This window comes from Phyllobates terribilis, unplaced genomic scaffold (assembly GCF_046119375.1).
Source record: "Phyllobates terribilis strain yellow unplaced genomic scaffold, ASM4611937v1 Scaffold_3__8_contigs__length_932513732, whole genome shotgun sequence".
NCBI lineage: Eukaryota > Metazoa > Chordata > Amphibia > Anura > Dendrobatidae > Phyllobates > Phyllobates terribilis.
In genome coordinates, this window is record NW_027362763.1 from 177,597,396 (window position 1) to 177,741,574 (window position 144,179).

Sequence of the window (144,179 nt, forward strand, 5' to 3'; positions counted from 1 at the left end):
GACAGAAGGTAAGTATACATTTATTTTTTATTTTATTCTTGTTCTACAGCTTTTTTAATGGTACCTGGGTGTGGATGAGACTCTCCTCTCCTCCAAACCCTGGTACCATCCGCACATTAGAACGCGCCAATTACGCAAGTACAGATGCAGTCTTGCGGAATTGGCGCGTTCAAATGCAAGTCAATGGTGGCAAAAACGCAGCATTTACGCAAAATTAATTGACATGCTGCGGATTTTTGAGCGCGTTTACGCTGCGGAAAAATCCGCATCATGGGCACAGCACATGCGGATTTCAATTGGGGAACATTGCTGCCCTTCTACCATGCGTTTTTAATGCGTTTCCGCGGCGTTTACGCAACTGCAAAAACGCCGCGGAAACGCATTAAAAACGCATCGTGTGAACTCAGCCTTGGCCTCCTCAGACTCCCTAGGAAAACTTCCCTTTCTAACCAAATGGGAAACAGATCTAGGCAGGCCTTTCTCCTCATCTGAAACGAAAAGAATATTACTTGCCCTGAAATTGGTATCCAGATGCATTAGATTACAAGAGAATGGTTACAAAGTTCTTACCAGATGGCATATAACCCCCGCAAAACTGCACAAAGTCAATGAGGAACTCAGCCCTAACTGCTGGAGTTGCTATACAGTAGAGGGCTCACTGATGTACATGTGGTGGAACTGACAAAAAATCAAGCCCTTTTGGGCAGAAATTATCCACATAGTAAACAAGATTCTTCGACTACAACTGCCTGCTTCCTCAGAAATCTGTCTACTACATTTGTTCCCAAAGATTTTCCCAAAAAAAACAAATCCTCTTGAGACAACTTCTGGCCTCCGCGAGAGTCATTATACCGTCTATGTGGAAATCAGACGTTGCTCTAACTATATTACACTGGAAAGCAAAAGTGGAACAGGTATATAGACTGGAGGAGCTGGCAAGTTGGAAACTGAAAAATCATAAGCAATTTGTAGAAATCTGACTTCCTTGGCTCAACAGCTTCTCTAGAATATAAAGTATAAAAATAAAAATTTTGATTTCTCGGACTAAGTATCTTCCTTCACCTTTCCCTACCCCCTCCCTGGTTCTTCCCCTCTTCTCCTTACCTCATATTCATAATCTTCTCCCCTATTACTTGAATCTCTTTTCAGGATCATTTTCTCTCATAAGATAGCTCATAACAGTTTGATAGTATATTATTATTTATACAGATCAACGATATTTTAGCTTCTATGATTACTGAACATATTACCATTGCATAATAATTTCAGACTTTGCTGTGATCTCAAAATGAAAACTGGTTGTATTGCTGAAAATGATTTCTATTGATTTTCTGCTCCCTTTCCCCCCTTTCCCTTTTCTGTATTGTTATCTTTCCATATAAAACTTTCAATAAAAAGATGCTTAAAAAAAAAGGAAGAGCCAACTATTTATAGAAACAATTCTTCCCGCACTTTTTATTTAAACCAATGAAATCACACATAAAAGAATCGCTAAAAAACTGTCTCAAACTGGAACAACCTGCTCATGCTATACACACCTGACTGAAATTAACTCTTTATACCACAGATAACAGAAAGAACCATTACGAATAATAAAATAAAAACTGAAGGGTTCGTATCACTGAGACCCACATTTTAATTCTTATGGGAGGGTCTTCTGTCATGTTGACACAAAACCCACTTTAACTAATAAATAATTAATAAATAATAATAATATACCAGAGCACACAGAAGATTGGATTAAAAAATTGGCCCTGAAGCTTTATTAAGAGTTACATAAAGATTTTAATAAATCAGGGCTGGGCGATTTTCCACACGCCAAATCTCAACGAGATGTGGCCCCCCCAAAAACCACACAGCCAAGTCTCAATCATTGTCTGGAAATCCAAATTAACCTCTTTGCGACCTCGTCAGTAATAGTACATAGCTGCGCCCTGGGACTTATGGACCAGCTACGTACTATTATGCACGCTGCGATCGCGCCCGCATACAAGCGGTGTGGAGCGATCGCCGCCGGGTGTCAACTGTTGACACCCGGTGCTATGTGCCGGGAGCGGTCCCGCACCGCTCCCGGCACATTAACCCCCAAATGCTGTGATCGAAGCAAGTGAGGAGGTAAGCCCCAATACTTACCTCCTCTCCCGCATCCAGCGATGTCTGCGGCGGCTCCCAGATGACGTTGACGCGCCCCCTGGTAGCCGGGCCGGTCCTTTTTGGGGTAGTTATGGTGGCAGTGACCCGGTCCGTGGCCCAGGGCGGTCAAATAAAGCAAAGACAATTGGGGAATAAAGTGTTTGGGGATAAACTTTGTGACGCCACCCATGGTATGCGGCTATATGTGGCCGCCGCTGCTTTTCAGATCCACTGGGGCTGTTGGTGACGCAGCAAAGATGGTTCAGCTCTCCACAGGCAGAGCTAGGTCTCAGGGCAGTGTATAGTGCTTGATGAGGTAGATGTTGTTGGTGTAGAGCAAGGCAGGTGGCGCAGCAATTAAGCCAAGGACACAGTGGGGTGCAGTCTTCAAGTACTTAATCACAGTTATCAAGATGCTCCAGGTTACAACCGCTGAATTATAACCGCCCACGTCATCCTGTGTCCTCCGGGGAAGTGATCCAGCCAACTCTTAGATAACTAAGGTGCACTTGAACGGGACCCCTTCCTTGTGTACCTTTCCAGGTCGTCTCTCTCTGCATTGGCTCTCTCTCTCTCTCCTGCCCTGCGCCTCACACACAGTGTTCCGAGCCAGTGGCCGCGGTCCTTGTCGGGCGCCGTCCGGTCTGTCCCCTATGTCCTATATGACCACTTTTTCAGTGATTGTGTGTGGATTTTGGCACATGAAGATACCGGTTTGCTAGCTGAGCCTTGAAGTACTCCACTAGTCTGGGGCCGGTCCCCTACTGCGGCCTTGATCCCTCCACGATCAGCGTGAACTCAGGCGCACAGGTGGCATCCCGCACTCACCGTGCCCCTAGGATCCCTTCTATCTCTGGAGCCTTTCCCACTGCTCCAGTGTTCTCTCCTCACTCTCCTCCTGGGCCCCTTTTACTGGGCCCCTTACTCCTCCATGGTCCTCCCTTCCTCTCCTTTCAGGACCAGACTGAACTCCTGCTCCAAGGACTGGAAGCAGGAAAGGACCCTTCTAGATGTTTCTCCCCTTCCTTTTATACTCTTCATTCAGTGCTCCCCTAAACTACTTCCTCCACCCACCTCCTCTACTTAGTTCCACCTTCCTGACAGGGACCAGGCCTGTGCTCTCCCTTAGGAGCTATCTGGACCTTCCCTTATGAAGTGGTGTAGTGTTGGATGTGAGTGGTTGGGTCCCGGGTAGTGCTCCCTCTTTACTCTGGCTGAGATGCAGTACCTCTGTGGCAACTGGACCCACAAGGGCGCCACATTGTCATGATGACCCGATGTCGTCATGACAATATCCGGTCACCAGGAGGCATGAAGTTACTTTGGCCATGTGCAGTGCATGACCAAAGTAACGTCTCCCTGTGTGCAGCGCTGACAGACTGCATGGCTTAGGGAGCTGCTGCTCTCTATGCTATACAGCCGATCAGGCTGCAAAAAGTGAAAGTCCAATAGTGGGACAATGTGTAAAAGTAAAAAAAAAATAAAAATTTAAAAATATAAAAAAAAATGAAAAAAACAATTCCCAAAAAATAAACATATATTGTACCCATAATATTTATTTATTATGAAAAAAAAAATAAACCTATAAAAGTACACATATTTGGTATCCCGTATCTGGAACGACCTGACCTATAAGACTGTCTCACTAGTTAACCCCTTTAGTGAACACAGTAAAAAAAATAAATAAAAAACGAAGCAAAAAACAATCCTTTATCATCACACCAACAAACAAAAAATGGAATAACACGCAATCAAAAATACGAATGTAAATAAAAATGGCACAGCTGAAAACATCATCTTGTCCCACAAAAAACACGCTGCCATACAGCTCCATCATCTGAAAAAAAAAAAGTTATAGCTCTCAGAATAAAGCGATACAAAAAAATATTTTTTCTAGAAAATAGTTTTTATTGTGTAAAAGCGCCAAAAGATAAGATATAAGTGTGGTACCGCTGTAAACGTACTGACCCGAAGAATAAAGCTGCCTTATCAATTTTTCCACACGCGGAACGGCATAAAATAAACCCCAAAAAACAATTCCGGAATTGCTGGTTTTTGGTTATTCTGCCTCCCAAAAATCGGAATAGAAAGCGATCAAAAAATAGGGCTAGATTTGGGCTAGGGCTAGGCTTGGGGTTGTATTAGAGTTGGGATTTTTTCAAAAGTAGAGAAAAAAAAAATGATGACGATACAGCTACCATTGTTGAGCACAAGTGCTCGCTACTTGAGTTTGCATCGGGTGCTTGGGTACGCAATGAGTATCACGGGTGTTCGAGTGACATGCTCAAGTCTCTGCCCCATATGGTTTGTGGCCAAAAAAAACGCTGCTGGGATCGCCTGCCATGCACGAGCGATCCCCGCATATTTTTTTGGGGTGTTTAACAACCGTGAAACAGGCGGGGCGGAACTCAAATACGTCACTCGAGCACGCGCGATACATGGTGACAACTTATTCAATATGATGACCTAATGTTATCAAATTCTGTCGTACCTCTGGGTTCAAAATGTTCACTATACCCCTTGATAAAATCCTTGAGGGGTCTAGTTTCCAAAATGGAGTCAATTGTGGTGGGTTTCCACTATTTAGGCACATCAGGGGCTCCCGAAATGCGACATGGCGTCCACTCTTGATTCCTGCCAACTTTGCGTTCAAAAAGTCACACAGTGCTCCTTCTCTTCTGAACCCTGACGTGCGCTCAAACAGTGTATTTTCCCCACATATGGGGTATAAGAATACTCAGGAGAAATTGCACAACAGTTTTTAGGTTCCATTTTCTCCTCTTACCCTTGTGAAAATAAAAAATTTGGGGCTAAAAGATAATTTTTGTGGAAAAAGTTTGATTTTTTTTATTTTCAAGGCTTCATGTTATAAACTTATGTGAAGCACCTGAGGTTAAGGGTGCTCACCACACATCTAGATAAGTTCTCTGAAGGGTCTAGTTTCCAAAATGGTGTCACTTGTGGGAAGTTTCCACTGTTTAGGCACATCAGGTGCTCTCCAAACGCAACATGGCATCCGCTAATTATTCAAGCAAATTTTACATTCAAAAAGTCAAATGGCGCTCCTTTCCACCCAAAACAGTGTTTTTTCCCCACATATGGGGTATCTGCGTACTCGGGGGAAATTGCACAACAATTTTTTCCTGTTACCCCTGCAAAAATAATAAAAATTGGGGTCTAAAGTAACATTTTTGTGAAAAAAGTTAAATGTTCATTTTTTTCTTCCCCATTCCAAAAATTTCTCTGAAGCACCTGAAGGGTAAATAAACTTCTTGAATGTGGTCTTGAGCACCTTGTTGAGGGGTGCAGTTTTTAGAATGGTGTCACTTTTGGGTATTTTCTATCATAAAGGCCCCTAAAAGTCACTTCAAATGTGATGTGGTCCCTAAAAAAATGGTTTTGTAACTTTTGTTTGGTCAACTTTTAACCCTTATAGCTCCCTAATAAAAAAAAAAATTGGTTCCAAAATTGTGCTGATGTAAGGTAGACATGTGGAAAATGTTATTTATTAACTATTTTATGTCACATATCTCTCTGATTTAAGGGCATAAAAATTCAAATTTTGAAAATTCCAAAAAATTTTCGCCAAATTTCCGATTTTTTCACAAATAAAGTATTATCGAACAAATTTTACCACTAACATGAAGTACAATATTTCCCGAAAAAAACAGTCTCAGAATCAGCGGGATCCGTTGAAGCGTTCCAGAGGTATTACCTCATAAAGTGACAGTGGTCAAAATTGTAAAAATTGGTCTGATCATTAATGTGCAAACCACCCTCGGGGGTAAAGGGGTTAAAGATATCCAAACCCATGTCCAATAAGTGGACAAAATCCCTTCTGTATAGTCCTGGTGTAAAACTCTCTAAATCATTGTGTCTATAAGAAAAAACATCCAACAAATACATGAACTTTTCCATTGCTTTAATGATCCTCTTCCGTATTTTTTCCATGAACGATAATCTCCTTTCTGATCAAAGCAACCTGGGTACAATTTCGGAGAAGATGAAATAAGTAGAAGAGAATTGACATTTTAAGGCTGGCAAATCCTTTTTCATTGCTGCAATAAGGTCCAATGTGCCACTTTACTTAGATCATTACCTCCTAAATGAATAATTACCAAATCCGGTTTAGGTCATATAATAGCCAATTTACCCATTTCATCAAGAAGGTTAGACCATTTCATACCCAGTAAGCTGTGCCACCAAACCTGCACAACGGCTGGATCAAATGATATATTTTCAGCATAATTCCTTACTGAAGCCCTCCTCTCTGACCAATGTATGAAAGAGTGACCCAAGATCCATACCATCAAAGGACCTGCAATATGAATTAAAAATTTTAAGCAAACATAAAATCAGGTCTTTTACACAGCTTGAAACATCTCGAGTCCCATCTACCGATTCTCATTATCTGTCTGTCACGTAAGCCAATACGTGCTACTTCAGTAGAAGCCTCGATTCTAAGAGGGTGGAAGGATATTTTCAAATGAGTTTTACCCAGTTTTATCAAGCATTTTTTCCAAATAAAACCAAATTGATATTTACTAGTTGGCAAGCCAATTTGGTGCACAAAAAGAGGGCCTGTACTACTAAGCCTGACCTGCAACCATAATCTTACATTTTCAACAGGACAAATGAATGAACCCGGAATTGCACTGAGTCTGGTTGTATAACCCCTACCCAATTGATCAGTTTTTGAATTTCTTATAAATCTGAAAATATGGGAACTATGCCATTCAATATCAGAAAGCCTCAAACCAGAAAGCTTTGTCTTACTGAATGACATCAGCTCACACACTCTTAGAGTTGCAAAAAAGACTAAAACCAACGAGGCTCTAAAAAGTAATGTTTCGTATTTGCATATTTCAGATAACGAAAGCCATAACTCCTGTAATAAATCAATCGAGATAGGGTGTCTATCATCAATTTTGAATGAGCAGCGTCTATAAACTTTTAGCAACTGTTTTATTGGAAACAGGCTAAACTATGGATTTTGACCAGACAATTTTAAAAAGAAGGATATACCAGCCAGTACTTTTAATACTTTCAATGTCAATTAAAGTTTGAGAAAAAGGCAATGCGGACGCTATGTTGGTTTTTGTAAAATCAAAGTATTTCTTAAAAAAAATTAACCCATTTCCACCATGCAGCTGAATAATCAGCCCATGTTCTATTAGCAATGGACTTCTCGATATAATAAGGAACTAATCCCAGATAATGTCCCATAGATTAATTATTCCTTTCTATCCGCGTCCGGACCTAATTGATGAAAAACCGACAACTGATGGTGAGAAAGGGTAGATGCAATCATATTAAATTTGCTCTTACCTATTTTTGCTTTCAACCAAATATTTTGATTAAGGCAAACTAAAACCAAATGACGTAAAAGTTTGGATGCCCAACTATTCTTTGATGATAAAGGTATTAGTTGCCAAAACTAAACCCTGGTTTTCTGATAAAATAAGAATTATTTTATTAACTAGACTTGAACCCCATATGATGATAACTACCAAAATGGCGAATAACTCTAGTACCATAGAATTACGAGTTACTTTTTCTCTAACCCAAGAAATAGGCCATTGTTCTGCTGACCAACTACCTTTGTAATAAACTCCAAAACCCATATTAGACTGAACACTTAAAACTAAAGACAAAGCATCTGAAAGAGAAAACTTCTCCTGCCAACATGGCCGACCATTACACTTAATCAAAAATTCTAACCATGCACTTATGTCTTCTTTTACCTCTTTGCTAAGACGTATATGTGACTTAGGGCTCATTCCCATATGTGTGAAAACAGCGTTCTGTTTTCTGGACCAGTGTCATGCGATTTTTTTAAATGGAATATCCGTATGTCATGCGTATGCAATCCGTATGCGATGCGTTTTTCTCAGGAGTACAAAATACACAATTAACCTTGATTTGTAGGGAATTGAAGTGTGCAATCCCTATATAAACCCCTTTAGCAACATGTGTGATGCTGAGCACATTCATATATTATTCAGGATTGCATTGAAATTTTTTTCAAAAGGAAGTATGGCTGCTAGGAATCTCAGTTTGAATCCTACCGAGGAGCTCCTCTTTAACTGGGTGTTATCCTGAGAGTATGGGGTTGGATATTCACCTTTTGCTGCTCCGAGTAGGCGGTAAAGATTTTGGGTGCATCTACTCCTCACCCAGCGTCTTGTAAGAGGCCATTCTTCCAGGCTGTATGGACATCTACGAAGCCATCCTGACAAATTTATGTCCAGCCATAACATTCCAAACATCACGTTTTCGCCCATTCATTTCAGTGGAAGAACGGCTTCTGGTTACATTGAGGTAATTTTAAAATCATAATTTCACATATTTGAAACATATGTAAATGTGTAAACCTCTATGACCTGTAAATTCCTGCCAACACTACATGTATAATGTTTGCAATTACTTTAAATCAATATAAGTACCCTTATTTATATACTTAAATTTCATTTTTGGTTTCTTGCCACGGGAGAGTCCTATGCTGCCCTCCATTTGGAATTTCTCCTTGGATGTACTACCATCTCGAATATAGTCAAGCACACCTGTGCACAAATCTGGGAGCGACTGAAGGAGAAAGTTATGCCGGAGTCAACCCCTGAACACTGGGAACGCATTGCAAATGGGATGTACCAGACATGTAATTTCCCAAATTGTCTGGGTGCTTTAGATGGAAAGCACATCCGTGTCAAGAAGCCACCGAACTCAGGGTCCCAATACTACAATAAGCATTTTTTTTTTCTGAAATTCTGTTGGCGTTAATTGACAGCAACTACAATTTTATATTTGTAGATGGGCCTATGGAAGAACTAGAGATTCTATAATCTTCAGTTCTTCCTTAATGGGTTGGCGGCTTCGGGACAATCAAATGGGTGTGTCACCCCGACAGAATCTTCCGGCTTCAGCTGCTCAGCCCATTCCTTTTGTGATAGTGGCTGATGAGGCATTTCAACTGAACAGATATGTCATGAGGCCTTATCCTTGACATAGTCTTGACCGACTATGGTACTGGAGGGTATCGCTTAGTGCCCTCCAGTTAAGTGAGCAAAATGTTAATCATGTCATTAAGGCCTGTGTAATTCTACATAATTTTACCTATATCCAGGATTCGCCTGTGTCAGTGGATGCTGAGAGAGTATTGCCTAACAATCCTGGTCAAGTTGCACAGGCTTTGCCCAGACGCAGGGATCTTTCAGGCCTCAGAGTCCGTGAACTTCTTGCGGATTATTTTTTGATGCCTGAGGAATCCATACCCTGGCAAGAAAATGTTGGCCTATGTTGTATTTTGTCATATTTGTATTATGAAGAAGTTAATTATCTTACTATTTTTATTTTAAATAAATAAAAAAAAAACATGGAGACAGGATGCGTTTTCAAAATAAACTCTTATTTTTCAGATACAAACAAACCTTACTTTTTTTTTTTCAACAAATAAAGGAAATGCAGCCTTGATTTTTGTATAACTAAGATCTAGCCAACGTTGGTAATGTTTCTGACAAAATACCAATACTAATCATTACAAATCCAAGAAAGATTGATGGGATGTGGATGGTGAAGAGAGATTGGATACATTTTCTGGAACTGTGCTTTGGCCTGCATCTCTGGTTGCTACGGGGTTGTGCTGGGTTGTTATTGGTTGGTGGTGATAGGGGACATATTCTTGCGGACCATGATAATACCAACCAGGTACCTGTGGCTGTTGGTGGTATGATGTTTGAGTGTGGTGCCCAATATGGGAGGTTTGCTGGGGTGGTCCATGATGACAGCCATCACTCTGGAAACCTACATTTGTTTGGCTATAATGTGGCCCATAGTGGGATTGTTGCCCATAATGAGTATGTGAAGTTGCATATGGTGGCTGAGAACATGTATGGGGGTGAGTTGTAAGCCCCAAAGAAAGGAGGCCCTGTGGATGGTGGGTGGGCTATGGTGGCATGCTGGTGGCCGTATGTACCTTTCACACTTGGATGATGTGGCGCAGTAGAAGATGTCTGAGCTGACTCAGGAGGTGGCAGATTTGAGGGAGGTACTTGCGTCTGTCTACCTGCAGCCACATGAGCAGACCCAGAACTGGAGGCCTGCTGGCGCAGAGACTGCTGTTGGTCGTGTCTCTCAATGTCAGCAAAAAGCTGTCTTGGATTATTTGGTGGGATGGCGGCATGGATGACGTGAAGGAGGGAGATTTTGGTGTCAAGGCATAATTCTGTTGGAACTTGGCGAAGATGTTGGGCCAAACTTCGACAAAAGTTCGGGCCGCTCCTGTACTAACACCTACAGTATCTCTAAATTAATTACTCAAGACATGGCAACTTTACCAAAAGAAACCACTCTGTGGAGGTGTGACACAAGCAGTGATTGCTGACAGGTGCTTTATGGGAGTCTGGCCTGAGCTCGCCGTGATGCCCGATGTTAGTCTATGGGAGACCCGAGCATTTTTGCGGCGGCACCCCCGGCAGTCTGTAGAAAGCCTAAAAAGTACCCAAAACGATAGTGACAGTTCTCAAATGACATGGGGACAGCATGGGGATCACCCCAGGAAGCTTTTCTGACCCCCAGGTCACTGCTGTCAACAACGTGGTCAGAGGTATTAAGCCGCTTTTACAGGCTCATAATAAAACGTTCAAAAACGAAAGTGAAACTTTTTTCCTGTGAAATATGTTAAGGAATTTCTTTTCCAGGGTAAAGACTTGTGTAACAAGGTAAAATAAATAACCAAAAACAAAAATACTCCTCCATACCTTGGGCTATGTTCACAAGTAGCATTTTTTATGCGTTTTTGCACTTTTGTATTGCTTTCAACTGTGACAAATGCATTTACCGGGAAATGTCATTTTAACATTTTACAACCTTATCTGGCCATGTGCTGTGTGACACATGCATACAGTACTGAAAAGACATGGAGACAGCATGGGGAAGACCCCTGGAAGCATCTCTGACTCCCAGGTCACTGCCTAAAAGTGTGCCCATCAGAAGTGATCCTTGCCACATCAGAAGATGCAGACTTGCAACTATCCCCGTGCAAGTCCTTGTCCCAGGGCAGTGTTCAATTGTACCTCCCCCATTCCTTGCAATGCAAGCGCAAATATGCAGCCAACCACCCACCCACCCCCAGGCTGCAATACCATACTGCTAGCTTGCACTTGAAATGGGGCCTTTTAGTTTTGAGGAGGCCGAAGCTGGCCACTACTTCATGGCTGCTTCGGCAGCAAGGTATCCATACTCAGTCCCCAGCCGCCCAGCGGCCGGGTGTCCACGCTCGGTCCCCAGCCACCAGGGGGTGGCCGGGTGTCAACACTCGGTCCCCAGCCGCCCCGATTTCTCCGTGGAACATCCTCACAGACTTTTCTTAGCCCCACCTACTTTAGGGCAGCATTGGATGAGCCCACCAGAGAACCAGACTCCTCCGTTGGGCCCTGGCTTCTCCATCAGGGGAGTTGAGAGTGCCAAGGTGAGGAGCATGATGATGATGATAGAAGATAGCATCTGCTTTGCTTTGTTGGAATGCAAGCATAAGTGTGCAACCTGCCACCCACCCACCCCCAGGCTCCAATACCATACTGCTAGCTTGCTTGCACTTGAAATTGAGCCTTTTAGGCATGTGGAGGCAGACACCGACCACCATGTAATGGCTGCGTCGGCGGCCCTTTTATCCATACTCAGTCCACAGCCGCCCGGCGGCCTGGTGTCCACGCTCGGTCCCCAGCCGCCAGGGGGCGGCCGGGTGTCCACACTCGGTCCCCAGCACCCCAGCGGCCATGTGTCCACACACGGTCCCCAGCCGCATGGGGGCGGTCGGGTGTCCATAAACGGTCCCCAGCCACCCCGATTTATCCGCGGAACATCCCCGCAGACTTTTCTTAGCCCGGCCTACTTTAGGGCAGCATTGGACGAGCCCACCAGAGAACCAGACTCATCCGGTGGTCCCTGGCTTCTCCATCAGGGGAGTTGAGAGTGCCAAGGTGAGGAGCATGATGAGGATGATAGAAGTTAGCATCTGCTTTGTTTTCAAGGAATGCAAGCACATGTATGTAGTAGTGGCTAGGCCTGAGGTGGTCAGCGTTTTGGCGCATATCCTACCTCCTCCGAGGATTGCTGGATGTTTTTCTGCTACTATCCAAGTTCTATGACTCCTGTTAAAACAAAGCTTCAGGTGATAAATCATGGATGAGGTAGTGGCAAAAGAGAAAGAGCAGGAGGAACAGGGACCATTCACATCAATATCAGGCCAGTCAACCACATATGTCTTGTAGGATATGTTTCTGTAACAAAAGGAGCGGTTAGGCAACACAGTTATAGGGCATACAGTGAGTGCAATGCCTACCAAAAATTTTGAGGCAATCCAATGCCCCTTGGAAATGACATGGAGGTCAGAGGGCCTTAACTAAACCTTTTTTTCCATTTATAGCAACTGGGTCTCCTGTGCACTGTTGGCCTAAGCAGTGAATGGAAGGCTTTCCAAAAATTATGAGGAACTGCAATGCCCCTTGAAACAGACGTGGATTACAGCGTACTAAAAACCTTCTACCCATTATTGGGGAGTGTGTCTCCCTTAGTTTTCGCCTTTGCATTGAAAAGCAAAAGCTGACTAAAATTAGGAGGAAATGCAATGCCTGTTGGAAGAGTCGTGGAGATTAGAGGTAAGATAATTAAAAACAACATTTCAATGTCCCTTGGAAGAGCTGTGGAGTTCAGAGTGGCTTAAGAAGACGCTTTTAATGCCGCTTTGAAGAGACGTGGAGGTCACAGTAGCTTAACAAGACGGTTTTAATGCCCTTTGGAAGAGCTGTGGAGTTCAGAGTGGTTTAACAAGATGGTGTCAATGCCCCGTGGAAGAGACGTGGAGGTCACGGTAGCTTAACAAGACGGTTTTAATGCCCCTTGGTAGAGTGATGGAGGTCGCAGTGGAATAAAAAGACAATATCAATGCCCCTTGTAAGAGACGTGGAGGTCACAGTAGCTTAACAAGACGGTTTTAATGCCCCTTGGAAGAGTGGTGGAGGTCGCAGTGGAATAAAAAGACAATATCAATGCCCCGTGGAAGAGACATGGAGGTCACAGTAGCTTAACAAGACAGTTTTAATGCCCCTTGGAAGAGCTGTGGAGTTCAGAGTGGTTTAACAAGACGGTTTTAATGCCCCTTGGAAGAGACGTGGAGGTCACAGTAGCTTAACGTGCCGGTTTTAATGATCCTTACAAGAGCCATACAGTACAGCATCTTAAAAACATTATTCCCATTATTGGGGAATGTGTCTCCCATAGTATTTGCTTATGTCTTCCAAGCAAAAGCTTCCAAAAATTAGGACGGAACAACTTGCAATGCCCCTTACAAGAGCCATGCAGTACAGCATATTACAAACATTAGTCCCATTATTGGGGAGTGGGTCTCCCATAGTATTTGCTTATGCCTTATAAGCAAAAGGTTCCAAAAATTAGGACGGAGCAACTTGCAATGCCCCTTACAAGAGCCATGCAGTACAGCATATTACAAACATTAGTCCCATTATTGGGGAGTGGGTCTCCCATAGTATTTGCTTATGCCTTCCAAGCAAAAGCTTTCAAAAATTAGGACGGAGCAACTTGCAATGCCCCTTACAAGAGCCATGCAGTACAGCATATTACAAACATAAGTCCCATTATTGGGGAGTGGTTCTCCCATAGTATTTGCTTATGCCTTCCAAGCAAAAGCTTCCAAAAATTATGAGGAAATGCAATGCCCGTTCGAAGAGTCGTGGAGATCCCAGTAGATTAACAAGACGCTTTTAATGCCCCTCAGAAGAGCTGTGGAGGTTAGAGTGGTATAACAAGACGCTTTTAATGCCCCTCAGAAGAGACGTGGAGGTCAGAGTGGTATAACAAGACGGTTTTAATGCCCCTTACAAGAGACGTGGAGGTCAGAGTGGTATAACAAGACACTTTTAATGCCCCTCAGAAGAGATGTGGAGGTCAGAGTGGTATAACAAGACGCTTTTAATGTCCCTCAGAAGAGACGTGGAGGTCACAGTAGCTTAACAAGAAGGTTTTAATGCCCCTTGGAAGAGATGTGGAGTTCAGAGTGGTTTAACAAGACGCTTTTAATGCCCCTTGGAAGAGACGTGGAGGTCAAAGTAGCTTAACAAGATGGTTTTAATGCCCCTTACAAGAGCCATACAGAACAGCATCTTAAAAACATTATTCCCATTATTGGGGAGTTGGTCTCCCATAGTATTTGCTTATGCCTTCCAAGCAAAAGCTTCCAAAAATTAGGACGGAGCAACTTGCAATGCCCCTTACAAGAGCCATGCAGTACAGCATATTACAAACATTAGTCCCATTATTGGGGAGTGGGTCTCCCATAGTATTTGCTTATGCCTTCCAAGCAAAAGCTTCCAAAAATTCGGACGGAACAACTTGCAACGCCTCTTACAAGAGCCATGCAGTACAGCATATTACAAACATTAGTCCCATTATTGGGGAGTGGGTCTCCCATAGTATTAGCTTATGCCTTCCAAGCAAAAGCTTCCAAAAATTAGAACGGAGAAACTTGCATTGCCCCTTACAAGAGCCATGCAGTACAGCATATTACAAACATTAGTCCCATTATTGGGGAGTGGGTCTCCCATAGTATTTGCTTATGCCTTCCAAGCAAAAGCTTCCAAAAATTCGGACGGAACAACTTGCAACGCCTCTTACAAGAGCCATGCAGTACAGCATATTACAAACATTAGTCCCATTAATGGGGAGTGGGTCTCCCATAGTATTAGCTTATGCCTTCCAAGCAAAAGCTTCCAAAAATTAGGACGGAGCAACTTGCAATGCCCCTTACAAGAGCCATGCAGTACAGCATATTACAAACATAAGTCCCATTATTGGGGAGTGGGTCTCCCATATTATTTGCTTATGCCTTCCAAGCAAAAGCTTCCAAAAATTAGGACGGAGCAACTTGCAATGCCTCTTACAAGAGCCATGCAGTACAGCATATTACAAACATTAGTCCCATTATTGGGGTGTGGGTCTCCCATAGTATTTGCTTATGCCTTCCAAGCAAAAGCTTCCAAAAATTAGGACAGAGCAACTTGCAATGCCTCTTACAAGAGCCATGCAGTACAGCATATTACAAACATTAGTCCCATTATTGGGGAGTGGGTCTCCCATAGTATTTGCTTATGCCTTCCAAGCAAAAGTTTCCAAAAATTAGGACGGAGCAACTTGCAATGCCCCTAACAAGAGCCATGCAGTACAGCATATTACAAACATAAGTCCCATTATTGGGGAGTGGGTCTCCCATAGTATTTGCTTATGCCTTCCAAGCAAAAGCTTCCAAAAATTAGGACGGAGCAACTTGCAATGCCCCTAACAAGAGCCATGCAGTACAGCATGTTACAAACATAAGTTCCATTATTGGGGAGTAGGTCTCCCATAGTATTTGCTTATGCTTTCCAAGCAAAAGCTTCCAAAAATTAGGACGGAGCAACTTGCAATGCCCCTTACAAGAGCCATGCAGTACAGCATATTACAAGCATAAGTCCCATTATTGGGAAGTGGGTCTCCCTTAGTATTTGCTTATGCCTTCCAAGCAAAAGCTTTCAAAAATTATGAGGAAATGCAATGCCGTTCGAAGAGTCGTGAAGGTCCGAGTAGCTTAACAAATGCTTTTAATGCCCCTCAGAACAGATATGGAGGTCAGAGTGGTATAACAAGATGCTTTTAATGCCCCTCAGAAGAGACGTGGAGGTCAGAGTGGTATAAAAAGATGCTTTTAATGCCACTCAGAAGAGACGTGGAGGTCAGAGTGGTATAACAAGACGCTTTTAATGCCCCTCAGAGGAGACGTGGAGATCAGAGTGGTTTAACAAGACGGTTTTAATGCCCCTTACAAGAGACATGGACGTCAGAGTGGTATAACAAGACGCTTTTAATGCCCCTCAGAAGAGACGTTGAGGTCAGAGTGATATAACAAGATGCTTTTAATGCCCCTCAGAAGAGACGTGGAGGTCATAGTGGTTTAACAAGACGTTTTAATGCCCCTCAGAAGAGATGTGGAGGTCAGAGTGGTATAAAAAAACGCTTTTAATGCCCCTCAGAAGAGACGTGGAGGTCAGAGTGGTATAACAAGACGGTTTTAATGCCTCTTACAAGAGACGTGGAGGTCAGAGTGGTATAACAAGACGCTTTTAATGCCCCTTGGAAGAGACGTGGAGGTCAGAGTGGTATAACAAGACGCTTTTAATGCCCCTCAGAAAAGATGTGGAGGTCAGAGTGGTATAACAAGATGCTTTTAATGCCCCTTGGAAAAGACGTGGAGGTCAGAGTGGTATAACAAGACGCTTTTAATGCCTCTTACAAGAGACGTGGAGGTGAGAGTGGTATAACAAGACGCTTTTAATGCCCCTCAGAAGAGACGTGGAGGTCAGAGTGGTATAAGAAGACGGTTTTAATGCCCCTTACAAGAGACATGGACGTCAGAGTGGTATGACAAGACGCTTTTAATGCCCCTCAGAAGAGACGTGGAGGTCAGAGTGGTATAACAAGATGCTTTTAATGCCCCTCAGAAGAGACGTGGAGGTCAGAGTGGTATAAAAAGACGCTTTTAATGCCCCTCAGAAGAGACGTGGAGGCCAGAGTGGTATAACAAACGTTTTTAATGGCCCTCAGAAGAGACATGGAGGTCAGAGTGGTATAACAAGACGGTTTTAATGCCCCTTACAAGAGACATGGACGTCAGAGTGGTATAACAAGACACTTTTAATGCCCCTCAGAAGAGACGTGGAGGTCAGAGTGGTATAACAAGACGCTTTTAATGCCCCTTAGAAGAGACGTGGAGGTCAGAGTGGTATAACAAGACTTTTTAATGCCCCTCAGAAGAGATGTGGAGGTCAGAGTGGTATAACATGACGCTTTTAATGCCCTTCAGAAGAGACGTGGAGGTCAGAGTGGTATAACAAGACAGTTTTAATGCCTCTTACAAGAGACGTGGAGGTCAGAGTGGTATAACAAGACGCTTTTAATGCCCCTTACAAGAGACGTGGAGGTCAGAGAGGTATAACAAGACGCTTTTAATGCCCCTCAGAAGAGATGTGGAGGTCAGAGTGGTATAACAAGATGCTTTTAATGCCCCTTGGAAGAGACGTGGAGGTCAGAGTGGTATAGCAAGACACTTTTAATGCCTCTTACAAGAGACGTGGAGGTCAGAGAGGTATAACAAGACGCTTTTAATGCCCCTCAGAAGAGACGTGGAGTTCAGAGTGGTATAACAAGACGGTTTTAATGCCCAATCCAGCCCTTGTTCATTTTGATAAGCGTCAGCTTGTCAGCATTGTCAGTTGACAGGCGAGTGCGCTTATCAGTTATAATTCCCCAAGCGGCACTAAAAACACGCTCCGATAACACGATAGCCAAGCTTGGATACCCAATAATTTAAAGGCACAGAGGAATCACGGAGGACGCTGGTACGGTCGGCAAGGTACTCCCTCACCATCTTTTGAAATTTTCCACTCCTTGTGACAGTACCCCACGCCTCAGGGTCTGCCCGAAGGGAGGGTCTGAGAAAACTGTCCGAGAACGTTGACAGTGTTCCCCTGCCTCTGCTGGATTGGAGTTGCGTCTCTCTCGCATGTATGCCTTGGTTTGGCATCGAACTGTGACCTCTGCCGCTAGCGTGTTCAGATGGGAATTTTTTTAACACTTCAGCAGCAAGGGCCTTCTGGTACTGTCCCATTTTTGTAGACCTCTCCACCTCAGGAATAAGAGAGTGACAGTTCTCCTTGTAGCGGGGGTCTATAAGTGTCACCAACCAGTAATGACTGTCACCCAACATTTTGACAATGCGAGGGTCACGGTTAAGGCAGAGTAACATAAAGTCAGCCATGCGTGCCAGACAGGAAACGGGCAAGATTTCGTTGTCCTCACCAAGATTATGACTGACCATGCTCTCCTCCTCCTCCTCCTCCTGCTCCCTGTCCTCAGGCCACCCACGCTGAACCGACGGTATGACAGTTGTACAGGTACTACCGTCTACAGCGCATGATACCAGCTCCTGTTCTTCCTCCTCCTCCTCCTCCTCTCCCTCAATGTCCCCCAATGCACGTTGGGATGAGATGAGGCTGGGCTGTGTGTAATCGCCCGCTACGGGTTCTTGATCCATCTCATCATACTCTGGCTGCAATGCCTCCTCTTTAATTCTCTGCAGAGAGCGTTGCAAAAGACAGACAAGTGGGATGCTGACACTAATGATGGCATCATCGCCACTCACCATCTTGGTGGCCTCCTCAAAGTTTGTCTGGATGGTACATATGTCAAACATCCAGGTCCACTCCTGAGGTCTTATGTGTGGAGTCTGACCTGATGGCCTTGTTGCAGCTGGTAAATCCTTAGCAACATGTGGAGGGTAGAGTTCCAATGTGTGGGGACATCACACACCAGTCGGTGTGCCGGAAGCTGCAAACTCTGCTGCAACACAGCAAGGGCGGCGGAAGCTGTAGCAGACTTGCAAAAATGAGCTGACAGGCGCCGTACTTTCACGAGCAGATCTGGCAACTCGGGGTACGATTTAAGAAACCGCTGAACCACGAGATTAAGCACATGAGCCAGGCATGGTACGTGTGTGATCTCGCCTCGCCTCAGAGCCGCCACCAGGTTACGGCCATTGTCACACACGACCATGCCTGGATGTAGGTTCGGCGGTCTCAGCCACAGATCTGCCTGCTCTTTCACAGCTGTCCACAACTCACAAGCAGTGTGAGGTTTATCACCTAAACTTATGAGTTTCAGCACAGCCTGTTGCCGCTTGGCGGAGGCAGTACTGCAGTGCTTCCAGCTTGTAACTGATGTGGTGAACATGAGGAGGAGGAGGAGGATGATGCGCAGGAGCTGTACACTTGGGGGCAACTCTGACTGACATAGGGCCCACAATCCCGACTGGGTCCCGGCTTCCACTTTGTTTACCCATTGTGCCGTCAGGGAGATGTACCGTCCCTGGCCACAAGCACTTGTCCACGTGTCCATTGTCAGGTGGACTCTCCCAGGAACTGCGTTGTTGAGGGCACGGCAGATGTTTTGGGACACGTGCTTGTGTAGTGCGGGGATGGCACACCGGGTAAAATAGTGTCGGCTGGGGACTGAGTACCGAGGGACGGCCACCGCCATAAGGTTGCGGAAGGATTCCGTCTCCACCAGCCTAAAAGGCAGTATTTCTAATGCAAGCAGTGCGAATTTAGGACTGTGGCCTGTGGGGCTGCGAATTTCCGCTTTCGTTCAAAGGTCTGGGATATGGACAATTGAACGCTGCGGTGGGACGTGGACGTGGACGTTGATGCTGTTTCTTGAGAAACTGCCATAACAAGTGAAGATTGAGAGGAGGGGGCATCTTTACATGCAGTATGGACAGGGGATTGCCTTGCACACACAACAGGGGGTTCTATTGCACGCACAACAGCGGAAGAAGCAGTTGTGACACCCAATGACACAGGTCGTAGACCCTGGGGTTCGCCCCACAAAGTCGGGTGATTTGCTGCCATGTGCCTGATCATGCTGGTGGTGGTCAGGCTGGTAGTTTTGTCACCCCTGCTGATGCTGGCATGGCAGGTGGTACAAATGGCCTTTTTGGGGTTATCAGCAGAGTCTTTAAAAAAATTCCAGACTCTGGAAGACCTACCGCTTGTACTGGCAACGTCCCTCGTGTTGGTGTTACGGGGAACGGTTGCCCGCCTTCTGTCTGCGGCCACCACACTGCTTCTTCCTGCCTGTTGGGGTACTCTGCCTCCCTCCCCCTGTGTGCTGCTGGCCTCACTCTGCATGTCCTCCTGCCACGTTGGGTCAGTTACTAGATCATCCACCACCTCCTCCTCTTCCACTTGCGCACCACGATGCTCCTCCTCACTTCCTGGCAATTGTATCTCGTCATCGTCCACCTCTTGTGACAAATTGCCAGCGTCGACTTCCTGTGGCCGAAGCTGTTCAAATATTTGGGCATCGCTACATGGGATCTCCTCTTCCACCACTTCAAGCAGAGCAGGCGAGGGGCACAAATATGGAAATGGACCAGTGAACAGCGCTTCAGAGTGTCCAAGTGTGGGATCAGTTGCTGTCTGACGACACTTGGCATGGTGGGAGGAAGGAGCATCAGGGTGAGGAGGAGTATGCGTTCGAGACTCACGGCTACTAAGAGTTGACCGTGTGGAAGACAGACTGGAGGTGGTGGTGCCCAGGTAACTGGAAGTATTATCTGCTATCCAATTAATAACCTATTAACACTGATCAGTTCGCAATACTGGTGTTGTTCTGTGCTTCCCTAGTAATTCGGTCAAGATGTGGGAGCGAGAAGATGTGGCTGTTGGTTGTGGCACATTTTCACCTTGGCCACGGCCCTGTCCTCTGCACGCACCATCACCAGAACGTCCACTTCCACATCCCTTGCCACGCGCCTTGCCCATTGTAAAGGAAGTACAATAGCTTACACTCGCACTATCAATGGAAAAAGGGTAATAAAAAGTAGATTAGAACCGTGGAAGAGGAAAACCACAATTCTCTTTCTCTGGCCTACACCCGACTCTTTTAATCAATCAGAACAATCAGGGAGAAACTATTAATGTTTTTCTTTACGGAAAAAATACCAAAACCTGAATAACAGAGATTTTTTACCGTGGAATGGCAAAACCACAGTTATTGTTTACTTTGGTATACCATAAAATTTTAAATGTATACAGTACAGACCAAAAGTTTGGACACACCATCTCATTTAAAGATTTTTCTGTATTTTCATAACTATGAAAATTGTACATTCACACTGAAGGCATCAAAACTATGAATTAACACATGTGGAATTATATACTTAACAAAAAAGTGTGAAACAACTGAAAATATGTCTTATATTCTAGGTTCTTCAAAGTAGCCACCTTTTGCTTTGATGACTGCTTTGCACACTCTTGGCATTCTCTTGATGAGCTTCAAGAGGTAGTCACTGGAAATGGTCTTCCAACAATCTTGAAGGAGTTCTCAGAGATGCTTAGCACTTGTTGGCCCTTTTGCCTTCACTCTGCGGTCCAGCTCCCCCCAAACCATCTCGATTGGGTTCAGGTCTGGTGACTGTGGAGGCCAGGTCATCTGGCGTAGCACCCCATCACTCCCCTTCTTGGTCAAATAGCCCTTACACAGCCTGGAGGTGTGTTTGGGGTCATTGTCCTATTGAAAAATAAATGATGGTCCAACTAAACGCAAACCAGATGGAATAGCATGCCGCTGCAAGATGCTGTGGTAGTCATGCTGGTTCAGTATGCCTTCAATTTTGAATAAATCCCCAACAGTTTCACCAGCAAAGCACCCCCACACCATCACACCTCCTCATCCATGCTTCACGGAGCGACGTTCACCTTTTCTGCGTCGCACAAAGACACGGTGGTTGGAAATAAAGATCTCAAATTAGGACTCATCAGACCAAAGCACAGATTTCCACTGGTCTAATATCCATTCCTTGTGTTCTTTAGCCCAAACAAGTCTCTTCTGCTTGTTCCCTGTCCTTAGCAGTGGTTTCCTAGCAGCTATTTTACCATGAAGGCCTGCTGCACAAAGTCTCATCTTAACAGTTGTTGTAGAGATGTGTCTGCTGCTAGAACTCTGTGTGGCATTGACCTGGTCTCTAATCTGAGCTGCTGTTAACCTGCGATTTCTGAGGCTGGTGACTCGGATAAACTTATCCTCAGAAGCAGAGGTGACTCTTGGTCTTCCTTTCCTGGGGCGGTCCTCATGTGAGCCAGTTTCTTTGTAGCACTTGATGGTTTTTGCAACTGTACTTGGGGACACTTTCAAAGTTTTCCCAATTTTTCGGACTGACTGACCTTCATTTCTTAAATTAATGATGGCCACTCGTATTTCTTTACTTAGCTGCTTTTTTCTTGCCATAATACAAATTCGAATAGTCTATTCAGTAGGACTATCAGCCGTGTATCCACCTGACTTCAGCACAACACAATTGATGGTCCCAACCCCATTTATAGGGCAAGAAATCCCGCTTATTAAACCTGACAGGGCACACCTGTGAAGTGAAAACCATTTCCGGTGACTACCTCTTCAAGCTCATCAAGAGAATGCCAAGAGTGTGCAAAGCAGTCATCAAAGCAAAAGGTGGCTACTTTGAAGAACCTAGAATATAAGACATATTTTCAGTTGTTTCACACTTTTTTGTTAAGTATATAATTCCACATGTGTTAATTCATATTTTGATGCCTTCAGTGTAAATGTACAATTTTCAAAGTCATGAAAATACAGAAAAATCTTTAAATGAGAAGGTGTATCCAAACTTTTGGTCTATACTGTATATTTGTGGCTGAACAGTGAGCGACACAGTCAAACTGGTTTTTTTTAGATACAAAAGGCCCAAAACTGGATACTACAGAGATTTGACCCGTGGAACTGCAAAACTACACTGGGATTTGTCGGGCCTATACCCGACTATTTTCAACAGATATATTTTTGTGTCACAACAGTCAGGAGACACTACTGTTTTTTTTAAGGCAAAAAATGTGAAAAACGGGATAATAGAGATTTTTTTACTGTGGATCAGCAAAACCACAGTTTTAATTTACTGGTGTATACCAGACTTTTTTAAAAATATAGATTTGCGGCTGAACAGTGAGCGACACACTCAAGCTGCTTTTTTTTAGATACCAAAGGCCCAAAACTGGATACTACAGAGATTTGACCCGTGGAACTGCAAAACCACACTGGGATTTGTGGGGCCTACAACAGACTATTTTCAACAGATATATTTTTGTGTCTGAACAGTCAGGAGAAACTACTGTTTTTTTTTAAGGCAAAAAATGCGAAAAACAGGATAATAGAGATTTTTTACCGTGGAACAGCAAAACCACAGTTTTAATTTACTGGTGTATACCAGACTTTTTTAAAAATATAGATTTGCGGCTGAACAGTGAGCGACACACTCAAGCTGCTTTTTTTTAGATACCAAAGGCCCAAAACTGGATACTACAGAGATTTGACCCGTGGAACTGCAAAACCACACTGGGATTTGTGGGGCCTACAACAGACTATTTTCAACAGATATATTTTTGTGTCTGAACAGTCAGGAGAAACTACTGTTTTTTTTTAAGGCAAAAAATGCGAAAAACAGGATAATAGAGATTTTTTACCGTGGAACAGCAAAACCACAGTTTTAATTTACTGGTGTATACCAGACTTTTTTAAAAATATAGATTTGCGGCTGAACAGTGAGCGACACACTCAAACTGTTTTTTTTTAGATACAAAAGGCCCAAAACTGGATACTACAGAGATTTGACCTGTGGAACTGCAAAACCACACTGGGATTTGTCGGGCCTACAACAGACTATTTTCAACAGATATATTTTTGTGTCACAACAGTCAGGAGACACTACTGTTTTTTTTAAGGCAAAAAATGCGAAAAACAGGATAATAGAGATTTTTTACTGTGGAACAGCAAAACCACAGTTTTAATTTACTGGTGTATACCAGACTTTTTTAAAAATATAGATTTGCGGCTGAACAGTGAGCGACACACTCAAACTGCTTTTTTTTAGATACCAAAGGCCCAAAACTGGATACTACAGAGATTTGACCCGTGGAACTGCAAAACCACACTGGGATTTGTCGGGCCTACAACAGACTATTTTCAACAGATATATTTTTGTGTCTGAACAGTCAGGAGAAACTACTGCTTTTTTTTAAGGCAAAAAGTGCGAAAAACAGGATAATAGAGATTTTTTACCATGGAACAGAAAAACCACAGTTTTAATTTACTGGTGTATACCAGACTTTTTTAAAAATATAGATTTGCGGCTGAACAGTGACACACTCAAACTGTTTCTTTTTAGATACAAAAGGCCCAAAACTGGATACTACAGAGATTTGACCTGTGGAACTGAAAAAACACACTTCTGTTTCTGTGGCCTATATCAGACTCTTTTTACCAGATATATTTGTGTCTGAAAAATCAGAGACACACTTTTTTTGGGGGGGGCGACACCAATAGGTTAATAAGACAGGTATTTGTACAGTGTGAAGGAGGTAAAAAAAAAGAGGATTTAGATGAAAAAAAAGGATTTTTACTGGCCCCCGAGACCTGGAGCTAAGTCCAGCAATTTAAGAAACAGGAGCACACAGGTCTGTAATGCAGCATTTGCTGGTATAACCACTGCGTCTCCTATACAGACTGCCTGCCTGATATCTGGGATGGATATTAGTCCTGAGAAGGACTGTTTGGCAGCCTTTACAGACCCTACACTAACTATTTTGCAGGATAAATCTCTCTCTAGCTCAGCAGCGCTGTCCCTACACTGTCTAATCCAGAGCGACTGTGTCCAACATGGCGGCGCCCGGTTTTAAATACTCGAGGTGACGCTGTGCGGCCAGCCAATTACTGTAATGCCCACAAACTACATGGCTGCAGCATTACAGTGACTGGCTGGCAATCCCTGTTGTTCATTGGCTCTGTAAAGAGCGCCAAACATGCAGGGCGGAGACCCAAGTTCCCGCCCGAGTAACCCAAAAATGCACGGTGCTCGCCGAACATCCCGAGTAGCGTGATGCTCGGGCGAGTACCGAGCAGTGTCGAGCATGCTCGCTCAACACTATTGGTGATATCAACTTCCTGTTTGTGGCACATTAGTATATGGGAGGGGGAAAAATGTTTCCAGATGGGTAGTGACCATAGTGGCCATTTTGAAGTCGGCCATTTTGGATACAACTTTACTTTTTTCAATGGGAAGAGGGTCATGTGACACATCAAACTTATTGAGAATTTCATAAGAAAAAACAATGGTGTGCTTGGTTTTAACGTAACTTTATTCTTTCATGAGTTTTTTTACAAGTTTATGACCATTTTTAAAATGTGTTCAAAGTGCTGCCCATTATGTTGGATTGTCAATGCAACCCTCTTCTCCCACTCTTGACACATTGATAGCAACACCGCAAAAGAAATGCTAGCACAGGCTTCCAGTATCCGTTGTTTCAGATGCTTCACATCTTGTATCTTCACAGCATAGACAATTGCCTTCAGATGACCCCAAAGATAAAAGTCTAAGGGAGTCAGATCAGGAGACCTTGGTGGCCATTCAACTGGCCCACGACGACCAATCCACTTTCCAGGAAACTGTTCATGTAGGAATGCTCGGACCTGACACCCATAATGTGGTGGTGCAACATCTTGTTGGAAAAACTCAGGGAACGCGCCATCTTCAGTGCATAAAGAAGGCAACACATCATCATGTAGCAATTTCAGATATCCAGTGGCATTGAGGTTTCCATTGATGAAGAATGGCCCCACTATCTTTATACCCCATATACCACACCATACCATCAAGATACGAGATGTGCAGCATCTGAAACAATGAATACTGGAAGCCTGTGCTATCATTTCTTCTGCGGTGTTGCTATCAGTGTGTCAAGGGTGGGAGAAGAGGGTTGAATTGACAATCCAACATAATGGGCAGCACTTTGAACACATTTTTTAAGTGGTCATAAACTTGTAAATAACTTATGAAAGAATAAAGCTATGTTAAAACCAAGCACACCATTGTTTTTCTTATGAAATTCTCAATAAGTTTGATGTGTCACATGACCCTCTTCCCATTGAAAAAAATAAAGTTGTATCCAAAATGGCCGACTTCAAAATGGCCACCATGGTCACCACCCATCTGGAAAAGTTGTCCCCCTCCCATATACTAATGTTCCACAAACAGGAAGTTGATATCACCAACCATTCCCATTTAATTTAGGTGTATCCATATAAATGGCCCACCCTGTATATTCCTAGGCAGATCATGACATGGGAGCACGCCGGGCCACTTGTAAAAATCTCGTGTAGTGTACAGCAGAGGGCAGAGGCCATAGGGGAAGGTGTTGAAGCCCTGCTGAGCCGAGGCAGATGCAGAATACCATGAATTATATTATTCTGCATATAACCAGCCATTTCAATCTCTACCAAATAAAGATGTAGGTTATTTATCCAATGAGTTACAAGAGAAGAATGTGAAGAGATACTTATCGGTCAACTGATACAGGAAGAAGCATGTACAGCTAGGAGAGGTAGGTATGGGTGCAGTCACAGTGAGAAGTCCTCATGTAGCAGATCACTTATCAGAGATTAGTAAATGAGGAAGAACAACAGTATACTGGGAGGAGGGAGGTCTAAGAGCACATTGCTTGCTGATATCTGTCATATACTGGCTATTAAAGGTCAGAGCCCTGGAAGCTGTGACAGGTAAAGCATGTTGGATTTTTTTACCTTTCTTTTAACATTACCTTTCAGCTGATTTATAACCCATGTCTAATCTGTGCTTTTAGCAGATAGAAATATAGAATTTGCAGTATTTACTGTATGCAACTAAGGACTATTGACATCACGGACATTTATGGCTAAGCATGTGCAGCTACGCACATAACTCCCATAGGTATAAATGGAAGGAGTCACATTTATGCTGCCACAACTCCATTAATGCTCTACTTAGATGACCAGTACCCACTGTACCAACAAGGACATGCGTTTCTATATTCCACATGTTGGAACTACATACCAGTGGCTATGTCATAAATGTCTGTGATGTGAATATTCCTTTAAGGAGCCAGAAATATTGAACCTTAAAGAGTTTCTCACTTTTAGAAAAGTAGACTCCAAATGATTCTAGTAATGTACAACAAAGAAGCAAGAGATTTTCCAGCTCCAAAGTATGGTTCCCCATTGATTTCTATAGGGTTCAGGTTCAGGTTCGAGTACAGTTCTAGTACCTGAAGTCAATTGTGGACTAAAGTTCAATCAAACCCAATGAGCCCGATCTTCCACTGGTCCGCTCAGCCCTAGCTATCACACAACTCTCTACTAATCTATATGAAGTATTGAGAGTAGCAATAAAAATTAACTTTACTAAAAAGAGCAACCATGCTCATGTAAACAATCATGCCATATAAGAGTAAAAATACCACAGCAAAGTTAAAAAGTGCCCATAACAAAAACAGTGCTGTAAAAAAAAACGGAAGGATCTCACCCATAACCTTGGTAATCATTGTAGCTCAAAGAGGAAGGCGCTGGAGGAAGGTGAATCAAAAGGTAAACTTAATATCTAATATCCCCTGTAATGCCCCAAGTAAAGACTCCGAAACCAAGTGTGGACCTAATGTATATGTCCCCAATAGTCCCTACGCATTTCAGCTTTAGTGCCAAAGCCTCATCAGGGGAACTGAAGTACTGGGGGGGTGGGTTTGCAAAAAGAAAAAATTTGCCCAGCACTCTTTGCTGCACTGTCTAAGCATCAGTCAGCGGCAGGGTTGCCAAGCATCCAGAAATTCCAAGACAGTCCGCACTTTTTTGTCCTGTCCGTAAAAAATAAATTTAAGGCGTCCGTAAATTTTTTAAGCTGAACAAACTTATAAAGATTATTTTGACTGTAATTATCATTTTACAAGTCACAGCTAATGTAGCTGATGTCTTCATATCAGAATTATAAGTGATCGCTGTCTCCAGTCCATAATTATAACAATTTATTATGGTTTTCCAATGTTTCCGTAAAAAATATTGACTGTGATTTTTTGAAAAGCTGTCCAGAAAAAGGGGTTGACAACCCTGGTTAGTGGGATAATGTCTTGTCATGTTGCTGTCTGGGTTTCCCTATAAAACCTGCAGCTGTTAAATGTTGCAAGTCATTATACCTTGTACAGTGGTGGTCAGTAGCTGGGACATCAGAATCATTTTCCATCTCCAGAGTTACTAGGCAAGTCTCTCCCTCCTGTAAAGTGTAAGCTATTATAGCAAGTGGAGTCCTCTCTCTCTACTGTAGAGTGTAAGCTCTTATTGCCAGCGGGGTCCTCTCTCTCTCTCCTGTAGAGTGTAAGCTCTTATGGTCAGTGGGCTCCTCTCTCTCCTGTAGAGTGTAAGCTCTTATGATCAGCGGAGTCCTCTCTCTCCTGTAGAGTGTAAGCTCTTATGATCAGCGGAGTCCTCTCTCTCCTGTAGAGTGTAAGCTCTTATGATCAGCGGAGTCCTCTCTCTCCTGTAGAGTGTAAGCTCTTATGATCAGCAGAGTCCTCTCTCTCCTGTAGAGTGTAAGCTCTTATGATCAGCAGGGTCCTCTCTCTCCTATAGAGTGTAAGCTCTTATGGTCAGTGGGCTCCTTTCTCTCCTGTAGAGTGTAAGCTCTTATGATCAGCAGGGTCCTCTCTCTCCTGTAGAGTGTAAGCTCTTATGGTCAGTGGGCTCCTTTCTCTCCTGTAGAGTGTAAGCTCTTATGATCAGTGGGCTCCTCTCTCTCCTGTAGAGTGTAAGCTCTTATGATCAGCAGGGTCCTCTCTCTCCTGTAGAGTGTAAGCTCTTATGATCAGCAGGGTCCTCTCTCTCCTGTAGAGTGTAAGCTCTTATGATCAGCGGAGTCCTCTCTCTGTCTCTCTCCTCTCCCCCACATGTATTTTCTGAGAAATCAGCTAGGTTTCACTCTTCTTAAAGTGGAAAACCCTTTTAACTGTTTAATGACCAGGGAATTTGTGCTGTTTTTTCCTCACACTTCTGCCAAGAGCCATAATTTTTAATATTTCTGTCGACATAGACATATAAGAACTTGCTTTTTGTGAGATAAGTTGTTGATTTGAATGAGACTATGCTTTTTACCATACAATGTATTGAAAAACAGAAGAATATTTCCAAGTGTGACTAAAAAGGTGAAAAAAAAAAATACAATTCTGGCATTGTTTTTTGAGTTTAGTTTTTACGGCATTCATTATGATAATGATCTGGAACATGTTTTTCAGTGTGATTATTGCGATAGCAAAGAAATCTACGCGCATTAACTTTTTAAAGAGGTGGTCCACTACATTGTATAACGCCCCCATTGATATACATGTTTTAACTATGTATTTTTGTAAATACCTTCTTCTGCCATATGTGCCTGTGAGCTGCACTATCGCTGCTCGCTCAGTCCGCATCACATGACCCCCGGCTGCAGCCGCTGCTGACATCCGCTGATGTCTTGTCAACTTCCGGATTTGCTGGATTCCCCCAGGTGTGACCCAGATGCACGGATCCCCCTTGACTGATTGGCGTTTCATCGCATGTCTCAGCCCAGTATCCAGCGCTCACTTTCCCTCTCTCCTCTGCTTTCATTGGCTGCAAGTTCACGCTTTGACATTGCGTATTTTTGCTGCATCAAAAAATGCAGCGGCTTACAGTTCCAGCAAAGTGGACGGGAATTCTAGGTATTACCTGCCCACTGTGCTTTTATTTTACTCATGGTAAACTGACCTGCGGTGCGTGTTTCAAATCCACAGGGTGTCAATTTCTCTTGCGGGTACACTGAGTTTTCTGTGAGGATTTTCCTTATGGATGCAGAAAATCCACAAAAACTCACATGCATTTCTAGTGCGTTTCTGCAGCGGAAATGTATCAAAAATGCATATAAATCGCACATATGTATATCAATAAAATTGTCAAATTCAAATACTAGGAAGTATCAAAAAAAGCAATTTAAAGCATGACATACCAAAAAGAGACAAAAATTGCAGCTTTTAAAACACGATCAAAATATATGCCACAAAAACGCAAAGAAAGCAATGCAACTAACCTATTTTGAATAATAGGTGCAGAAATTCCACACAGTCAAAAACTCCCCAAATGCTCATCTTGGGAACGTAGTCTTAGGGACTTGTACTATATACTGCAGTACAACAGTATTGCAGTATATAGGGGAAATCATAGTCTCTTATTGAGCTTAGCCTTTAAGTCAGCCTTTAGCATTGCTAATTTTGAGAATTTGCATGTTATTGATTACATTTTATAAATATTCTGGGAGTGCAAAAATTATTGCAGTTCTGTACTTTTGGGGGTTGCTTTTTTTACTTTCATTTTTCCATGTTATTTAAACTATAAATTACATATTATATTATGTCTATGGGTAATGAGGGGCGAACCCGTGACTGTTCGGGTTTGGCTAATTGAGCCGATCGACAAACAGTTTTTTAAAAGTTCGGGTACCAGAACAGTACCCGAACCCGAACACGGACCCCATTCATTTGAATGGGAGAGCCAAATATCCCTGTGTGATCCTTGCGCAGGAAACACAGGTTCTGATCAGCAGTAAAAGTATTACCACTGTCAGAGCGCTGTGGCATCATGCTGACAGGTGCTTAGCTGGCACCTCCTGTCATAGGAAACTGAGAGCGCAGGCACCGCTGAATGGGAGCAGTAGTCTCCCATCCGCCGGCGCCTGTGCTCTGCTGAAAGTAAAAAAAAAAAAGTTACAATTAATAAAGAAATATTAAAATAAAAATAAAACAAATTATACTCACCAACACCTTGTCCTCGATGTTCGTTGCCCCTGCAAAAAAGAAAAAAATGAAAAAAACACCATATACTCACCTTACACCTAATCCCCAAAGCCCATGATCACTTGTAATAAAAGTAAAATAATAAATCAACCTCATCCTTACCTTTCCAACACAGTACAAATTACTAGGGTCCCACGAAGATCCTATGAACAGAGCGGGCACATTGTAAAATGTGACCGCTCTGTTCAGCAGCCCGCAATACACAGACACTCAGTGTATTGCCGGCAAATGAGGTCAGCGCATGCGCAGTGAGTATTTTCCCACGCTTGACAATGAGTTAAATGAGTATATGGTATTTTTTTTTTTTGCAGGGGACAATGTGTAGGTGAGTATAATGTGTATTTTTATTTTAAGATTTTTTTATTAATTTTAACATTTTTTTTTGACATTTGGCAGAGCACAGGCACCGGTGGATGGGAGACTACTGCTCCCATCCAGTGGTGCCTGCGCTCACTGTTTCCTATCACAGCAGGCACCGGCTGATGGTGGTAGTAGTACCATCAGCCAGCGCCTATGACCCATGGTAAGCTTTTTACAGCTGGTCACTGCCACAGCGCTCTGAACGCAGTAATGCAATTACCGCCGATCAGAGCCTGTTTCTATTGCGCTGTCACGCAAGCCCGAACAGTAACACGAACTTCTTGAGGAAGTCCGTGTTCGGGGTCCATGTCCGAACAGTAGGTGTTCGGTATGGACGTCGAACTTTACTGTTCGGGTTCACCCATCACTATCTACCGGCCATTAGAATTAAAACTACATTTAATTGACATAGTTTTTTTCTCTATTTTATTACTTTTGCAAAATAAAAACACTTCTTAAAAAATCATTTGTTTGCTTTACTATATTCTTAAAGCCATAACTTTTTCTAAGCTGTGCATGGGCTTGCTTTTTTGCAACACGAGTTGGCTCTTTTATCTATATCATTTTGGTGTACATGTGATTTTTTTTTATTCTATTCTTTGCAAGATGGAAACAAAAGAAAACAGCAATTCGTTTTTTTATTTTTAGAAAAAGCCGGTACCCCCGACGAAAACCGCGTCAGGGACGATCTGTCCTGTGTATACCTGTTACAGCACATTTAGGCTCTCTCAGCTCTGTCCTAATGTGCCGTTCGTGTCCCCATCATACCTACTGACATGAACGGCCGATTGCCGTAATGTCTCCTCGGAGCCCGTCTGTCTCCAGTCATAAAGACCGCGTGTATAACACCTGCACGCAATCTGTTTGTGAGATCGCATTGCTCCCTGTACGGTGCATTGTTGCGGACGGGTATCCCATTCATTCATCCGACCGCAGGGTGCCACACATTGCTCCAGGTGCGATCTCTATCAGCAGAGTGTCAGCTACTCATTATAATACTGACACCATCTACAGTAACACTATGGGCAGAGATTTCTGTCCTGGTAAGACAGATATATGTGACCGTACAAATGTAAGCCGAGTATCGAGGGGGTTCGCAAGATACGACGAAGTCACAGACAAGGAAGACGACCCAGACAGTTTATCCCCAGAAAATAAGTTTTTACTGAATCAAGAGGGAGCTATATTAAACTACACCCACAACGTATACAAATCCAAACACTCAACCTAGAGTTGAGACTATTATGCTGTACGGCAGGGCAGCCGACGATATGTACTGCAGAATATAAAAGCTATTAATACTCGAACCAGGTACAATTTCAGTGAATACGAGGCCTGGGCTGCCCGCAGTGCAACACAGCAGTTTACAATCTTATAACTTCTAAATATCCCGGTTTCCCAAACGCTTAGTGTGCACATTTACGTTTTAACAGCAGCTGCTCCAACAGGACTTTGGATCAGGGACTTTTATGATAGCAATGTTCATAGGTGCCTTTCACCAATTTCCATTATTTTCCATTGAAAAACAAACTTAGTAGAGAGTAGTAAGGAAACAGTGGTCACATGACGCCATGGCAGCCTATACATATCATACATTAGCATATATAAATGGATGAGCTGATATCTGCAGGAAACAAGGTTTATATTCATGTGAACACTGGTATCTATACTTTGTACCACTTTGGTGGGTCAGCTTATATCTCCATCCCTGAAGCGCTGGACTGCTGTCCCACCATCCTACACAAATACAGGGGTGATTTTTACCAGAAGAGTGTCAATTCCTTATTATAAAACTGACATAAATAATATTGACCCTATGGGCTAACAGATGTTGTATAGCAATCCACAGGGGATTTTGACCTGTATAAAATAATTGTAGCTGGTGCTGTTATTACACCCCGTTCCCCCGTGGTGTTGGTGTACATCCCAGCTCCAACTCCTACTTAATCTTTAGGATAGGTATAATTTGAGATTGCCAGTTCGGATACATTACCCAATCATTTAATTGTAGGGACACTGGTTGTGGAACCACACAATTTTAGTGCTGTCCAGTATACTCCAGGATTTACAAGATCACAGCTATTCAATTTAATACTAGCAGTGACCCTACAGACATCCCCACAGGATGTATGGTCCAATCTATATTTTATAGAGATTTTTTATAATCAATAAAAGTAAATTTTTATTCACATTCCTTTTTTTCCCCTTTTTCCCCTTCCTTTTCTATTGACTATTTAACTGGTGGTGTCCACCTTTGTGAATATTGTCCTGGTTATCTGACTTTATTTCTTTTGCAAAATAAAAACACTTCTTAAAAAATCATTTGTTTGCTTTACTATGTTCTTAAAGCCATTTCTTTTTCTAAGCTGTGCGTGGGCTTGGTATTTTGCAACACAAGTTGGCTTTTTTATCTATATCATTTTGGTGTACATATGATTTTTTTTTATTCTATTCTTTGTGAGATGGAAACAAAAGAAAACAGCAATTTGTTTTTTTCTTTTTTTTTCTTTGTACAGTTTAGAATTTGAGGTATTGTAAATGTGGTGATATGAATTGTGTCCCTTTATTACCTTTTAATATGGTAAAACGATTTATAAAAGGAAAATTGATTTTATTATTAAATTATATATTTTTTAAACATTTTTAACATTTCTATTTTTATGTTTCTATATTCTGATATCCATATTCATAGTGATGAGCGAGCACTAAAATGCTCGGGTACTCATTTTTCAAGTCGAGCAAATTGGAATGCTCGAGTGCTCGGACCGAGTAACGAGCCCAATGTAAGTCTATGGGAAACGCGAACATTTTTCCGGCGGTTCCTCCCGGCGGTCTGCAGAGAACCTAAAAGTTGGCCAAATCTATGGGCAACAGTGCTCAAATTACATGGGATCAGCATGTGGAAGACCCCTGAAAGCATTTCTGATGCCCAGGTCACTGCTGTCCACAACGTTGTCAGAGGTATTAGGCCACTTTTACGGACTCACATCCTTTCCAGGGTAATGACTTGTATATAAGGCAAAACAAATAAAAAAATGCTCCTCCACACCTTGGGCTATGTTCACATGTAGCGTTTTTGACAGAAGAGGTCGGAGGGCCTCCTGCAAAAAATGCTCCCATTATTAGGAAGTTGGTCTTCCATACTGTTTGCCTATGCAATGAAGAAATGGCTGCCAAAAATTTGGAGGAACTCCAATGTCCCTTGCAAGAGACGTAGATATGTTGATATGATCCATGACGCGCCCAGGGGGATACGGGGGTTACTCGGTACTCAGGCCTTGACCTTCTGTGGGATGTCACAGCAGTTGGCTCCCAGGCCCGTCCTCTGGGATGGGGTCGCTCTTTAAAAGGGGTTTTTGTTAACAGTTTGTCTCATGACGCCACCTGTGGTTCCCGGTAATGAGTACCGGCGCTGCTAAAGACCTCCGAGGTGATGGGATGGCAGCTGGGATGTTTCTGCTCCCCACAGGTGGAGCGGGCCCCCAGGCAGTGTCGATGTTGTAGGTGGAATGCTGGGCATTGTAGTGCAGGACTGATGATGGCGCAGCAGCAATAATGGACAGAGACAGTGGAGTGCAGTCATCCGAGTTTACTCACAGTTCTTTTTTTAGGTTCCTCGGGTACACTGTCCAGGTGTCAGACTCCCACGTCGCACTGCGTTTGCCAGGCAGGGGTTCAGCAGTCCCCCAGGCCATTCAAGGGTACTTGGCGGGACCCCCTTTCTTTATGTTCCTTTCCTCAGCCGATTTCCCGCACTGGGTCTTCTCCCTCCTGCCCTGCGCCTAGCAAACTAAGTCCCAAGATGGTGTCCTCGGATCCTTCAGGGCAACCTAGAGTTCCCTGGTCCTAAATGGCTACCTTTCTTGGCCACTTGGATGCGAGTGTGACGACTGCACCATAAAGGTCAGAAGTCTCCAGTTTTCTAGTCGAGACCTGAAGTAACACAACTAGTCCAGGGACCGGTTCCCTTCTTGCGGCTTGATCCCTCTGACTCTTGACAGATTCGGGCGTACGGGTGCCGTCCTGCACTCACAGTACCCCCTGGGATCCCTTCAGTTACTGGAGCCTTTCTCCTCTGCTCCCCTCCTGGGCCTCTCTCACTAGGCCTCACTGATGGAGCAGAGCTCCTGATGAGACTTTGCTCCCCTCCTCTCCTCTTTCTGCACTTGCTTACCGAACTGCATAACTAACTAAGATGGCTTCCCTTTTTATGCACCTGCTATTCATGTGCTCCCCTGTTCTACGTCCTCCACCCACACCCACTACTGGTTCCCCCTCACTCTGGTTCCCCCCACTCCAGCCAGGGACAGGGCTCAGCAGAACACAGTGCATCTTGTCCTTCCAGCCAGCCTGGAGTAGTGTAGTGTTGAATGCGGGTGTTGGAGTCCCGGGCAGTACCCTTTCCTTACCTGAGAGTGAGGCACCACTAGATGTAGTACCTCTATTGCGACTGAACCCTCAGGGGCGCCACATACATATGGTGGTGATATTTTGGTGGAGGGTGAGGATGCGGAGAAGGAGGACAAGAGCAAATAGACAAAATCAGGAAGCGTATACCCATGTCTGGGAGTGAAGACAGGTGCATGGGAATAGAGTAAGACTTCCTAAAAAAAAGACACTGTATTTAAGTTTATGTTACGCTGCTATCATTCGATGGTGTTGAGAAGTCTGGCCCAGTCCAGCCCTTGTTAATTTTTATAAGAGTCAGTCTGTCAGCATTTTCCGTTGACAGGCGGATGCACCTATCGGTTATATTTGTGTCTCTCTCTCCTGTACTCCTTGGTTGTTCAACAAACTGTGACCTCTGCCACGAGCGTTTTCAGATGGGAATTTTTTTACTAATTCCGGAAGGAATGATTCCTTCTCGTACTGCACCATTTTATTAGGCCTGTCCTGTGCAGGAATAAGAGACAGAAAGTTCTCCTTGTAGCATGGGTCTAGAAGTGTCACCAACCAATAATGAATGTCACCCAAAATTTGGGCAATGCGAGGATCACGGGAAAGGCAGCGTAACATAAACTCAGCCATGTGTGCCAGACTGCAAAGAGGCAAGACTTTTGTGTCCTCACCAAGAGGACAACTGACCATGCTCTTCTCCGCATCCTCCTCCTCTTCCTCCTCCTCCCTGTCCTCAGGCCATTCACGCTGAACAGATGGTATGACAATTGTGCAGGTAGTACCGTCTATAGTTAAGGAAACTAGCTCCTGTTCTTCCTCCTTTTCCTCATTGTCACCCAATTGGGATGAGATGAGGCTGGGCTGTGTGTAATCAACCTATATGGTTCCCTGCTCCATCTCATCGTGCTCCGCCTGCAATGCATCCTCTTTGATTGTGAGCAGAGAGCGTTTCAGAAGACAGAGAAGCAGGATGGTGACGCTAATTATGGTGTCATCACCGCTCACCATCTTGGTGGAGTCCTCAAAGTTATGGAGGATGGTACAGATGTCTGACATCCATGTCCACTCCTGAGGTCTTATGTGAGGAGTCTGACCTGAATACCGACGGCCGTGTTGATGCTGGTAGTCAAAAACTGCCCTCTTCTGCTCAAAAATCCTTCCCAACATCTGCAATGTAGAGTTCCAACGCGTGGGGACATCCCAGATCAGTCGATGAGCTGGAAGCTGCAAACGATGCTGAGGCACGGCAAGGGCGGCGGAAGCTGTAGCTAACTTTCTAAAATGGGCACACAGGCGGCGTACTTTGACAAGGAGATCCGACAGATCCCGGTAGGTTTTGAGAAACCGCTGAACCACGAGGTTAAGCACATGGGCCAGGCATGGTACATGTGTGAGCTGAGCCGCCACCTGGTTCTGGCCATTGTCACACACGACCATGCCTGACTGTAGGTTAAGCGGTGTCAGCCACAGATCTGCCTGCTGTGTTAGAGCTTTCCACAACTCCTCAGCGTTGTGCGGCTTTTCACCTAAGCATATTAGCTTCAGCACAGCCTGTTGCCGCTTGGCCGAGGGAGTGCTTTCAGCTTGTGACTGATGTGGTCATTTCAGAGATGGAGGCTGAAGAGGAGGAGGAGCAGGAGGTGCCGGAGCTGTAGAATGTGGGGCAACCCTGATTGACCCATGGGCCGCAATCCTTAGTGTTGGGTGGACGTGTTCAGTTGCAAGGTCCGACTGGCTCCCTGTTTCCACTATATTAACTCAGTGTACCGTCAGTGAGATGTACCGTCCCTGCCCACAAGCACTTGTCCATGTGTCCGTGGTTAGGTGGACTTTCCCAGTCACTGCATTGTTGAAGGCACGTCTAATGTGGGACACGTGCTCTTGTAATGCAGGGATGACACACAAGGAGAAATAGTGGCGGCTGGGGAACGAGTACCAAGGGACGGCTGCCGCCATCAGGCTGCAGAAAGCTTCCATCTCCACGAGCTTAAAGGCAACATTTTGAGCGCAAGCATTCGTAAAATGTGTGAATTTAGTAGTGTGGCCTGCGGGGCGTTGGCTCCGTATTTGCGCTTGCATTTCAAGGACTGGGTAGCGACAACTGAACGCTGCGCTGGGACAAGGACATGGACGTGCTTGCTGATGGTGCTAGTTGAGAGTGTGCAATGACAGGTGCAGGTCGGGAGGCCTCTTGGCATGCGCCATGGACAGGAGATTGGCGTGCACACACAACAGCGGTGCAAGCAGTGGTGTCACCCGCAGACACTGTTGCTGGACGCTGGGGTTCGGCCAACTTTGTCGGGTGCTTTGTTGCCTTGTGCCTGATCATGCTGGTGGTGGTCAGGCTGCTAGTTTTGCTACCCCTGCTGATGCTGCTATGGGAGGTGGTGCAAATGGCTTTTTTGATGTTATCTGCAGAGTCTTTAAAAAATAACCAGACTCGGGAAGACCTAACAGTGTACTGGCAACGTCCGTCGTGTTGTCATTATGAGGAATGGTTTCCAGCCTTGTGTCTACGGCCACCACGCTGGTTCTTCCTGCCGGTTGTGATGCTACGCCTACCTCCCCCTGTGTGCTGCTGGCCTCGCCCCCTGGGCTGTGGGGTACTGGGTAGCCGGGACGGTCGATGCTGGGGGATGTCACAGTGGCAGTGACCCGGTCCCTGACCCAGAGCAGTCAATTAAAGGGGAAAAAGTAAAAGGGGAATAAAGTTTTTATAGCGATAATGTTCATGATGCCACCTGTGGTATTCGGCTATTTGGAGCCGCCGCTGCGGTGCAGATCCTCTGGAGCTGATGGTGACACAGCAGAGTTGGTTCAGCTCTCCACAGGCTGAGCTTATCTCCAGGAAAGGAAATAGTGATGTTATGAGGTAGACGTTGCTGGTGCTGTGTAGTCCAGGGCTGGTGATGGTGCAGCAATAATTCTAGGACACAGTGGAGTGCAGTCTTCAAGGTTTTACTCACAGTTATCACGCTGCTCCTGCTCCTCCTCCTTATGTCCACCCACGTTGTCCTGCGTTCACCAAGGAAGGGGTTCAGCAATCTCTCAGGTATCACAGGAGTACTTAAACGGGACCCCGTTCTGTGTTCCTTCCTCAGTTGTCATCCTGTGCTGGCTCTCACTCTCCTGCCTTGCGCCTCACAATCAGTGTCCCAAGCCAGTAGCCTTGGATCTTGTCGGGTGACGTGCAGTCCCCTGGAATCTATGCAGCCACCTTTTCAGCGATGTAATTGTGGTAGTGGGCAGCTGCACCTTGAAAGTACAGTAGCCTCCGGTCGTCTAGCTGAGCCTGGTTGTTCTCCACTAGTTTAGGGGCCGGTCCCCTCTGCAGCCTGATCCGTCCACGTCCATGTAGATTCGGGCGCACGGGTGGCTTCCTGCACTCCCCGTGCCCCTGGGATCCCCTCTGTCTCTGGAGCCTTCCCTCTGCTCCCGTCCTCTCTCACTCTCTCTCCTGGGCCTCTCAGACTAGGCCCGACTCCTTTCTCCACTCCTCCTGAGCAGAGCTCCTTCTGAGCTCCTGCTCCAGCTCTCTCTCCTCTGACTGAACTCCTTCTAGATCATTCCCTTCCCTCTTGTACTCTTCCTGACGGTGCTCCCCTGAACTTCTTCCTCCACCCACACCCACTACATGGGTACCCCTCTCTTGGTCCGCCCCCTTTCAACAAGGGACAGGGCTCAGCATTGTACACATGCATCTTGCCCCGCTTGCTGGTCTGGAATGGTGTAGTGTTGGATGCAGGTGGGTGGGTCCCGGGCAGTATTCCCTCCTTACCTGAGAGAGGGATACCACACCTCTGGGTGAGATGCAGTATCTCTGTGGCGACTGAACCTGCAGGGGTGCCACACATGTCCCCCTGCCAGGTTGGGTCAGTTACTATATCATCAACCACCCTGTCATCCACTTTCGCACCCTGGTCCTCCTTCTGACTTTTTGGCAATTGTGTCTCATCATCATCATCATCCATCTCTTGCGACAGTAATTGCACTTTCCCTCCGTAGTCTTCATGTGACCGTGGCTGCTCCAATATTTGGGCATCGCTACACGCGTTCTCCTCTTGACTCGCTTGAAGCTGGCCGGGCGAGAGGCTCAAATCTACAAATGGAAAAGTGAACAGCTCTTCTGAGTGTCCAAGTGTGGGATCAGTTGTCTCCGGGCACTCGGCATGGGGGGAGGAAGGAGGATCAGGGTGAGAAATATGCGTCCAGACTCACGGCTACTGAGACTTGACAGTGTGGAGGACAGGGTGGTGGTGGTGGTGGCTAAGTGACTGAAAGCATTATATGCTATCCAACCAATAAACTTTTCACACTGCTCTGTGTTCAATACTGGTGTTCTGCGGTCCCCTATTAATTGGGACAGGAAGGTCGAGCGACAAGATGTGGGTGTTTGTTGTGGCACAATTTCAGCTTGCCCATGGCCACGTCCTCGGCCTCTGAATGCACCATCACGTCCACTTCCCCGTCCCTTGCCATGCACCTTGCCCATTTTTAATGGAGGACAATATTTTCCACATTCACGAGAAATGGCTGATTTTGGAACGCAGTTATACATGGTACGTCTGACAGAGAACCACAATTTTAAATAGCATGCCTGTAATTTGCTAATACTATCCTTCACAGACACCTAGTGTGAATATCTTGACCGACATAGTGCAACGGAATGAAAATGGAAGAAATGTCTGTTTTTTGAACAGTCTTATAGGTGATATGTCTGACAGAGGACAACAGTTTTAAATAGTAGACCTGTAATTTACTAATATTATTCTACACAGAGACCTAGTATAAATAACTTTACCGGCACACTGCAACGGAATGAAAATGGAAGAAATGTCTGTTTTTTGAACAGTCTTATAGGTGATATGTCTGACAGAGAACCACGGTTTTAAATAGTAAGCCTGTAATTTACTAATATTATTCCACACAGAGACCTAGTGTTAATAGCTTGACCGACACACTGCAACAGAATGGAAAAGGATGTCAATATTTTCCACGTTCAGTTCAAATTTCAGGATTTTTATCGCTGAAATATGGAACAGATCTGGCTGTATTCTGCAGTGAGAACAAGCAAATGGAGCAGAAAAATGATGTACTCTGGATCGCTTTTTAAGCAAATAACCAGGATTAAGATAAAAAAAAATTTGCTTTTCAATGTCTAGAAATATCTGTAATTATTACAGCAGCAGACAGGACGTTCAATGGACCCTCTTGTGCTGTATCATGCACTGCAGTCTGCCTGCCTGTCTAACTCCTGTTATCACCACTGTATATATGCCGCTGGATTAGTCCTCAGAAGGACTGTTAGTTCAGATGGATATTATAGATATATGTTGTGGAATACCTATCCTTACTATAAACAATAAAATCTCTCCCTGATGCAGCAGCAGCACCTCTCCCTACTCTGTCTGTTTCTGTGGTAGACTGTGACGAGCATGGCGGCGCCCGTTCTTATATACACTTGATGATGCTGTGCGGCCAGCCAATCACTGTAATGCCCACAACCAACATGGCTACGGCATTACAGTGTGTGGCAGGCAACCCCTGCATGTTCATTGGCTCTCTAAAGAGCGCCAAACATGCAGGGAGGGGACCCGAGTTCCCACCAGAGCAACCCGGAAATACTCGCCGAGCCCGTCGAGCACAGTGATGCTCTGGTGAGTACCGAGCAGTGGCGAGCGCGTTTGCTCATCACTACTTATTATGCCTTTTATGAATTTGGATAAACAAAAATCAGCAATTTTTAAAGCAATTACATATTTATTTCTTTTTTAAGCCCCACATTGTAATGTTTTAATTGCATGATCATTTTATAGCTTGGGCCATTATATACACGGCAATACCAGTTATCAGCATAATGGTGCACATGTGATTCGGTAAGAATAAATTAGTTTCAAATCAAATCTGCTGAAATCAAATTTCTGCAGTTTCGCATATTTCTTATATTTGAATATGTTGAATAACCCTAGGCATAATAAACATAACTTTTTTTAATTAATATAATTAATGCTAATTCATAAATCTGCCCCCTGTGTCAGTGATTGAGTCAGTGAGAAAAAGGACCACATACTAATACCATTCTAGTTAAATCCTAGTGTTTGTCCGTTTTTGACTGAATATTTACTAGGACAAGCTTCAGAAACTTTCATCGTTTTAGTTGTTTTTTTTTCATATGAGAAAAACAGATGACACAATGATGATAAAAATTGACACACTGATCAAAAATTGATGAAGTCGAATCCAGTACGCTGATGATGGAAATGGTACAATTTTTATGAGTATAAAAATTAACTGACCTGCAAATTTGACCCAAAATGCAGTAATTCCCAATGCCATAGTCAGTGATCGCTGCCAGCAGGGATTTCTATGCTCAGGATTTGGAGCATTGTATCATAAAAACTGAACTCTTGCCATAAACGCATATTAGAAAATTAGTCATCAGACTATCTTGAATCATAAAATAAAATAAAGTGGTGGCCATTCACATTAACATTCAGTAAGATTGATTTGTTGAGGCGCCATAATGACGGAGCTGGCTGCAGAAAACAAAGTGAAACAGTCTGGAGGAGTGTAGGTGTATGGAAGAAGTGTTAAGGGTCAAAGATGATTCACTTCATTCACAGCCAAAGTAAAACAGCATGACAACATCTTAACAAATCCATTTATTTTATTACCTTTATTTGCTCTCTGTTCCATTAACGATTGTGTAAGCTTGAACTAGTTTGACCTTGAATGTCGAATTTTAAAGGCTACATATATGTGACATACTGGGCCTTGTTCACACAGTGTTTCTGCAGTGAGTTTGGGTATTCTACCTGAATCCCTCTAAGGCCACAGCCCCACTATCAGTATTTGGTCAGTATTCGGTCAGTATTTTTTCTCAGGAACAAGAGCCAAAACCAGGTGAGGAACAATCAGAGAAAAGGTATAATAGAAACAAGTCACCAATTCTGCATTTATCATCCACTCCTGGTTTTGACTCCCACTCCTGAGAAAAAATACTGACCGAATACTGACCAGATACTGATAGTGGAGCCGTGACCTAAAAATGGGATACAGATGAATCCCTGATGGGACTAAAGACTGCAGTGACATGAACCAAGTTCATACCTACTCCATTTGTTTTTTTCTGAAAGTGTTCATCTTTACAGATGAAGAGTTATGAAAACGCAAAAAGCGAAAATGTTGTGCAATTGTTTTTCTTGAATTTAGAAGAATACAAGAGCTCATTTGAACTCCGATGGTGTCATTGAAGCTTGTGCCCCATCATCGTTTAATCTGAATTCCATTTCTCAAGGGATTCAGGTGGGGCCACTCAAAAGCACTGTAGAAACACATTATGAATAGGGCTTTAGAACAGGGCCTTAGAGCTTACATAGTTTACATATACAGTTCACATAAAAAAAATTACAGTGAAAAGTAGGTCCATTTCCACATTGAAGATTTCCAGTGAACTTCTGTAAAGGTTTTACAAATATTTAACATTTTAAGATTCACCTAGGGCGAACCTTGAAGTAGTCTAGTAAATTATCAATGTTGTACTCAAATATCCTATATATTATCGAAAGCAGTATCCTAATGGTGCTATTTTAGAAAGATTTGAAGCACACTTAATTAAAGGAATTCTACAGAGCTAAATAAATTATTGACCTATCCATGGGAAACGGATAGGTCAACAATATAAGATCGGTGTGAGTCTGACACCTGGCATCTCCACCAATTAGTAATGATGAGCAAACCCTTGTATATTTGGATTCATCGGGTTCTGCAAACTGGAGTTAAAAGTTCGGTTCAAGTCCAAACTTGACCTTGAACCCGAACCCAATAGAATTCAAAGGGAAACTGAACTATGGTGCTTTAAATGGCTGTAAAATAGTCATAGTAAGGGCTAGGAAGCTAAAAAGGGTAAGAGCAGGACAATTTCCCTGCAAACAAGTTTGGATAGGGAAATTACTTAAATAACAGAAAAAAAAATTATAATCATGAACCAGTAGGCTGAGGTGGTGATGGTGATGTGGATGGAATATGCTTACAAGGAGGAAGTAGCCAACACTGTATTTTTTTATTGATTTTTTGGGGGATACTCTGAAAACAGGCAGTGTAATAATTTTCTGGACTCTATCTCTCTGTATACAGGCTGTGTAATACTCTGTAATTTTTTGGGGATGCAAACAATGAGGAGAGCATCAAATAGGAGATGTGGCTGTATTGCTGGTGATGGTGATGTAGCTGCTGCAAGGAGAAAGAGGGCATGGTTAATCTGTGTCTGCTATGCTCAAAAATTAAACACCTTCCTCTGGTGCAAGCATAAGACATTCTGTGTAATTTCGCAGGCCAGAGTACCGTTGGATGAATGGTGAGGTCAGAACAAGTACAGGTGGTTTTAGATTGGTTGGCTGAGAGTGCCTTCAGTCACATTACTTTGTCTTCTACCAGATCCCCTGCCGGAAGTGCAGATTTTGCACTTGCAGCCTATGGGCATCTGTCTTCCACCTCACCCCCTTTGGTAATCTGACAAGCTGTCTGAGGCACAAGTCATGTAGCAGTCACTTCTGCTTTTTGATGACTCAGCTGGCTGTGGTTCTGTGGGCCTTCCACCTGCCCCTGCCCCACTAGTGGAAGATATTGAGTGCACTGATGCCCCACCACTTGTTCTGTTGGAGCGAGCAGCACATCTCTAATAATGTTGATGACGAAACACAGGTGTCAACTGCTGCAGCTTTCTGCTGTGTGTACACCGGCAAGGAGGGTGTGGCGCCCCTGCGGGTTCAGTTACCACAGAAGTACTGCATCTCACCCAGAGGTGTGGTACCCCACTCTCAGGTAAGGAGGGAGTACTGCCCGGGACCCTCCCACCTGCATCCAACACTACACCATTCCAGACCAGCAGGAGGGGCAAGATGCACGTGTACCATGCTGAGCCCTGTCCTTTGTTGGAAGGGGGGGAACCAAGAGAGGGGGAACCATGTAGTGGATGTGGGTGGATGAAGTAGATCAGGGAGGCACTGTCAGGAAGAGTATAAGAAGAGGGGGAACCATCTAGAAGGAGTTCAGTATGGATCAGTACAGAGGAGAAACAGTGGGGAGTGGGAGCTCAGAAGTCTGAGAGGCCCAGGAAAGAGAAAGAGAGGACAGGAGCAAAGAGAAGGCTCCAGAGAGACAGAGGGGATCCCAGGGGCACGGGAAGTGCAGGAAGCCATCCGTGTGCCCGAATCTACACAGACATGGAGGGATCAGGCCGCAGAGGTGACTGGCCCCTAAACTAGTGGAGAATAATCAGGCTCAGCTAGATAACCGGAGGCTACTGTACTTGCAAGGTGCAGCTGCCAACCACCACAATTACATCGCCGAAAAGGTGACCACAGAGGGTCCAGGGGATTGCACGTCGCCCGACAAGATCCGAGGCTACTGGCTTGGGACACTGATTGTGAGGTGCAGGGCAGGAGGGTGAGAGCCAGTGCAGGGAAGACGACCGAGAAAGGAACATAGAACGGGGTCCCTCTTAAGTACTCCTGAAATACTTGAGAGCTGCTGAACCCCTTCCTTGGTAAACACAGAACGACGTGGGTGGTTATAATCCAGAAAGTGTAACCTGAGGAACTTAACAACTGTGAAGAAAACCTGAAGACTGCACCCCACTGTGTCCTTGAATAATTGCTGCGCCATCACCAGCCCTGCACTACACAGCACCAGCAACGTCTACCTCATAACATCACTATATCCTGCCCTGGAGCTAAGACTTGCCTGTGGAGAGCTGAACCAACTCTGCTGCGTCACCATCAGCTCCAGTGGATCTGCACCGCAGCGGCGGCCCCATATTGCTGCATACCACAGGTGGCGTCATGAACATTATCTCTATAAAATCTTTATTCCCCTTTTACTTTTTCCCCTTTAATTGACTGCCCTGGGTCACGGACCGGGTCACTGCCATCGTGACATCCCCTAGCACCAACCGGCCCGGCTACCAAGTACCCCACGGCCCAGGGGGCGTGTCAAGGGCAGGGGTGAGTACTGGGTGGAACATCATGCAGGGGATTATTATTATTATTTATTTTTAGAGCACCATTGAAACCATGGTGCTGTACATGAGGAGGGGTTATATACAAAACAGAAATAGAAATTACAATGAACAAACTAAGGCCACTGCCCCACTATCAGTATTTGGTCAATATTCGGTCAGTATTTTTTCTCAGGAGTGGGAGTCAAAAACAGGTGAGGAACAATCAAAGAAAAGGTATAATAGAAACAAGTCACCAATTCTGCATTTATCACCCACTCCTGGTTTTGGCTCCCACTCCTGAGAAAAAATACTGACCGAATACTGTCCATATACTGATAGTGGGGCCGTGACCTAATAGTGACAGACCGTTACAGAGGAGAGAGTTGGTTTGGGGTTTGCAGCCGCTCTGGTGTTAGTGAGGTGACAGCGGTGACAGTTTTGAAGTTCCCCTTGAAAATTCTGAATATAAGTGATAATTGGATGTGTTGGGCCACAGAATTCTACAGGATGGGGGATACTCGGGAGAAGTCTTGCAGGCAATTGGATGAGGAATTCACAATTGTGGATGAGAGAAGGAGGTCTTGGGAGGACCAGAGATTATGTGGTGGGAGATATTCGGAGATTAGTTCAGAGCTACATGGGGAAGACAGCTTATAAACAGCTTTGTAGGTCAGTGTTAGTAGTGATGCGCCCCCTGGGTCCGTGGGGTACTCAGAAGCTGGGCCAGTCGGTTCTATTTGGGTTAGTCACGGTGGCAGTGACCCGGTCCGTGGCCCAGAGCGGTCAATAATTAAAGAGATGGGGGGGATAAAGTTTTGGGGATAAAGTTTGTGATGCCAAACGTGGTATGCGGCTAGAGGTGACCGCCGTGGCTATTCAGATCCACTGAGGCTGTTGGTGACTCAGCAAAGATGGTTCAACTCTCCATGGGTAGAGCTAGGCCTCAGGGCAGTTAAATAACGAATTTAAGATGTTGGTGTTGTAGTGCAAGGCAGGTGACACAGCAATAAATCCAGGACACAGTGGGGTGCAGTCTTCAGGCTTTACTCACAGTTCTTAGGCAGTTCCAGGTTACCGCTGCAGCCGGTTATAACCGCCCACGTCGTCCTGTGTTCTCCAAGGAAGGGATCCAGCCTACTCCCAGGTAGTTCAGGTACACTTAATTGGGACCCCCTTCTTATGTGTCTCTCTGTTCCTCTCCCTGCGCTGGCTCTCACCCTCCTGCCTGCTCCTAACAATCAGTGTCTCAAGCCAGTGGCTTCGGGCCTTGTCGGGCAACTTACTCTCAGTCCCCTGGACCCTATGTGGCCACCTTTTTGGCGATGTAATTGTGGATTTCGGCTGCAACACCTTGAAAATGCTGCAGCCTCCGGTTGGCTAGCTGAGCCTCTAGTTGTTCTCCACTAGTCTGGGGCCGGTCTGGTCCCTCCACTCGATGGCGGTCGGGTGGATGCAGGTCCCATGGAGAGCGTCCATGCTCCCGTGCCCCTGAGACCTCCTCTGTCTCTTCTTCCTTCTTTTGGGCCCCTTACTCTGGGCCCCCTCCTGTCGGGACCTGTCACAAGCAGGTCCTCCCTCCTGGTCTTACAGCCCTGACTGAACCCCTTCTAGAAGGTTCCCCTTCTTCTTATACCCTCTGCTAGGGTGCTTCTCTTTGCTGCTTCCTCCGCCCACACCCACTACATGGTTCCCTCTCCTTTGGTCCCCCCCCCTCCAGCCAGAGACAGGGCTCAGCCGAGATTAAGTGCATCTTGCCCTGTCTGCTGGTCTGGAGTGGTGTAGTGCTGGATGCAGGTGTGTGGGTCCCAGGTAGTGTTCTTTCCTTACTTGGAAGTGGGGTACCACACCTCTGGGTGAGGTGCAGTACCTCTGTGGCAGCTGGACCCGCAGGGGCGCCACAGTAGCTTGAAGTGGATACGTTGTGGAATTGGGAGACAATGAAGGGATTTGCAGAAGGGAGAAGGGGAGGAGTAGCGAGGACAGAAATTAGTAGGGCAGCAGAGTTATGGACAGACCGGAGACGTGAGATGACATGATGAGGAATGATGAGGTCCTAACCCCACATGAAGTCAAGGCCATATGAGTGACGTGGGCAGTTCAGAGGAAGTGGTGGTGGTCACGCTACCCAAGCTGCACAGCAAAAGAGGAAGCAGGGTGCAAAAGAGCCATGGCGGCCCTTAGCCATTAAGTTGGTTGCTTCTGCACACTGTGGCCGTTCCCTAGCCTTTTCTCTGTCCATGTTGCTTCTGTGGCGCCCTGCTGCGCATTGGTGCCACAGATCCTAGAGGGGTGCATGGATGGATTCCTCCACAAGAGGCCCTCATAGCATTCACACACCTCCACCTTCCACCTCAGACCAGCAGAGGGAGCCCGTTAGGGTTATAAATAGGGAAGGTGGAGCTAGGCAGTGCAGTCTGGTCTGAAGTTTTAGCCTGTAAGTCTGTCTAGAGCAGTCTAAGTCTGGAGTCCACAGAGAGTGAAGTCTGTGAGAAAGCCAGTCCAGCCCAGACTCAGGGAGCTCAGGTTAGTGAGCCTAAGGCGTGCCGACGCCATAAGAGCGGTGAAGAGTAGCGAGGCCTACTGCCAGTGTGAAGCCTAGTGAGGGCCCCGAGCGTGGCCGAAGGCAAGTGAAGTAAGCGAGCTACATAGGGGGCAGAGGAGCTTAGCCAGCTCACCCCAAGACCATATACCAGACACCCGGTCCATGTCTGCAAGGATCTCGAGGACCAGCAGAAACAACCGGAACTTCCAGCCAGGGGCAATACCAGTGATGAGGGGCCCCCTCTGTATGTGTTGAGGCCCCCTTTCTGTGGCATGACGTGGGCAATGTGTACCCCACGTGATGCGATCATTTCCATTGCATGCGTTGCACCGGACCTATTAGCGCTTTGGTATGCGCACCGGATGTGACTTTGCGTGTCACGGCCGGCGCTTGCGTTCCACGGACTGGAAGTGGGATGACCGGAACCGGAAGTGACGTGCCCGCGTTTGAGGAACGCGGGCAGATACAAATAAGATGATAGGACTGACACACAAGTTGCGCCGCCTGTGTGTTTTGGGCTGGCGATGGACACCCATTACTATAGGGCACAAATAACACCCATATCTCCCCTGATGAATTACTGAGGTGAGGAAACGCGGTGTTCCATGCAAGGCTGGTGGCTGATGATGTCTTGACGCCTCGGTTCAATTCAACTATCCCAAATAGGAGCATGAACTAACATTGTGGCTGGTGAGGTCATTCCATTATTATTATAAACAGTGGACCCTCATTGTTAACCATTGATTGTCTGGTAGGTTTCATGCATGATGACCTTGATAGGGATGGCTCTATAATTCTTTGCCACTTTTTTTTTCTCAGGTGGGCAGGTGGGCAGCACTGAAGTAATTTGCCCTTTTTTCCCTGTTTGGAGTGAGAATAGACTATTTGTGGTAAATTGTTGCCATTATTGGCAGGAATTCTTTTGACTTTTGGTCTGTGTGACCTTTTAGTATTATCTTATCTGTATATCTATGTTTTTATCCGTATATGTAATTAAAGGTTATGTTTTAACCCTCTAACCACAATATTTGCTTTGATCTAGGGTTAGGGTTGTGCTAGGGTGAGGGTTAGGGTTGTGTTAGGGATAGGGTTGTGCTAGGGTTAGGGTTGTGCTAGGGTTAGGATTGTGCTAGAGTTAGGGTTGTTCTAAGGTTAGGGTTTTGCTAGGGTTAGGGTTGTGTTAGGGTTGTGAATTTTTCAATAATAAAAAAAAAATGATGATATGGCGACTAGTGTTGAGCGCAAGTGCTCGCTATTGAGATTGCATTGGGTGCTTGGGTATGCACAGAGTATCGCGGCTACTCGAGTGACATGCTCGAGTCTCCGCCCCATATGCTTTGCAGCCCAAAAAACCACGGGGATTGCCTGCCAAGCACGAGCCATCCCCGCATGTTTTTTTTTGGGTGTCTAATAACCATGAAACATGTGGGGCGGGGACTCGAACATGTTACTCGAGCAGCTGCGATATATGGCGCATACCTGAGTACCCGATGCAAACTCAAATAGTGAGCACTTGAGCTCAAGACTAATGACAACTTATTCAATATGATGACCTAATGTTATCAATTTCTGTGTCTTACCTCTGGGTTTAAAATATTCACTATACCCCTTGATAAAATCCTTGAGGGGTCTAGTTTCCAAAATGGTGTCACTTGTGGGGGGTTTCCACTGTTTAGGCACATGAGGGGCTCCCCAAATGCAACATGGCGTCCGCTGATTATTCAAGCAAATTTTACAATCAAAAAGTCAAAAGGCGCTCCTTCCCCTCCAAACCCTGCCGTGCGCCCAAACAGTGGTTTTCTCCCACATATGGAGTATTGGCTTACTCAGGAGAAATGGCACAACAAATGGTATGGTGCAATTTCTCCTGTTACCCTTATGAAAATGCAAAATTGGGGGCTGAAAAACATTTTTGTGGGAAAAATGTGAAAATTTTATTTTTACGGCTCAATGTTATAAACTTCTGTGAAGTACCTGGGGGTTCAAGATGCTCACCACACATCTAGATAAGTTCCCTGAGGGGTCTAGTTTCCAAAATGGGTCACTTGTGGGGGGGTTTCCACTGTTTAGGTACATCAGAGGCTCTCCAAATGCAACATGGCGTCCGCTAATTATTCAAGCAAATTTTACATTCAAAGTCAAATGGCGCTTCTTCCCTTCCGAACCCTGCCGTGCGCCCAAACTGTGTTTTTTCCCCACATATGGGGTATCTGCTTGCTCAGGGGAAATGGCACAACAAATTTTGGGGTCCATTTTTTCCTGTTACCCCTGCAAAAATAAAAAATTTGGGTCTAAAGTAACATTTTTGTGAAAAAAGTTCAATGTTCATTTTTTTCATCCACATTCCAAAAATTCCTGTGAAGCACCTGAAGGGTTAATAAACTTCTTGAATGTGGTTTTGAGCACCTTGAGGGGTTCAGTTTTTAGAATGGTGTCACTTTTGGGTATTTTCTGTCATAAAGGCCCCTCAAAGTCACTTCAAATGTGATGTGGTCCCTAAAAAAATGGTTTTGTAAATTTTGCTGGAAAAATGAGAAATCGCTGATCAACTTTGAACCCTTATAGCTCCCTAATAAAAAAAAATTTTGGTTCCAAAATTGTGCTGATGTAAAATAGACATGTGGGAAATGTTATTTATTAACTATTTTGCATAACATATCTCTCTGATTTAAGGGCATAAAAATTAAAATTTTGAAGATTGTGAAATTTTCAAAATCTTCGCCAATTTTCTGATTTTTCACAAATAAACGCAAGTGATATTGAAGAAGTTTTACCACTATCATGAAGTACAATATGTCACGAAAAAACAGTCTCAGAATCAGGGGGATCCGTTGAATCGTTTCAGAGTAATTACCTCATAAAGTGACAGTGGTCAGAATTGTAAAAATTGACCTGGTCATTAACGTGCAAACCACCCTGGGGGGTAAAGGGGTAAAACAAGTAGAAATGATTCTTATGTTTCATGAGTGCGATTGGGTGATTGCTATTCCTATTACACATAAATTGGAGGAATTGAAATGGGTACTGTCCAATCTCTGCAAGACTTTTGCTGTAAGTTATACTTGTAGAGGATAAATCAGAAAGTCATTAAACTATTTGATAAGGGAAGTAATATCTCCCTAACTTCCCCCCCACTTGAGGCGGAAAGTGTTTTTGCGCATGTCCTACCACCACCGAGGATTGCTGCATGTTTCCCTGTCCATGTTGCCTTCTCATCCGCCTCCTTATCCGGTCAATGTAACATCTGCATGACCAATTTAAGCACAGCCAGAAGGAAACTACAGCAGGCTGTTTTGAAAATATGTTTGTGGGAAAATCCCACAATGCGCAGGAGCTATGGATGGCTATCAAATAACAGATGTGTGGTTGGTGCAAATAAACCTCAAGTGGTGTGCAATAATGTGCAAAATCTCATAGCAGCTCTGTGCCTAGCTGATTTGACGCACATCCCTTGCCTGATGCATGTGCAAAATTTGGTCGTGCAGAACTTCCTTGAAAATTACACAGATATGTAAGAGCTGCTGCTGAAAGTGCAGGCTGTCTGTGCTGCAGCTTTATTTCTGCCTTTCCGTTCACTGCCTCATATGCAATGTACCCACAAGGTGGAACTCCAAATTGTACATGCAGGAGAGACTGTGCAAGCAGCAGCAGGTGACACTGGGGTTTGAGCTGTAGCACACACGGTAGCTCTCTGGAACAACACCACTTAACAACCAATGAGTGGGCTTCCATACGGGACATGTGTCCCATGTTGCGCTGTTTCGAGTTCTTGATGAACATGGCCAGCAATGATGACTATCCCACTTCTATGCCTCCTATCAAAAAAGCTTCAGTCGATGATGGATGAGGTGGTGCCACAGGAGGAAGAGTAGTAGGAACAGGGAAAATTCACATTATTATGAGGCCACGCATCCACACATGTCTTGGAGGATGGGTTCCTGTACCAACAGCGGCCAGGTACACAAATGTCCAGCCAGGGGACAGTTTTGGAGGATGAGGAACAACAGGGTTCACAGTAAGGTGGCACTGAAAGCAGTTCATGGGCATCACTGGAGTGTAGCTGAAGAGATACAAATAATACAGAGGACCCAGACGATACACCTCCCACCGAAAACAGCTTGTCGACTCTGGGCAGCCATGCACCTATGAGGCAATATAAACTGCTGTGATTGCGCAATTACCGCCGAATTGCATGGATTGTTACAAGTGCTGATTACTGGGTGGCTATCCTGCTGGATCGCCTCATCAAGGATAATGTACCATCCTTACTTCTGTCACTAGAGCAAGATCTGAAAATGCCGGAATACAAGTGCACGCATTGCAGAATTGTGGAAAACCTTACTCAGCACGTCGCAAAATCCAGCACCACCATCTGATACGGTTCCTATTTTGGTACAGTACAAACAGATGTTTTTTTGTTACAGAACACACAGAGTTTTTTTAGCAAAGTACTCCCAGATGTTTTTTGGTACTGTACAAGAAGAGTTTTTTGGCCCAGAAATGGAAAAGAGATGGCTTCATACTAAAAAAAAAATTTAGACACACCACTCACAAAAAGACAGCTGCAGAGAAGAATTTTTTTAAAAAAAAAACACTGCTTATATAAACACAGTGGTATAATTAAAAAAAAATTTGGCCCACAAATGGGAAAGTGACAGCTGCATAATAGAATTTTATTTTAGAAACACTACTCCCAAAAACCCAATTCTGTTAGAAACACTACTCGTATATACACAGCGGTACAGTAACATTATTTATTTGGCCTACAAATGGCAATGAGACTGCTGCTGCTGAGATTTAATTATTTGCCACACCACTAGAAAAGACATAACGGTACAGAAAAATCATATCTTTGGATTACAAATGGCAACGAGATGGCTGATGCCAATTATTTATTTGCTACTAGAAAACATATAGTTGTCCTGAAAAATTATTTCTTTTGCCTAGAAATGGCAACTAGACAGTTGATGTGAATTATATTTTTCTCAGACTTCTAAAAAACACACAGCGGTACTGAAAAATTATATCTTTGGTCTACTAATGGCAATGAGACGAAAGATTTCAAATTTTTTTTTCACAGACTACTGTAAAACACACAGCGGTACTGAAAAATAATTTCTTTGGCCTAGAAGTGGCAACTAGATGGCTGATATCAATTATGTTTTTTCCAGACTACTAAAAACACACAGCAGCTTAAAGGAACTGTACTCCCAGAGGCGGTCGTGTGCATAGTACACACAGCGGCTTAAAAAAACATTACTTCAACTGGCGGGCTGGTGCAGAGTACACACAGCGGCTTAAAGAACAGTACTCCCGCAGACTGGCGGTGCAGAGTACACACAGCAGCTTACAGGAACATTACTCTCACAGGCTGGGGGTGCAGAGTACACACAGTGGCTTAAAAGAACAATACTCCTACAGGTAGGGGGTGCAGAGTACATTCAGTGGCTTTAAATTTCAGTACTCCCACAGCTGCAGAGTGTGCAGAGTACACACAGCAGCTTTAGCACAGTACTCTCACAGATGGGGTTGCAGAGTACATACAGCATTTTTTATGCAGAGTGCACAGTCAGAATCTGTCCCTCACTCCAGCTGTGTCCTATTGTGGTGCCCGTGTGGCTCCAGTTGTCACAGAGGTACTGCATCTCAGCCAGATGTGTGGTACCCCACTCTCATGTAAGGAGGGAGCACTACCCGGGACCCAACCATTTACATCCAACACTACACCACTTCATAAGGGGAGGCCCAGATAGCTCCTAAGGGAGATCAGAGGCCTGTTCCCTGTTAGGAAGGTGGAACTAAGTAGAGGAGGTGGGTGGAGGAAGTAGTTTAGGGGAGCACTGAAGGAAGAGTATAAAAGGAAAGGTAGAAACATCTAGAAAGAGTTGAGTTCTGATCTGTTCTGCTCAGGGGAGCAAGGGAGGACGGTGTGGAGTAAGGTCCTGACGGCGAAGGGGGCCAGTAAAAGGGGCCCATGAGGAGAGTGAGGAGAGTACACCGGAGCAGTGAGAGGGGCTCCAGAGATAGAAGGGATCCTAGGGGCACGGCGAGTGAAGGATGCCACCTGTGAGCCCGAGTTTATGCTGATCGTGGAGGGATCAGGTCGCAGTAGGGGAACGGCCCTAGACTAGTGGAGTACTTTAAGGCTTAGCTAGAAAACCGGAGGTTGCGGTATCTTCATGTGCCGTAGCCAAAATCCACACACAATTGCTGAAAAGGTGGTCATATAGAACAAAGGGGACAGACCGGACATCGCTCAACAAGACCCGCGGCCACTGGCTCGAGACACTGTGTGTGAGGCGCAGGGCAGGAGGGCGAGAGCCAGCACAGAGAGAGATGACCTGGAAAGGTACACAAAAGGGGGTCCCGTTCAAGTGCACCTAAGTTATCTGAGAGTTGGCTGGATCACTTCCCCGGAAGACACAGGACGACGTGGGCGGTTATAATCCAGCAAGTGTAACCTGGAGCATCTTGATAACTGTGAGTAAATACTTGAAGACTGCACCCCACTGTGTCCTTGACTCAATTGCTACGCCACCTGCCTTGCACTACACCAACAACATCTACCTCATCAATCACTATATACTGCCCTGGAGCTTAGCTCTGCCCGTGGAGAGCCGCACTATCTCTGCTGCGTCACCATCAGCCCTAGTGGATCTGCACTGCAGCGGTGGCCACCTATTGCCGCATACCACTGATGGAGTCACGAACTTTATCCCCAAACACTTTATTCCCCAATTTGACTTTCCCTTTTCTTTATTTGACCACCCTGGGCCACGGACCAGGTCACTGCCACCGTGACTACCCCGAAAAGGACCGGCCTGGCTACAGAGTTCCCCACGGTCCCCAGAGGGTGAGTCACTATCCCTACACTAATAAGAGCAGAATGGCAGTAGCGCATGGGGTGCGCCGGCCAATCACAATACTTGGCAAGGCTTTAAAGGCTGCAGAAGTGCCCACAGTCTAAAAGCATGTTTATTGGCTGCACTGCAGTCTTTCAACAAGCTTAATTAGACTGGCGAACCTGAACAGGAAACCGGACGTACAGCAAAAAGTCAGTGTTCTGGGTTCAGTACCAGACACTAGGTGTCCACGGACCCTGAATTTTCCCGTTTGGGTTCGTTCGTCCCTACTAATCAGCTGAAATATTCTATGGCAGTAGCCGATATAAACACTGTATGGGGCGAAACACAACAGCCCCATACACTGTTAATTGGTGATTGCCAGGTATTTACTTGAACCTACTTTTATGAATCTTGTTTGTGCAATGGAGGACAGTCATGATGTAATAGAAAAGGGCCTTTCTCAAACTGTCAATCCATCCTTCATCAAACTTTACAGGTAGCACAATGTAGTTAATCAGATAACATTCTTCTCGCAAACGTTCACCTGGTCTTTGTCAAACCCTCACTCATCCAATAGACTGGCAGTGAGACAAGCATCATTTTGTACTACACAGAACATGTTTCTACTGTCCAGTGGCAGTGTGCTTTACACTATGCCTTCTGATGCTTGGCATTTGATTGTGCAATGCCACAAGGGTCATATAGTCATATATTGTTCTCACTACCAGCTTTCCTGAATAACACACCCCTTCCCTAACCTTATCAATTGTTGTACTGATATCTAACTAGCTAATTATTTCATTTTATTCATCACTCTTGAACCTTGTTTAGAAGGGGAAACGCATTGAGTTTTGAAGTATATGTGACACCCCAGGGGTCTGGTTGCCACAGTGATAGAGATATTACGTCTGAGAGCAGGTGGGAGGTCTCTTGGTCAGGGATCCTATGCATGCCACACCTCCTGCCCAGTCCTGGGAGGGGAAGAACTTCCCCTATATAAACCTAGGGCTGAGGCAGGGTTAGTGAGTAGAGAAGAAGTAGAGAAGAGAAGCAGATATAGGAAAAGAACATCAGGAGCTCTGTGGGAGCAGTGCTACAAGGAGTCAGGGGCTGGCAGCTGCAGAGCTCGCCCTGACTGAGAAGTTATCACCGGACCCGGAGTCCGAGGCTGTGGGGACTAACTCCTATCCAGCAGCAGAAACCGACCGGCAGGGGATTGCAGGTCCTCTGGCCCAGAAACCCGAAGGCACGGTCACACGCGTGGGATCAGCACCGCCGTCGTGGAGCGAAAGCTACTAGAAGGCCCCGAGTCACCGGCCATACGGGTGAGCACCACACGGTACACTCAGGGACGTGGGCTACTTATACCCGCCTCTAGCAAGGTAGCCAGAAGAGTATCGTTAGTTTGGGAGGCCTACAACTCCGCCTGGCCAGGGGAGGTCCCATCTGCTCAAGGACTGACCAGGCCCCAATCACTAGCCAGTACTCCGGGAGGGTCTATCTTTGTCACCAGTAAAGACCCTGAACTACACCGTACCGTCTCCGAGTGGTTCCTGCTACCTCCATCATCCACGTCGGCTGCCCTGAGGCCATACCCCTCCCGTTGGGGGTTATACTATCACGCTGCACAATCCTACCACCGGCCTCAGCGGTCTGCCCTGCAGCAGCAGCTCCTTAGCTGTACTCAACGGGTGGCGTAGTCGTCCAACATCTACCGCTGATACAGCGCCACTTAGTCTGACTCCCTGGGCACAGACCGGATCACCGCCACGAGACTACAACCCTCAACAGATCCGGCTCCGGGTAAGCTCCCGCGTGCGCAAGGCTGCGCGACACAGGCCCAGGGGCGCGTCAACTTTTGGCGTAGTCGGCAGGATCTCGTGCCCGCAACCACCGAGTACTGCGTGCCTGAAAAAGACTGTTCAAACTTACCTGTGGTGAAGATTCCCGCCATCCGGCGCCATCTTCCGCTTCCTTCCCGCCATCGGTGGAGTTTTCCCGCCATCCGGCGCCATCTTCAGCCTTCTTCCCGCCACACGTGGAGTTTTCCCGCCATTGGACGCCATCTTGAGGACGCCGCGCGGGAAGAAGAGGGGCGTGGACTCCGAAAGCGCGCGAGAACTGAAGCCCCGTCTCACGTCCGGACGTTGCATAAGGTCCTGGAAGGAGCCCAGCAGACGCCGACATCACAGGAGCGCGACGGAAGGTCCTCAACCCTGACGATCCACTGCGGAGCCGCGGCCTACGGAAGAGGATCATCGCAAGGTAGGCCACGGTCCACTAGGGGGGAGAAGGATGTCGGATACGGAGGAGAGCTTCACCGCTTCAACCCCCGCCAGCGCCACCGCTGTTGCGGTCATGCCTTTCACCATGCCCTATATCCCGGGGGCAGCCTGGCTACCCCAGTACTCAGGGGAGTCACATACCCTGCATGACTTTAGAGAAAAGCTGGATAGCCTCTTCCAGGTGTACCCCCTCACAGAGGAGCAAAAAGTGAGCATCCTGGTGGCCCAATTAACCGGGGCAGCCCAAAGGGAGGTAAAGTCCTGGCCACCTGGGGGGAGGACTGTCGCAGGGATACTAACCCGGCTGAGGGACACCTTTGATACCCGCACCTCAGCCGAGATCAAGCTTAGATTCTACGGGTGCAAACAGCGGGCACATGAGAGTATAAGGGACTATGCCCTGAACCTACAAGAGGCCCTGAGAGCCATTAAGCAGACCGACCCTGACGGCGTGGGAGACGAGGACAGGCTGTTGACTGAACAATTTATAGAGGGTTTATATTGCAATGCCCACCGAACCCAGTTGCGGGCAATGGCCTTACAGGACCCTCATCTGGGATTTGCACAGTTCAAGGACAGAGCCATCCGGGTGCTTCGAGAACCGGCACCAGGTGGCGTTGTGACCCACAGACGCCCCACTACCACTTACCACCAGGAGGCGGCGCCCTTGTCGGCAGGGCCTGTGGGAGCTGATGCGCAGGCTTTGAACAATGACCCTGCTCCAGACCTGCACCATCAGGTCCAAGAGCTAGCTAAAAGCGTTGCTGCGCTAACCCGAACTGTGCAGTCTTTACAGGTTTCCACTCCAGGGAAGATCCAGCTGGCATCCGGACCGGAGGACATCCCGTGGCGTCGACCAAGGAGGACCCCACCGGCCAGAGGAAGACCCAGCGACCGATACAACGAGGACGGACGACCCATCTGCCGCCGCTGCAATCAACCCGGACATATGGCAAGGTACTGTCCTTTAAACTGGCACAACCTGGGGTAGAGGGCCAACCCCCAGGAAAAAGATCACCAGGCCCATTGAACTGGCGCGACAAATATGTGGGAGGACGTCCAGTCTTACCCGTGGTACTGGATGGCATTCCTATGAGTGCCCTACTGGACACCGGGTCACAGGTCACCACCATCCCGTACGTGCTCTTCAAGCAGTACTGGAATGACTCGGATATCACCCGCTACCCTGACGACGACTTGAGTATCATCGCCAGCAATGGTCAGCCCGTGCCACAGATTGGATTTAAAGAGGTGACCATTAAAATCGGTAGAGTCGAATTGGCAGCACAGGGACTGATCATTGTACACATTGACAAACACGGGAGTCACCCAAAGATAACTCTAGGAACTAATGTAATTGAAAATTGTCTTGCAGAGGTGATTTTCCTTTTACAGCAGGTTGCCAAGAACGCCAGCTCCGGCCAGCAGCGAGTGCCCCAGAAAGAGATCCGGGCACTGATGCGACGGCAACAGCTAGAACTCTCCGGTGGTGAGATTGGTAGCGTGCGAATGTGTGACCCTTTCCCTATTTCCATGCCCCCGAAAAGTGAAATGATGATTTGGTGCCGGGCAGCTATTGGTCTGAGAGGTAGAGATTACCAGGCAATGGTAGAACCAGTTTACTCAGACAGTAGGCCCACCATTTTGACAGCACGGAGGGTGGTCAATGTACGCCATGGGAGGGTGCCCGTTCGCATAATAAATATCGGGAAGAGGGAAGTGTACCTGCCCCGGTATGCCACACTAGCCAAATTGTATACCATCAATCAAGATTCCATACAGTCCGTAGAACCCTTGCCTCCATCTTCCCCGGAGGAAGGTAACGGCTCTAAGAAAACAATGGAGGACTGGTGTCAGCAACTACATTTGGGTACTGACTCCACTCCCTCACACCAGAAACAGGGAGTCTATCGGGTGGTTCAAGAGTACGAGAGAGTGTTTAGTAAACACCCGTTAGACTTCGGGCGAGTCAAGGGGGTAGAACACCACATCCCCACGGGAGACCATCCTCCCATAAAAGAGAGGTATCGACCCGTACCCCCTGCACACTACCAACACGCCAAGGGGATGCTTAGAGACATGAAGGAGGCTGGGGTGATCAGGGATAGCTGTAGCCCCTGGGCAGCTCCACTAGTCTTAGTCAAAAAGAAAGACAACACCATGAGGATGTGTGTAGATTACCGGAAAATCAACCGTATCACACACAAGGATGCGTACCCCTTACCAAGGATAGAGGAGTCTTTGGCTGCTTTAAGATCTGCTAACTTCTTCTCTACCTTGGATCTCACTAGTGGGTACTGGCAGGTTCCTGTAGCAGAGGCGGACCGGGAGAAGACCGCATTCACCACCCCGATGGGACTTAGCGAGTTTACCTGCATGCCGTTCGGACTCTGCAATGCACCAGGAACCTTCCAACGATTAATGGAGTGCTGTCTGGGCCACAGAAACTTCGAGACGGTCTTGTTGTACCTGGACGATGTCATCGTATATTCCAAGACGTATGAGGACCACCTGAAACACCTGGCGGAAGTGTTCGAAGCTCTGGCAAGCTACGGCCTAAAGGTGAAACCCTCCAAGTGTCACCTCCTGAAACCAAAGGTGCAGTACCTGGGACACGTGGTGAGCGCTGATGGAGTGGCTCCCGACCCTGATAAGATCACCGCAATTAAGGAATGGCCAAGTCCCTCCAGTGTAAAGGAAGTGCGGCAGTTCCTCGGGTTGGTAGGCTATTACCGCAGATTCATCCCCGGTTTCACCAAAAAGGCAGCTCCTATGCAGGACCTCCTGATAGGCCAGTCCCGGAAGGCCAAGAACCAGAAGCCACCCTTCAGATGGGAGAAGTTAGAAAAAGAGTCCTTCCGCCAGCTGAAGATGGCCCTCACGGGGGATGAAATCCTGGCGTACCCTGATTACAGCCAGCCCTTTATCCTCTACACCGACGCAAGTAACATCGGGCTAGGAGCCGTGCTGTCCCAGATCCAGCAGGGGAAAGAACGAGTAATCGCTTACGCCAGCCGAAAACTGCGACCCACCGAGAGAAACCCTGAGAATTACAGCTCATTTAAGCTAGAGTTCCTGGCAGTGGTGTGGGCAGTCACCGAACGCTTTAAGCACTACCTCGCTTCTTCCCGGTTCACCGTGTACACGGATAACAACCCGTTGACACACCTGGACACGGCAAGACTCGGTGCCCTAGAGCAGAGATGGATGGCCCGTCTGTCCAACTACGAGTTCACAATCAAATACCGGGCAGGACGCTCCAATACCAACGCGGACGCCCTGTCCAGGATGCCAAACCTACCGGACGTAGGAGAAGATCCAGAGGGACTGGAAGAAGTTGAACTCCCCGCGTTCCACCGTCATGGGACTATCCAGTATTCCCATCGGGTAAGGAGTAAGCAAGCCGCTACGTTTAACCCCTTGCCTCACTACAACTGGGAGGAAACGCAAGACAGTGACCCTGCCGTCCGACTGGTGAAGGAGATGCTGACTCGGCCAGAGGCTCGCCTTGACCCAGACGCTCCGGAGGAAGCCAAGCAACTGTGGGCTGAGAAGAGTCGACTGTTCCTTTACAAGGGGAAGTTGTGCCGCAGAATGGTTAACTCCCGGACGCATGAACTAATCTGGCAAGTAGTGGTGCCACGGAGAGATGCAGCCATGGTGATGGAGGCATACCACGACGGGGCTGGACACTTCGGATGGAAGAAGCTGGAGTTCCTGTTGCGCGGGCGGTTCCACTGGGTAGGCATGAGGGGAACCATCGAGAGGTGGTGCAGAGACTGTGGCCCGTGCAACCTAAGAAGGAAGGACCGTGCCAGCCAGAAGACTCCCCTGCAGTCCATCGTCACCCGGCAGCCGTTGGAACTGGTAGCCTTGGATCATGTAAAACTGACCCCAAGCAGAAATGGCTACGTTTACGCACTAACCATCGTGGATCACTACTCCCGGTTCTTGGTTGTCGTCCCCGTCAAGGACTTAACAGCTCGAACAGCAGCTAGAGCCTTCCAGCAGCACTTCTGCCGTCCACACGGGTACCCGGACCAAGTGCTGACGGACCAGGGACCTGCCTTTGAAGCGGAGGTCTTCCAGGAATTCTGCAATCTGTATGGCTGCCGGAAGATAAGGACGACACCCTATCATCCGCAAACTAATGGACTTTGTGAGAAAATGAACCAGGTGGTAATGGATCTTCTGAAAACGTTGCCCCTGGAAGAACGCAGTCTGTGGCCTGAGAAGCTGCCCGATCTGGTGGACCTATACAACCACATCCCGGTAGGTTCCACCAACTGTACCCCGGCTTACCTGATGAGGGCAAGGCCTGGTAAGCTACCTGTTGACCTGGAGATGGGAGTCCTGACACCCGAGGACACTTCACCAGAAGCAGACTGGGACACAGAGAGGCAGCAGCAGTACCGGAAAGTACAGGAGAGCGTGGAGCGAAGTCTCTGTCAAGCTAGGGAAAGACAAGAGAAAACTTACAACCAGTATGCTCCCGCTGTTCCCCTGGTACCCGGAGAGCAGGTCTTGAATAGTGTTGAGCCACCCCCGTAGTGTTCGGGTTCGGTTCGGTTCGTCGAACACCGGGATGTTCGAGGAACTGTTCGTCGAACTGTTCGTCGAACACCTTAGAACACCGTCGAACACCGTTAAAACCAATGGCAGGCAAACAAAAACACATAGGAACACATAGAAAACACCTTCAAAGGAGTCCAAAAGCTGACAAACTGCTCAGAAGACGCTTTCTTTAAAAAAGCCGGCCGGCAATTCAGCAGCGGCATACACCGGTACCCGACAATTTAGACATGAAGGAATAGAGCATCACACATAGATTAGATAGATAGAAACATGTCAGTCACATATATATGAAGTACAGTGACAGTGTTGCTTACTGTACTTGTCATTTAGTGTAAAGGATTTATTAAAAAATATAATAGTGTTTTCGTGCACCGTCTCTTTAAAAAAGCCGGCCGGCAATTCAGCAGCGGTACCCGACAATTTATAACAGAAAGAATAGAGCTTCACACATAGATTAGATAGATAGAAACATGACAGTCACATATATATGAAGTACAGTGACAGTGTTGCTTACTGTACTTGTCATTTACTGCAAAGGATTTATTAAAAAAAATAATAGTGTTTTCATGCACCGTCTCTTTAAGAAAGCCGGCCGGCAATTCAGCAGCGGTACCCGACAATTTATAACAGACAGAATAGAGCTTCACACATAGATTAGATAGATAGAAACATGTCAGACACATATATATGAAGTACAGTGACAGTGTTGCTTACTGTACTTGTCATTTACTGCAAAGGATTTATTAAAAAAAATAATAGTGTTTTCATGCACCGTCTCTTTAAGAAAGCCGGCCGGCAATTCAGCATCTGTACCCGACAATTTAGAATAGAAGGAATAGAGAATCACACATAGATTAGATAGATAGAAACATGTCAGTCACATATATATGAAGTACAGTGACAGTGTTGCTTACTGTAATTGTCATTTAGTGTAAAGGATTTATCAAAAAAAATAATAGTGTTTTCATGCACCGTCTCTTTAAGAAAGCCGGCCGGCAATTCAGCATCTGTACCCGACAATTTATAACAGACAGAATAGAGCTTCACACATAGATTAGATAGATAGAAACATGTCAGTCACATATATAATAAGTACAGTGATAGTGTTGGTTACTGTACTTGTCATTTAGTATTAAAATAAAGGATTTAGTATTAAAAAAAAATTGGCGTGGGATTCCCCGTAATTTTAGTCTCTAGCAGAGGTTAAGCAGACGGCTGGGGCAGATGTTTGAAGCCTGGGAAGGGGGTAATACCCACGGAGCTTCCCAGGCTACTAATATCAGCCCCCAGCTGAATACCTAGCCTTTACTAGCTATTAAAATGGAGGACCCCCCCCAAAAAAATGACGTGGGGTCCCCCCTAATTTATTAGCTAGCAAAGGCTAGGCAGACAGCTGGGGGCTGATATTAATAGCCCAGGAAGGGTGCCATGAATATTGGCCCCCTCCCAGGCTAGAAACACCAGCCGTCAGCCGCCCCAGAAATGGCGCATCCATAGGATGCGCCAATTCTGGCACTTAGCCTCGCTCTTCCACGCTGCCCTGGTGCGGTGGCAGGGGGTAATAGGGTTGGGGTTGATGTCAGCTTATAATGCCAGCTGACATCAAGCCCAGGTTAGTAATGGAGAGGCGTCTATAAGACACCCCCATTACTAACCCCATAGTCAAAGTTAAAAAAAAAACACAAACACCCAGAATAAAGTCCTTTAATTGAAATAAAGACACAATTCTTTATTGTTCTAAATTAAACCATACTTACCATCACGCCCATTCCAGCTGAAGCCAACGATCTCCTGCAATAAAAGAAAAATAATAAAGCAACCTCATCCTTACCTTTCCATGGTTCCCAGGACAGCTCCAGCTCTGCTACATCGAGATGACAGGCTGGACCGCAGCAGAACGCTGCCATCCAGCCTGTCATCCCGCGGACACTGAGAAGCGCAGGCATGCTTGCGCTCCTCAGTGTCTGACTGTGACGGCATCCAGATGAGCCGACAATGAACTCGGCTCACCTCATGTACGTCACTGACAGCGTGGGAAAATTCTCCTGCACTCAGCGCTTCAGCGTGAGAATTTTCCCACGCTGTCAGTGACGTGCATGAGGTGCGCCGAGTTCATTGGACATGACCTCGGCTCATCTGGATGCCGTCACAGCCAGACACTGAGTAGCGCAAGCAAGCCTGCGCTTCTCAGTGTCTGCGGGATGATAGGCTGGATGGCAGCGTTCTGCTGCGGTCCAGCCTGTCATCTCGATGTAGCAGAGCTGAAGCTGTCGTGGGAGCCATGGAAAGGTAAGGATGAGGTTGCTTTATTATTTTTCTTTTATTGCAGGATATCGTTGGCTTCAGCTGGAATGGGCGTGATGGTAAGTATGGTTTAATTTAGAACAATAAAGAATTGTGTGTTTATTTCAATTAAAGGACTTTTTTCTGGGTGTTGTGTTTTTTTTAAATACTTTACTAGAAATTCATGGTGGTCATGTCTAATATTGGCGTGACCCCATGAATTTCGGGCTTAGGGCCAGCTGATAATGCCAAGCTGGCCTTAACCCCTTTATTACCCAGTGAGCCACCGCACCAGGGCCCTGGATGAGTTGGGTACAGCGCCAGAAGATGGCGCTTCTATGAACGCGCCATTTTCCGGGGCGGCTGCGGACTGCAATTTGCAGCGGGTGGGGCCCAGAAAGCTTGGGCCTCCCTGCGCTGCAGATTCCAGCCCCCAGCTGCCTAGTTGTACCTGGCTGGACACAAAAATAGGGCGTAGCTCCACGCATTTTTTTTTTAGATTCATGAAATTCATGGAATAATTAAGAAAAAAAGGGCTTCCCTATATTGTTGTGTCCGGCTAGGTACAAATAGGCAGCTGGTGGTTGGGAGCAGCCCGTTCCTGCCTGCTGTACCTGACTGGACACAAATATAGGGCGAAGCCCCACATCAATTTTTTTTTCATTATTTCATGAATTTCCTGAAATAATTTAAAAAAAATTGACGTGGGGCTTCGCCCTATATTTGTGTCCAGTCAGGTACAGCAGGCAGGAACGGACTGCCCCCAACCACCAGCTGCCTATTTGTACCTGGCCAGACACAACAATATAGGGAAGCCCTTTTTTAAAAAAATTATTTCATGAAATAATTTAAAAAAAATTGACGTGGGGCTTCGCACTATATTTGTGTCCAGCCAGGTACAGCAGGCAGGGACGGGCTGCCCCCAACCACCAGCTGCCTATTTGTACCTGGTTGGACACAACAATATAGGGAAGCCCTTTTTTTCTTAATTATTCCATGAATTTCATGAAATAATTTAAAAAAAAAATGCGTGGGGCTTCGCCCTATTTTTGTGCCCAGCCAGGTACAACTAGGCAGCTGGGAGCTGGAATCCGTAGCGCAGGGAGGCCCAAGCTTTCTGGGCCCCACCCGCTGCAAATTGCAGTCCGCAGCCGCCCCAGAAAATGGCGCGTTCATAGAAGCGCCATCTTCTGGCGCTGTACCCAACTCATCCAGGGCCCTGGTGCGGTGGCTCACTGGGTAATAAAGGGGTTAAGGCCAGCTTGGCATTATCAGCTGGCCCTAAGCCCGAAATTGATGGGGTCACGCCAATATTAGACATGACCACCATGAATTTCTAGTAAAGTATTTAAAAAAACACAAACACCCAGAATAAAGTCCTTTAATTGAAATAAACACACAATTCTTTATTTTTCTAAATTAAACCATACTTACCATCACGCCCATTCCAGCTGAAGCCAATGTCTTCTGCAATAAAAGTAAAATAATAAACCAACATCATCCTTACCTTTCCATGGTTCCCAGGACAGCTTCAGCTCTGCTACATCGAGATGACAGGCTGGACCGCAGCAGAAAGCTGCCATCCAGCCTGTCATCCCGCGGACACTGAGAAGCGCAGGCTTGCTTGCGCTCTGCAGTGTCTGGCTGTGACGGCATAAAGATGAGACAAGTTCATGTCCAATGAACTCGGCTCACCTCATGTACGTCACTGACAACGTGGGAGAATTCTCCTGCACTCAGCACTTCAGCGTGAGAATTCTCCCACGCTGTCAGTGACGTACATGAGGTCAGCTGAGTTCATTGGACATGAATGAGCTCACCTCATGCACGTCACTGACAGCGTGGGAAAATTCTCACGCTGAAGCGCTGAGTGCAGGAGAATTTTCCCACGCTGTCAGTGACGTGCATGAGGTGAGCTCATTCATGTCCAATGAACTCAGCTGACCTCATGTACGTCACTGACAGCGTGGGAGAATTCTCACGCTGAAGTGTTGAGTGCAGGAGAATTCTCCCACGCTGTCAGTGACGTGCATGAGGTGCGCCGAGTTCATTGGACATGACCTCGGCTCATCTGGATGCCGTCACAGCCAGACACTGCAGAGCGCAAGAATGCCTGCGCTTCTCAGTGTCTGCGGGATGACAGGCTGGATGGCGGCGTTCTGCTGCGGTCCAGCCTGTTATCTCGATGTAGCAGAGCTGAAGCTGTCGTGGGAACCATGGAAAGGTAAGGATGAGGTTGCTTTATTATTTTTCTTTTATTGCAGGAGATCGTTGGCTTCAGCTGGAATGGGCGTGACGGTAAGTATGGTTTAATTTAGAACAATAAAGGAATGTGTCTTTATTTCAATTAAAGGACTTTATTCTGGGTGTTTGTGTTTTCTTTTAACTTTGACTATGGGGTTAGTAATGGGGGTGTCTTATAGACGCCTCTCCATTACTAACCTGGGCTTGATGTCAGCTGGCATTATAAGCTGACATCAACCCCAACCCTATTACCCCACTGCCACCGCTACAGGGCAGTGGGAAGAGCGAGGCTAAGTGCCAGAATTGGCGCATTCTAAGGATGCGCCATTTCTGGGGCGGCTGACGGCTGGTGTTTCTAGCCTGGGAGGGGGCCAATATTCATGGCACCCTTCCTGGGCTATTAATATCAGCCCCCAGCTGTCTGCCTAGCCTTTGCTAGCTATTAAAATAGGGGGGACCCCACGTCATTTTTTTGGGGGGTCCCCCATTTTAATAGCTAGTAAAGGCTAGGTATTCCGCTGGGGGCTGATATTAGTAGCCTGGGAAGCTCCGTGGGTATTACCCCCTTCCCAGGCTTCAAACATCTGCCCCAGCAGTCTGCTTAACCTCCGCTAGAGACTAAAATTAAGGGGAACCACACGCCATTTTTTTTTTAAATAAATCCTTTATTTTAACACTAAATGACAAGTACAGTAATCAACACTGTCACTGTTCTTCATATATATGTGACTGACATGTTTCTATCTATCTAATCTATGTGTGATTCTCTATTCCTTCTATTCTAAATTGTCGGGTACAGTTGCTGAATTGCCGGCCGGCTTTTTTAAAGAGACGGTGCATGAAAACACTATTATTTTTTTTTAATAAATCCTTTACACTAAATGACAAGTACAGTAAGCAACACTGTCACTGTACTTCATATATATGTGACTGACCTGTTTCTATCTATCTAATCTATGTGTGATTCTCTATTCCTTCTATTCTAAATTGTCGGGTACAGATGCTGAATTGCCGGCCGGCTTTTTTAAAGAGACAGTGCATGAAAACACTATTATTTTTTTTAATAAATCCTTTATACTAAATGACAAGTACAGTAAGCAACACTGTCACTGTACTTCATATATATGTGACTGACATGTTTCTATCTACCTAATCTATGTGTGATTCTCTATTTCTTCTATTCTAAATTGTTGGGTACAGATGCTGAATTGCCGGCCGGCTTTTTTAAAGAGACGGTGCATGAAAACACTATTATTTTTTTTAATAAATCCTTTGCAGTAAATGACAAGTACAGTAACCAACACTATCACTGTACTTCATATATATGTGACTGACATGTTTCTATCTATCTAATCTATGTGTGAAGCTCTATTCTGTCTGTTATAAATTGTCGGGTACCGCTGCTGAATTGCCGGCCGGCTTTTTTAAAGAGACGGTGCATGAAAACACTATTATTTTTTTTGATAAATCCTTTACACTAAATGACAAGTACAGTAAGCAACACTGTCACTGTACTTCATATATATGTGACTGACATGTTTCTATCTATCTAATCTATGTGTGAAGCTCTATTCTTTCTGTTCTAAATTGTCGGGTACCGGTGTATGCCGCTGATGAATTGCCGGCTTTTCATGTTTCACTGTGAGCACTGCTCCCATCGATTTGGGCAATCACTGTAATGCCACAACCACCATGGCTGTGGCATTACAGTGAGTGGCAGACAATCCCTGCATGATTGGTGCTCTAAATAGCGCCAGACATGCAGGACACGCTTTTGGTGCACGAACAGTTATCGAACATAACCTCGAACAGCCGAATTTTTTGGAAATCGTTCGGGTTCGTCGAACAACTCGAACACCGCCCAAAACAGCTCGAATTTGAGATTGGCGAACAGTTCTAGTCGAACACCGCTCATCTCTAGTCTTGAATAGGAAAAGGCGGCTCCACAAGTTGGACGACCAGTGGGAGAAGGACCCGTACATCGTACTGCCCTCAAGCCACGACAACCCAAAGGTCTGTACCATCAGTAAAGACGGAGGGGAAACCACAACCATTGTATCCCGGGATCACCTGAAGAAGTGTCCCGAACAGCTACGGAACCCTGAAGAGGAACAAGAAGACCCTCGACCCGTAGAGGAAAGGGAAGACATGGTTAGTACTGTGCTCGGAGACTTCCTTCGGTCTTGGACTCAAGTCAATGGCGCAGTTGTGGTACCCGTACTCACCTTCCTCCAACCAGCATCCCAAGCACCTACGGAGCAACAGGTAGAGCTGGAAGAACAGCCGGTCCAGGAGGCAGAAGACTCCACACAAGCAGAACAGGAGGATCAACCCTCTGCTTATAGTGAGCCTGCCGTACCCCTAGTGAGCCAAAGAGCCGGTAGACAGCTGCCCAGTTTACCCTTGACAGCTCCTACACCCTGTAGTTCAGGGCTAGACAGTCAGCTCCGTAGGTCCACTAGGGCCACTAGAGGCCAGTTACCCGCACGTTGGAGGATTTGAAATGTATAAATTGTTTTATTTGTGGTTACCTGTTTTTCTTGTTGCTTGTAAATAATTATGTGTTTCTAGTTATTTTTAGGAGTCCTTGGTGGATTTACCGGGAATCCTTGTACAATTAGTTGGAGCGTAACCCAGGATGGACTAAAAGACTGATAAGGACTCGGGGCAGGACAGACCCCTACCTGGTTACGTCTCCCTGTTTTGGTGAAATGGACACCTTTGTTTTCTTCAAAACAGCACCCGGTTGCGGACACGCCGTAACCATCTTTATGTGTTTTTCTTATTGTATTATTATTGTTTATACCTTGTTATGTTTTTCTAAAAATATGTTTAGTCCCGGAGTACTAAATTTCACTAGGGGGGAATGTGACACCCCAGGGGTCTGGTTGCCACAGTGATAGAGATATTACGTCTGAGAGCAGGTGGGAGGTCTCTTGGTCAGGGATCCTATGCATGCCACACCTCCTGCCCAGTCCTGGGAGGGGAAGAACTTCCCCTATATAAACCTAGGGTTGAGGCAGGGTTAGTGAGTAGAGAAGAAGTAGAGAAGAGAAGCAGCATAGGAAGAAACAACAGGAGCTCTGTGGGAGCAGTGCTACAAGGAGTCAGGGGCTGGCAGCTGCAGAGCTCGCCCTGACTGAGAAGTTATCACCGGACCCGGAGTCCGAGGCTGTGGGGACTAACTCCTATCCAGCAGCAGAAACCGACCGGCAGGGGATTGCAGGTCCTCTGGCCCAGAAACCCGAAGGCACGGTCACACGCGTGGGACCAGCACCGCCGTCGTGGAGCGAAAGCTACTAGAAGGCCCCGAGTCACCGGCCATACGGGTGAGCACCACACGGTACACTCAGGGACGTGGGCTACTTATACCCGCCTCTAGCAAGGTAGCCAGAAGAGTATCGTTAGTTTGGGAGGCCTACAACTCCGCCTGGCCATGGGAGGTCCCATCTGCTCAAGGACTGACCAGGCCCCAATCACTAGCCAGTACTCCGGGAGGGTCTATCTTTGTCACCAGTAAAGACCCTGAACTACACCGTACCGTCTCCGAGTGGTTCCTGCTACCTCCATCATCCACGTCGGCTGCCCTGAGGCCATACCCCTCCCGTTGGGGGTTATACTATCACGCTGCACAATCCTACCACCGGCCTCAGCGGTCTGCCCTGCAGCAGCAGCTCCTTAGCTGTACTCAACGGGTGGTGTAGTCGTCCAACATCTACCGCTGATACAGCGCCACTTAGTCTGACTCCCTGGGCACGGACCGGATCACCGCCACGAGACTACAACCCTCAACAGATCCGGCTCCGGGTAAGCTCCCGCGTGCGCAACGCTGCACGACACAGGCCCAGGGGCGCGTCATATACATGGCAAATAGCACTTTATCTATGACTATAATCTTTTCAATTCAGGTCATTTATTTCTCTATTTCATGTGATTTCAAACTATTACATGCACATGAAATAGTTCTATTTATTGGTGGAAGCTATAATTATGGGTAACATTTTACATTAAGTATCTAATATTGAACATTTTATTCATGGTTATGAACTGTGCAAATCCAGTTCATGTGTTTTGAGCTCTTACATACACAGGATGGAGTACCACACCTAATAGAACACTCATGTGGTGACTCTGTCTATAATAGATCTTGATCTGATCTGTACACTCTCTAGCTAATATGTACAAGCCTTTCTAAAGTATGAGAATTGACCCTAGGCAATGAACTTTCTCAAGAAGGGTCTGTACTAGATTCTTGGTATGCTTTGTAATCATGAAGTTAAGTTTATAAATGATTAAGTGTTGCAGCTACCTTGTAAGTATAGTCACATTTTTTCCTGTATATTTGTTTCGTCTGATAGAGAAAAATCTTCTCTCCTACTGAACTTTTATGTGTAACCTGTACTTTTCCTTATCCCCCATCCCCTAATAGAGCTTTATAGGGATAGTATGGAAAGCCGCCGTTGAGTGTGGGTGCCACTGCACGGGAATAGGGTGCCAACCTCCACTGGTCAGGAAGGAGTAAGATTCAGACACTGATTGATGTGGACATTTCTATAAGTGACTTTGCTTGGGCTGTAACTGGAGCCAAGTGGGCCTATCTGCCACTTGAAAGGCTCCTGGACATTATATGTAATATGTCGGCGAGTCACTGAGTTGGACTCGATTATAGCAGTTATGATGTATAATAAACTGCTGGAGTGTGAAAACTGGAAGAACGTGGCTGGTGTGCTTTAATTGACCCGGTGCAGCGAGTATCCCCCAGTATGATAACTAGCGCTGCCTTACATGTGGTTGGAGAATGCGAGCAACTGCAGCCCGGTTGCTAGGGGCAACTGCAGCCCGGTTGCTAGGAGCAAAGGCACAGGACGACAAGTGTGGATACAAGCACCTTGCTGTGACTCGGCGGGGTCACGAAAATTAAAGCATCTTGCTGTACCTCGGCGGGGTTACGAAAATTGTCTTCGCACTCAAACCTGGTTTGCTGTGGCTCGGCGGGGTCACGAAAATTAAAGCATCTGGCTGTAACTCGGCGGGGTTACGAAAATTTTCCTCGCACTCAAACCTGGTTTGCTGTAACTCGGTGGGGTTGCGAAAATTGTCCTCGCACTCAAAACTGGTTTGCTGTGGCTCGGCAGGGCCACGAAAAATTTCCGGGGAAAGCGGTGAAGTGTCTAGTGTGAATACACTGTGTTCCAAATTATTATGCAAATAATATTTTCTCAGATTTTCCCAAATTACCTATATGAATTGCAGTCATTGTAATTTTCCAGTCAAATAACTATTAGAGTACAATTGAAAGGTTTTTGTACAAACTGCCTATGATAACAGTATATTTTAAAAAAAATAAAAAACTCAAACTGCACTCAAAATGCATGTTCCAAATTATTATGGACAGCAGAGTTTTCAACCTTTTCATTTTAATAAAGAACAAAAAAATGGTCATTTTTGAAATTATAAGCATTAGCAGGTTATTACAAACTGAAATCAAACAGTTTTCAACTCAAAACTTTATTCTAGGTGATGTTACATTTGCACATAGGATCCCTTGTTCGAAAGGAGCTTTTGAACTCTCTCGTCCATTGAATTTGTCAGGTTTTGGATAGTTTCTGCTTTAATTGTTTTGCATGAGGACAGAATACCCTCCCAGAGCTGTTGCTCAGATGTGAACTGCCTGCCGCCATCATAGACACTCCTTTTGATGATGCTCCAGAGGTTCTCAATGGGGTTGAGGTCAGGGGAGCATAGGTGCCACACCATAAGTTTGTCCCCTTTTATGCCCATAGCAGCCAGAGATGCAGATGTGTTATGTGCAGCATGAGACGGGGCATTATCATGCATGAAATGATCTCGATGGTCCAGATGGATGGAATGGAGGATGGCTGGTTGATGGACACCCCATGCAAACACGGCTACGGCGCTAACAAGTAGGAGGTGGAGTAATGTTTTGGGCTGGAATCATGGGGAGAGAGATTGTCAGCCCTTTTACGATCCCTGAAGGGGTAAAGATGAACTCCATAATGTATGCTGAGTTTCTCAAACAGCACTTCCTTCCATAGTTCAAGAAGAAGAACCGTGCATTCCGCAGCAAGATCATTTTCATGCATGATAATGCCCCGTCTCATGCTGCACATAACACATAACACACCCCATTGAGAACCTCTGGAGCGGGAGGCAGCTCACATCTAAGCAACAGCTCTGGGAGGGTATTCTGTCCTCATGCAAAACAATTAAAGTGTGGCACCCCAGGGGTCTGGTTTTCCACAGTAATGTAATGTTATGTCTGAGAGCAGGTGGGAGGTCCTTTGGTCAGGGATCCTGTGCATGCCACACCTCCTGCCCAGTCTTGGGAGGGGAAGAGCTTCCCCTGTAAAAACCCGGGGCTGAGGCAGGGAGAGTCAGACAAGGAGAGTGGAGACAAGAAGCAGCATAGGAAACAGCAGAGTTCCAAGGAGTCAGGGGCTGGCAGCTGCAGCGCTCGCCCTGACTAAGAAGATTTTTTACCGGACCCGGAGTCCAAGGCTTTGGGGACTAACTTCTACCCAGCAGCAGAATCCGTCAGGCAGGGGATTTCAGGTCCTCTGGCCCAGAAGCCCGAAGGCACGGTCACACGCGTGGGACCAGCACCGCCATCGTGGAGCGGAAGCCATTAGAAGGCCCCGAGTCACCGGCCATACGGGTGAGCACCACACGGTACACTCAGGGACGTGGGCTACTTACATCAGCTTCTAGCAAGGTAGCCAGAAGAGTACAGTCAGTTTGTGAGGCCTACAACTACGCCTGGCCAGGGGAGATCCCATCTGCTCAAAGACTGACCAGGCCCCGTTTGCTAGCAAGTACTCCGGGAGGGTCTATCGTTGTTACCAGTAAAGACCCTGAACTACACCGTACCGTCTCTGAGTGGTTCCTGCTACCCCCATCATCCACGTCGGCTGCCCTAAGGCCATACCCCTCCCGTTGGGGGTTATACTATCACGCTGCACAATCCTACCACCGGCCTCAGCGGTCTGCCCTGCAGCAGCAGCTCCCTGGCTGCACTCAACGGGTGGCGTAGTCATCAACTATTTACTACTAATAGACTGCCGTCTAGTTTGACTCCCTGGGCACGGACCGGGTCACCGCCACGAGACTACAACCCTCTACTGATCCGGCTCCGGGTAGGCTCCCGCATGCGCAACGCAGCGCGACACAGGCCCAGGGGCGCGTCAAAAGCAGAAACCATCCAAAACCTGACAAATTCAATGGACGAGAGAGTTCAGAAGCTCCTTTCGAACAAGGGGTCCTATGTGCAAATGTAAAATCACATAGAATAAAGTTTTGAGTTGAAAACTGTTTGATTTCAGTTTGTAATAACCTGCTAATGCTTATAATTTCAAAAATGACCATTTTTTTGTTCTTTATTAAAATGAAAAGGTTGAAAACTCTGCTGTGCATAATAATTTGGAACATGGATTTTGAGTGCAGTTTGAGTTTTTTCTTTTTTTAAAAATATACTGTTTTCATAGGTAGTTTGTACAAAAACCTTTCATTTGTACTCTAATAGTTATTTGACTGGAAAATTACAATGACTGCAATTCATATAGGTAATTTGGGAAAATCTGAGAAAATATTATTTGCATAATAATTTGGAACACAGTGTAGTATACCGTGATGGCTGTGAACGGAGCAGCAAAAGAAAATGAAGCTATTGAGCGATTAAGGTGCCGGTTGGAACTGCAGCAGGTATTTGGGAAACTTCTACTGGACATGGTGCAGGAACCGCAGGAGCTGTGGGCACCATATAGAGTGGCGGCAGTGGACCATTCTGTGAACTCTCCGGGGCCGCCAGTATTGTCCCAGAGTGCCCGGGGAGGTGGTAAGAGATGTTGTGAACTGAGTCCTAAGACTATTGCTGATTTTGTTTGTAAAAATTCCCCTACAGGTGTGGGTGTCCAAAAAGGGGCGGAGTCTCAAAAGGGGGCGGATTTTCACAAGAGCGTAGAGTATAGAAAACCTAAATTTATTACTGGTTGTGGGTTGGTACCGCCTAAAAATGACGATTTGACCGTTGATAACGGGGTAGCTCCAGTAGAAGGGGTTGACGTCAAAGTGGGAGGTGACCTGTTAGTCCACAAATCCATGGGGAGGGACACAGACCCCGTAGCTGACAGTGACACTATGAAAGTAGAAAGAGAGGTCAGTCAGGAGGGGCTAGATGAGGGGATAGAGTCCCCCTCTCATCGTCGATGGCGCAAGGGCCACAAAAAGGTTGCCCCTGTAGTCTTTGCTGAAAGTGAAAATAAAGAAAATGTAGTACTGTGTGCTTTTGTTTCAAGTGTGGATCCTCCTTTAGAGGCAGAAGAGAAGGATCAGGATCTGACAGCCCTGAAAGAGGAGGCGGCCAGTCATGACCAAGAGCTGGAGCCTATCAGGCAGCAGTGTCAGAGTGATGTACCGCAACTATGGGAAAACCTGGAGAACGTGTCCTCAGACCAGCGGAGCCTGGAGTCTGAACGGCAGAAAATATTCCAGGTTGTGAGGAACTTACAGCGAGACCTGGAGGAAAGCAGCAAGGAAGTCAACAATTGGAAGGAAAAGTTCAAGAAAAATAAAGAGGAGGTTTTTCAGTTGGAGCTTGACAAAGCGGAGTTTGAAGATGAGCTGTGCGAGTTGAAATATCGGTTCTCCCTGGTACACGTAGAGCTGATGCAGGTGAAGCAAAATCTGGATGAGGGACTACACCAGAGGGATAGAGAGCTGTCTGCCTTAAAAGAGGCGCTGCAGGATGAAGTTTGCGGACGTGACCAAAACCTAGAACGACTGCGCGAACAGTTCAACCGGGAGCTGTGTGACTCCAAGAAGGAATATGGTGAACTCATGAGGGAGCTGCAGCAATTCCAGGACCAAGTAAAGCCTCTAATGCAGGAGAAGGAGCGGCTGGTGGACTCTGTACCAGCGAGACCATGAGGCAGAAAAGAGGCACAAAAAGTTCAATAGGGAACTACAACAAATCAAGAGAGACTATGAGGATCTCCTCAAGGTTAAGGAAAAACTAGAGGATGATAAAACTGATGCAGACCACATGCGCCAAGTGGTTGATACCACTCTGCAGGACACCTGTGTGTCGTTGACTAATGTTCCAGGGGCTGAGTAGCACAATTGTCAAGTACATGGTCTCTGTGTGAACTGGGGGTTATAATGTGATTATGCATATTATGTGTTCAACCCCACAAGTTTGAACAGAGGGGGGGATATGTAATGCAGCGACTTGCGGCATTACGGTAATGGTCCAGGATGTGCTTTGGCTGACCATGTACCTCCCCCTCAGGTGACTGGTCACATGACTGTGACATAGCACAGGTCCTGTGCACACAGAATGTCTGATCACATGGCTGTGACATCAGCACAGGTCCTGTGTTTGTGTACTACAGGATATATAAACCCTGGTAGTCTTGAGACAGTGTGTGTAAGGTGTGAGGCCTGTTCCTGTGTGGGACACCGCTAGAGTGTGAGTCCCAGTGAGGCCTATTGAAGCCTGGTGAAGCCTGAAAGGCAGAGGCTGGATCCTTAGCTGTGTAAGCGATCCCAGTAGCCTTGGAGGGCCAGAGGCTTGGAAGGCAAGAGCCTGAAAGGCAGTGGCTGGATGTTGTCTGTGTAAGCATACCAGTAGCCTTGGATGGTACGAGGGCTGGAGACCCCCATCTGGGTAGCCGTAAAGCCACAGTGGTGGCAGAATAAGTCTGAAGCAACTAAAACCCAGCGAAGGTAAAAACACTGATTGATGTGGACATTTCTATAAGTGACTTTGCTGGGGCTGTAACTGGAGCCAAGTGGGCCTGTCTGCCACTTGAAAGGCTCCTGGACATTATATGTAATATGTCGGTGAGTCACTGAGTTGGACTCGATTATAGCAGTTATGATGTATAATAAACTGCTGGAGTATGAAAACTGGAAGAACGTGGCTGGTGTGCTTTAATTGACCCGGTGCAGCGAGTATCCCCCAGTATGATGACTAGCGCTGCCTTACAGCCTTTATTAGGAGTAATATGAATTCTGGACTGTTCTTGGCCACACTAAACCCTAGCCACTTTTGAAAAATGGTGAAGAGTGAGAAAAGTCGCAAATGATCGAGCAATGATGGCATAAATAATGACATTTTGATGCATTAAAAGAAGCCCTAATGGGATAAATTCTTCTTCAGTTAGTAACACAGGCAGTGGCGTAACGCCATTGGCGGCAGACCACGCCACTGCTATGGGGCCCGTGGCCGGAGGGGGCTCGTAAGCCGGGAGGGCCCCAAGCAGCGTGGGAACGAGGAGGATAGGTGAGTAGGAGGTTGCGGTGGCAGAGGAGCGGGTTGCGGCAGTGGAGGAGCGGGGCACACGCAGTAGCCCCTGCCACAGCTACTACATAGAATCATAGAATCATAGAATGTAGAGTTGGAAGGGACCTCCTGGGTCATCTGGTCCAACCCCCTGCTCAAAGCAGGATTCACTAAATCATCTCAAACAGATGTCTGTCCAGCCTCTGTTTGAAGACGTCCATTGAAGGGGAACTCACCACCTCTCGTGGCAGCCTGTTCCACTCATTGATCACCCTCACTGTCAAAAAGTTTTTTCTAATATCTAATCTGTGTCTCCTCCCATTTAGTTTCATCCCATTGCTTCTAGTCTTTCCTTGTGCAAATGAGAATAAAGATGATCCTTCTACAATGTGACAGCCCTTGACATATTTGTAGACAGCTATTAAGTCTCCTCTCAGTCTTCTTTTTTGCAAACTAAACATTCCCAAATCCTGCAACCGTTCCTCATAGGACATGGTTTGCAGACCAGTCACCATTCTGGTCGCTCTTCTCTGAACTTGCTCCAGTTTGTCTATGTCTTTTTTAAAATGTGGTGCCCAAAACTGTACACAGTATTCCAGATGAGGTCTGACCAAAGAGGAGTAAAGTCCGATAATGACTTCACGTGATCTAGACTGTATGCTTCTGTTAATACATCCCAGAATTGTATTTGCCTTTTTTGCTGCTGCATCACACTGTTGACTCATGTTCAGTCTATGATCTATTAGTATACCTAAGTCTTTTTCACATGTACTGTTGCTTAGCTCTATTCCTCCCATTCTGTATATGCTTTTTTCATTTTTATTGCCCAGATGTAGTACTTTGCATTTTTCCCTGTTAAAAACCATTCTGTTTGTTGCTGCCCACTGCTCCAGTTTATTTAGGTCTTTTTGAATCCTCTCTCTCTCTTCTCTAGTATTAGCTATCCCTCCTAGCTTTGTGTCATCAGCAAATTTAATCAGTTTACCCTCAATTCCTTCATCTAAATCATTGATAAAGATGTTGAACAATACAGGTCCCAGGACGGAGCCCTGTGGTACCCCACTTGAGACATTCATCCAGCTGGATGTGAAGCCATTTACAACCACCCTTTGAGTCTGATCACTAAGCCAGTTATGAATCCACCTAACAGTTGCCTGGTCCATTGCATACTTGGTCATTTTTTCAATAAGGATGGTGTGAGATACTTTGTCAAATGCTTTGCTGAAGTCAAGATATACTATATCTACAGCATTTCCCTGATCCACCCAGTCAGAGATTCTGTCATAGAAGGAAATTAAGTTAGTCTGACATGACTTGTTAGTTACAAACCCATGCTGACTCTGGTTAATCACTTCATTCTTATCCATGTACTTACCTACATGTTGTTTAATAATTTGTTCAAAGATCTTTCCTGGTATAGAAGTCAGACTCACCGGCCTATAGTTCCCTGGGTCCACCTTCTTCCCCTTTTTGAAGATAGGAACAACATTTGCTCTTCTCCAGTCTTCTGGGACTTCTCCTGTTCTCCAAGAATTTTCAAAGATTATGGAGAGTGGTTCTAAAATTTCTTCTACGATCTCCTTCAGTACTCTGGGGTGTAATTCATCTGGACCTGGAGACTTGAACTCATTTATGTTAGCTAAATATTCCCTCACAATCTTTCTGTTTACAGATAACTTGGATTCTTCTATTCCTTTAAAACGACAGTGAAGATCAGTTGATGATACATTTTCTTTCTGAGAGAAAACAGATGCAAAATAGGAATTAAAAAGTTCGGCCTTCTCAACATCCTCTCTTACCATTTCTCCATTTTCATCCTGTAAAAATCCTATAGCATCTTTGACTTTTCTTTTACTTTTGACATACCCCCAAAATCCTTTTTTGTTGCTTTTGACATCTCTTGCAAGCCTTAATTCATTGTCAGCTTTAGCTAACCTGATACGTGCCCTACAGGATCTGCACACTACGTGTGCCCACTGCTAAAGGGACATGAATATTCCCTCTTCTCCACTCCCATGGGCGTGGAGAAGAGGGAATATTCATTCTCTTCAGCAGTGGGCACGGAGGAGCGCTGAGCCGCGGCTCCTGTCAGTGCCCGCTGCTAAAGAGAAAGCATATTCACGCTTCTTCACACCCATAGTCTCGGCGTGGAGAGGAGTGAATGTGCCGGCAGCAGCAGCAGCAGCTAACCTCGGCTTCTGAGAGCGCGCGCAGCTCAGATGCCGACATGCTGCTGCTGGAGCAGAGGTGAGGAAGGAAGGTGAGTATAAGTGTTTATTGTTTTGTGTGCAGTGATTGGGGGATGAGGGGGCCACACATACCAAAATACTTGGATTGAAGAGGCCACACATACCAGGAATGGGGGATTGAGGAGGCCACACATACCAGGATTTGGGGATTGAGGAGGCCACACTTACCCGGATTGGGGGATTGAGGAGGCCACACTTACCAGGATTGGGGGATTGAGGAGGCCACACATTCCAGGATTGGGGGATTGAGGAGGCTACACATACCAGGATTGGGTGATTGAGAAGGCCACACATACCAGGATTGGGGGATTGAGAAGGCCACACATACCAGGATGTGGGGATTGAGGAGGCCACACTTAACAGGATTGGGGGGATTGAGGAGGCCACAGTTACCAGGATTGGGGGATTAAGGATGCCACACTTACCAGGGATTAGGGGATTGAGGAGGCCACACTTACCAGGATTGGGGGATTGAGGAGGCCACACTTACCAGAGATTGGGGGATTGAGGAGGCTACACTTACCAGGATTGGGGGATTGAGGAGGCCACACATACCAGGATTTGAGGATTGAGGAGGCCACAGGGGGATTGAGGAGGCCACACATACCAGGATTTGGGGATTGAGGAGGCCACACTTACCAGGATTGGGGGATTGAGGAGGCCACACATACCAGGATTGAGGGGTTGAGGAGGCCACACATACCGGGGTTGAGAAGGCCACATATACCAGTATTGAGGGGTTGAAGAGGCCACACATACCAGGATTGGGGGATTGAGGAGGCCACACATACCAGGATTTGGGGATTGAGGAGGCCACACATACCAGGATTTGGGGATTGAGGAGGCCACACCAGGATTTGGGGATTGAGGAGGCCACACAAACCAGGATTGGTGGATTGAGGAGGCCACACATACTGGGATTGAGGGATTGAGGAGGCTACACATACCAGGGATTGTGGGATTGAGGGGGCCACACATTCCAGGGATTGGGGGATTGAGGAGGCTACACATACCAGGGATTGTAGGGGCCACAGATACCAGGGATTATGGGATTGAGGGGGCCACACATACCAGGATAGGAAATTTAGCTGCTGCTGCATTTCCCACCCTAGGCTTATACTCAAGTCAATAGGTTTTCCCATTTTTATGTGGTAAAATTAGGGGCCTCAGCTTATATTCGGGTCAGTTTATTTAAAATATACGGTATTTTAAAATCAGTGAGTACATGGTGCCCATAATACTGCAGGACTGTGGCGTGCATTATACTATATGGGGGCTGCATTTTACCCTATGGGGTGTGTAATATACTGTATGGAGGACTATGGGGAGTGCATTATATTCTATGGAGGACCATGGGAAGTTCATTATACTATATGGAGGATTATGGGGGGCGCATTATACTATATGGAGGATTATGGGGGCGCATTATACTATAGGGAGGATTATGGGGGGAGCATTATACTTTATGGAGGGTTATGGGGGCGCATTATACTATATGGAAGATTATTGGTGGTGTATTATACTATATGGAAGGCTATGTTGGGCCATTATAATATTTGAGGGCTATGTGGGGGGCCATTATACTGTATGAAAGCAATTATACAGTGTGAAGGTTTGTGTGGGGTCCATTATACTGTTTGGAGGGCTGTGTGGGGGCCATTATACTGTTTGGAGGGCTGTGTGGGGGCCATGAGAGTGTATGGGGGGCTCTGTGGGGTTCACAGTTGGGGGATTATACTGCGTTAGCGTCACCATACTTTGCCGTGGGAGTTGAAGTGGGGTATAATAGGGTCATTATACTGTGCATGTGGAGGAATGCACCATAGGAGTATCATACTGTTTGGGGGGCACTTTTGTTGGCATCATACTTTATGGGGCAATGAAGGAGGAATCTACGACTTCAGAAGGAGGAAAATTTCTATGTAAAGGCTGGAAAGTTATGAGATCTGCTCTTCTGTGACACAGACAAATATTTATTTTTTGTGGGGGGGGCCCAATTAGAGCTTCTGCTATGGGGCCCCATGACTTCTATGTACGGCCCTGATCACAGTTGCTGTGCTGCCGTGTGTGGGTTTATATATGGCTGTGTTCATCAGGTCTCAAGGAAGCGCTCCTCCCATCAAAGCTTTTATCCTCTTAATATAAGGCAATCATCATATTATATGGCAATGTGTACTTACCATTGCTCATTTTGCCTTTTCACCCACTTAATTCTTATCTTTTCTCTGCTCTATGTAAAAACAGTCTCTTTTCCAGCATGATTCATTCCCCTCTTCAACTCCTAACCTACCTGCTCCCTCCTTCCCATGCCAGGGACTTTTGCAGTGTTTGATGAGTCATGCAGGGAAAAGACACTTCATGTTTCTACATAGAGCATAGAAGAATTCAACTAATATGATGACTGCAATATATTAAGGGAATAGAAACTTTGATGGGAGGAGTGCTTCTTTAAGTTGACCAAAGACATAAGAATTAAACCAGCCACTAAATATACCATTGGCTGCGTGACTGTAGATTTTGCACACAGCATTATAAACATTAACAACCATGTACTGAATAAGACAAAAGATGAAACAAAATTATAATGTTTTTAGGAAGTTATCTGGAACTCAGTGCCACTCTCATCAGATTGCAATATCAGCTCAGCCTTACTTGGAATTGATGTTCTCGTGATCAGTATTTGTTCTACTAAATGATTTGTTCTACTCCAGTTAATGTTTTAATATTGGACCAACTCATTGTGTCAGGTTCATGTTTCTTGGAACCAATAAAGAACATCAGCTGATTTCCACATACACTTTTAAGAATATTGTAATATTAGTTGACATTCTTGTATATATGGGACTAGTGATGGGCAAGCACTAAAATGCTTGGATGCTCGATGCTCGGGTCAAGCACATTGGAATACTCGGGTGCTCGACTCGAGCAACGAGCCCAATGTAAGTCTATGGGAAACTCGAGTATTTTTCAGGCGGTCTCCTCGGTGGTCTGCAGAGGGCCTAAAAATTGCCCAGATTAATGTGAACAGTGCTCAAATGACATGCGAACAGCATGGGGAAGACCCCTTGAAGCATTTCTGACTCCCAGGTCACTTCTGTCAACAACGTTGTCAGAGGTATTACGCCACTTTTATGGATTCACAATAAAACATACAAAAACGAAACCAAAATGGATTTTCCTGGGAAATATGTTAAGGAACATCCTTTCCAGGGTAATGACTTATATGTTTGCCAATGCAGTGAATGCAAGGGCTGCCAATAAGCGGGAGGGCCTCATAAAAATGCTCCCATTAGAAAGGAGTGGGTCTCCTATACTTGTAATGTCCATGCGCTAAGTGAAAGGGCTGACAAACATTTACCCCTGGGGGGTATACATGAACATACTGTATAAAAAATATTTTACGAGCATCATAAACACCCTTTAAAAAAATGATGTGGGTGTTGCATCACGGACCATGGTCACCCTGGTGATATGGTGGTGGAGGATGAGGATGAGGAGAAGGAGGAGGACAAGAGCAAATAGCCAAAATCAGGAAGCGTATACCCATGTGTGGGTGTGAAGAGATGCATGGGAATACACCTCACAAAAATGACACTGGATTGGAGTTTGTTACGCTGCTATCATTCGGTGGTGTTGAGAAGTCTGGCCCAATCAAGCCCTTGTTCATTTTTTATAAGAGTCAGCCTTTCAGCATTTTCAGTTGACAGGCGGATGCGCTTATCAGTTATAATTCCACCAGCGGCACTAAAAACCCTCTCTGATAAAACGCTGATGGGAGGGCAGGCCAGGACCTCCAAAGCGTAGAGAGCCAGTTCATTCCATGTATCCAGCTTGAATACCCAATAATAATTATTATAATAATAATAATAATTTTTTTTTTTTTATAGCGCCAACATATTCCGCAGCACTTTACAATTTTAGGGGGGACTTATACAAACAATACAGAATAAGCATTTCTCAAATCAAAAGGAGTGAGGGCCCTGCTCGCAAGCTTACAGTCTATGAGGAAATGGGGGAGACACAAAAGGTAAAGTGTATATACAGTACAGACCAAAAGTTTGGACACACCTTCTCATTTAAAGATTTTTCTGTATTTTCATGACTATGAAAATTGTACATTCACACTGAAGGCATCAAAACTATGAATTAACACATGTGGAATTATATACTTAACAAAAAAGTGTGAAACAACTGAAAATATGTCTTATATTCTAGATTCTTCAAAGTAGCCACCTTTTGCTTTGATGACTGCTTTGCACGCTCTTGGAATTCTCTTGATGAGCTTCAAGAGGTAGTCACCGGAAATGGTTTTCACTTCACAGGTGTGCCCTGTCAGGTTTAATAAGTGGGATTTCTTGCCTTATAAATGGGGTTGGGACCATTAGTTGTGATGTGCAGAAGTCTGGTGGATACACAGCTGATAGTCCTACTGAATAGACTGTTAGAATTTGTATTATGGCAAGAAAAAAGCAGCTATGTAAAGAAAAACGAGTGGCCATCATTAGTTTAAAAAATGAAGGTCAGTCAGTCCGAAAAATTGGGCAAACTTTGAAAGTGTCCCCAAGTGCAGTTGCAAAAACCATCAAGTGCTACAAAGAAACTGGCTCACATGAGGACCGCCCCAGGAAAGGAAGACCAAGAGTCACCTCTGCTTCTGAGGATAAGTTTATCCGAGTCACCAGCCACAGAAATTGCAGGTTAACAGCAGCTCAGATTAGAGACCAGGTCAATGCCACACAGAGTTCTAGCAGCAGACACATCTCTTCAACAACTGTTAAGAGGAGACTTTGTGCAGCAGGCCTTCATGGTAAAATACCTGCTAGGAAACCACTGCTAAGGACAGGCAACAAGCAGAAGAGACTTGTTTGGGCTAAAGAACACAAGGAATGGACATTAGACCAGTGGAAATCTGTGCTTTGGTCTGATGAGTCCAAATTTGAGATCTTTGGTTCCAACCACTGTGTCTTTGTGCGACGCAGAAAAGGTGAACGGATGGAATCTACATGCCTGGTTCCCACCGTGATGCATGGAGGAGGAGGTGTGATGGTGTGGGGATGCTTTGCTGGTGACACTGTTGGGGATTTATTCAAAATTGAAGGCATATTGAACCAGCATGGCTACCACAGCATCTTGCAGCGGCATGCTATTCCATCCGGTTTGCGCTTAGTTGGACCATTTTTCAACAGGACAATGACCCCAAACACACCTCCAGGCTGTGTAAGGGTTATTTGACCAAGCAGGAGAGTGATGGGGTGCTACGCCAGATGACCTGGCCTCCACAGTCACCAGACCTGAACCCAATCGAGATGGTTTGGGGTGAGCTGGACCGCAGAGTGAAGGCAAAAGGGCCAACAAGTGCTAATCATCTCTGGGAACTCCTTCAGGATTGTTGGAAGACTATTTCCGGTGACTACCTCTTGAAGATCATCAAGAGAATGCCAAGAGTGTGCAAAGCAGTCATCAAAGCAAAAGGTGGCTACATTGAAGAACCTAGAATATAAGACATATTTTCAGTTGCTTCACACTTTTTTGTTAAGTATATAATTCCACATGTGTTAATTCATAGTTTTGATGCCTTCAGTGTGAATGTACAATTTTCATAGTCATAAAAATGCAGAAAAATCTTTAAATGAGAAGGTGTGTCCAAACTTTTGGTCTGTACTGTATATTGTATAATGCAGCCTTGCTATACTAAATAGGATAAATAATAATACATGGACTGGTCGCCAGCCAGTATGTGTACAGTCCTGACCGAGGCTATTAAATATATGGATGGTATGAACCTGAAATTGAAGAAGATTTTAATATGGGGGAAAACTGGGACGGACAGATAGTGTGTTTAAGCGATACGCCAGTCTAAAGAAATGGGTTTCTAGGGTCCGCTTGAAACTGTGGGTATTGGGAATTAATTGAACTGTCCTGGGTAGTGCATTCCAAAGAATTGGCACAGCACACGAGAAATCTTGGAGACGGGAGTAGGAAGTTCTGATTATGGAGGATTTTAGTTTTAAGTCATTGGCAGAACGGAGGGCACGTGAAGGGTGGTAGACTGAGACAAGGGAGGAGATGTAGGAGGGTACTGAAGCATGGAGCGCTTTGTGGGTAAGCGTGATAAGTTTAGGTTGAACTCTATATTGGATGGGTAACCAATACAATGACTGGCACAGGGAAGAGGCATCAGTGTATCGGTTAGTGAGGAATATGATCCTTGCTGCTGCGTTAAGGACGGATTGGAGAGGGGAGAGTTTAGTAAGAGGGAGACCAATTAGTAGAGAGTTTCAATAGTCGAGACGAAAATGAATAAGAGCTACAGTAAGAATTTTTGCCGAGTCAAAGTTGAGAAATGTCCTGATTCTTGAGATGTTTTTGAGGTATAGATGACATGAACGAGCAAGTGATTTGATGTGAGGAGTGAAGGAAAGATCTGAATCAAAAACAACCCCAAGACAGCGGGCTTGTTGCTGGGGAGTAATGGTTGAGCCACAAATGGAAATTGCAATATCGGGCACAGGTAGGTTAGTGGAGGCAGGAAATATGAGTAGGTCCTCCCTCCACTAACAATAATTATTATAAGGCACAAAGGAATCACGGAGGACGTTGGTACAGTCGGCAAGGTACTCCCTCTGCATCTTCCCAAACTTTGCACTCCTTGTGAGAGTACCCCGTGCCTCAGGGCCTGTGCGATGGGAGGGGCTGAGAAAATTCTCCCAGAACTTTGACAGTGTTCCCCTGCCTCTGCTAGATTGAAGTTGTGTCTCTCTCGCCTGTACTCCTTGGTTGTCCAACGAAGTGAGGACTCTGCCGCCTGCGTTTTCAGATGGGAATTTTTTTAATAGTTCCACAACAAGGGCCTTCTGGTACAGCCCCATTTTTGTAGACCTGTCCCCCTCAGGAACAGAGATATAAAGTTCTCCTTGTAGCATGGGTCTAGAAGTGTCACCAACCAGTAATGACTGTCAGCCAAAATTTTGAGAACGCAAGGGTCATGGGAAAGGCAGCGTAACAAACTCGGCAATGCGTGCCAGACTACTAACAGGCAAGACTTCCGTGTCCTCACCAAGAGGATGACTGACCATGCTCTCCTCCTCCTCCTCTCTGTCCTCTGGCTATCCACGCTGAACAGACGGTATGACAGCTGTGCAGGTAGTACCGTCTGTAGCGCATGAAACTAGCTCCTGTTCCTCCTCCTCCTCCTCTTCCTCATTGTCCCCCAATGAGATGAGGCTGAACTTGTGTAATCACCCTGTATGGTTCCTTGCTCCATCTCATCATGCTCCTCTTTGATTGTGAGCAGAGAGCATTTCAGAAGACGGAGAAGCGGGATGGTGGTGCAAATTATGGCGTCATCGCCTCGCCTCAGAACCGTCACCAGGTTCCGGCCATTGTTACACACGACTATGCCTGGCTGTAGGTTCAGCGGTGTGAGCCATAGATCTGCCTGCTCTTTTAGAGCTGTCCACAACTGCTCAGCATTGTGCGGTTTGTCACCTAAGCATATTAGCTTCAGCACAGCCTGTTGCCGCTTGGCCAAGGCAGTGCTGCCGTGCTTCCAGCTTGTGACTGATGTAGTCATTTCAGAGATGAATGCTAAAGAGGACGAGGAGGCTTAGAAGGATGAGGTGCGCAGGAGCAGTAAACTGTGGGGCAACCCTGATTGACCTAGGGCCCGTGATCCTTGGTGTCCAACTGGGTCCCGGCTTCCACTATGTTAACCCAGTGTGCCGTCAGCGAGATGTACCGTCCCTGCCCACAAGCACTTGTCCACGTGTCTGTGGTTAGGTGGACTTTCCCGGTAACTGCATTGTTGAGGGCACGACTAATATTTTAGGACACGTGCTTGTGTAATGCGGAGACGGCACACCAGGCGAATTAGTGGCGGCTGGGGACCGAGTACCGAGGGACGGCCGCCGCCATCAGGTTGCGGAATGCTTACATCTCCACAAGCCTAAAAGGCAACATTTCGAGCGCAAGCAGTCGTGAAATGCGGGAATTTAATAGTGGGGTGTTGGCTGCGTATTTGCGCTTGCGTTCCAGGGACTGGGGTATGGACAACTGAACACTGTGCTGGGACAAGGACATGGACGTGCTTCCTGATGCTGCTACGACAGGTGCAGGGCAGGAGGCATCTTCGCATGCACTATGGACAGGGGATTGGCTTGCATGACAACAGCGGAAGAAGCAGTGGTGCCACCCGAAGACACTGTTCCTGGACCCTGGGGTTCGACCCACAATGTCAGGTGCTTTGCTGCCATGTGACTGATCATGCTTGTGGTGGTCAGGCTGCTAGTTTTGCCACCCCTGCTGATGCTGGCCTGGCAGGTGGTGCAAATGGCCTTTTTGGGGTTATCGGCAGAGTCTTTAAAAAACAACCAGACTCGGGAAGACCTAACAGTTGTACTGGCAACTTCCTTTGTGTTGGTGTTATGGGGAACAGTTGCCTGCCTTCTGTCTGCAGCCACCACACTGCTTCTTCCTGCCTGTTTGGGTGCTCTACCTCCCTCCCCCTGTGTGCTGCTGTCCTTGCTCTGCATGTCCTCTTGCCAGGTTGGGTCAGTTACTATATCATCCACCACCTCGTCTTCCACTTCCACACCCTGGTCCTCCTCCTGACTTTCTGGCAATTGTGTCTCATCATCATCCACCTCTTGTGAAACTTTCCCACCATCGCCTTCGTGTGACTGTGGCTGCTCAAATATTTGGGCATCACTACATGCGATCTCCTCTTTCCCTGCTTCAAGTGGACCGGGTAAGATGCTCGAATCTATAAATGGAAAAGTGAACAGCTCTTTGGAGTGTCCAAGTGTGGGATCAGTTGTCTCCGGGCACTCAGCATGGTGGGAGGAAGGAGGATCAGGGTGAGGAATATGCATTCCAGACTCACAGCTACTGAAACTTGACCCTGTGGAAGACAGGGTGGTGGTGGTGGTGGTGGCAAAGTGACTGGAAGCATTATCCGCTATCCAACCAACAACCTTTTGACACTGCTCTGGGTTCAATAGTGGTGTGCTTCGGTCCCCTAGGAATTGGGACAGGAAGGTCGGGCGAGAAGATGTGGGTGTTTGTTGTGGCACAATTTCAGCTTGCCCACGGCCTCGGCCTCAGCCTCTGCATGCACCATCACCATCACGTCCAGTTCCCCGTCCTTTGCCACGCGCCTTGCCCATTTTAATTGGAGGACAATATCTTTCACACTCAATACAAATGGCTAAATTTGGAGCGAAGTTATATGTAATCCGTGTGACGGAGAAACCACAGTTTTAAATACCTGGCCTGTAGGTAACTATTTTGAACATTAAACCGGTTTCAAAAACTTTGCTGACACACTGAAAATTTTTTTTTAATGGAGGCCAGAAATAGCAGTATTTTCTGAAAACGTATATGTGATCCGTGTGACAGAGAAAAGAGTTTTCAATAGCTGGCCTGTAGGTAACTATTTTGAACAGCAAACTCATGTCAATTCTTTCACTGACACACTGAAACCAATTTTTAATGGAGGCCAGAAATGGCAGCATTTTCTGAAAACGTATATGTGATCCGTGTGATGGAGAAAACACACTTTTGAATAGCTGGTCGTAGGTAACTATTTTGAACAGCAAACTGGTGTCAATTGCTTCACTGACACACTGAAACAAATTTTTAATGGATGCCAGAAATGGCAGTATTTTCAGTATATTACACCTACACTAACTAGAAACAAGCAAATCTCTCCCTAGCTCACCAGCAGCTCTCCCTACACTGTCTGATTCCGGAGTGACTGTGACGAGCATGGCGGCGCTAAGTCTTATACCGATCTGATGACGCTATGCGGCCAGCCAATCACTGTAATGCCACAACCAACATGGCTACGGCATTACAGTGAGTGGCAGGCAATCCCTGCATGTTCATTGGCTCTGTAAAGAGCGCCAAACATGCAGGGAGGAGACCCGAGCTCCTGCCGAGCAACCCCGGAAATAGTCGGCGAGCGTTGATCATTTCGAGCAGTGAGATGCTCGGGCGAGCACCGAGCAGTAGCAAGCATACTCCCCCATCACTACATGGGACACATAATAGGTTATTTGTTAATTAACCCACAAAAAATAGACCCTAATGGCAAATGATGGGCTACTAAGTCACCACTACTTGTGGTTGGTTTTGGAGGACATTTGTGGACCATTATTATCACAGAGCCTGTTTATCAAAGATACTTTTATAAACTGTTGGACCACTTTAATTGCGCCTAATTATGTCACTTTTTCTTCCCATACAGATATCGTAGGACATCACAGCTATGTTGAAACAACTAAGAATTTTTACTATTTTGCTTTTTATAGCAACTGTAATCTTTTTTACCAGAAACACCATAAAACAAAAAGGCATGTTTATCCTAGACTCCTTAATTCACAGAGGTTTGATATTATACTCTTCAAAAGCAGTGAATGCAACCAGCTACAATATTAACCAAACATTCAATTATGACTATGTATTTATAAGGGATGTTCTTCAGAAAGGAAATGGTATCTTATTTGTAGAAACCACAGACAGAATGGATGAACCATCCTTGGTTTTGTGTTCAATTGAATCAGCGGCTCGAGTGTATCCGGACCGACCAGTGGTCTTCTTCATGAAAGGACTTGGAGACATAGTCACTGAAGATGATGAGAAGAAAGCTCGGGAACAATATCCAAGCCTCTCAATTTATAAGAATATCTACATTTTCCCTTTAAGGTTAGAAAAATTATTTGCTGAAACACCATTTCTGGCTTGGTATGAGAAGGTAAGAACTCCTACATGCAAAATGAAGGTGGGGATTTAACAAATTTCTTAGAAGGAAAAAGTTAAAAATTGCTTATATTTACCAGTGGCATTTTTTGCTTTCATTTTCCTCTTTTGCCCTGCATGCATTTTGATACATTTTGCCCTATTATTTATAAAAATTATTCAACTGCTAGAACTTAATTTTATTTTTCTATTTTAATATACACCATTTTTGGAAGACAATGAAAACAAATCTTTACAAGAGATTTACATTTATTACAATCATTAGGATAAGTTTGCATTTGGTTTAGGGTCTCTTTTTAGGTTCTCTGTCAACAGAATTCAAAGGAAGAACATTTTTGAGTGTATGAGGCTGAAAATTAATCATGGCAGACCCCATTGTGTAGAAATTGATTGGATTCATATAGTGTGGTGGTATCATTTAGCAGATGGATCTATCAGAATGTTGTGCCTTCTGCTACACCAACTACACTGCACAAACAAGGGAATAGCTTTAAAGAATAGAATATGCCACCACTTTATGATAATTTGGGTCTCAATTTATTTGAGTGAATTTACAAAAATACCATAGAAGGCCAGGCAAAAAAGCCAAAACTAAATAATAATACTTCACACTTCACCTGTCCCATCGCTCATGTGCGTCTTGTTTTCTCTTTACCCCATTGGGCGCATCCTCTTCAGTGAGTTACTTGAGTGATGTACTGTGCACAAGACATATGAAGCCTAGTAAAGCCACAAGCTCTGACCTGATGTGAAGAGTCTAAAGAGGATGAGCTTGATGGAGAAATGAGAAAAGAAGAATTATGAAGGACTGTATGATAAGCTAAGGGGATGACGGTAACAGGTGAGCAGAGTACTATTTTTCTTTTTACATCCCATGTTTACTATGCTATAGCTTGAGAGGCAAATTAGTGCTTCCTCTTGACTGCAAAAGACCTTCAGAAAGATTTAGCAGACTCTGGAGTTGCAGTACATTGTTCTACTGTTCAGAGATCCCTGCACAAATGTGTCTTTCATGGAAGAGTCACCAGAAGAATACCTCCCCTGCATCCTCACCATAAAATTCAGTGTCAAAAGCCTGATGCATTTTGGAAAAAAGTCCTGTGGACCAAAGAGGTTAAAATAGAACTCTTTGGCCACATTGATCAAATATGTGTGGAGAAAAAAGGCACAGAATTTCAAGAAAAGAAGATCTTGCCAACCATTAAGCATGGGGGTGTGTTGCAGCCAATTGCATGGGGAACATTTTACGGGTAGAGGGAAGAATGGACAAATTCTTGATGCAAACAGAAAACTATCTGTAAAAAATCTTAAATTGAAAAGAGGATGGCTTCTACAGTACAAATGTATAATGATCCTAAAAACACATCAAAATCCACAATAGACTGCCTCAAAAGGCGCAGGCCGAAGGTTTTACAATGGCCCTCATGGTCCCCTGATCTAAACAGCATTGAAGATCTATGGCTAGACCTCAAAATAGCAGTGCATACAAGATGACCCAGGAATTTCACAGAACTGGAAGAATTTTCCAAGGAAAAATGGATGAAAATCCTTCTAACAATAATTGAAATACTCTTGGCTGGCTACAAAAAGCATTTACAACCTGTGATACTTTCAAAAGGGGGTGCTACTAGGCACTAACCAACCAACCATACAGGGAGCCTAAACATTAATGTGGCACCCCTGCGGGGGATTACCACAGGATCCATAGGTGCAGGGAGAGATGTACACTTAGGCACACACAACACCTTCCACCCCAGGTCCGAGGGGAGGAGTCAGTTTCCAGGGAGACAGCAAAAGCCGCAGTTAGTCTTGAGAGGTGCGAAGGAGGAGAGAGAGACAGAGAGCTGTTGGCTGAGGACCAGTGAAGCCCTGAACTAGGAAACAGGTCTGTGTTGTGAAAGCGCCCTAGAGAGAGGGATGGAGGCTAGAAGGAGAAAGAAAGAGATAAAACTATTATCCCTTTAGCTCACCCGGACACCGGAGTCCCAGATTGCTATTAATTCAGGAATAGCATAGAAAACCCGGACAGATCAGGAGGATCTACTCCCCCTGAAGACGAAGGGGAAAGAGTTGCCAAACTGGACCAAGTATAGGACCAGGGGCCCAGAAAGAGAATTGGTAGCCCCAAGGAAAGGTCCTCATTGTCAGTTGTGGAGAAGGACCCCAAAGAAAGTAAAAGGTGGCAGGTTCAGCTTAAGGCAGGACTGACCCCAAACAATGCACACAGTGTTAGAGGAGGCCTCACAAATCTCCAGAGTGAATATCTCTACCTGCACCGAAAACCTGGTTACCCTCCTGAACTGTACCTGTTACCGCACATCAGTAAAAGAAAGGTACTGAAACAAAGACTTAATGTGTGTGTGTGCCTACTTTGACATTACTGCCTATAGCGTTCGTACAAGCCGTATGCTGGTCACCTCAGCAACCATACACAGCGCTGGTAACTGATTTTACCAGTTACCACAAGAGGCGTCAGGACACAATACTCCCATCATCCTGACCCCCATCCCTTTACTGATGGTCCAGGGCACGGAACCGGGAACTGACCAACCGTGATCCCCACAGAAGTAACCCATCCATCCCGGTATCCGAGTACCCCTACCCCTGTCGACCGACTCATTTGCATTGGACCATTTTCCTTTTCGTAAGTTTTAAAATGTAAAAAATGAAAATATTAATTTTCCTTAAATACAAAGGAAATGTGTTCTCTTTAATTTTAGACCTTTTAGAGATCACTTAATCTTCAACTTGCTTAACTTTTCACAATAACAGTAATGTTAACCCCTTTACAACGAGGTACGTAATAGTATGCACCACGTCTTAACCCCCAGTTCAGCGCGGGCTCCGGCACTGAGCCCGCACTAAACTGGGCACAAGTCAGCTGATTTATACAGCTGACATGAGCCTTCAACAGCCGTGGGTGGATTCGCGATCCACCCGCAGCTGTTAAGTAGTTAAATGCCGCTGTCAATCTCTGACAGCATCATTTAACAGCGCCGCGACGGAAGCGCGTCACTTACATCGCCCATCGGTGACCCCGTCACATGATCGTGGGTCACCGATTGGCTGCCATGACAAACCAAGGTCTGCAGATGACCCCTGTGGTTGTCATGTCCAGATTGCCCAGTGGTCGGCGCTCATAGCAAGTGAGAAAATCTGCTACATACAGGCGATCTGCTAATCGCCTGAATGTAGCAGAGCCGATCAGGCAAGTGCTGCTTCTAGTCTCCCATGGACACAATTGAAGCAAACAAAATGTAAAAAAAAGTTTTTAAAAATATGAAAAATATAAATAAAATATAAAAGTTTAAATCACCCCTTTTGCCCCATTCAAGATAAAACAATAAAATAAAAAACACATATACATACACATATTTGGTATCACCGTGTTCAGAATCACCCAATTTTCTAAAATTAAAAAATAATTAATCCGATCGGTAAACTGCGTAACGAGAAAAAAATTCTAAACAGCAGAATTAATTTTTTTTGGTCGCCGCAACATTGCAATAAAATGCAATAACGAGCGATCAAAACATTAGATCTACCCCAAAATGGTATCAATAAAAACGTCAGCTCGGCGAGCAAAAAACAGGCCCTCAACCGGCTCCGAATCACGAAAAATGGAGACGCTATGAGTCTCAGAAAATGGTGCCATTTTTTTTTTTTTACCAAACTTTGGATTTTTTTTTCACCACTTAAATGAAAAAGAACCTATACATGTTTGGTGTCTACAAACTTGTAATGACCTGGAGAATTATAAGAATAATAATGGCAGGTCAGTTTTAGCATTCAGTGAACGTGGTGAAAAAAAAACAATCAACAACTGTGGAATTGCACTTTTTTTGCAATTTCACAGCACTTGGAATTTTTTTCCCATTTTTCAGTAGACTATATGGTAAAACCAATGACGTCGATCAAAAGTACAACTCGTCCTGCAAAAAAAAAACCTCACATGGCCATAATGACCAAAAAATAAAAAAGTTATGGCTCTGGAGCAAAAAACAAAAACGGAAAATGTTCCAGTCATTAAGGGGTTAACCAGGGGTGCCCAGGCTTTTACATGTCACTGTGTAATAGGAGGTCATGTGGGGGCTCATATTGTATATAGACAATCTATGTGGGGGTTCAGACTGTATATAAAGAGGCTATGTGGGGGCAGGGCTCACACTATATATGAGGAGGCTATGTGGGGTCTTATAACATACAGTGGGGGACATAAGTATTTGATCCCTTGCTGCTTTTATAAGTTTGCACACTGACAAAGACATGAGCAGTCTATAATTTTAAGGGTAGGTTAATTTTAACATTGAGAGATAGAATAACCAAAAAAAAATCAAGAAAATCACATTGTATAAATTAGATAATTTTTTTGCATTTTGCAATGAGAAATAAGTATTTGATCCCTCTGGCAAAAAACACTTAATACTTGGTGGCAAAACCCTTGTTGGCGAGAACAGCAGTCAGACTATTTTTGTAGTTGATGATGAGGTTTGCACAAATGTCAGGAGGAATTTTGGTCCACTCCTCTTTGCAGATTATCTCTAAATCAATAAGATTTTGAGGCTGTCACTTGGCAACTCGGAGCTTCAACTCCCTCCATAAGTTTTCTATGGGATTAAGGTCTGGAGACTGGCTAGGCCACTCCACGACCTTACTGTGCTTCTATTTGAGCCACTCCTTTGTTGCCTTGGCTGTATGTTTTGGGTCATTGTCTTGCTGGAAGACCCAGCCCTGACCCATCTTCAATGCTCTTACTGAGGGAAGGAGGTTGTTGGCCAAAATCTTTCGATACATGACCCTATCCATCTTCCCTTCAGCAGAAAAGCACCATTCCAGTAGTCCATTCCAGCTTTGTTCAGGTCTATGATCTTGTCCCTGACAGCCTTAGAAAAGCTTTTTGGTTTTGCCCATGTTGTAGAGGTTAGAGTCTGACTGATTAATTGAGTCTGTGGACAGGAGTCTTTTATACAAGTGACTGTGTAAGACAGCTGTCTTTAATGCAGGTAACGAGTTGATTATGAGCGTCTAACGCAGGGGTCTCAAACTCAGCTGGGCATATGGGCCGCACACGGAAAAACATTTAATTTGGGGGGCCACATTATTTGCATGACAAAGTGACATTTCTAGTGATACCATTTTATTTTCTATACACCTTTTGAACTGGTCCTCATTTTGCAGACATGGTCTCCCATCCAGGTCCCCCATACTGCAGGCATGGTCTCCCATCCTGGTCCCCCATACTGCAGACATGGTCTCCCATCCAGGTCCACCATACTGCAAACATGGTCTCCCATCCAGGTCCCCCATACTGCAGACATGGTCTCCCATCCTGGTCCCCCATACTGCAGACATGGTCTCCCATCCAGGTCCCCCATACTGCAAACATGGTCTCCCATCCAGGTCCCCCATACTGCAGACATGGTCTCCCCTCCAGGTCCCCCCATACTGCAGACATGGTCTCCCCTCCAGGTCCCCCATACTGCAGACATGGTCTCCCCTCCAGGTCCCCCATACTGCAGACATGGTCTCCCCTCCAGGTCCCCCATACTGCAGACATGGTCTCCCATCCAGGTCCCCCATACTGCAGACATGGTCTCCCATCCAGGTCCCCCATACTGCAGACATGGTCTCCCATCCAGGTCCCCCATACTGCAGACATGGTATCCCATCCAGGTCCCCCATACTGCAGATATGGTCTCCCATCCTGCAGATATGGTCTCCCATCCAGGTCCCCCATAATGCAGACATGGTCTCCCATCCATGTTCCCCATATTGCAGACATGGTCTCCCATCCAGGTTCCCCATATTGCAGACATTGTCTCCCATCCAGGTCCCCCATAATGCAGACATGGTCTCCCATCCTGCAGATATGGTCTCCCATCCAGGTCCCCCCTAATGCAGACATGGTCTCCCATCCAGGTTCCCCATATTGCAGACATGGTCTCCCATCCAGGTTCCCCATATTGCAGACATGGTCTCTCATCCAGGTTCCCCATATTGCAGACATGGTCTCCCATCCAGGTTCCCCATATTGCAGACATGGTCTCCCATCCAGGTTCCCCATATTGCAGACATGGTCTCCCATCCAGGTCCCCCATCCAGGTCCCCCATATTACAAACATGGTCCTCCATATTGCAGACATAGTGCTCCATATTGCAGACATGGTCCCTCATATGGCAGACATGGTCTCCCATCCAGGTCCCCCATATTACAGACATGGTCCCCCATATTACAGACATGGTCCCCCATCCTGGTCCTTATCTTGCAGACATGGTCCCCCATCCAGTTCCCCCCATACTGCGGTCAGGGTCCCCATCCCCCCATACTGTGGTCAGATTCCCCCCCGATACTGTGGTCAGGGTCCCCCCCGATACTGTGGTCAGGGTCCCCCCCATACTGCGGTCAGGGTCCCCAACATACTGCGGTCAGTGTCCCCCCCATACTGCGGTCAGGGTCCCCCCATACTGCGGTCCCCGTCCCCCCATACTGCGGTCCCCGTCCCCCCATACTGCAGTCCCCGTCCCCCCATACTGCGGTCAGGGTCCCCCTGTGCTGTATTTCACATGACAAAGGAAAAAAAAAAGATTCTCACCTGTCCTACGTTCCCTCAGCGTTCTTTCTGCACCTGTGGCCCACAGGCACAGACCCCGTAACGATCGCGGCTCTTTCCAGCAGCCGCCGACATCAGCGCTGTAGTCCAGTGTATTGCCGCGCAGAGACCGGCTCTCTGCACATCAATACCAGTGCCAGCCGCCGGCCTATCAGAGGCCAGCAGCTGACCTCTGTACATGGCAGTGATGTAATACGCTGCTGCGCTGGGACGCAGATGTCAGCTGCTGGCCTCTGATAGGCCGGCGGCTGACACTGATATTGCTGTGCAGAGAGCCGGTCTCTGCACGGCAATACACTGCACTACAGCGCTGATGTCGGCGGCGGCTGGAGAGAGCCGCGATCGTTACGGGGTCTGTGCCTGCGGGCCGCAAGAAGCAGCCGGAGGGGCCGCATGCGGCCCGCGTGTTTGAGACCCATGGTCTAACGGGTCTGTAGGAGCCAGAACTCATAATGGTTTGTAGGGGATCAAATACTTATTTCTCACTGCAAAATGCAAAAAAAATGCTCTAATTTGTACAATGTGATTTTCTTGATTTATTGGGGGGGATATTCTATCTCTCAATGTTAAAATTAACTGTATATAGGATGCTATGTGGGGGCTCATATCGTTACTCAGACGCTTCCGCTCTATGCCAGTCATTGCCCTAGCTGCTCATACATTATAGGATCTAATTTAAATTGCTTGTTCTCTCCCACAAAGCTCTCCACAGTACAGCACCCCTCTACATATCCTCCCTCATTTCTGTTTATCATCCTACCTGTTCTCTATGCTCTTCAAGCGACTTTCGACTAACATCCTCACTAATTCGTACCTCCCACACCCGCCTCCAAGACTTCTCCCAAGCTGCACCTATTCTTTGGAATGCTCTACCCCGAGAAATTAGGACGAACCACAACTTACACAGTTTTAGGCGCTCCCTAAAAACACACCTGTTTAGGCTGGCCTATGACGTTCCCTAATTGAAGTCCTTTTATGTTTTTATAGCCCATTCATTATTTCTCCCTCCCTAAAAACACACCTGTTTAGGCTGGCCTATCATGTTCCCTAATCGAAGTCCTTTTATATTTTTATAGCCCATTCATTATTTCTCCAAACATAAGTCTCCACCAAACTCCACCGCATCCAAAATCACTAAAAATACTGGCTGGTGACGAGCTCATGCAGCCTTTATCTATCCCTTATCCCCTCAAGAAGGCTGGACCATCATTGTAAATAAACCCCTGTACTTTGTGTCACCCCCACCTCATTGTAGATTCTAAGCTCTTACGGGCAGGGTCGTCATTGATTTTGCTTTAATAATTGTATTATCTTTAGCTATGTTACTTATGACTGTTGTATATGAACCTCTGAATTGTAAAGCAAGACACATAAGCTAGGCACAGTTGCAGGCTGGCCAGGAGCTTACACAGAGGCAGACACGGATCAGGAGGCCTTATACCCGCTCCCTGGGGAGAAGTCCAAAAGTGCGCTCTTCACCAAGAGTACCCTGGACCATATCTACCAGCTGTACCAGTAAAGTTAACGAAGCAAAACCCCCTGTCTCTGATCGTTACTCCTGCTGCGTTCTCTACCTGCACAACAATGCCCAGCGCACCCACCATCTATCTATCCACACTGCCCTGAGGCCCGCTCCACCTGTGGGGAGCTGTACCATCTTTAGCTGCCTTGTCACCTGCCTCAGAGTACTGCTGCAGCGCTGGTGACCTTCACCAGACACCACAGGTGGCGTCACGAATTTCTCCGAACTTTATTAGTAATCGCTACCCCTTTTGTGCACTGTCCGCCCTGGGCCAGCCACCGTGATATATACATATATACTGTCCCCAAACAGTAAGGCCCCTGGGGGCGCGACATTTGTCCCATCAGCTTTTATTATATTTGAATCTTCAAAATCTATGTTTTCTATTGAATACAAACTCAACTATGTGTGCTCAGTCATGAAAAGAGTACTCCTATCTGTCATTGCTCGACATTGGGGCTCGATCCTGTGACCTCTGGCTTTGTGGTTAGTTTCTCTCTCTATTGGACAACAGCCTGTTTTGCCTCTGCCCAACTGGTGATACTGTTCTTGTCTTTATTTTACTTTGCTTTGCTGTTTTGCTTCTGTGCAGATGTATTCATTACCTCATTTGGTTTGTCCTATCACATCTTGGGAGGGGCAATATATATTCTCATGGCACATGCAGTCTTTGCTGGCTATATTTCAAGGCAGATGATGTTTGGAGATCCAGCTCCTCTGCTAGGGATTATCTTTCATTGTTAATTTCTGTTGCTTTTCCAAAGGTTTGTTTGTGTGTCTTCCTCCCCAGTACCCTATCCTTTCTTTCACGTTTATGGTCTGGGAAGTTTTCCACGTATTCCGTTTGTTGTGTGATTATTTTTAATTTGTTTGGTCTTTCCTGTTTGTCTGTGTGAATATGTCCACAGGCCTGTGCTGTTTCCTCAGATTTTTGGATATTTAACTTTATAGTTATTATTGTTTTAGTGTTGCACATTGGTTATAGAGAGGATGCAGTTAAGAACATTAAGAGCAAGTTGACGTGGGGGCACCACTTCATTTAATTAAGGTGCCAATCTCTACAGTTACTCAGGGACAAATCTGGGTCAGATTACAGACTTTCCTAGTCTGAACAGGGACCAGTTGTGTTTAGGTGTTTGTCTCTCCTGGTTTGTATGTTACTCGTGTGAGTGTGCTTATACAGTCATAACACTGTCACTTGAGGAGGGTTTTTCAAGTGTTCAATGGGTGTTTTAGGTTCCAGGCCTTCACCTATTTGCTTGCAATTAAAACAGCACTAATACTGTATACACAGTGATAAAAGTTGAATTATTCTTTACTGATTGAATTTAGGAGTTTGACAGTGATAGTCACCCTGATAAAGTAGCTTTATCATTGTGTTACGGGTCCGGATGGTGGAACCACTGTGCCGTGGTACAAGGTGGGACCAGAGGGGCGTAACTAAGTGCCAACCTGGACCGACCCTGGCTACATGGCGGCTTATTCGACTCCGTGAACCAAGGAGGGACCGGGAAGGTGGACCAGATGCCACTCTGGGACTGACCTTGTGCGAGAGCAGGCGACTCCCACGGAACTGACAGCTGAAGCTAACAGACACAGTGGGTGGACTGGCAGCGCTGGAAGACAGATAGGCGGTAACGTCTTGTAGTCTGGCAGGCAGGCATGGCTAGTAGTCAGGAAGGTGGGCATAGCTAGTAGTCAGGCTGGCGGGCACGGCTGGTAGTCAGGCTGGCGGGTAAGGCTGATAGACAGGCTGGCAGGCAACACAGGAACCTGAGGACTGGAGAGACAGTTTAATGCAAACAAACCACAACATTGCTCAGGCATTTCCATTTTGGAGGAGGTGCCTTAAATAACTGATGTCCTCCGGCCATTGGCCGGGGACATTTTAGGACATTCTAGGCACAGTGCCCAGGGATCTGTGCACGGCGCACGCACCCCGGGCGAGCAGGGAAGGAGAGCCAGGAGGAGGAGTGGAGGATGGCAGGCCGGGGCCGTGGCGGCATGGGGGTCAGATTCAGGAGGCAGAAACGCCGGCACTACAGTACCCCCCCTTTATGCCCTCTTTTCCTCAAGCCTGCAAGAAATTTTTCCAGGAGAAGAGCAGCATGTTGAAGAGGAATGTTCTCTCTGGGCTCCCATGACCTCTCCTCAGGACCAAACCCCTTCCAATCCACAAGAAAAAAAGTTTTTCCTCTTACCCTCTATATAGCCAAACTGACTGTAGCTGAGGCAGTACCCGGATCATCAGAGAAAGGATTGAGGACAACAGGCTTGAGGACAGACACATGGAAGAAGTTGGGGATCCGTAACGAGGCAGGGAGTTTCAACTTGTACGCCACTGGATTAATTTGGCTCAGAATCTCGAACGGATCAATGAACTGCAGACCCAACTTGTAAGAAGGTATCTGGAGATGGACATACTTGGAGGAAAGCCATACCTTGTCCCCCGGACGGAATAGAGGCAGGTCCAGACGTCTCTTATCAGCATGTTTCTTCATCCGCTCAGAGGATTGTAGCAGTGCCGTTTTCGTGTCCTCCATAATCACCTAAAAGTCTCTGACGATAGACTCCGCAGCAGGATTGTCAACAGAAGTAGAAACAAGAAAAGGAATATTGGGATGCTGACTGTACACCCCAAAGAATGGAGATTTGGCTGAAGATTCACTCACATGGTTATTGTAGGAAAATTTGGCCCAAGGTAGGAGCTCCACCCAGTCGCTATGGTGAGCGTTAACGAAATGCCAAAGGAAGCTAGTGAAGATCTGATTGATATGCTCAACCTGACCATTGGCCTGAGGATGATAGGCTGAAGAGAAGTCCAAAGCGACATTCAGCAACTTACATGTGACTCTCCATAAGCGTGAAGTAAACTGAACTTCTCTATCCGAGATAATATGGAGAGGTAGGCCGTGGAGACGGAAGATGTGAAGGATGAAGTCTTTTTTTAGCACTGGGGCTGAAGGAAGACTTGGCAAGGGAATGAAGTGAGCCATCTTGGAGAAGCGGTCAGCGGCCACCTATATGACAGTACAACCGGCCGATACAGGAAGATTCGTGATGAAATCCATTGCAATATGTTGCCACGGAGCAGAAGGCACGGGAAGAAGATGAAGTCGACCAGTCGGCGTTTTGTTAAGGGTGCAGGAAGAGCAAGCAGAGACAAAATCCGCAACATCCTTGTGCAGAGTCGGCCACCAATAATGTCGGGAAATTAGCAGAATCGTCTTTCTCTGACTGGCATGTTCAGCCAGCTTGGACAAATGACCCCAGAGTAAGACCCACCTCTTGTCTGGAGCTGCCACAAAGGTCTAACCAGGGGGAAGATGAGACAGATCAACTGAGGTGACAGTCATTATTCTGGAGGGGTCAATGATGAGCAGAGGCACCTCCTCTTGATCGGTAGACAGGAATGAGCGGGAGAGCGCGTCTGCCTTTATATTCTTGTCTGCTGGATGGAAATGTAGAGTGAAGTTGAAGCGAGCAAAGAACAAGGACCATCTGGCCTGACGAGGATTAAGTCATTGAGCGGATTGTAAGTAGGAGAGATTCTTGTGATCCATATTTATGACCACTGGGTGGAAAGCCCCCTCTAGCAAGAACCGCTATTCCTCCAATGCTAGTTTAATAGCAAGCAGTTCTCGATCTCCAATGGAGTAATTGTGCTCCGAGGGAGAGAAAAGTTTGGAAAAGAAGCTGCAGGATACCATTCGCCCGGACGAGGACTTCTGGGTGAGAACCGCTCCGGCCCCAAAGGAAGAGGCGTCAACCTCCATGAAGAACTGCCTTTTACAGTAAAGACGATGAAGCACAGGGGCAGAGGAGAAGGCTTGTTTCAAGGATAAGAAGGTGTTTTCTGCCTCGGGAGTCCATTCCTTGGGATTAACCCCTTTGCTGGTCAGAGCAGAAATGGGAGCAGTCCGGGAGGAAAAATGAGGAATGAACAGGCGTTAATAATTAGCGAACCCCATAAACCACTGAATAGCCTTCAGCCCCTCAGGTTGGGGCCACTTTAGAACGGCAGACACCGTTTCTCGAGATCCATCTTAAGCCCGGTCTCTGATATTATGTATCCCAGGAAGGGAAGAGAAGTCTGCTCAAAGACACATTTCTCGAATTTGGCATACAGACAATTCTTTCTGAGCCTCTGCAATACCTGTCGAACGTCTTATCGATGCGAGGGCAAATCAGAAGAGAGCACCAGGATGTTGTCCAGATACAATACCACGCACGAGTACAGACGATCTTGGAAGATATCATTCACCAGTTCTTGGAAAACCGCTGGTGCTTTGCAGAGTCCAAAGGGCATCACGCGGTACTCGTAGTGGCCATCCCGGGTGTTGCATGCCGTCTTCCACTCATCACCCTGGCAAATCCAGATCAGATTGTATGCACCACGGAGATCGAGCTTAGAAAAGACCTTAGTGTCCTAGAGGCGGTCAAACAACTCAGAGATGAGAGGCAGAGAATACTTGTTTTTGTTAGTGATTTCATTTAGACCCCTATAGTCGATACACGGGCGAAGAGAGCATTACTTCTTGACGAAGAAGAAGCCTGCTCCAGCCAGAGAGGTGGTTTTCTGGATGAATCCCCTACCAAGATTCTCTTCGATGTATTCAGACATGGCTCGGGTCTCGGCCAATGACAGGGGATAAATTCGATCTCAGGGAGGTGAAGCACATGGGAATGAGGTCGATAGGACAGTCATACTGCCTATGTGGTGGTAGTGTCTCAGCCTCCATCTTGTCAAAGACGTCAGCGTAAGACCAGTAGGGTTCCAGTAAGCCGGGCAAATTAGCTGGAGTGGACGGAGGTCTAGCAGGACGGACAGGAACCAAGCAGGTCTTGTGACACTCCTGACCCCAACGGAGCACCTCTCCCAAACTCCAATTCAAAACCGGCTCATGCGTTTGAAGCCAGGGCAGTCCAAGCAGTAAAGAGTGGGAGAGGCCGGACAGCACATAAAAGGCGATTTTCTCCGAGTGTAGCATTCCTACCTGAAGAACTACAGTCTCAGTGACGAACAAGATGGATTCTGAAAGAAGCTTCCCATCCACGGAGGAGACCTCTAACGGATCTGCAAGACGTTGATTAGGGATCTCATACTGCTCCACAATGGCCTGTTGTATGAGATTCCCAGATCCAGATAGGCAGTCTAGAAGAAATGTATCTTACCGCAGGTTATCGATACATACAGAGTCAGGGATGGAGGAAGAATTTTTGCCCACGACAACCTCTCTAAGCGATCCTAAGCACTGGAGTTTCCCGGGCTCTCTGGACAAGAGCGGATTAGATGTTCCAAGCTGCCACAGTAAAATCATCTCCCTCAGTGCGGCGGGCCTCCTGGTGAGGCTTGCCCATCTTAACCTGGTCTACCTGCATAGCTTCAGGTGTGGAAGCCGAGGCAGAGGCTTGTAGAGAGACTGGCCTTTGGAAGGTTGGTGCAAGGCACAGAGATTTTTTCTCACGGATCACCTCTTTCGAATTCTCCTGGAACCGGACGTCGATCCGAGTAGCCAAAGACACCAGGTCTTCCAGAGAGGTGGGTATGTCACAACCAGCTAGTTCATCTTTGATCCGTCCAGGAAGGCCCTCCCAAAAACTAGACACTAGGGCCTTGTTGTTACAGGCCAGTTCAGACGCGAGAGTATGGAAACGCACAGCGTACTGGCCTACTGTGAGGCTTCCCTGGCGTAGACGAATAAGAGAGGAGGCAGTCGAGGATGTGCGGCCGGTTTCATTGAAAACCCTCCGGAAGGCCACAAGAAAAGCCTGGAGATTAGGAACTGGAGGATGCCCTCTCTCCCAGAGGGGGATGAGCCATGCCAATGCCTCTCCTGTGAGATGAAAATGATAAACACCACTTTAGCTCGGTCTGAAGTGAACTGATGATCCAGGAGCTTAAAGTGCAGGGTGCACTGGTTGATGAAGCCACAACATAGAGCGGACTCACCGCCAAAGCATGGTGGAGCAGATAATCCGGGTCCCAATCTGGATGCCACAGCGCCACTGGGTTGAGGTGCCTCTGAAGTGGATGCCGCTTGGTTAGAGGCGGGCACAGCCAGGGTAGACAGCTCGTCCAAGAGGGAGTTAACAGTCCGCAGATAGGACAGGATCTTATCCTGTTGAGATCTTTGGTGGGGGACCTCTTGGTACAAGTCAGAGAGCGAGGGAGCCTGAGAGCCACCGTATTCCATGGCCTGTGCAAACTGTTACGGGTCCAGATGGTGGAACCACTGTGCCGTAGTAGAAGGAGGCACCAGAGAGTCGTAACTAAGTGTCAACCCGGACCAACCCTGGCTACACGGCAGCTTAGTCGACTCCGCGAACCAAGGAGGGACCGGGAAGGTGGACCAGGTGCCACTCTGGGATCAACCTCATGCGAGAGCAGGCGACTCCCATGGAACTGACAGGCGAAGCAGACAGGCATGGTAGGTGGACTGGCAGCGCTGGAAGACATACAGGCGGTAATGTCTGGTAGTCTGGCAGGCGGGCATGGCTGGTAGTCAGGCTTGGCGGGCACGGCTGGTAGTCAGGCTTGGTGGGTACGGCTGATAGACAGGCTGACGGGCACGGCTGATAGATAGGCTGGTGGGCAGCACGGGGACCTGAGGACTGGAGAGGCAGTTTAATGCTAACAAACCACAACTTTGCACAGGCACCTCCATTTTGGAAGAGGTGCCTTAAATAGCAGATGTCCTCAGGCCGTTGGCAGGAGACATTTTAGGATGGCGCGCGTGGCCCCTTTAAGAAGCAGGGAGCACGCGCCCACCAAGCACAGTGCCCGCGGATCTGCGCATGGCATGCGCACCCCGGGTTAGCAGGGAAGGAGAGCCAGGAGAAGGAGCGGAGGACGGCGGTCCGGGGCTGTGGCGGTAAGGGGGTCGGCGTCTCTGCCGGGCAGGAGGCAGAGACGCCGGTACTACACATTGTACACATTGTAGGAAAGCCAGATAGGACTGGGTTAAATCATAGGTTTTGCTTAGATGCACCTGACTAGCTTTGACCTAGAACCAGTGCCTGTGCTCACTAGGTGTGTCAGTCTGCTGGATGTTGAGCAAAGTCATTTGTGCTGCTGGTGAGTGACCAGCCAAAATAGGAGGGATAGATGGGAGAGAGACATGTCAGAGTCCCATGGAGTTGAACACTTTATTTTGACACTAAAAGATGCTGGAACTCAGGCTAAAGAGGATACCGAGACAGGGTAGGATCGTATCTATTTTCTCTATAAAGTTTGCTCCAGGAGAAAAGACTGTAATCTGTTCAGATGAGCCTGCACTGACATATATGTGCCCTGCTAGATAAACTGGTTATTTGCTATATATGCTTGTTAAACCTTTGTGCCCAGAAGAGGCTGTTTTTGGTTTTCATTTCAAAGGAGTTTTATGAAAGCAATAAAACTGCACCTGTTTGGATTAAACTGCATTGCCTGTATGAATGCTACCTAATGCTTACTTATGATTGTGAATCCCTACAATATTTACAATGTCTATTGCTCGCAGAGGTGGATGTTGCATTAGTTGAGACGAGAGATGTTGAGGGCATTTACTAACATTTTTGTTGACTGGGGGTTGAGAAAAGGTATAGCTATTGGGCTTAGTTATGAAATGATACACTATATAATAACTGAATTAACTGTGTATCAATTAAAATTTAACTTTTAATCAGAATCATAAAATAAGGTGCAGGTGCTCACAGACTGACATATGCACAATAAAAGAGCGATCCACTCGTACACTCCTTTTCTCCAATTATCACAACCAATAACATCAGGTGTTCACATGACCTTTAACATGTATAAATGGGTACCCCACCTATATTCAAGGCAGGAAATTTTTTTTTGCTCAGATACAATAATGGTCTTGCAACAAAACAGCATCTAGTGGTACCCTTCAGTGACTATCTTATTTTCATACTAAGTAGATAAGGGTAAATGTAAAAAAATGCTTGTTAGATAGGAGAAAACATAAAGGTAACATATTTATTTACCCATAAAGCAGCAATTTGTAATATTAGAGTCTTCCCAAAATAATTAACCCTCTTTCATGGTTATGATACTTAAATTGTACACATACACCAAGGGCCAGGGACGGACTCACTTAATTTCAAACCCTATACGACATATCCCCAGTTTAAATAGATCCGAGAAAGAGAAAGGGAATATAAATGGAGTGATCTCACCCATAAATCTTAGAGACTTCTATTATTCATTCTCATAGAGGTGAGCATCATCATAATACGAACCACCCCGAAGCGTTTCTTCAAATTGAGTCTTCAGGGGGAAGAGAGGTTCAAAAGTTTCCATTCAGGGGGTAAAATATCCTTAGTTTGCGCTGCTACAGGACATGGGAAGGTCCCTCTTTTAAATATCACGCGCTGCACCTGGATTGGTTGCAGCCTGTCACATGCTGCCATTCCAAACCTATGCTAAAACCACTTCCTCCTTCGTGGAACCCTGCCTGACACACACGCGTCATTTCCTGGGGTGTGGCTATGACGCACCTCCGGGTTTTCTATGACGCACTTCCGGGTTTGCGTGGAACCCATATTCAATGCGCTCCAAAGAGTGCTTGTCACACCCAGGTGTGCGGCAATGGACCCAAACAAAGCACTCAGGTCCATAGCCATAGAACACCCCTATTGCCAGGGAGATAGGCAGTCCCTGCAGACATCTGCATTCCCCCGTAGCCTATGCGGGGCATCTTGTGGAACCCTTATGTAAACTCTGTAAAGGAGATCCACATGCCCTTTCTCAGCATATGCAGAATCAAAAATTACGTTAATCTTGTTTTTATGCTTGACCGAAAGGGACAATACTAGCAGAGGCAATATCTCTGATTAGACAATAAATCCATTAAATTAAGAGAGGTGATAGTAACTAATATTTTGATGTTTTTCATTTGAAAAATTCAAATCACCACAGAAACATGACATGAAAAAGTAAGAAGGGGAAAATATATGAGCAACCTGAGCACATACAGACAGGAGGAAATAAGGAAAAATGACCAATGGGCAATATCCCTCTTTATGTCCCTAACAAACTTAATCCCTACCTACGTGGAGGTTGGCACCCTACCATCCTACGCCAGTGGGAGAAAAGGATAGTTGTTCATTCAAGCCAAGCGGAGTGCTGGTCCTTATTTCAAAAATCCACTGGGTTTGAACTAAGGACCACTCTTTGGAGCGCATTGAATGCATATTCAATTGCGTTCCACGCAAATCCGGAAGTGCGTCATAGAAAACCCGGAGGTGCGTCATAGCCACACCCCCGGAAATGACGCGTGCGTGTCAGGCAGCGTTCCACGGAGGAGGAAGTGGTGTTAGGATAGGTTTGGAATGGCAGCATGGGACAGGCTGCAACCAATCCTGGAGCAGCGATTGATATTTAAAAGAGGGACCTTCCCATGTGCTGTAGCAGCGCAAACTAAGGATATTTTACCCCCTGAATGGAAACTTTTGAACCTGTGTTCCCCCTGAAGACTCAATTTGAAGAAACGCGTCGAGGTGGTTCGTATTATGATGATGCTCACCTCTATAAGAATGAATAATAGAAGTCTCTAAGATTTATGGGTGAGATCACTCCATTTATATTCCCTTTCTCTTTCTCAGGTCTATTTAAACTGGGAATATGTGGTATAGGGTTTGAAATTAAGTGAGTCCGTCCCTGGCCCTTGGTGTATGTGTACAATTTAAGTATCATAACCATGAAAGAGGGTTATTTATTTTGGGAAGACTCTAACATTACAAATTGCTGCTTTATGGGTATATAAATCTGTTACCTTTATATTTTCTCCTATCTAACAAGCATTTTTTTACATTTACCCTTATCTAGTTAGTATGAAAATAAGATAGTCACTGAAGGGTACCACTAGATGCTGTTTTGTTGCATGACCATTATTGTATCTGAGCAAAAAAAAATTTCCTGCCTTGAATATAGGTGGGGTAACCATTTATACATGTTAAAGGTCATGTGAACACCTGATGTTATTGGTTGTGATAATTGGAGAAAAGGAGTGTACGAGTGGATCGCTCTTTTATTGTGCATATGTCAGTCTGTGAGCACCTGCACCTTATTTTATGATTCTGATTAAAAGTTAAATTTTAATTGATGCACAGCTAATTCGGGATTGAGAAAAGGGCAGATTCTGGGAATGTTTTTGAGTTAAAATCTATAGTAAATATTTTGGCTGATCAATATCTGTAGTCAGGGAAGAGATGAGCCCTATACAAAGTACAGTAAATAGTTTCCTTAGGCATTAATAACTGAGGAGGGGTTGACAAATTAATTATTTCTAAAGCTATGTTTTACTGTAGCTTTGGGGAAATGTGCATCTGTGGATAATTAAATTAATGATTGTCTCTTGAAGAGGACCTTTCACCATTTTTTTCTTGTTTAAATGGACACACAATGTTATAATGGCTGCAGAGCAGAATAACATGTTTTGTTTTTTTTCATCTTTATTTTGCCTCTCCATTGTGTAGATATTAGCAATCAAAGTATTGGGCAACTAATTAATTAACTTTTTTAAGTCAAAGAGGGTTTTGTTAGACAGTTTTCACTAGGGGTGATCAATGATGGTGACCAATCATAAGCAGACTGCAAAACTCAAAAGAAACAAGAATCCACCACCACCATAGCTTAGAGCAGATTTCTCAATATGTGACATGTAATCACACGTCTTCTGTTCTCATGTAACTTACAATCACTCTGCTGTGAGATTATTATTATTATTTTATTATTTATTATTATAGCGCCATTTATTCCATGGCGCTTTACATGTGATAGGGATATACATAGCAAAAACATTTACATAATCTTAACAAAACGAGTCAGCGACTGGTACAGGAGGAGCGAGTACCCTGCCCGAGAGGGCTCACAGTCTACAAGGGATGGGTGAGGATACAGTAGGTGAGTGTAGAGGAGGTCATGCTGTAATGTGGTGGAGCGGTGGTTACTGCAGGTTGTAGGCTTGTCGGAAGAGGTAGGTCTTCAGGTTTCTTTTGAAGACTTCCATGGTAGGCGAGAGTCTGATGTGTTGGGGTACAGAGTTCCAGAGTAGGGGCGATGCACGGGAGAAATCTTGTATGCGATTGTGGGAAGAGGAGATAAGAGGGGAGTAGAGAAGGAGATCTTGTGAGGATCGGAGGTTGCGTGCAGGTAAGTACCGGGAGACTAAGTCACAGATGTATGGAGGAGACAGGTTGTGGATGGCTTTGTATGCCGTGGTTAGGATCAAGTTGTCACTCATTACATACAGTATCACATAGAAGCTGTCTGTCCTGGGCTACTCTGGTGTGAGATGTAATTAGACTCTTCCCTGGTCTCCCTACAAAGTGAGTACCAGTTGCCTGAACACCACAGACATAAGTTTGATTACTCAATACGTAAAGAGAGGAGAGAACAAAGCGCAATGGGTGACTCAGTATTGCAATTGTTAGAGGGGTGTGGGGATGGCTACTAACCTTGTGAAGTTGTGCACCTCTGCACAACCCCAGTGTAAAGCTCCACAAGCTCCGCTCTGTTGGTGGCTGTCATCTATTTCCAGCGGCGTTCACAGATACTGATCTCTCGGTGGTGGATCACGTGGTCAGTTTAGTAGCATGTAACGCCGAGGTGGACGCCCAGCTTCACCAACACCCCGGCAGCGCTCCAGAGGGGTTAGGGCAGCGCAGCTTGGAAAACCAGGGTAGTAATTCTAATTAAATTCCTCCCACAGGTGAAAGAACAATAGATTAAAGGCAGCTCTACCGCACCCCAACAGGGGGAAAGGGACAATCAGTGAATATGAATAGCGGTACCAGAGCGCCAATAACAGGGCAAAAATATTAAAAGGACTGGTTTATTAATACACACAACGCGTTTCGGTGGACACAGCCACCTTCATCAGGTGTGACAAGCAGCAAACAATTGATCCTTATATACATTTGACTAGGTATGCAATTACTTAAAAGGGGCAGGGCCAGATACAGAGTAATACCTCTATATTAACCCCTTGAGTTCATATATGCTCAATAGAGTAAAAAGGATTGTTATAAATTAATGCCTAATGAAGCATATAGGGTTCTTATAAAAAGGATTCGCTGTATAAAAACTTGTGAATCCTATAATCATAATACTTAATAGGATATATTGTCATCTACCACCCTATATTTTTTATTATAAAAAAAAATAATAATTTTTACATACAACATAAAACAATATATAAATATAAAGTTATAAAATTACAATCAGTTTCTATCATTATAATTAGGGAAAAGTAGACGAAGAAAGGAAAGAGAAAAAAATAAAATAAAAAATGTTCAAAGAAAAAAAAAAAAATTCCAAGAAAAAAAAAAAAAAAGATCATTGATCATATAGTTGATACACACCCTGATAGACTAAATCGTCTCATTACACGTGAAAATTATTGGATTTTCAAAATGGGAACCTTGTCTCCTGAAGGTTTGAACCTTAATATAGAGAAGACAACTTTTTAAATAATTGTTTTTATATTTTAGCAAATTTATTATATATATCTTTTATATGGGGGAGGAGAGAGAGAAGGAGGGAAGAGGGGAAAGGAGAGAGGGAGGGGAGTAGGGAGAAGAGAAGGAAAAGAGAAAAAATGAAAAAAAATTTTTTTTTTTTTGGAATTTTTTTTTTTTGGAAATTTTTTTTTTTTCTTTGAAATTTTTTTTTTTTTTTTTTCTCTTTCCTTTCTTCGTCTACTTTTCCCTAATTATAATGATATAAACTGATTGTAATTTTATAACTTTATATTTATACGTTTTATGTTGTATGTAAAAATTATTATTTTTTTTTATAATATAAAATATAGGGTGGTAGATGACAATATATCCTATTAAGTATTATGATTATAGGATTCACAAGTTTTTATACAGCGAATCCTTTTTATAAGAACCCTATATGCTTCATTAGGCATTAATTTATAACAATCCTTTTTACTCTATTGAGCATATATGAACTCAAGGGGTTAATATAGAGGTATTACTCTGTATCTGGCCCCGCCCCTTTTAAGTAATTGCATACCTAGTCAAATGTATATAAGGATCAATTGTTTGCTGCTTGTCACACCTGATGAAGGTGGCTGTGTCCACCGAAACGCGTTGTGTGTATTAATAAACCAGTCCTTTTAATATTTTTGCCCTGTTATTGGCGCTCTGGTACCGCTATTCATATTCACTGATAAGTTTGATTACTGACACACCTCCAGGCAGCCAGTGTGGGGGAAGAGGCAGTACAGTATGTGATACTGTTCTCTATTCTAAGAGGGGAAGAGTTGATAGTAGGGTTTCTAATGTAAACTCAACTGTGCTGCCCTTCTCTCCAAGTGGATCTTATCTGAAATGTGTTCGTATATGTGCTCTCATCTAGCACTTTCTAATCATGCAGGAGGTTATACCAGGAGATTATGAATGGAGGTTATACCAGGAGATTATGAATGTATTCCTACATCTCACACACTGAGAAAACTTCTCTAAGGTATCTTAGGGGGAGTTTTCTTCTTTGGTTTCAGTGTTTCTGTATGCTCATGATTGGTCAGCATCATACAGGGAGAAGTAGTTTTCACTGGGGTGTCTGTCTGATCACACCCACTTAGACTTAACTTTTTTAAATTTATTAAGTGCAAACACTTTGATTGTGAATATATCAGCAACAGAGAGGAAAAATAAAATAAAAAATAATAATAATTCTGCTCTGCAGCCACTATTACATCGAGTGTCCACTTCAACATGGAAAATTTGGAGAAAGGTCTTCTTTCACTATCATCCTGAATTTCAGGAGCTCACTTGGACAGCTTGTGAAACTATTGCTTCATACAGCTACTGAACTTGCCAGACTCTATGTTTGTAACAATAAAAATACATTTTGTTATGAAAATTTTCATCGATCATGTCGCAGAAAAATGGGGAAAATTACACTTAAAGACTTCTAAATGCATTTATCTATATCATAGGAATCTAAGGCTACTACTTTCACAGAACAAGTTTAATGTTAGATAATGGGAACCTGCCGTAAAAACTACATGTTTGGTTTAATTTGATTATTAATTTGAAATCATAGATGTCTATATCATTCTGTTAATATTAATATTGTTTTTTTCATTCTTAGATAGACTCCAAACGAGAAGTTTACTGGACTCATGTTAAATCAGATGCCTGCAGATTTGCCATGATGTGGAAGTATGGAGGCATTTACATGGATACAGATGTCATTTCTATTCTACCCATTCCTGAAGACCATTTTCTAGCTGCAGAAACCTTAACAACTACCAGCAGTAGTGTTTTTGGTCTCTCTCCACATCACAAACTGACATGGGAGTTTATGGAAAACTTTGTACAGAATTATAGAGGAGAAGTATGGGGACACCAAGGGCCAGGAGTTTTCACACGTGTTGTGAACAAGCATTGTGGTGTGCCTGAATTTACATCTGTGGATGATGTTAAATGTGCAAAAGTCTCTTACTTTCATCCAGTACGTTTCTATCCCATTTTATATCCATCTTGGAGAAAGTACTTTGAGGTTTGGGAAAAATTGCCAACCTTTAATAATTCATACGCTCTTCATCTTTGGAACTTTATGAATAAAGAAAGAAAATCCATGGTAGTTGGAAGCAACACCTTGGCAGAACATCTCTATAAACAATATTGCCCCTCCACATATGAAGGAGTTTTAAATAAAACAGTCTCCTAGGGAGAGGGAGAATAACATTTAAACAAGTACTTTGCAAAAATGCTTATGAAAGTAAAGGAAAGTTAACAGTATGTGCTTTTTAATATTAATACTATGTCAGAATAAAAGGTCTACTGAGATTGGAGATTGGTAAAAAAAAATGCTCATTCCATTCATTTAAATAAATATTCATCTTCTCTTTTATATTTAATTTTCTGATTCTTATGACTTATACCATTTTTCAAATCTTGTACACTTTTAAGTACACCATTAACTTTTATTACTTCAATAAACTTTTATAGTTACAAGAAAACATGAGTACACAGAAAACAATATGTGAAAAAAAGGGTAAAGCCATAACCATATTGCTTTTTATATGTAGCAATAAAATTCCTACAAAAATCTGTGTGTTTAACTACTTATGTACAGCACTGATGGTAATCATTTATATGTATAGTGCAACAGATGGACACTTTTGTGCACTGCAAAAGACAGGAGCCAGCTGTCAGACATCACTGGACCCCTCATAAAGAAGGCAGAGACTGTTTGTTCCCATATTTGCATTCCCGATAACTGTATACGCAGTTCTAAACAGGTGCTGCATTTGCTGAAATAGGATGTGCTAAAGACATTTCCTCCTCTGAACCCAGCGGTCATATGATGACTGGGTGTAGATAGGGGACAGGAGTAGAGATTAGAGAACATTTCAATGTTCGGTTCGGAAATGTTCGCCGAATATTTAGACATTCGCCGAATTTATTCGTCGAACATTTCCGAACGCAATAGGATTCAATGGAGGGACAAAAAAAAGCATATACAACACCTTCAAAGGGGCCCAATAACTGCCAAAACACATCAAAAAAGGGGTAGACACTAGTGATGAGCGAACGTGCTCGCCACTGCTCGGTACTCGCCCGAGCATCATGGTGCGCGACAAGCTCAGCGATCGGCGAGTATTTACAGGTAGCTCGGGGTATTTCCGGGTTGCTTCATGTTTGCCACTCTTCAGAGAGCCAATGAACATGCAGGGATTGCTTGACACACACTGTAATGCTGTAGCCATGTTGGCTGTGGGCACAACAGTGATTGGCTGGCCGCACAGCGTCATCAGGTCTATATAAGACCTGGCGCCGCCATGCTCGTCACAGTCACTCCGCATCAGACAGTGTAGGGAGAGGTGCTGCTGAGTCAGTGAGAGATTTGCTTGTTTATAGTTAGCATAGGTATTCCACAACATATATATATATATACAGTACAGACCAAAAGTTTGGACACACCTTCTCATTTAAAGATTTTTCTGTATTTTCATGACTATGAAAATTGTACATTCACACTGAAGGCATCAAAACTATGAATTAACACATGTGGAATTATATACTTAACAAAAAAGTGTGAAACAACTGAAAATATGTTTTATATTCTAGGTTCTTCAAAGTATCCACCTTTTGCTTTGATGACTGTTTTGCACACTCTTGGCATTCTCTTGATGAGCTTCAAGAGGTAGTCACCGGAAATGGTTTTCACTTCACAGGTGTGCCCTGTCAGGTTTAATAAGTGGGATTTCTTGCTTTATAAATGGGTTTGGGACCATCAGTTGTGTTGTGCAGAAGTCTGTTGGATACACAGCTGATAGTCCTACTGAATAGACTGTTAGAATTTGTATCATTGCAAGAAAAAAGCAGCTATGTAAAGAAAAACGAGTGGCCATCATTACTTTAAGAAATGAAGGTCAGTCAGTCCGAAAAATTGGGCAAACTTTGAAAGTGTCCCCAAGTGCAGTTGCAAAAACCATCAAGTGCTACAAAGAAACTGGCTCACATGGGGTTGCCCCAGGAAAGGAAGACCAAGAGTCACTTCTGCTTCTGAGGATAAGTTTATCCGAGTCACCAGCCTCAGAAATCGCATGTTAACAGCAGCTCAGATTAGAGACCAGGTCAATGCCACACAGAGTTCTAGCAGCAGACACGTCTCTTCAACAACTGTTAAGAAGAGACTTTGTGCAGCAGGCCTTCATGGTAAAATACCTGCTAGGAAACCACTGCTAAGGACAGGCAACAAGCAGAAGAGACTTGTTTGGGCTAAAGAACACAAGGAATGGACATTAGACCAGTGGAAATCTGTGCTTTGGTCTGATGAGTCCAAATTTGAGATCTTTGGTTCCAACCACTGTGTCTTTGTACAACGCAGAAAAGGTGAACGGATGGACTCTACATGCCTGGTTCCCACCGTGAAGCATGGAGGAGGAGGTGTGATGGTGTGGGGGTGCTTTGCTGGTGACACTGTTGGGGATTTATTCAAAATTGAAGGCATACTGAACCAGCATGGCTACCACAGCATCTTGCAGCGGTATGCTATTCCATCCGGTTTGCGTTTAGTTGGACCATCATTTATTTTTCAACAGGACAATGACCCCAAACACACCTTCAGGCTGTGTAAGGGCTATTTGACCAAGAAGGGGAGTGATAGGGTGCTACGCCAGATGACCTGGCCTCCACAGTCACCAGACCTGAACCCAATCGAGATGGTTTGGGATGAGCTGGACCGCAGAGTGAAGGCAAAAGGGCCAACAAGTGCTAAGCATCTCTGGGAACTCCTTCAAGATTGTTGGAAAACCATTTCCGATGCCTACCTCTTGAAGCTCATCAAGGGAATGCGAAGAGTGTGCAAAGCAGTCATCAAAGCAAAAGGTGGCTACTTTGAAGAACCTAGAATATAAGACATATTATCAGTTGTTTCACACTATTTTGTTAAGTATATAATTCCACATGTGTTAATTCATAGTTTTGATGCCTTCAGTGTGAATGTACAATTTCCATAGTCAAGAAAATACAGAAAAATCTTTAAATGAGAAGGTGTGTCCAAACTTTTGGTCTGTACTGTATATATATATATATATATATATATATATATATATATATATATATATATATCCATGTGAACTAACAGTCCTTCTGAGGACTAATCCAGGTGCATATTTTCAGAGGTGAAGGTGATAGCAGGAGTTAGGCAGGCAGGCAGTGTATGTGGCAGACTGCAATGCATGATACAGCACAAGAGAGTCCATTGAACGTTCCTGCTGCTGCTGTTCAGACATATATTTGTAGACATAGCCCCATATATCATGGGCAGGGATGATTTTTTTTTTATCTTAATCCTGATTATTTGCTTAAAAAGTAGTGATGAGCGAGCACTAAAATGCTCTGGTGCTCGAAGCTCGGGTCGAGCACATTGGAATACTCGGGCGCTCTGCAGTGTCTCTGAAGGACGACAAGCTGGATGGCAGAGTTCTGCTACCATCCAGCCTGCCATCTCAAAGGCGTCTCAGCGTGGGAGAACCCTCCTGCTCAAGCGGTGATGTCATTTGCCAGCACCGCATGCGCAGGAGAATTCTCCCACGCTGTCAGTGATGTGCTTGAGGTGAGCTGAGTTCATTGGACATGAACTCGGCTCATCTGGATGCCATCACAGCCAGACACTAAGGAGCTTCACTGAGGAGCTTCTCAGTGTCTGCGGCATGGCAACACTGGATGGAAGCGTTCTGCTGCGATCCAGCCTGTCATGTCAATGTAGCAGAGCTGAAGCCATCCTGGGAACCATGGAAAGGTAAGGATGAGGTTGGTTTATTATTTTACTTTTATTGCAGGAGATCGTTGGCTTCAGCTGGAATGGGCGTGACGTTAAGTAGAGTTTAATTTAAAACATTAAAGAATTGTGTCTTTATTTCAATTAAAGGACTTTATTCTGGGTGTTTGAGTTTTTTTTAACTTTCACTATGGGGTTAGTAATGAAGGTGTCTTATAGACGCCTCTCCATTACTAACCTGGGCTTGATGTCAGCTGGCATTATAAGCTGACATCAACCCCAACCCTATTACCCCACTGCCACCGCTACAGAGCAGTGGGAAGAGCGAGGCTAAGTGCCAGAATTGGCGCATCCTATGGATGGGGTGGCTGACGGCTGGTGTTTCTAGCCTGGGAGGGGGCCAATATTCATGGCACCCTTCCTGGGCTATTAATATCAGCCCCCAGCTGTCTGCCTAGCCTTTGCTAGCTATTAAAATAAGGGGGACCCCATGTCATTTTGTTTTGGGTCCCCCATTTTAATAGCTAGTAAAGGCTAGGTATTCAGCTGAGGGCTGATATCCGTAGCCTGGGAAGCTCCGTGAGTATTACCCCCTTCCCAGGCTTCAAACATCGACCTCCGCTAGAAACTAAAATTAGGGCGAACCCCACACCAATTTTTTTTTTAATAAATCCTTTATTTTAACACTAAATAACAAGTACAGTAACCAACACTGTCACTGTACTTCATATATATGTGACTGACATGTTTATATCTATCTAATCTATGTGTGATGCTCTATTCCTTCTGTTCTAAATTGTCGGGTATCGGTGTATGCCGCTGATGAATTGCCGGCTCTTCATGTTTCACTGTGAGCACTGTTCCCATCGATTTGGGCAATCACTGTAATGCCACAACCACCATGGCTGTGACATTACAGTGAGTGGCAGACAATCCCTACATGATTGGTGCTCTAAATAGCACCAAACATGCAGGACGGGGACCCGAGCTCCTGCCTGAGCATCTCGAAAGTACTCGGCGAGCTCCAAGCATCTCGAGTACTGAGATGCTCGGGCGAGTACCGAGCAGTGGCGAGCTTGCTCGCTCATCACTATTAAAAAGCAATCCAGGGTACACATTTTCTGCTCCATTTGCTTTGTTAGCATTACAGAATACAGCCAAATTTTTTCCATATTAAAATCCAGAAATTTTAACTGAACATGGAAAATATTGGCTTACATTTTCATTTTGTTGCAATGTGTCATTCAAGCAATTCACACTAAGTCTTTGCGAAAAATAGTATTACTAAACTACAGGCCTGATATTTAAAACCGTGGTTCTCTATCAGACGTATCTCACATATAACTGTGTTCCAAAATTAGCCATTTCAGCCTTCCATTTTGTTGCAGTGTGTCAGTCAAGCTATTCACACTAGGTCTCTGTGAAGAAAAGTATTAGTAAATTACAGGCCTGCTATTTAAAACCGTGGTTCTCTGTCAGACCTATCCTATATACAGTAAAGGAAATAATTATTTGATCCCTTGCTGTTTTTGTAAGTTTGCCCACTGACAAAGACATGAACAGTCTATAATTTTAAGGGTAGGTTAATTTTAACATTGAGAAATAGAATATCCAGAAAAAAAATCAAGAAAATCACATTGTACAAATTAGATACATTTATTTGCATTTTGCAGTGAGAAATAAGTATTTGATCCCTCTGGCAAACAACACTTAATACTTGGTGGCAAAAACCTTGTTGGCAAGAACAGCAGTCAGACGTTTTTTGTAGTTGATGATGAGGGTTGCGCACATGTCAGGAGGAATTTTTGTCCACTCCTCTTTGCAGATCATCCCTAAATCATTACGATTTTGAGGCTGTCACTTGGCAACTCAGAGCTTCAACTCCCTCCATAAGTTTTCTATGGGATTAAGGTCTGGAGACTGGCTAGGCCACTCCATGAGCTTAATGTGCTTCTTTTTGAGCCACTCCTTTGTTGCCTTGGCTGTATGTTTTGGGTCATTGTCTTGCTGGAAGACCCAGCCAGGACCCATTTTTAATGTCCTGGTGGAGGGAAGGAGGTTGTCACTCAGGATTTTACAGTACATGGCTCCATCCATTCTCCAATTGATTCGGTGAAGTAGTCCTGTACCCGTAGCAAAGAAACACCCCCAAAACATAATATTTCCACCTCCATTCTTGGCAGTGGGGATAGTGTTCTTTGGGTCATAGGCAGCATTTCTCTTCCTCCAAACATGGTGAGTTGAGTTAATGCCAAAGCTCAATTTTTGTCTCATCTGACCACAGCACCTTCTCCCAATAACTCATCGAATCATCCAGGTGTTCATTGGCAAACTTCAGACGGGCCTGTACATGTGCCTTCTTGAGCAGGGGGACCTTGGGGGCACTGTAGGATTTTAAACCTTTAAAGGCGTAATGTGTTACCAATGCTTTTCTTGGTGACTGTGGTCCCAGCTGCCTTGAGATAATTAACAAGTTCCCCCCGTGTAGTTTTAGGCTGATCTCTCACCTTCCTCATGATCAAGGATACCCCACGAGGTGAGATTTTGCATGGTGCCCGAGATCGATGTCGATTGACAGTCATTTTGTATTTCTTCCATTTTCTTACTATTGCACCAACAGTTGTCTCCTTATCACCCAGCATTTTACTTATGGTTTTGTAGCCCATTCCCTCTTTGTGCAGGTCTATGATCTTATCCCTGACATCCTTAAAAAGCTCTTTGGTCTTGCCCATGTTGTAGAGGTTAGAGTCTGACTGATTAATTGAGTCTGTGGACTGGGGTCTTGTATACAGGTGACTATGTAAGACAGCTGTCTTTAATGCAGGTAACGAGTTGATTAGGAGCGTGTATTTAGTCTGTAGGAGCCAGAACTCATAATGGTTTGTAGGGGCTCAAATACTTATTTATCACTGCAAAATGCAAATAAAATAATCTAATTTATACAATCTGATTTTCCTTATTTTTTGGGGGATATTCTGTTAAAATTAACCTACCCTTAAAATTATAGACTTCATGTCTTTGTCAGTGGGCAAACTTGCAAAAACAGCAAGGGATCAAATAATTATTTTCTTCACTGTATAACTGTGTTCCAAAATCAGCCATTTCTGCCTTCTATTTCGTTGCAGTGTGTCAGTTAAGCTATTCCCACTAGGTCTCAGGGAAGAATAGTTTTGAGGAGCTGCCCACTTACTAAAGACTATGATACTTTTCCAGCAACAGACCACCACTTTTGTCAATATTATTACTGTGTATTATTAGTGATTAACTTGTTATGTTTTATATAGTTCTGCTTACTTGTCAGTTTGTGAGATTCACTTGTAAAATGTCCAGCATTCCACTAATCTCATCTTTATCTCAGGAGTCCATTGTTTTAACAGCCAATAATCTCATTATGTGTGTGTAGATTATAGACACAGTGGAGCCGTCACCACAGGGGGTCTTACAGGCAGTCTCAGATGAAGGCATCTAGAATATTCTTCATTGTTTTAGAGAACAGTGAATGTTTAAGGGGGAGGGTGTGATCACTTCTGACCTGGGAGGGGACTGATCCCAGTGGAAGAAAGTGGAGACATGTTTTAGAGAGTGGTGTGGAAGGATTAAAGGAAGAGGATGGAGACCGTGGACTTGGAAGGATGAATGGATAAACATGTTACCATTATGGATTATGTCGTTTTGATTTACTCTTTCTAAAAAGCGCTACTGCTACTGGATACCTGTGCTTTGATCGTTTTATCTGTCATCTAGAGGATCGTAAACTGTTGCTACAGACTATACTGGCTGGAGATACAAAATCTGTGGGCCAACCAAAAGTTGGGAGACATTGAGTATGGCCTTATACAAAGCCAGTGGAACTACTGAACCCAGATTGGGAACTTGAGGACTGAGAGAACTGTATTTTGGCCATTTACCTGGAATTGCTTTATTACCATGGTTGTGATCAATAAACTATTGTTGCATCGTTAACCTGCCTAGGTGATTACTTACAATCCACAACCTCAGATCTTTACAAGTGGTGGCAGCGGTGGGATCACCTATCTCTGGACAGCATACCAGGGAAAGTTACTGAGCGGTGACTTGGCAGAAGAGATGGCAGACTCCATCTACAAGAGGCTCAAGAAGGAGGAGCTGAGAACTCTTTGCTCTGGGAGAGAGCTAGAGTGGTTGCCAGAGGATAACCGTGTGACCCTAATGCAAAGCTTGGACAATTGGGACCGTGAACAGCCACAGGAGGAGGTCAGTTCAGATGAGGAGGAGGGCATCTCCGTGGAGGGACCACAGCCCAGGGCTGTCATCCAGATGGCAGAGGATCAACCAACTGAGTTTGTGGCAGCTGCTAGACACGCTAGGAGAGCGGGCCACGGAGATGGAGTGGGCAGCAGTGCTAAGCAAATATCTGGGTGTGCATGTAGCGATACCCCCACCCTCCCCATTGCAGAGGACAATGGATAACAGGAGAGAGAGGCCTACATCTTTAAGGTACCAAGATATACCACAGTTTAATGAGGACACCTCAGATATTGATGAATATCTCTGGTTATTTGAGAACCTCTGCCTGCTGCATTAGCTAAAACAAACCCAAAAACATTATTGCTGGAGGCACGCCAGTGCCCATGGAGATCCACAAGCACACACGTGTCAAACCAGCAACATAGCTCCAGAACACATGGACAACAAAAGACAGGAATGGAGCTTTTCAAAATGCAAATAGAAGAGAAACTTTATTATTGGTATAAATACATTAAAAGATACATATAGGATCCATAAGAGGGAACATAAATCATGATGTGTGCAAAAGGAGCAGAAAACCCCCCCAAAAACAACAGGCCTCAGGTAGGCATCATTAAAGTGCAAGATATGATGTACAGCAAGTAGTAAACACTAAGCACACCCAACCACTCAAGACATGAACAGGGGAGCAAAGAATATTGCTACAGTACCCCATAATCTATACAAATTCTAGAAGCAATAGTGGACAAAAGGCAATGCAAGTGGATACATATAAGGCTGAATAATAAAGCATCAAAAAGGTAGTCAAGGCACTAACCCAAGGGCTGAAAGTACCCCGAATGGGGAAAGGGAGAGTACAAAAAGTGCAAAAAACACCTACCCAACGCGCGTTTCGCGTGGACAATGCATTGCTTTCTCAAGGGACAGCATTAGCTGTCAGTCAGTGACTGGCCCAGATTTTTGAGCGTTGGCCTGACTGGAAAAGCATTGCTAGAGGTATGCTGTCACACCGGAAACCTACCGGAGGAAGCTTCGGGAGACTGACAAGCCCACTGCACACACACATCGGGAGTTTGCCAACACGCTACTTAAGGCATGCACTCGGTTGATAGAAGTACTTGGGGCTCGGGAAACAGAACATGTAATGGACATAATCATGCTGGAACAATTTACGTCAAATCTCCCAGGTAATTGAAAAGAATGGGTGGCAGATAGAAAACCACTCAGCCAGGATGAGGCTGCCAGATTGGCTGATGATTGGTCTGCCAATCGACCCGGGCAACGTGGAAGTACAGCCCCAGTGAGTCGGGAACCAGGGCTTACATGGAGGCCAGTGAGACCCATGGACCACCGAGAGGAGGCACTGCGGGGATTTTGTACTTCACAAAGAGGGGGAGGTATCCCAAACCCCCAAGTACGGCCCACGTCAGGGCGACAAGGGTTAAGTTACCATAACTGTGGACGCATGGGAAATTTTGCCAGGGAATGCTGGGAACACTCTAGCCCACATCACAACCTAGGACGAGGATTTGTGTGCCACTGGGCCAATGTCGTAACCCAAAACCAAAGACCGATTCTCACTGCTTCAGCCGAGAGGGAGCGGCAATATCTGCAGACTAACCCCCCACCTGTGGTGAGTAATACACAAAATGCAATGACTGTCACAATGAAGGAATGCAATCTGGGGGAGGTAAACTGCATCAGGGAGGACGCCCAGGGACTTCGGGACACTGGATCTACCCTTACCCTGGTCAGCCCAGATACTGTTTCCCCAGAGCTCCCTTTACCAGGCCGCCAAGTGACCATCCCCCTAACTGGGTGTCAGCACTCTGGGGTTGGTCGCAATGGATACAAGTTTGGTTCTCATTGGGCACGTGGGGAGTTTCCCAGGACAAACTGGGATCAGGGGGGATATGGAGGACCCCGCGGAAAGGACAGACCCCTGATCCAGTGAACTAAATACAGAGTCCTTGTCTCAGGGCTTCCCCCCTCGGGAAGTTGGCAGTATCTGAAAGACCATATGAGAGAAGCTGGAGATGTCTATTACACTGACGTATACTAGGGTGGAATGGGGACTGTGGAGTATATTTGCAAGGACGACATGGAAAATGCTTTGAGGAAATTGGATGATACAAAGTTTCGTTCTCATAAAGGCGAGACCTCTTACATTCGTGTCCGTGCTGAAAAAGTGGGGAAGGTATGTGAGGAGCTGCCCACTTACTAAAGACTATGATACTTTTCCAGCAATGGACCACCATTTTTGTCAATATTATTACTGTGTATTATTAGTGATTTACTTGTTATATTTTATATAGTTCTGCTTACTTGTCAGTTTGTGAGATTCACTTGTAAAATGTCCAGAATTCCACTAATCTCATCTTTATCTCAAGAGTCCATTGTTTCAACAGCCAATAATCTCATTAGGTGAGTGTAGATTGTAGACACAGTGGAGCCATCACCAAAGGGGGTCTTACATGCAGTCTCAGATGAAGGCATCTAGAATATTCTTCATTGTTTTAGAGAACAGTGAATGTTTAAGGGGGGGGGGGTGTGATCACTTCTGACCTGGGAGGGGACTGATCCCAGTGGAAGAAAGTGGAGACATGTTTTAGAGACTGGTGTGGAAGGATTGAAGGAAGAGGATGGAGACCGTGGACTTGGAAAGATGAATGGATAAGCATGTTACCATTATGGATTATGTCGTTTTGATTTATGCTGTGTTCACACGATGCGTATTTCATGCGTTTCCGCGGCGTTTTTGCAGTTGCGTAAACGCCGCGGAAACGCATGAAAAACGCATGGTAGAAGGGAAGCAATGTTCCCCAATGGAAATCCGCATGTGCTGTGCCCATGATGCGGATCTTTCCGCAGCGTTAACGCTGCGGTCAAAAATCCGCAGCATGTCAATTAATTTTGCGGAAACGCGGCGATTTCGCCGCCATTGACTTGCATTAGAACGCGCCAATTCCGCAAGACAGCATTTGTACTTGCGTAATTGGTGCGTTCTAATGTGCGGATGGTACCCGGGTGTGGAGGAGAGGAGAGTCTCATCCACACCCAGGTACCATTAAAAAAGCTGTAAAAAGAAGAATAAAATAAAAAATAAATGTATTCTTACCATCTGTCGGCCCGCGCACCGCTCCCGCTTGGTTCCCGGCACTTGCAGTGAGTTGTAGGACCTGCGGTGACGTCAAAGTCATGTGACGGGTCACGTGACGCTGACGTCGGCAGGTCTTTCAATTCAAAGTTGCCGGCAGCCGGGAGAACGGAGTGAGCAGGACAGCGCGGGCCATCAGAGGTAAGTATATACACTCTCTCGGGTCACACTATATAAATCCATGCTGTTTGCATGGATTTATATAGTGTGACCTAGTTATCAAGCACTTTCCAGGTGATGCTAACATCGCCTGGAAAGCGCTTGTCAATCTGCATGCGGAAACGCATGTGAATCTGCATGTGGATCCGCATGTATTCTGCAGGAAAAACGCATGCACAATCTGCATGCGTTTTTTCTGCCAGGGAGATGCAGAAATGATGCAGAAATTTTCTGCTTCATTTCTGCATCGTGTGCACATACCCTTACACTTTCTAAAAATAACTGATGCTAGTGGATACCTGTGCTTTCATCGTTTTATCTGCCATCTAGAGGATTATGAACTGAGGCTACAGACTATACTGGCTGGAGATACGAAATCTGTGGGCCAACCAAAAGTTGGGAGACATTGAGTATGGCCTTATACAAAGCCAGTGGAACTACTGAAACCAGATTGGGAACTTGAGGACTGAGAGAACTGTATTTTGGCCATTTACCTGGAATTGCTTTATTACCATTGTTGTGATAAATAAAATATTGTTGCATCGTTAACCTGCCTAGGTGATTACTTACAACCCACAACCTCAGATCTTTACACCATTGTAACGCATGTTGTTTGCGCATGTGAACGTTCATGCATGTAGTAGTCAAATTATTTCAGTTTTTTCCCTCTACTGAGTTTTTTATCACAAAGTTTGCAGATAACTTGAGTTGGCTCATCCTTTGCGGTTACAAAAAAGTCACAGGCTAGGCAACCCTTGCTGCCCCTGCGAGCTGCTCCTCATGCTTGCATCACTCCATGTCTGTGCCATAGGGGGAAAGGTAACCTCCTCGTCTTTCTCCTCCACCTCCTCAGATGAGCTACTTGGCTGCGTGACTCTGTGTTCACACCCAGTAGGATCTTCAACCTCATCATCATCCAATGTGGTATCCCATTCCTCGCCCTCAGAGTGACGCTTCTCCTATTGTTGCCCTAACAGCACAGCACAGTCCACATGAGCCTCAGGTATCTGAGTCTCATCAGGATCACCTCCCTCCACGGTGGTTAACGTCTGGTGATGAGGGTCAGGAACCTGCTTGGACCCTACTCTAGCCCCGAATCCAACCTAAAAATTTTTGGGTACCAATGCAGATGCTTTCCTCCTCTTCTTGACTACATGAATATTCGGAGTACACTTCTGATGACCATGGCATCTTTTGTGGACTCTGCCTCGCAAGACAAAGAATTTATTTTTTAACTCTGAAAACAATTGAACTTCAACGCCACCAAGGTGGCTTTTAGCAGAAGTATCATGTTTGCAACGCAAAAATATTTTTTTTGGACTCAATTTTTTTTACTCTGAAAATAGGTGAGGTTCACCGCCACTAAGATAGTAAATGGCTTTTAGCCGAGTGTATCACGTATGTGACACAAAAATTTTTTATGTGTACTCTGCTTAGCAAGACAAAAAATCTATTTTTTAACTCTGAAAACAGCTGAGGTTCACCACCACTAAGATAGTAGGTGGCTTTGAGGAGAGTATTGCGACACAAAAAAATCTTTTGCGGAATCTGCCTGCCAACAGAAAAAATATATTTGTTTTACTGTGCATACAGCTGAAGTTCACCATCCAAAAAAATGAAAAACTGGGCTAACACAGCTTGCACTATCACATTAGCAAATAAAAAAAATGTTTTTTTGTGCTCTCCACTCAAAAGCTTTGCACTGACAAGCTCTGCAGATAGCTGAATTTCAACCCCACAAAATCAAAAAATGGCCTACAAGGGCTTTTTGCTTGCTTTATCACATTATCAATTGCAAAAATAGATTGAAGGTATACTCCTGCATGGAGCACAATACAACCGGTGCATAACATTGTTCTATGGCATGGGCCCTGCTCTTTCTGTCATTATCTCAGTAATTGCAGAAGAAAAAAAAATGTGCTGCAAGCTCGATTGAACAGGTACACAGCACAGGACTTATCTACACATTCTGACTTCCACACAAGCACCCATCTATCTAGCTAATATCTCTCAGTACACAGGTGCACACTAAGCAGCGTCTGTCTCCAGCAGTGTGACACGCATGAAATGGCGTTGAGGGAACATGTCCACTTTTTATATAGAGAGAACATGTGATTTCAGCAGCCAATAGCAGAAGCCTCTGTGTCTGGACACTGTGGATGCTTTCTGCACTCTGATAGCCAGGCTTTCCTAACTTAAAGTTACCTCCTACAGGAAGAAAAAAAAATAAAAAGCGCGCCGCTTATCTGACCTGTTCTGAGCTATCACTAGCCCCCCCACTCATCTACCACATCTCCCCGCCCATCATACACAAAAACTATGCAAGCAAAACTGTTAAAAATGCTGTAGTTGTCCCGCAATCGTGTCCCCGCATTTATTCACCGAACGTTGCCGATTTTTCCCGAATTTAAGAAATTTTGCTTGCATTTCAAATCACAAATTCGAATGTTCCATATTCATATAGAATTTAAGTTGTAAGTTTGGATTTCGAACAAAATCGCTCATCACTAGACAGGAGCTGCTTAGTCCCAGGAACCCCAGTAAATTCTGTTATACAGCCATGAGGCTGCATTTCTTCTGTGACTGGGGCCAACATACCATCAACAGTTACAGGGGAAATCAGGTTAAAGAAAATATTTAAATGTTGAAATGGCTCCTAAGGGTCCGATATGACTTTTTTGGGGGGACAATATGCAAAATAAATTAAAAATAAATAGATAGTTAAATAAAAACAGAAATAAATAAAAAAACAGTAAAAAATCCAAATTGCTGCTACTAGTCCCACACCAGTTGAAAAAAAATGTATCCAATAAATAAAAATAATTGTTATGGAAAAGACTTTGAAAAACAGGCATAACATAACATGTCCTTTATTTTCCCACCAATATTGCCTTATATTAGCAAAAAAATTATACGAGAGCATACCTCCCAAGTAGAGATGATTGGATCTGGCAAAATGCAAATTATCCAGATTGTGTAGATCTTCTCAGGAAATTAAATTTTCAGCAAAATTAAGCTCCATTTATTAAAAGTCCGATATTATGCTTTGGAGTATCAACAGGAAAATAATTGTACTCAGTTGTACTCACTTTACCTCTCACCTAAAAGTCCCCTATGCTGCTCATCCTCTCCCATATGATGCGTGTCACATTTTCATTTTACCACTGCGAGCACTGAAATCCTTCGCCACTTCACAATAAGCAGAACCTCCAGCTCTGATGAAGCCCGAGACATTTGTGTGCATGGGCGGGTAAGGTCACAGCACACATCACTCTGCTATGTACTCAGTCAGCTTTGCCAAACACTCACTGAACTCTACCACATATGCAATTGTCACACCAACTCACTTAGCTCTGCTACACACACTCAGTTCTTCTATACACTCACTCAGCTCTGTTACACACTCAACACACACAGGGTAATAATTAGTGATGAGCGAATGTGCTTGCTACTACTCGGTACTCAACTGAGCTCGGCGAGTATTTCCGGGTTGCTTGGGTAGGAACTCGGGTCCCTGCCTTGCATGTTTGGCGCTCTGTAGAGTGCCAATGAACATGCAGGGATTGCTTGCCACACACTGTAATGCCATAGCCATGTTGATTGTGCGCATTACAGTGATTGGCTGGCCACACAGCGTCATCAGGTCTATATAAGACTTGGCGCGGCTATGCTCGTCACAGTCTACCCAGGAAACAGGCAGAGTAGGGAGAGCTGCTGAGTCAGGGAGAGATTTGCTTGTTTATAGTTAGAATAGGTATTCCACAACATATATCAAAGTTCACTGTCAAAGTTCTGGGACAGTTTTCTCAGACCCTCCCATCGAACAGGCCCTGAGGCGAGGGGTACTCTCACAAGGAGGGAATGTTTTTGAAGATGCTGAGGGAGTACCTTGCTGACCGTACAAATGTCCTCCGTGATTCCTCTATGCCTTATAATTATTGGGTATCCAAGCTGGACATGTGGCGTGAACTTGCTCTCTATGCCTTGGAGGTTCTGGCCTGCCCTTCTGACACGCCCCCTGGGCCGTGGGGTACTCGCTAGATGGTCTGGTCGGTGCTGGGGGATGTCACGGTGGCAGTGACCTGGTCCATGACCCAGGGCGGTCAATTAAGGGAAAGTAAAAGAGAATAAAGTTTTTAGGATAATAATGTTCGTGATGCCCCCTATGGTGTGCGGCTATATGGAGCCGCCGCTGCGGTGCAGATCCACTGGAGCTTATGGTGATGCAGCAGAGTTGGTTCAGCTCTCCACAGGTAGAGCTAAGCTCCAGGGCAGGAAATGATGATTTTATGAGGTAGATGTTGTTGGTGCTGTGTAGTGCAGGACTGGTGATGGCGCAGGAATTATCCAAAGACACAGTGGGGTGCAGTCTTCGGGTTTTACTCACAGTTGTTCAAGACTACAGGTTACAAGGGCCAGTGAGTAACCTCCCATGTCGTCCAGTGTCTTCCAGGGAAGGGGTTCAGCAATCTCTCAAGTCTCTCAGGAGTACTTAAATGAGACCCCGTTCTATGTGCCTTTCCCGGTCGTCTTCCCTGCGCTGGCTCTCACCCTCCTGCCCTATGCATCACAATCAGTGTCCAAGCCAGTAGGCTCAGGTCTTGTCAGGCGACATGCAGTCCCCTGGACCCTATGCGGCCACCTTTTCGGTGATGTAATGGTGGCTGTTGTCTACAGCACCTTGAAAATGCAGCAGTCTCCGGTTATCTAGCTGAGCCTGGTTGTTCTCTCTGTGGCTTGATCCCTCCACGTCCGTGTACATTCGGGTGCACGGGTGACTTCCTGCACGCACCGTGCCCCTGTGATCCCCTCTGTCTCTGGAGCCTTCCCTCTGCTCCCATCCTCTCTCACTCTCTCTCCTGGGGCTCTCATACTAGGCCCGACTCCTCTCTCTCTCTACTCAACTCCTGCTCCAAGCACTGGAGCCAGGAGCCTGGACCCTCCTACACTGCTCTCCTGAGCTGGACTGGACCCTTCTAGATGGTTCTCCTCCTTCTTATACTCTTCCTGACGGTGCTCCACTGAACTTCTTCCTCCACCCGCACCCACTACACGGTTCCCCCTCTCTTGGTTCTCCCCCTTGCAGCCAGGGGCAGGGCTCAGCAGTGGACAAGTGCATCTTGCCCCTCCTGCTGGTCTGGAGTGGTGTAGTGTTGGATGTAGGTGTGTGGGTCCGGGGTAGTACTCCCTCCTTACCTGAGAGTGGGGTACCACACCTCTGGGTGAGATGCAGAACCTCTGTGGCAACTGGACCCGCAGAGGCGCCACACTTCCGCTAGCGTTTTGTCAGAGAGGGTTTTAAGTGCCCCTGTTGGAATTGTAACTGATAGGCGCATCCGCCTGTCAACTGAAAATGCGGACAGGCTGACTCATAACAATGAACAAGGGCTGGATTGAGCCAGACTTCTCAATACCACCGAATTATCGCAGCGTAACAAACTCAAATGCAATGTGTTTTTTTGGGAGGTCTAACTATTCCCATGCACCTCTCTCTTCACACCCAGACATAGGTATACGCTTCCTGATTTTGTCTATTTGCTCTTGTCCTACTGTAATGCAGGTGCAGTCAGGGATTGATTAAACCACTTTATATGTATAAGTATTATGCAAGGGGGTAAGTAACAGGGATAATAAACAACAACTTGGAATAACAGTGAGAAACAGTTTCAGTAAATAAAGGTAAAGTTCTCTGCATAAATGTGATGCACCCAGTCGTGGGAGTCACCATGTGAGTTCTCTTTGGATGACCCTAGCGGGAATCACCGGTTATTCCCGCTAGGCCGCAAGTCTCTTCTGGATAAAGTCTATCAGCTCCCGTTTAGTCTCCCACGCACCTCTCCCAACCTGAAATCCTAATCCCAACTGTCCCCGGTACCGTACGAGGAATTTGGAAGTGACGACCCTCTTCACTTGCGCGATTCCTCTGCTACTGCTGGCGCATCTCTCCTGTCGCAGTCCTCTCTCAGCTCTTCTTGGCTTGACCGTCGACGGTAGTCTCTCACGCTTGGGTTGCGGGGATCCAGACCTCAGCTCTTGACAGGTGGAGTCGGGTCCCAGGAACTTACTCTGTGTGGGGCGCAGGTCCTGACTCTGGGCCACACGTGCAGGGCTCAGGGCGCTTCTGTGAGGAGTTCAGAACTTCTCAGGCGGCATCTGACTCTGATGTAGTGCAGGCCTCTGGCTGGGGCCTGCTGCGCTGGGCTCTGCGGTCCATCTGGAACATGTCTGCTCCACTCTGCAGCCTGGCGCAAATTCTCTCTGGCTGCAGCGTCTCCTGCAGTGCACATCCGCACCCTGCGCTCTCTTGGCACCAAAAGCCCCTGCAATCTTGCACACAGGGCCTTTATACCCAGGAAACTCTCTAGGTCACATGATCAGGTCCATCACACAAAAGTCTATCCCTCTGCAAAAACTCCTAGGAACATTTGGTTCCTGCTAGCACAATTCTTTACTTTCATTTTCAGCTTGTTCCAGCAGATGGTGGTGTTTGCTTACAGTTACTTAGTTTCTCTTGTCCATCTCTCTATATGGCACCCTGCTGTTCACAGGTACCACAGGACCCAGGTTGCATGGATGGACGTCTCCACAAGAGGCCCTCACTACATACAAACACCTCCACCCTTCCACCTCATACCACCAGAGGGAGCCCGTTAGTGATTTATATATAGAGGGTGGAGCGAGGAAGTCAGTTAGTCTGACAGAGTCAGAGAGTCTGAGAGTGTGCTGACGCTGAGAGCAGCGAAGACGCAGCACCTCTGCTGCTGAGTTCTGAGGGCCCCGAGTGTAGCCGACGGCAAGGAGGAGAGGAGTTGAAAGGGGCAGAGGAGCATCCTAGGCTCACCCAGAAGATACAAACCGGACACCGGGTCCACGCCTACAGGGTCCTTTACACCCAGTAGGGACCACCGGCATTCCAGGAGGACTACAAGTCCCTGGCAGACCTGAAGCTAGACTCATTACAGGACCAGGAACCACGAAGGCCCAGGCGACCAGGGATAGTTGTTGCCAGCAGAAATTCCCACTACCAAGCGAAAGGTGAAGAAACAGCACGACACATAAGCTAGGCCCAGTTGCTGGCTGGCCAGGAGCATACAGAGAGGCAGACACGGACCAGGAGGCCTTATACCCACTCACTGGGGAGAAGTCCTGAAGTGCACCCATCCTACTGAGTACCCTGGACCGTACCTGACATCCGCACCAGTAAAGGTATTGAAGTGAATCCTCTGTCTCTGTCAGTTACTCCTGCTGCGCCATCCTGCCTGCACTACAAGCCCGAGCATCACCACCCACCATCAAACTCCACACTGCCCCGGGGGCCCGCTCCACCTGTGGGGAGCAGAAACATCCCAGCTGCCATCCCATCACCCCCCGGAGTTCTGCAGCAGCGCTGGTAATCCTTACCAGGTACCACAGGTGGCGTCACAAACTATTTTTTTTTTTATTATTTCTATCCAAGTTCCAATCCCCCTTTTCAAGAGTGACCCCAGGGTACAGGTCCGGGAGCTGACCACCGCGACATCCCCAAACCAGGCAAAGGCCCGGGTACCGAGTCGTCCCCATCCCCTGGGCGCGTCATACTCTTCCTGGCGTCACAAACAGAATTGCGTGGCCATTGCCACCGGGTACTGTGCGCCTTAAAGAACTGTGTCGCATACCGGGGTGAAGTTTTCCTGCCAATTGCCGCTGTTTCCCGCCATTGTCCGCCATTTTCGAGACGCCGTGCGGGAAGAAGAGGGGTGTAACCGCGGGAATCGGAAAGGCGTGACTGCTGGAAGCGCGCGAAGCTCAAGCCCTGCCTCGCGCTTTGACGCAGCACCAGGAAGCGTCAGGTCATGGAAGGAGACGGTCGTCTGTGGAGCTGCGGCCTACTCGATTAACGAAACAGGAGGTAGGCTACGGTTCACTGGGGGGCGGAACCATGGCCGACAACCAGCAAAATGCCGGAGCACCGGTTAACGCTCTTGATGCTCAACTTGCGCCCGGCGCTGCTCAGGCCGAAGCGGCCGCCCCAACAGCAGGGGTCGTTTCTCCTTTGATACCCATGGCCCTGCCGTATATCCCTGGAGCAAAATGGATTCCCCAGTATGATGGCAAACCAGACACCCTGTCTGGATTCAAAAGGAAGATATCCGGAGTACTGGATATGTACTCAATGACTGGTAAACAGAGAGCCGCTGTTGTGCTGGGACAATTGACTGGTGCCGCAGAGCGGGAAGTTGAAACCTGGCCAGCCGCAGACCAGGAATCAGTATCCATTATCTTTAAGAGACTGCAAACTGTCTTTGAAAACTGCACTGAGACAGATCTCCGGATGAGGTTCTACCACTGTACCCAGAAACCTGAGGACAGTATCCGGGACTATGCCTGGCACTTACAGGAAGCCCAGCGGGCCCTGAAACAGTTTAGTCCAGCCAGCATACAGGATGAGAATAAAATGCTGACAGAACAATTCATCCGGGGGTTGAGGTCTCAGGAGGAGAGCAGAACCGTACGGTGGTGGGCCTTAGATCATTCAAATGCCACCTTTGACACCCTGAAGGACATGGCTATTAAGGGCCTTCAGCCCCTGGAAACATCAGGGACTGCTATCCAGCGTTACCAGGGTGGGGCCACCCCAGTGCGGCAGCACACACTGCTCCTTCATTAACGGCTGAAACAAAGATGCAAACAGTGCCCCCTAGCGAGCTGGACAGCCTGCGCTCTGAAGTGCGTCAGCTAAGTAAAACCCTGGCCATTGTCCTGAGCAACCTGCAGCTACAGAAGGAGCCCGGGCAAGAAGGAAGGATCTTACTGGCTGACAGTCCTGAGGATGTCCCCTGGATGAGGAGAAGGAGGAGGACGACACCACCCCGTAGGAGGACGACACCACCCCGTAGGAGGACAACGCCACCCCGTGGGAGGACCAATGACCAACATCGCCCTCCAGGAGACTTCATCTGCTACCGCTGCCACAAGGCAGGCCACACCGCGCGGAACTGTCCTTTAAAAGGGCAAACCCTGGGGCCGAGGGCCGACACCCAGGAGTAACTCAACCAGGCCCACAAAGCTGGTACGACTGGTTCGTAGGAGGAAGGCCTTTCCTGTCCATCGTGCTGGACGGCATAGCAACACCTGCGTTACTGGACACCGGCTCACAGGTAACCATCATACCTGATGTTCTCTACAAAAGGTACTGGTCCATAGATGAACTTCACCCGCCAGCCCCGAACCTCTCTGTGTATGCCTCTAACGGCCTTCCTCTTAACCCTGCTGTTGTCTTCGGTCAAAAACGACCGATTTTGAACTTTAATATTTTTTAAAATATGCAAGATGCGGTTCTGAAACTTGTGGTTGATTGACTAGTCCTCATTTGAGGGGTTCTTACTATGCGTATTGTTATATATATTTTTTTATGTTTACTTTTTGCTCCACAATTTTTTATACACTTGTACTCTTTGGTCAAAAATGACCGATAGCCTTTTATAGTGATCTCCAGCCATTTTATGAGTAAAATAAAGGAGCTATAATCTCATTTTGGACTATATATTACATCTACTACTATTTATCAATTTGTTTAGGTCCTTTTGGTCCATGCAGATTTACACATACATACATTTTCTCATTACAATACTGCTGATGGATTACCTTCCAGTATAGTTATGTGCCAAATATTTTTACCCTGCTGTTCCTGTAAAATAGTTCAATTCAGTTCTCAACATTTCATATTGTAAATGAACATATTCTCTTTTTTTACTTGTGTTCCCTGATCTAATTTCTGTGAAATGCTGACCTGAAAGAGTACTAAGAAATTCTGTCTGAAAAGTGTGTTTGCTTTACTCTGAGCTCTTAACCTAAAGGGTGGGGGTGGGGTTTATTTTATCCTATCAGTAGACAATTGCCATAGTAGTCTATCCAGTTTCATTTTCAGTCCAGCTGGAGAGAGAGCAGAAAGGACATATACAAACAACAGAGTTCTAAAGGATCATCTTTACAGGTATGTAGCAGATAAACTATTTTTTTATTGTCAAAGTATTCAATTCTTTTGATTAGATGGTATAGGGTAAAGCAGCAATTCATAGAATGAGTGCATGCTTATATGGATGGTCTTGTTTGCGGTGCTCCAGCATCACAATCGCAGGGGATTTCTCAATGTGTGATGGGGCCCTAATTGTGTTTATTGCTGTAAAACTGGTAATAGTTTGTTCTCTCATTGTATTATTATGTTTTATGTATATTTTATGTTTTCATTCTAGAGTGTTGCCTCTTTGCCTAATGAGAAAACGTATAATGACTGAAAAAGATTTGGAGGACTTTGTAAACGCCTCTAATTCTGATGATGATGATGATGCCCCGCCTGAGAATGTGTCAGAAGAGGAGGACCACATAAGTGATGGGGAATCCAGTGCAGAGCAATCTGATTCTGAAGTGGAATCTGATGAGGAAACCCAGACAACTAGTGGGATCCAAGAAATCCTTTCAAAGAACAAAGATGTCACTTGGAACCTGCAGCCTTTTACTCAGTCTGGTAGAATGTCTTCTAAAGATGTCATAAAAGGTACACCTGGTCCTACCAGGTATGCTATATCAAGAATTGATGACATACAATCTGCATTCAAATTGTTTATAAATATTACCATACAAAACATCATAATCCAAATGTCCAACATTGAGGGACAACAAGTTTATGGCGAGAAATGGAATACTTTAGATTTGACAGCTCTAAATGCTTTCATAGGATTACTACTGTTAGCAGGAGTCTACAGGTCATACGGTGAGTCAACCAGTAGTTTATGGGATTCAGAAACTGGTCGCCACATATTTAGGGCCACAATGTCTGTGAAAAGATTTTATCAAATTTCAAGAGTCCTTCGTTTTGATAATAAAAGCAATCGAATTGAAAGAAGAGCCACAGACAAACTTGCCCCTCTTAGAGATTTGTGGAACAAATGGGTAGAAAATCTACCAATATTTTATAATCCTGGTGACAATGTGACTGTAGATGAGCAATTAGTCTCGTTCAGAGGTAAGTGTCCGTTCAGGCAGTATATTCCAAGTAAGCCTGCAAAGTACGGCATCAAAATATGGACTCTGTGCGACAGCAAAAGTGCATACGCTCTAAATGCACAGGAATACATAGGAAAACAAGCTGGAGAAAGAGCCGAAAAAAACCAAGGCATGCGAGTAGTCTTGGATGTGACCCAGGGACTCAAAGGACAAAATGTCACATGCGACAATTTTTTTACATCATATCAATTAGGGCAGATGTTGATGAAAAGAAAAATGACCATGTTGGGTACTATTAGAAAAAATAAGCCAGAACTGCCGCAAGGTATTCTCAGTAAGAGAGACATTTATAGTTCTATGTTTTATTTTACTAAGGATACCACAGTAGTTTCTTAAGTCCCAAAAAAACACAAGCAGGTAATTCTAATGAGCACAATGCATCATGATAGTGAAATCAGTAATAGAGATGACAGAAAACCGGACATCATTTTAGAATATAATGCTACAAAAGGGGCTGTTGATACTCTAGATCAACTGATAGGCACTTACACCTGTAAGCGCAAAACAAATCGGTGGCCAATGGTGATTTTTTACAATATGCTTGATGTGTCAGCATACAATGCATTCATGCTATGGAAGGAAATAGACCCAAATTGGAACAAAAATAAACTATATAAGAGAAGACTTTTTATAGAGGAGTTGGGAAAATCACTGGTTAGCCCATATATTGAAGAACGAAAGGTAACACCCAGAGCTGATGGAGCGGCAGCCATTGTCCACAGGATCCAACAGCAAGATAAAGAAATTGAACCAACAGCTTACACCAGCACTGCTACAATACCCACGGACGCCACCAGCAACGCAACCAGCCTAAAACGGAAACGATGCGACTTCTGTCCAACATCAAGCAATCACAAACCAAATGTGATATGTTACAGATGTGGAAAATATTTATGCAAAAGACATGTCAATTATACCTGTGACAATTGCAAACAGTAAATTTTGCACCGTGTGACTTATTTATCATTTTACAAAAAAAAACTGAACTGTTAATTTTTTATTTTTATTTTTTTTTTGGAACATAATATAATTACATTTAGTTTATTATTATTAGTTATAGTTTACAGTTGGATGAATAATTATTTTTGTATGTGCAAATATGCAATATGCATAAATATTCCAATAAACCCATGTTAAATGTTTTGACACAAAAAAAAATAAAAAGTAAGTTTTTCTTTCCATTTTCCATTTGTTTATAAACAACCAGGTTCACATACAATATAATACTGCAAAAATTATTCAATTAAAACACTTAAATTAGCTAAAAATCAAGACTTTATTAGGTCCGGTCAAAAATGACCGTAATATAACAAGTGTATAGTGGTAACAAGGAGAATATCAGGGTTTTAACCTAGTAGGGGTTAAGGACGTGACAGTGAAGGTGGGGAGAGTGGAACTAAAGGACCAAAGACTAATTGTCATAGAATCTAACCCTGGTGATACCAATCCGTATATGATACTTGGTGCAAATAATGTTGGTAACTGTTTGGGAGAAGTGTTATTTTTACTCCAACAGATTGCTGACACTGCCAAACCAGGGCAGAGGAAGGTGCTCCAGAGAGAGATTCGAGCCCTCTTGTACCAGCAACAGGTAAAGCTAACAGTTGGTGAGATTGGTAATGTACGGGTGACAGACCCGATACCCATTGTGATTCCCCCAATGAGTGAGATACTGATTTGGTGTAGGGCAGCAATAGGTCTCAAGGGACAGAACTACCAGGCGCTAGTGGAGCCCATTAGCTCAGAGCACAGACCTACACTCTTAACTGCTAGAGGGGTAGTTGATGTACGCAATGGGAGGGTACCCATACGTCTCCTAAATTGTGGGGAGGAGGAAGTTAAATTGCCAAGGTATGCCACTGTTGCTAGATTGTATACTGTGAATGATGATGCCATACACACAATGGAATCCTTGACCCCACCAGATGCAGTGGAGGACAACAACTCCGAAGCACAGCTGGAGGATTGATGTCAACAGCTCCATGTTAGGACTGACGCCACTCCTGTCCATCAGAAACACGGTGTTTACAGAGTGGTTCAGGAATATGAACAAGTGTTTAGTAAACACCCACTTGACTTTGGAAGGGTTAAAGGGGTACAACACCACATACCCACCGGTAACCATCCACCCATTAAGGAGCGTTACCGACCCATTCCACCAGCACATTATCAGAAAGCCAAGGAAATGTTGCATGACACGAAAAAGGCAGGGGTAGTAAGGGATAGCTGTAGCCCTTGGGCAGCTCCCCTGGTCCTGGTCAGGAAAAAGGACGGTAGCATGAGGATGTGTGTAGATTATAGACAGATTAATCGCATAACACATAAAGATGCATACCCTTTGCCCCTTATAGAGGAATCCCTGGCTGCACTAAAATCTGCCAATTACTTCTCTACACTGGATCTCACTAGCGGGTACTGGCAAGTCTCTGTTGCTGAGGAAGACCAGGAGAAGACGGCTTTCACCACCCCGATGGGACTGTGCGAGTTCAACAGTATGCCGTTTAGACTCTGCAATGCGCCTGGAACGTTCCAGAGGCTGATGGAGTGTTGTTTGGGACATCGGAACTTCGAGACAGTGCTGCTGTACCTGGATGATGAAAACGTGTACTTGAGGATGTATGAGGATCATCTGAAGCACCTGGCGGAGGTATTTGAAGCATTGTTCCGGTATGGGATGAAACTAAAGCCTTGTAAATGCCACTTGCTCAAGCAGAAGGTTCAGTACCTGGGGCACGTAGTCAGCTTGGAGGGAGTAGCACCAGACCCGGAGAAGGTCACTGCCATCCAGAAGTGGCCTGAGCCGAGAAGCATCAAAGAAGTACTGCAATTCCTGGGACTGGTCGGGTACTACAGGAGGTTCATAAAGGACTATACCAAAAAGGTAGCACCTCTACAAGACCTCCTGGTAGGACAGTCCAAAAGCGGAAAGAGTCCCCCATTCCAGTGGGGCAAAGAACAGGCTGAATCCTTTGCAGTAATGTAAGGAAATCCTGACTGGTGAAGAAATCCTGGCTTACCCTGACTACAGCCAGCCTATCCTGCTGTACACCGATGCCAGCAACGAGGGACTAGGAGCTGTGTTGTCCCAGAAGCAAAATGGAAGAGAGAAGGTAATTGCGTATGCCAGCAGGAAGCTACGCCCTACCGAGAGGAACCCGGAGAACTACAGTTCCTTTAAGCTGCAGTTTCTGGCCTTGGTCTGGGCTATCACTGAGAGTTTCAAGCATTTCCTAGCCTCAACGAAATTCACAGCCTTTACTGACAACAATCCCTTGACACACCTGGAGACAGCCAGGTTGGGAGCCATGGAACAGCGTTGGGTGGCCAGACTGTCAAATTATCAGTTCACCATCAAGTATCGGGCAGGTCACAAGAACACCAATGCTGATGCCCTGTCAAGGATGCTTCACCAGTCAAACGCCGAGAATGAAGTGGATGATTTAGAGGAATTTGAATTACCTGCTTTCCACCGAAGCGGAGTGGTTCATGAGCAACACTTCACCAGAAGACGTCAGGGAAGGACGCTGAATTCTCTATCCCACCACAGTTGGAAGGAGATCCAGGACAGTGACCCAGTTGTCAGCCTTATCAAAAGACTGATCACCCAGGAAGGTGTCACCTGGAGAAGGATGCTCCTCCACAAGCCAAACAACTGTGGAATGAAAGAAGCCGGCTGTTCATCTACAGAGAGAAGCTGTGCAGAAGATATGTCAACCCCAAGACCCATGAAATGGTGTTGCAGATTGTTGTACCCAGTACAGACATCCAGATGGTGTTAGAGGCCTACCACGATCAAGCAGGTTACTTTGGCTGGAAGAAGCTGGAAACCCTGCTGAAGGACCGATTCTATTGGGTTGGAATGCAGAGCTCCATAAAGAGGTGGTGCCAGAATTGTGGGCCCTGTAGCCTCAGAAGAAAAGACTACAGCAGCCAGAAAGCACCCTTGCAGTCCATCAAGACAACCCAGCCCCTGGAGATCGTCGCCCTGGACCACGTCAAGCTGGCACCTAGCAGGTCAGGCTACTCCTATGCCCTGACCATGGTGGATCACTATTCCCAGTTCCTGGTAGTAGCCTCTGTCAAGGACCTGACAGCAGAGACTGCAGCAAGAACGTTCCAAGCATACTTCTGCAGGCCCCATGGATACCAGGACAAAGTGCTGACGGATCAAGGCCCTGCCTTTGAAGCCGGGCTGTTTAAAGAATTCTGCCACCTGTACGGGTGCAAAAAGATCCGGACTATGCCGTACCACCCTCAGACCAATGGTTTGTGTGAGAAAATGAACAACATCGTCATAGACCTGCTGAAAACCTTACCCTTGGAAGAAAGAAATCAGTGGCCAGACAAGTTACTTGACCTGGTAGATCAGTATAATGACAAACCTATGAGTTCTACAAATTGCACCCCAGCATACCTCATGAGAGCAAGACCTGGGAAATTGCCCATGGACCTGGAACTCGGAGTGGTAGAACCGGAAGCAGATATGTCCACTGAAGACTGGGATACAAATCGGCAAGAGCAGTACAGGAGAGTACAGGCCTGTGTCGAAGACAGTCTGAACAGAGTAAGGGAAAGACAGGAAGAACAGTACAATAAACATGCACCAGCAGAACCCTTGGCACCTGGAGAGATAGTGCTAAAGCGGAAGAGAAGAAGTCACAAGCTCGATGACCAGTGGGAAAGGAAGCCCTACACAGTGCTGAACTCCAAATTTGACATCAGTAAAAACTGCCTGATTAGCAAAGATGGAGGTAAAGGAACTGCAACAGTCTCAAGAGACCATCTGAAAGTGTGCCCAAGTCTGCTGAAGACAACGGAAGAAGAAGTACCTCCTATAGCACCGGAAGAACCCAAGGATGACGTGCTTCACACAGTTCTAGGAGATTTCCCTGTGGACTGGCCTCAACTTGATGGAGCAGTGATTATACCCGTAATACACTTCTATCAGCCACAAGAAGAACCTGTGAGCGCTCTGGAAGAACCTGCTCAAGAACAGGAAGAGTCCCCAGAAAGAGGAGGATCACCCGTTGAAACAGAGCCTGAAGGCCCAGTGGACAGTGTACTTGCCAGTCCCATAGAGAGATTAAGGCAGTTTTATAATCTACCAGCACGTACACCTGCTAGATTAACAGAAAGGGTACGCATAGACACTAGTGACACTCCAGTGCTACGAAGGTCCACACGCAGCACACAAGGACAAATCCCTGCCCGGTTTAGGGAATAAGCATGAAGTGCCTAAATTGTAAATAGTTACCCAGGTGGGTATTGCCTATTATTTATTGTATAAACTGTCGATAATATGTGTGCATTTAGTTACCCGTCAGGGTACAAAGACTTGTAGGCTGAGGACTGTGAGCAGCCAAAAGCTGTTCTTGTAAATAGTTGCACTCATCAAAGTGCCCCCTTAAATGACCACAGAACAAAAACCCGTTTGGCGTGGCCTAAGACATGGTCCAGCACCTGGATCAATTATGCCCTGCAGCCACGCCCAGGGCCTACGTTGAGGGTTTTCAGGCCGGTCCCTCATGTTACCCTTGTTACACTTTCTTCGGTGAAATGGACACCTGGTTACGGGACATACTGTAACTTAATTGTTGTTATAATTATTATTGTTGTTATTGTTGTTAACCTGTTTGCAAAAATGCTTCAGTCCAGGAGTACTGAATGGTACTAGGGGGGAATGTGGCACCCTGCTGTTCACAGGTACCACAGGACCCAGAGTGCATGGATGGACGTCTCCACAAGAGGCCCTCACTACATACAAACACCTCCACCTTTCCACTTCATACCACCAGAGGAAGCCCATTAGGGATATATATATGGAGGGTGGAGCCAGAAAGACAGCAAGTCAGACAGAGTCAGAGAGTCTGAGAGCGTGCTGACGCTGAGAGCAGCGAAGACCCAGCACATCTGCTGCTGAGTTCTGAGGGCCCCAAGTGTGGCCGACGGCAAGGAGAGGAGGAGAGAGGAGTTGAAAGGGGCAGAGGAGCATCCTAGGCTCACCCCGAAGATACAAACCGGACACCGGGTCCGCGCCTACAGGGTCCTATACACCCAGTAAGGACCAACGGCATTCCAGGAGGACTACAAGTCCCTGGCAGACCTGAAGCTAGACCCATTACAGGACCAGGAACCACGAAGGCCCCGGCGACCAGGGATAGTGGTTGCCAGCAGAAGGTCCCAGTACCAAGCGACAGGTGAAGGAACAGCACGACACATAAGCTAGGCCCAGTTGCAGGCTGGCCAGGAGCATACAGAGAGGCAGACACGGACCAGGAGGCCTTATACCCGCTCACTGGGGAGAAGTCCTGAAGTGCACCCATCCTACTGAGTACCCTGGACCGTACCTGACATCCACACCAGTAAAGGTATTGAAGCGAATCCCCTGTCTCTGTCAGTTACTCCTGCTGCGTCATCCTGCCTGCACTACAAGCCCCAACATCACCACCCACCATCAAACTCCACACTGCCCCGGGGGCCCGCTCCACCTGTGGGGAGCAGAAACATCCCAGCTGCCATCTCATCACCCCCCGGAGGTCTGCAGCAGCGCTGGTAATCCTTACCAGGTACCACAGGTGGCATCACAAACTATTTACTTTATTTTTATTTCTATCCAAGTTCCAGTCCCCTTTTTCAAAGTGACCCCAGGGTAGGGCCTGGGAGCAGACCACCGCGACATCCCCAAACCAGGCAAAGGCCCGGGTACCGAGTTGTCCCCATCCCCTGGGCGCGTCATCTACACTACTCCTTCCTCATACTCATCCTCCACCACCATATCATCACCATATCTGCCATATCACCATATCTACGTCTCTTGCAAGGGGCATCAGAGTTCCTCCAAATTTTTGGCGGCCGTTGCATTCACTACATAGGCTAACAGTATGGGAGACCCACTTCCTAATAATAGGAACATTGTTTTCAGGAGGCCCTCCGACCTCTAGGTCTCTTGCAAGGGGCATTGGAGTTCCTCCAACTTTTTGGCATCCATTGAATTCACTGCATAGGCAAACAGTATGGGAGACCCACTTCCTAATAATGGAAACATTGTTTTCAGGAGGCCCTCCGACCTCTAGGTCTCTTGAAAGGGGCATTGGAGTGCCTTCAAATTTTTGGCAGCCGTTGCAGTCACAGCATAAGCAAGAACAGTATGGGAGACCCACTCCTTTCTAATGGGAACACGTCATTACTGTGGCCCAGCTCTTTGTGTCTTTAAATTGTTATTGGGGTATTTCCTAAGTTTTGTTAGCCTTTGGACTCACTGCATACCCTATAACTGTATAGCAGACTGGCTCCATTCTAACGTGAACATGTCATTACTGTGGTCAAGCTCTATGTGTCTTTAAAATGTAAAATTTACCGATGAATGTATTTTTCACCATTAAAAGCAATGCAAAAACGCATTAAAAACGCTACATGTGAACATAGCCCTTGGTGTGGAGGAGCATTTTTGTATATCTATTTTGGCTTATATACAAGTCATTACCCTGGAAAGGATGTTCCTTAACATTTTTCCAGGAAAATCCATTTTGGTTTTGTTTTTGTATGTTTTACTGTGAGTCCATAAAAGTGGCGTAATACCTCTGACAACATTGTTGACAGCAGTGACCTGGGAGTCAAAGATGCTTCCAAAGGTCTTCCCCATGCTGTTCCCATGTCATTTGAGCACTGTTCACATCGATTTGGGCAATTTTTAGGCCCTCTGCAGACCGTCGGGGAGGGGGTCGGGTTGCACCGGAAAAATGCTTGAGTTTCCCATAGACTTACATTGGGCTCATTGCTCGGAAGGAGCGCTCGAGCATTTAAATTTGCTCGACCCGAGCATTTTAGTGCTCGCTCATCACTAGTAATAATGTATATTAAAAATGAAATTGGGAGTTGAAGGGGTTGCTCATTTGATGGGGATGTGTACAGGACTGCAGACCAGGAATTTCAGGGCCCCATACTGACAAAATTTCCGGGCCCCCTTAAGACTCCACCCAGCTTCACCTCCACCACAGCTCTGCTCTATCCCTCGAACCTGCCACAGTCCCACTGCCCACTCCTGTAAAAACTCCACTTTCTGCTCTCCATCCTCACCAATCACACATTAACAGTTCCCACCGAACACCAGATCACATATATAGCCATCATCTTTTGCTTTGGCCCAAAAAAATTTTAAGCTGCCACCAGGACAAGGTAGACTCTTCTGGCCGGGCCCTACTCTACTCTAACCTATTAAACATTTCTTATAATACCCAAAATTCTTTTTAGGTATATTTTTATTTCTTTTTATTCAAGGTGACCAATAATATCACATACAAGGGACAAATACCGTCACACCAAGGCCGGACCACATATTACCACAACATAGTGACGAATAATACCACATACAAGGGACTAATACCGTCACACCATGACTAGATCACATATAACCACCACATAGTGACCTAGTACGACAACACTGATCAATAATAAATAAACACAGTACTAATATTACCACAAGTGTCTTTATACACAGATTTTCTGTACATAGTATACAGTGTATACACAGGTTTTCTGCACATAGTATACAGTGTATAGTTTCAGTGTACAGATAACACACTGATTCACGGGTGACGTTTCTAGTTGAAGTCCTTCATCTTGGCTTTTCTTGTTTAGACCACCATCACTTCTTCCAGCCAGGACTCATCTTTGCAAAAAAAAAAAAAACAGTTATCTAAAGCACTGCTTCCAACTTCTACAGTTCAGCAGATGAAGAAAAGAAAGTGATGTAGTTTCCATCCTGCCCCCAATGTCTCCGTCCTTGCCCCATGTGTCAGTTTGTCTTCATTCTGCCCCTATGTTTCTATTCGTCCCCCAATATCTCCATCCTGCCCACCAATATCTCTCCATCGTGCCCCCATTGTCTCCATCTTGCCCCCATTTGTCTCCATCCTGCCTCCATTTGTCTCCATCCTGCCACAATGTCTCCATCCTGCCCCAATTTCTCAATGTGTCTTTATTCTGCCCCATGTCTCCATTCTGCCCCATGTCTCCATTCTGCCCCCATGTCTCCATCCTGCCCCAATATCTCCATCCTGCCCCCAATGTCTCCGTCCTGCCCCCAATGTCTCAAATTGTCTACATTCTGCACCATGTCTACATTCTTCCCCCAATTTCTATCCATTCTGCCCCCCCATGTCTCTCTATCCTTCCTCCGTGTCTCTCTATTCTACCCCCATGTTTTCATTCTGCCCCAATGTATGTATTCTGACCCCAAAGTCTCTATCCTGCCCCCAATGTCTCCATCCTGCCCCATGTGTCAATTTGTCTTCACTCTGCCCCTATGTTTCCATTCTTCCCCCAATGTCTCCATACTGCCCCAATGTCTCTCCATCCTTCCCCCATGTCTCTCTATTCTGCCGCTATGTCTCCATTCTGCCCACAATGTCTCCATTCTGCCCCCAATGTCTCCCATTCTGCCCCCATTTTTCCTTTCAGCCCCCAATGTCTTGCCATTCTGCCCCCATGACTCCATCTCGCCCTCATAGTGTGGCTTTACAAAAAAAAAGAAAAAAAAATGTTTTCCTTACCTTTACGCTCTCTAGCGACAAAGAGCTCTCCCATCATCCAAAGCACGGTCGCTGGCACATAGACCAGCAACGTGTGCGTTGATGTCAGCTGCCGGCCATTAATTATTGCTTCCCACACGGCAATAGATTTCAAGAGAACGTTCATCCTCGGACGTACATTCACAGTAACTGAACCATCAGAATCCTGCCATTGGGGCCCAGAAGAACGGGGGCCCGAATGAACCCCTTTACTCACCGGGCCCCATACACCAGTAATGCACCAATGGTGGCTCTGGATTTGTATATCAAAACTCTAATGTCTACAGATTATTCTGCTGCTGCAGTCACATCTGCAGATAGAAGAGGATCCT

The 144,179-nt window shown here is 45.6% G+C and overlaps 1 protein-coding gene across 3 annotated transcripts; it reads left to right on the forward strand.

Moving 5' to 3' along the window:
• Positions 1-26,202: 26,202 nt before the first annotated feature.
• On the forward strand, positions 26,203-112,477 carry LOC141258970 (alpha-1,4-N-acetylglucosaminyltransferase-like). 3 transcript variants are annotated; one of them, XM_073674303.1, is made up of 3 exons: positions 26,203-26,358; positions 88,792-89,298; positions 111,550-112,472. In XM_073674303.1, exons 2-3 carry the CDS (start codon positions 88,813-88,815, stop codon positions 112,129-112,131), a joined length of 1,068 nt encoding a protein of 355 aa, XP_073530404.1. In that variant the 5' UTR covers positions 26,203-26,358; positions 88,792-88,812; the 3' UTR covers positions 112,132-112,472. The 3 variants fall into 3 exon arrangements, with proteins under 3 accessions (XP_073530404.1, XP_073530405.1, XP_073530406.1); XM_073674304.1 differs by lacking the exon at positions 26,203-26,358 and adding an exon at positions 27,090-27,201 and having other exon boundaries at positions 111,550-112,476; XM_073674305.1 differs by lacking the exon at positions 26,203-26,358 and adding an exon at positions 27,768-27,862 and having other exon boundaries at positions 111,550-112,477.
• Positions 112,478-144,179: the final 31,702 nt, after the last annotated feature.

Excerpts from the sequence above, each read along its gene's own strand:
- LOC141258970 (XM_073674303.1), top strand. The coding sequence starts at position 88,813 with ATGTTGAAACAACTAAGAATTTTTACTATTTTGCTTTTTATAGCAACT. Across the intron at positions 89,299-111,549 it reads TTCTGGCTTGGTATGAGAAG|ATAGACTCCAAACGAGAAGT; the intron begins GTAAGAACTCCT and ends TTTCATTCTTAG.